The sequence below is a fragment of the Thermobia domestica genome, chromosome 1 (assembly GCF_964235325.1).
Source record: "Thermobia domestica chromosome 1, izTheDome1.hap1.1, whole genome shotgun sequence".
Taxonomy (NCBI): Eukaryota; Metazoa; Arthropoda; class Insecta; order Zygentoma; family Lepismatidae; genus Thermobia; species Thermobia domestica.
In genome coordinates, this window is record NC_137454.1 from 5614500 (window position 1) to 5757246 (window position 142747).

At 35.2% G+C, this 142747-nt stretch overlaps 1 long non-coding RNA gene across 1 annotated transcript; it reads left to right on the forward strand.

Annotated features, from left to right (window-relative positions):
- The first annotated feature begins 50297 nt into the window (after window positions 1-50297).
- LOC145668435 (uncharacterized) lies at window positions 50298-121574 on the forward strand. The gene is made up of 3 exons (XR_014128027.1): window positions 50298-50485; window positions 81328-81433; window positions 121519-121574. It is a non-coding gene; the product is annotated as an uncharacterized LOC145668435 (long non-coding RNA).
- The last annotated feature ends 21173 nt before the right edge of the window (window positions 121575-142747 follow it).

Consider the following 142747-nt stretch of genomic DNA (forward strand, 5'->3'; position numbering starts at 1 on the left):
AAAGTAGTAATAAAAGAAACTAGCACTATAAAGTTCCGTTTCCAGAAATCCAATATTAATATAGAAATAACGTTTGTATTTACATATTTTTTTTTTCAGAACTATTCCAACATACAGAGTGGGCAATTTTAATCAATCTACGGAAATATCTGAAAAATGATAAAACAGAATAAATGTTTGAAGTACACTTTATATATTGCTAAGGGGGGAAACCAATTTCGCCAAAATACCCCTCTGCGCCCCCCGTAAATGGGGGTAACTTTGAAATGTCAAATGGGTCGAGTTATACCCCGTTCGAAAGGTCTTGGAAAACTAACCAACGCTGTACCAAAGATGTTCCATATGGAGCACCAGTTCAAAATGGCCGCCATGATATGGTTCTTAAACTCCAGTACCCGTAGTATGAAAATCGTGGAACTTAAATGAATGAAACAAAATTGAAATACGTAATTATCATAAGGAATAGCGAATGGTGTGATCCCTGTGATCCCAGTGGCCTCCCTCAAGAGGTCTTGGGGGTTAATTTCAAAATTTCAAATAGTAACATGAGTCGAGTGTACCTCGTTTGATAAATCTTGCAAAATCAAACATCTTGCAGGAGAAAACGATTGAGGTTTAACGGCAGTGTTCTCAAAAGACCGCCGAAACACAGTATCAGAAAATACCAGAATGAAGGGAGAAATACCAGACTGAAGTTTCGAATAGATTCTCGGCTTTAGAAGATTTGGAGTGCACTAGTTTTGAGGATTCTTGGATTGACGTTAGAAATAGCATAAAATTTCAGCAAAAGAATATTGAAGCACGCGGAAATACATAGGAACAGACCATGGTTTGACCAGGAAACTAGCAGAGAAGAGAAAACAGTCCAAATTACGCTCGCTACAAAATCCGAATGAAATAACTACACAAAATTTCGCAGATATCAGACGGGAAAGTTTTAGAACAAAGAAACGCAGTTTTATGAAACCAAAAAACTAAGGAACTTGAAGATAATAGTAAAAATAAAAACATCCGGACACGTATAAGGGAATCAACGAATTTAAGAAAGGCTTTCAACCTCGTGCTTATATATTAAAGAAATCTGACGGTACAGTTCTCACTGACACGGATAGCATCTTAAATAGATGGAAAGATTTCTTTGACGATTTGCTAAACACGCAACTGAAAACTAGTTTGCGTGGAGAAAAGGAGATACACACCGCAGAACCGTATATTCCAGAACCCAACCGAATTGAAGTAGAAACCGGTATAAAGTAATTAAAGAAACACAAATGTCCATGTGTGGATGGAATTCCGGCTGAGTTAATTTTAGCTGGAGGCGAAACATTGAGGAACATGATAAACAAACGCATTCCCTTATCTGGAACAAGGAAGAATTGCCACAAGAGTAGAAAGAATCAATCATTGTTCCAATTCACAAGAAAGGCGACAAGACTGACTGTAATAATTATTGAGGCATTTCTCTTCTGTCAACATCCTATCAAATATTCTATTAGAAAGACTGACCCCATACGCAGATGAAATTATTGGAGCTTATCAGTGCAGATTTAGACGAAATCGATCATCTATCGACCAAATATTTACCATTCTCCAAATACTCGAAAAAAGTGGCAATACGCTAGCCCGGTACATCAACTATTTATTTATTTTAGAAAGGCGCACGACTCGGTTAGAAGAGAAACATTATACAACGTTCTTACAGAACTTGGAATACCGAGAAAGCTAATTAGATTAAACAACATATGTTTAAATGAATCCTAAAGTAAAGTCCGGGTAGGAAAATGTTTGTCCGCGAGCTTTCACGTCGAAAATGGGCTGAAACAAGGAGATGCGTTTTCGCCATTATTATTTAACTTCGTTCTGGAATACGCTATAAGGAAAATCAAAGATAGCAACCAGGGCCAAGAGTTGAACGGTATTCACCAGGTTATGGCATATGCTGATGATGTAAATTTAATAGGTGATGATAGGAGAACAATAGAAAGAAATGCAGAGATCTTATTAAACGCTTGCAGGGACATGGTTTACAAGTAAATGCAGAGAAAACTAAATACATGAAGTGCGTCGGGACCGGAATAAAGCAAATCGTGCGTCGGGACCGGATGCGTTAAAATATTAAATAATAGTTTTGATAAAGTGGATACTTTCAAATATCTAGGATCAATATTAACAGACGAAAATAAAATTCACTGAGAAATTAAATGTTGACTAAAAGCAGGGAATTCTTGTTAGTATTCGGTTCAAAATCTCTTGTCGTCGCGAATTCTGTCGAGGAATTTCAAGCTTAAAATATACAAAACGATAATCATGCCTGTTGCGAAACATGGTCACTTACTCTGAGGGAAGAGCATAGACTTAAAGTATTTGAGAACAATATAGAGATCCTGAGACGAATATTCGGAGAAGTGGGAATGGGGAATGGCGGAAACTTCATAACGAGGAAGTACATAATGTATATGGTTTACGAAACATTGTTAAGGTCGTCAAGTCTAGGAGGCTTAGGTGGGCAGTCATGTAGCTAGAATGGAATAAAGTAGAGACGCTTGGAGGACATATAGGAGGACAATATTAAGGTAGATCTCGCAGAGATAGGAATACAGAGTAGAAACTGGATGCATTTAGCTAAGGATAGAAGTCAGTGGAGAGTTTTCATGAATGCGGCATTGAACCTCCGGGTTCCATCGGCCATAGAGTTTGTATATACCAACTAGTATGGATGCCCTAATATATCATTTGCTTATGGTACAAAACGTTTATACGTTCTGGTTATGGGTTCTGAAAAAAAGCGTCGTCTAGTACATCTTTGAATGTGTTCTACAATTAAGTTATACAATTAGTTGATTTTTAAAAAAAAATGCAAATCAGGTACACAAAAAAAGATTAGTAAAACGCTGGCAGAGGCTTAGATGATAACTATAGTTTCATTAATAAAAACAAGATGATTAGCGAACTGGCTTCTCTAAATATCAATCCTCAACATGGCCAACCTCTAATAGCTTTATTAATATCACGGCTTTGAGTGGTTCGAGAATTTGAACCAAGCAAGGATAACGTAAAACAATTTAAACTAGAATTTAAGCAATTACGTACAATATTAATTATCACTCTTGAAGGAGAATTAAAGGAAAATAAGAACATAAATAATGGCGTTGAAATAGTTCCGAGAGATCGCTTCGTGCTGAAGCGTAAGATACAGTAGTAGGGGATCATTTATTCGGATCAAATCAGCAAAACTTTGACGATTCTGATTGACTAATAGACCCATGTGATCTTTGGACCCGCCATGGCGGGAAATTCAAAATTAGCTCCTGCTCTTGAGTCACGTGTTATGACATCATGAGGCCATGTGGTCTTAATACTACAATGCCGGGTAAGACCTTACGATCTATAGAGACTAATATTTCTAAACTAGGGGATATGCAATGAGGCTTATCTCTTTCTCTTTAACAGCCATAAAATTTGGAGATGGTTATCATCTTTCTTGCCTAATATTGTTATATGATCGAGTAGAGAAATTACTCTGAATGACCAACCTCAAACAAAGGTTATGTGTGTATTCACCTTAAAATTTACACTTACTTTTTGAGGGTATAAATACTGATGTTTTTTATTTTCTTTTACGTGATCTTTTACGTGATTTGACATGGGTACCTAATTTTAGGGTCAATTATCAAGACTATATTTTTGGAAGACTCGCGGTTTTTTTACGACTAACTTCGTTCCACTAGATAGATATATAATTATGAATTTTTGGTGCATGCGCCTTGAAACATGGTACTTGTTTCTCAACCAGTATTTGCCTAAAAGGATACATTTATTATCTAAAATTTGTAAAGGGTAGCTTTTAGGACCCTCTTCAATAGAACAATGAACATAACATTGGACTAAAAAAGATTATGTCGCATTTACTCTTTACTCAAGTCTGATAGTTTCTTTGTAACAACTTTTCTAATGACACAACAATTAGTAGGAACAATTGTTATAACTTTCAGAATTTTAAACGGCTCAGAATCTTTCTGCTCAGTAACAGCATTGCTTTGTTCGTGGAAATAGTGTTTCTAAGTCTTTTTTTAACTAAACAGCTCCTACTCTTTACAGAACTATTCCGCTAAGTGCAAGAAACTTCAGATAAAAATCCAACTTGAAAGCTTGAAAACCAAATTTTTCGAAACTACAAATTTTCAAGTTAACAAATATTAAAATCAAAATTTTCGAACTAAAAAGTTAATAGCAAATTTGGGAAACCAAGATTCATAAACGAGCATTTCCGAACAAGTCTTGTTCAAATCAAAATTATCAAACGATATTTCGAAGTATAATTTTAAAACCAAAATTTATGAACTAAAAATTTAAAACAAAAATTTGGAAAACTAAAAGCTATTAAATCAAAATTTCAAACAAATTTCTTTGCACAAAAAATTAGAATAAAAAGATCAATACAAATTATTGAAACTACATTTTTAAACACAAATTAAAAAGTAACCTAAAATTTTCAAACCTACGTTTTAGAACTAGAAACTAAAAAGCAAATTTTGAGAAATTAAAATGTTTCAAATCAATTTTAGAAATATAAATTTTCACACTAAAGGTGTAAATGAAATTGTTCACATCCACATTTTTCTCAAACCAAACTATTCGAAATCGAAATCTTGGAACTAAATATTTTCGAGCTATCTTTTTCAACACAATTTAAACTGAAGATTTTGAAACACTAAAAACTATCAATTTTATTTCGAAATAAACATTAAAATCAAATATTGCAAACTAAAATTTCTTAAATCAGTACTTATAAATCAAATTTTTAAAACTAAATATTTTGGAACGAATAGTTTTCAAACTAAATAACAGTAAAACCAAATTTGGGAAACTACAATTTTTAAAAAAATAAAATATTTTTCTCGAAGTAAAATTTTCAAACAAACTAAACCTTAGCAAAACATTAAAACACTTTTCAAAAATTTTTAAAAAATCAGATCAAAATTTTGAATTCAAAATGGCAAATTTTTGGGACTAAAGCTTCAAACATAACATTTTAAAATATTAAATTTTGAAATCAACTTTATCATGCTTACATTATTTAACATGAGAGAAATGTAGTCAGTCTTCCTGAAGATGCGTTTGATGAAATCAAAGATGTAACTTTTTCAGCTAGTTGTATTTTAATTAAAGCAATTTGCTTATTCATAGAATATGTAGTTTTCCCGAGACGAATATTGAATAATGAAAATGTTGAAGAATTAGTAAGCTAAACGTGTCATCTTCGAATCGTGCAGTTGTACCCTGAAAAGAAAAAAAGAAGCAATATATTACTTTGCATACTGGTACAAATTTGTTTTTCTGAAAGAAGAGAAACAAAGAGTCGTTGATTTTACAACATGATTGCGAGAATAAAATTATGGAAAATTTACTCGTAAAGGCACATGTGTCGTAATCCTTGCCCTTGCTCTCTGCTCGCTATTTTTGGCATCCCTCGTCTGGGTTTTATTGTATGAAATGGATGTATTCAATTTCTATTTCGCTGTTGCTCCCTTACGACAATTTGAAAAGGAAAAGTAGGAAAAAACTGTTATACAAGGGAAAAAATATTTAATGAAGTATTTACGGTTTTCCATCTTCATTTTCGTGCTTGTGGTTTCGCTTTTCAACGCACTCATACAGAACTGTGTCATACGAGTCGATCACTATGATACGTTGCTTTTTTGTAGTTGATAAAGTAGATTTTTTTGCGGGTAACGATAATATAACCTTTGGTACGACTTATTTTATGGGGAATTGTGATGGTGATCGTCCACGGCATAGATTGGAAATCTTTTCATCTAATGTTTTGAAATTTAAGTGTTTTCAAGCTTCATAGTTTAGCGTAAATAATATGACCTTGCATATATTGCTCGTTGCTTTGATGTCTGGATTGTATATTGGTAAGCCGTAGTTCTCTTGGTCATTCACTAACATATGTCTTCATGTAGACTCCTTCTCCATACGGTTGCGTAATATCTGAGAAAAAAGTAAAAATAAATTGATGGTTCAATGGTTGCATCCTCGGTGTTTTGTGTGAAAATTACAGAAGACTTGTCAAAGTATACAACACGTTTGTAGAGAATTTCCCTTTATTTATACAGCTCCAGATGTGCATGAAATATTTGCACCATAAAACTTCTTTTCAGGAAGTGGTCCACTATATTTTTGATTTTCCTTGGTGTAAAGCAATGTAGGAATAGCATTTGCTTACAGGTAAATTAAACAATTCTAATTTACTTAACGCCAAATCTCAATCTCAATCTTTTATACTCTCACATGATAAGAAAAATAAACAAATATGACGACCCTGGTGTCTCTATTGTAAGTTTAATAATCAACCATAATACAATACATATGAATTTAATAGTAACCGTAAAAATTTGTATACATATATATATCAAAAGGCACACTAAAACCTTAATAATTTTAGGACATTTTGAAGACAAAGCATGAATAAAATATCGTTTAAATTATTCCTATATTCAAACATTATTCTACTTGTAAGTTACTTAAAGTTTCTGCTGTAAAAGATCATTTTTCATAGTTATTGAACTCATAGTTCTATGAAACATAGCGATTATTTATTAAGGTCTAGATATGAAATGTAATGTTATTCATATGAGTGATTTGTTTCTTTCTCATCTAATTTTGTATTACATGTGCATTGTAGAAAGTGTGACATCCTTTTGAATACAATTCTTGATTTTCGTTATAGAGTATAAACACACACACACACACACACACACACACATATATATATATATATATATATATATATATATATATATATATATATATATATATATATGTATGTGTGTGTGTGTGTGTGTGTGTGTGTATAGTATGGCACTAAATTCGGTGTAGAAAAGCTGAGGAATGATTCCTGAGAGTAAAACAAAAAAGTTCTAATAAACATTGGGCGAAAATCCGCATGGTTCACGCATTATAGGCTGAGAAAACAAATTTTAGAGTTAAATATTGGACAAACTACTGAGCTATGGAGATTTGAACTTGCTGATATGCTACTTTGGCTTGGACTGGGCACTTTATATCAGTTATCAATGTGGCGTCCCATTTTGTCCACATTTGGAAAATTATAATGTTTCCCACAATATTTACAATCAACAGACTAGTCAGCCCTTTGATTGAAAGATTTCCAGCCAAAACTTTTTGGAATTAGCCTTTTCTGTCTTCCCATGTTTCCCACTGTATTAAAACATCTACTTTTTCGTAAACTATAAATCGCTGCCTATAAACACCAGAAACTAAAGATCATTAGTGTTACCAGACCATATGATGCAATGTTACCAGACAATGTGATGCAGTGTTAACAGACAGATACATATAACGTTTCTGACTAGTTCACACATGCAGTTAAATTAAAAAAGAAATACTACAATTTAATGTTTACTAGATACTTGATTCAGTAACAATAAGCATATAGATATTAAACAACACAGTATATAGGGGTTTAAGTGCAACAAAAAAGTACAAAAGGAGTAAGCATAACAGGAAAAAATTGGTTAAGTTTTTTCAGTAAAAACCGAAATTTTGGGAAGAAAAAAAACGGTTTGGAAAAAAACGGGAAAAACTTAACAAAAGGGTATATTGGGTTTTACCCTTCTTCCCATCCCTAATTGCAATACATGCATTCCTAGTTTCATCCTGAATGCGGCAATACTTCAAATACCTAGGTATAACCTTTGTACTACTACATACACGATAATGTTAAATATCCAAACTATGTTCATGTAAATATATGAAGTTTTATACTCCGGCTATATCCGTCTTTCTGTCGTCAGATATCACAATAAAAACGGTACAAGATATCGACAAGCATTATCTTGAGATCGAGTCGGTACCTCAATTAAACAGGTCGCCTGCACAGCTGTACTAAACCAGAAGTAGAAGTGGTAGAGTTTTAAAATGTCCTTTCTAAATATTTCTGTGTGTATTACAACAATATTAAGGACTACCTACAAAAATCAAACTCAATTTAGTGTCGGTACAATAGGTCTCTGTCCCCTATTTGTTATACTTATAGACTGGAAGTAGTCGAAATTAGCCTTTCCTGTCTCACCCTTGGTCACCATAGAGCAAAACGATAGTAAATAGCGTTACGGTGTTATTTATGATCTATTCAGCGTCTCCATAATATGTTTCATCTTCACAGATATCTCAGTATTTGAATGGAAAGAGGTAGGAATTTGAGACTACTTCAAGTTCTAATGTAGAATCTACATAGTTTGGAAGTATATTGTAGTTTCATAATTTGAGATGAAACACACGTTTTAAGTTCTTGGAACATAGCCAACCCGTTAGAACTTATTACTTACTGTGAATAATTTAAACTCTGCTTCCAGGAATTGTTTCTACCGCTGATGGTGCTTGTGGTGATAAACGAAATCCAGAAATATACACGAAAGTCGAAAATTATATAGATTGAATATACGCAGATTTAGCAAGAGCTGGTGCTAAAATTTACATTATCTTTAGAAACTTCAGTATTTGAAATGGTCACATAGAATTTGAGATTTGTTAATTTTATTTTACCTTAGTTGGGTTTATGTTCTTTAAGTTGCAATTGTTCAAATAAATGTGATACCTAGCTTTGTAAATTTAAAGGATACACTCAGTAGGGAACGGTTTCTGGTGTCACACTAAATGAGGAACTAAAGTATAGTCGATCGATTTGAGTTAGTGAACACGAAAATCCATTGGCGGGAATAATCATCGATCGTAACCGTTCCGTACTTACGAGGGGAAGTGTAGGGGCACTACCAACATAAATCGTTGTTTATAATGAAAGAAAATATGGCACAAGTTCTGTTAAAATATGCTTTGAAGCGCAGTTAAACATATAGTACAATGTGACATTACATTCAGCAAAACTCTGACAAGTGAGGGCAGAGGCGCAGCATATAAGTAGAGAGGAGAAGGGGTTGCGTATTGGAGAATTTTCATAGAAGGTATGAGCAAATACAAGCCAGACTTGAATGAAATAAAATAGTAATAAATCATAAACAGGTCAAGTACATGGTTGGAGAGTAGAGAGGGAAGAGGGCAACGCTCCCCACTCTTCTGAACTTATCTTTCAATGTATAGTGGTGTATTGGACTTTGCAGTGTATTCACACAGGGATTATATTGTCTTACTTTGATGTCATCATCATAATCACAAATAGATGAAAATGAAGGCCTAATGAATACAAAAGTCTATACATATCGGACGTTACGAAGTGAGAAGATCCGGACCCTACGAACAATCACCTCCATAGTTGTCTTTCTTTAATCTCTGCTTCACGATGTCTTCTACAGATTGCATATAGTTTGTGGTTGATTACTTGACCATGTATTATTACTCTACCTTTATCCTGACATCTTGCTTCTCCGTTTTGCTCAATGATATGACAATTTTTACTTGTGCTTACCCGTCACCTTCTGTGTCATTATGTGTTACGCCTCTGATCTCACTTGTCAAATTATTGTCGATTATAATGTCTCATTGTAATATATATTGCGCTTCGACGAACATCTTCATCTAACTCGCTCCATATCTTTAGTCTAACTATCCACAACGTGTTATGTTGCCAGAGCCCTCCCATAGGTATGGAGCGGTTGCGATTGACGGTTTTGCCTGCCTATGGATTTTCGTGTTCACTAACACAAATCGATTGTCCATAGTCCCATTCCACATTTCGTGTGACAAGAAAAATTTCCCTTGCCAGTAACATATATATAACAATCAACATAAAATTTGTTAGCGGTAACTAAGTACTTATTAGTAGTATTCATTTATTAGTAATTACTTGTATTTATTATTAGAGTAATTTTAATTAGTGTAAACAAGTATTATTAAATATTATCTTAATTGTTAGAGAATTTTGCTGCTAAAACAATTATAAATATTTTGACAGTGAACTATGATTTTTTATTATTAAATAAATATTTATATACGTTGATGAACAGAATTAAATAAATAACAATTTTATCAATGTATAAACTATTATTTAGCCAGAAACTACATCAACATATCCACGTGAAGCAATAATTTGGTTCATGTCAGACACGACAGACAAGGAAATCCATTATTTCGAAACTATGTATATATGCATATTTACAGCCTACACCAAATTTTATATTGATGTTCTTCAATAGTCATTTAAATTAATTTCGCAGAAGCAAGCAGCTTCTACAATTGTTTAATATTTGATATTCTAAAAGTTAAATAGTTTCCTTTATCTAACATTATAAAGGTGTAATCTTCCAACTTTAATATACGAGACTGCCTCGATGATTCAGATAAAGAATAATTTCTTCTTTTTTCTAAACCTCAAACAGCATAGCATATATTGGTCAATATCTTGTAATAATCAGTGAAATCTTTAAGTGATGCAAAAGAGACATTTGAAGTAGAAACATCCAGTTCATAATTTTCTCTTTTATTTGTAAAATGCACAATGTCTTCTTATTTAGGATATCACAGTTACTTTATGAGCTGAACTTAGAAGCATTTTTGAATTACCACACGAGTACGAACGTCAATCTTTTTATTATTAAACATGATAGAAGCGTGAATTTCTTTATAATATATTACTTGCAACAAGTAAACTATATATGAAAGAAACAATGTCGTGGTGAAATGCGAATTGTTGAGCTTGAGTTGAATTATCATTCCTGTGATATATATTAATAACGAAAGCACGTCGTTTGCCTAACCCTTTCCGCATTCCGACTTAATGTTTTTGCATTATAATGCAATGTCAGTGGTCTAAGCTTCCCACATACACATTTGTACAATACCTAACTACAATTGCGCCAATTTAGAAATCTCGACTGAACAACTCCGGAAATTATAAATGGATATTTTGGAATCCTAATTGAGATCTTCTTTACAATTTTTTGTACGATATATATATATATTGCATATTGATAACAAATCTGAAGTAATTTTGCATGGATATGTTTAGTTAGTGGTGACATGGTGACTTAGTAGTAGATCCTCATCTCTGACGCTAGAAGTCCCTGGTTCAATCTCAGACCATATGAGTGTGCGGTGGACATCTGTTCGTGGGTTTTCTGGCGATCCTTCTGTTTCTTCCAATATCCTCGTTTCACCAATTCTTTCATAACCATCCATTTTCATGGATCGTCTGTCTTCCTTAGCCTATAGAGCGTAACGCTGGACGTAAAACTAAAATCATACTTTTGTACTCACTTTTAATTTATGATGTAGTTAAATGACACTTAAAATTTATTTTACAAAATCCATAAAATTTAGTAAATAATACGGTAATATTACATCTTATTTTAACATCTTACTAAACTTATACAGGTAGCAAATATTATCTAGAAATATGGTTAGAATTCCTTATGAGAACGAACTAAACGCAAGTATAATATAAGGCGTACATAAATGATTTTACTTCAACTGTACTAGTTCAGTTACCATACGGTACTGCTGCTGATTTTCAATACTAGCTACTATCACCTTCTTCTGAGCTAAGTACCTAGAAGTAGTGAAAGTTTTTTTTTCTTTAGATAGGTTAGAAATGTAAAGGATTTTCTATTAAAATGTGTATATATACTCCTACTTTTATTCAAGCTCTAAAACCTTGATGTCAGTTTATTGTGAATACGCGTCCATGTAGACAATGAAATTTAGAAATGTCGTGTATTTTTCTTTGCTCCTTCTGGTACCTAATAATCACTGATTAAGCGTAATACGGTGTGTGTAAAGACCATAACTATGTTTAATATGTGCATTACTGGCTTTGTAATTATGAAGAATTTAATTTCTTAGTTGAGATGATAAAAATAACGCTAATCACTTTTTACATAGCACATGAAACATTTTGTTTCAAAAACTGAAAAGGTGTTTATTTTTATATATTTATTTCCAGTGAATATATCATATACACTACAAGTGTGTTGCTAATTAACATTAAATAATTATTAGTGTAGGGCCTAGGCACTCACGTATAAATGTACAAATTTTGTTTTACGCATTTCTTGTTGATTATTTGTGTGTTTTTCTCAATTTGTTGTGGAATTGTAAGTAATATAGTACAATTTGAATGAATTTGAAGACGTATAGCATACTTTTACTACTTTCCTTTATTTGATTGGTAGCGTTCGAATTTGTGGTTGCAAACATTAGAGTAAATCAGTAGTATTCATTTATTAGTAATTACTTGTATTTATTATTAGAGTAATTTTAATTAGTGTAAACAAGTATTATTAAATATTATCTTAATTGTTAGAGAATTTTGCTGCTAAAACAATTATAAATATTTTGACAGTGAACTATGATTTTTTATTATTAAATAAATATTTATATACGTTGATGAACAGAATTAAATAAATAACAATTTTATCAATGTATAAACTATTATTTAGCCAGAAACTACATCAACATATCCACGTGAAGCAATAATTTGGTTCATGTCAGACACGACAGACAAAGAAATTCATTATTTCGAAATCTATGTATATATGCATATTTACAGCCTACACCAAATTTTATATTGATGTTCTTCTTATAGTCATTTAAATTAATTTCGCAGAAGCAAGCAGCTTCTACAATTGTTTAATATTTGATATTCTAAAAGTTAAATAGTTTCCTTTATCTAACATTATAAAGGTGTAATCTTCCAACTTTAATATACGAGACTGCCTCGATGATTCAGATAAAGAATAATTTCTTCTTTTTTCTAAACCTCAAACTGCATAGCATATATTGGTCAATATCTTGTAATAATCAGTGAAATCTTTAAGTGATGCAAAAGAGACATTTGAAGTAGAAACATCCAGTTCATAATTTTCTCTTTTATTTGTAAAATGCACAATATCTTCTTATTTAGGATATCACAGTTACTTTATGAGCTGAACTTAGAAGCATTTTTGAATTACCACACGAGTACGAACGTCAATCTTTTAACATGATAGAAACGTGAATTTCTTTGTAATATATTACTTGCAACAAGTAAACTATATATGAAAGAAACAATGTCCAGAAAGTAAATAATACTATTTTTGCTGCAACTTAATTATAAAAGGTAGACATGTAAATTTGGCATGTCAGGGCAATTTTTTAACAAAAGATAGGACCATAGTTCATATTGCTATCTGCGCTGTTTTCCTCTCTAAGGCCATTAGATTATATGAGCTTACTGGAAATTTGTGAATTCAAAGCTATTGTAACAGTAAAACTGAACTGGGTAGTTTTAATCTAATTATTTCAAAAATAAAAAAAAACATATAATGATATGTAGATTGGACTACTAATATTTGTGTATTTCTTCTTTCTATATGACAACGTTTTGGAATTATACTATATTGTCTCAATCAAATTGTATGAAAATCTAAAGTTTGATGCAGAAGGTAAACTTGTTATAGTGTTATTCTTAGAACAAAAGCCGTTTACATTGAATTATTATTATGTGTGCAATCCCTTAATATTTGATGGGCAAATACAAAGGCAAAAACTTTAAACGTAATTCAATATTGCCTCAAATTGAGTAAGATTACAACCTATACTATACACCGAGAGAAAAGGTTCTTTGTTAGGATAATATAATTGAAATTATTGTATTTTGCATGCTATAGCCAAATTAAATAATCTCAACATTTTATGTGTATAAACTTAAAAGTTGTATTAAATACTTTATAACCAACATTGTATTCATCAGAATGTTTTAGTTTTACTTATTTTCTATGCGCTTATTTTCTTATTATTACTTGGATGTATTGGATGTCGTATGTATTCCCATGAGAATAAAATAATAAATTTACTCTATGTTATTAAGTATATTTTGCAATTAAATTTTATAGCGAATAAAGTTGTTATTCGTATTGACATAAAAATGTGTTTAGTAAGAGAAATTTTGGAATATCAAAATATAAAAAAAGGCTGAAACGATAGAATTATTGAATCATAGAAGACAAAGTAATAACCCAAGATCGAAATAAAAACAAATACTGGAATATGACAAAAAATGTAAATACAACAAAACGAAATCACACATTAAAAAAGGTTCGGATATGTAGTGTAACTAATGAGACTGATTTATGCACAGTCGCTCCTTATGTATTTATAAATTCGACTAACAACAGTTTCAAAGTGGCGAGAAAATAACACAAAATTATATAGTTATAAAGTGAGAAAGAACTAGACAATAAAATGTGTATAAAATGGGAAAACATGTCAAATCGATGTTGTGACCTTTGGTGTTAACAACATTACTCTGAAAAGACATTCTTCAGTTTTTTCTTCTTCTTCTTCGTTTCCGAAAATGCTAAGGTGACTGAATTATTCTCTAAAACGTACATTTAACCTTTGAGCGCAATAACTCCAGCGGGAGTGTTGAGCAATTTGTGCGATATTCAATAAAACTAACAGTATCAATTCACTGTAATAGAAAAGGTCTTTCTCTGTTGGTTTCAATAATTTATGTTTTTTTCACAATATTAACACAATATTAATACATACGTAATTGAAAATTACAACAAAAAATATACTAAGTACTTGATAGACGGAAAATAGAATAAAACGAACGGGCGCGCTGAGCGTTTTGTGCTACACAATTCACTTCCCTCCCATAACACGTAATAAACTAAAATCTACGCATGGAATGACAACAATGACTATTAGAATACGTAACTGAAGGCACCCGTGAGGAACAAAAAGAAGCCATGTTTTGCTCAAACTGATGAAACAGTGGCAGTTTTAGAAAAATAACAATATTTTGCAATTTTTGCGCACACGCGGCCGATCGTTGGTTAGAGCTAAAATATACATTAGTTTGAAACTGAGAGGAAACAGAACAAATTTGATTACCGATTTAATACGTACACCTTGTCGCATAAAACTTGGCCCCCAATTTTATTTCTAGTTTGAGTCCAACTTCGGGTATCTTCGCAAAAAATAAACAAGGTTCAAACATCAAAGCCAACCTTTGCAATCGGTAAAAAAATTTGCAGATATGTTTTTCTTTTTTTAAATATAATAAGACTTGTTACCAAATGTAGAAAAATCAACATTGATTTAAATACTTAATGATAGAATATTTCCAAACATTGTATTAATGTCAGCACATGCTTGTTGGTCATTTAGATCTCGAATATTTAGATACGTAATGGAACATTTAGACACATAAAGGAGTGTTTTCGTATGTAAAAGAATGCTCCATGTTAAGATATAGAACATCAATCTCGCTTGAGTACTAAACTAAAAGTCAAAGTAGAACAGAAACACCGTTTGCAGTGGATATTAATGTCATTGCCTGAGTGCCTGTTATAGATCGCTAGAAGAATGATACGATGAGTACATGTGTTAGCTCAGTGGTAAGCCGCTGGATTTCGAGTTCGATTTCCAGTTGGGTATATGCTTTTTATGAAATTCTATTTTTCTGAATCCATGGAAAATTGTATAAAACAATTACATGAAATTCACCAGATATATATATATATATATATATAATTGGAGAACATAAGTAGATATTGTGTTTAAATATAACAACTGAGATACGTGTTCACAGTGTGTCGGTATTATATATTAGAATGTTGAATGCAAATGAAGAAAGTCGTTTAATAGCAATCAATAAACTAGGTAGTATATTTATTTGCAGCTACTTGTCATATAGAGGTTACTATTCAATATTGTTATTACAACGTGTCATTTATGTCCTTGAAAAAATATCCGATGCATAAAGAGAGGATATTAAAAGGGAATCGAAAGTCGGAATGGTCACAAGAAATTCGATTCGCAAAGGTCACGTGAGCAGACTTGAATTGTTCTTATGAACTATGGCACAGTGGAAAATTTATCTCTCTCTCTTTCTCTTTCTTGCTTCTTATATATATATATATATATATATATATATATATATATATATATATATATATATATATATATATATATATATAGAGAGAGAGAGAGAGAGAGAGAGAGAGAGAGAGGATGTACGTGTGTGTTTCAACACAATTCCGTTATGTCTAGCAATTTAAACAATATTTCTTACAGTCTGGAAAAAGATATTGTAGGGATACATATCAAAATGTGCTCGAAACTATCGAATCCATAATTTCATGGTCGCTTAGGTAAGTAGTTTACATCATTTTCAGTTAATACATGCACGTGTATCCCATCCCTACATTTTGTAGGAATGAGATTCAGTAATTACAAATGCTTCTTTCACTTGCGGCGGATATTTCAAAGTATGTAACACGACGAATTACAGAGCATTGCAGACTGTTCTGGTTGGCTTATCTCATTACAATAATGTTCTTAGGTATCCTGAAGTTTTTCCAATAGTGCGGACTCTATTTCTTTGATATCCGTTGTATGATCTGCAGGAACTAGATTGTCGTGGTGAAATGCGAATTGTTGAGCTTGAGTTGAATTATCATTCCTGTGATATATATTAATAACGAAAGCACGTCGTTTGCCTACCCCTTTCCGCATTCCGACTTAATGTTTTTGCATTATAATGCAATGTCAGTGGTCTAAGCTTCCCACATACACATTTGTACAATACCTAACTACAATTGCGCCAATTTAGAAATCTCGACTGAACAACTCCGGAAATTATAAATGGATATTTTGGAATCCTAATTGAGATCTTCTTTACAATTTTTTGTACGATATATATATATATATATTGCATATTGATAACAAATCTGAAGTAATTTTGCATGGATATGTTTAGTTAGTGGTGACATGGTGACTTAGTAGTAGATCCTCATCTCTGACGCTAGAAGTCCCTGGTTCAATCTCAGACCATATGAGTGTGCGGTGGACATCTGTTCGTGGGTTTTCTGGCGATCCTCCTGTTTCTTCCAATATCCTCGTTTCACCAATTCTTTCATAACCATCCATTTTCATGGATCGTCTGTCTTCCTTAGCCTATAGAGCGTAACGCTGGACGTAAAACTAAAATCATACTTTTGTACTCACTTTTAATTTATGATGTAGTTAAATGACACTTAAAATTTATTTTACAAAATCCATAAAATTTAGTAAATAATACGGTAATATTACATCTTATTTTAACATCTTACTAAACTTATACAGGTAGCAAATATTATCTAGAAATATGGTTAGAATTCCTTATGAGAACGAACTAAACGCAATTATAATATAAGGCGTACATAAATGATTTTACTTCAACTGTACTAGTTCAGTTACCATACGGTACTGCTGCTGATTTTCAATACTAGCTACTATCACCTTCTTCTGAGCTAAGTACCTAGAAGTAGTAAAAGTTTTTTTTCTTTAGATAGGTTAGAAATGTAAAGGATTTTCTATTAAAATGTGTATATATACTCCTACTTTTATTCAAGCTCTAAAACCTTGATGTCAGTTTATTGTGAATACGCGTCCATGTTGACAATGAAATTTAGAAATGTCGTGTATTTTTCTTTGCTCCTTCTGGTACCTAATAATCACTGATTAAGCGTAATACGGTGTGTGTAAAGACCATAACTATGTTTAATATGTGCATTACTGGCTTTGTAATTATGAAGAATTTAATTTCTTAGTTGAGATGATAAAAATAACGCTAATCACTTTTTACATAGCACATGAAACATTTTGTTTCAAAAACTGAAAAGGTGTTTATTTTTATATATTTATTTCCAGTGAATATATCATATACGCTACAAGTGTGTTGCTAATTAACATTAAATAATTATTAGTGTAGGGCCTAGGCACTCACGTATAAATGTACAAATTTTGTTTTACGCATTTCTTGTTGATTATTTGTGTATTTTTCTCAATTTGTTGTGGAATTGTAAGTAATATAGTACAATTTGAATGAATTTGAAGACGTATAGCATACTTTTACTACTTTCCTTTATTTGATTGGTAGCGTTCGAATCTGTGGTTGCAAACATTAGAGTAAATCAGTAGTATTCATTTATTAGTAATTACTTGTATTTATTATTAGAGTAATTTTAATTAGTGTAAACAAGTATTATTAAATATTATCTTAATTGTTAGAGAATTTTGCTGCTAAAACAATTATAAATATTTTGACAGTGAACTATGATTTTTTATTATTAAATAAATATTTATATACGTTGATGAACAGAATTAAATAAATAACAATTTTATCAATGTATAAACTATTATTTAGCCAGAAACTACATCAACATATCCACGTGAAGCAATAATTTGGTTCATGTCAGACACGACAGACAAAGAAATTCATTATTTCGAAATCTATGTATATATGCATATTTACAGCCTACACCAAATTTTATATTGATGTTCTTCTTATAGTCATTTAAATTAATTTCGCAGAAGCAAGCAGCTTCTACAATTGTTTAATATTTGATATTCTAAAAGTTAAATAGTTTCCTTTATCTAACATTATAAAGGTGTAATCTTCCAACTTTAATATACGAGACTGCCTCGATGATTCAGATAAAGAATAATTTCTTCTTTTTTCTAAACCTCAAACTGCATAGCATATATTGGTCAATATCTTGTAATAATCAGTGAAATCTTTAAGTGATGCAAAAGAGACATTTGAAGTAGAAACATCCAGTTCATAATTTTCTCTTTTATTTGTAAAATGCACAATATCTTCTTATTTAGGATATCACAGTTACTTTATGAGCTGAACTTAGAAGCATTTTTGAATTACCACACGAGTACGAACGTCAATCTTTTAACATGATAGAAACGTGAATTTCTTTGTAATATATTACTTGCAACAAGTAAACTATATATGAAAGAAACAATGTCCAGAAAGTAAATAATACTATTTTTGCTGCAACTTAATTATAAAAGGTAGACATGTAAATTTGGCATGTCAGGGCAATTTTTTAACAAAAGATAGGACCATAGTTCATATTGCTATCTGCGCTGTTTTCCTCTCTAAGGCCATTAGATTATATGAGCTTACTGGAAATTTGTGAATTCAAAACTATTGTAACAGTAAAACTGAACTGGGTAGTTTTAATCTAATTATTTCAAAAACGAAAAAAAAACATATAATGATATGTAGATTGGATTACTAATATTTGTGTATTTCTTCTTTCTATATTACAACGTTTTGGAATTATACTATATTGTCTCAATCAAATTGTATGAAAATCTAAAGTTTGATGCAGAAGGTAAACTTGTTATAGTGTTATTCTTAGAACAAAAGCCGTTTACATTGAATTATTATTATGTGTGCAATCCCTTAATATTTGATGGGCAAATACAAAGGCAAAAACTTTAAACGTAATTCAATATTGCCTCAAATTGAGTAAGATTACAACCTATACTATACACCGAGAGAAAAGGTTCTTTGTTAGGATAATATAATTGAAATTATTGTATTTTGCATGCTATAGCCAAATTAAATAATCTCAACATTTTATGTGTATAAACTTAAAAGTTGTATTAAATACTTTATAACCAACATTGTATTCATCAGAATGTTTTAGTTTTACTTATTTTCTATGCGCTTATTTTCTTATTATTACTTGGATGTATTGGATGTTGTATGTATTCCCATGAGAATAAAATAATAAATTTACTCTATGTTATTAAGTATATTTTGCAATTAAATTTTATAGCGAATAAAGTTGTTATTCGTATTGACATAAAAATGTGTTTAGTAAGAGAAATTTTGGAATATCAAAATATAAAAAAGGCTGAAACGATAGAATTATTGAATCATAGAAGACAAAGTAATAACCCAAGATCGAAATAAAAACAAATACTGGAATATGACAAAAAATGTAAATACAACAAAACGAAATCACACATTAAAAAAGGTTCGGATATGTAGTGTAACTAATGAGACTGATTTATGCACAGTCGCTCCTTATGTATTTATAAATTCGACTAACAACAGTTTCAAAGTGGCGAGAAAATAACACAAAATTATATAGTTATAAAGTGAGAAAGAACTAGACAATAAAATGTGTATAAAATGGGAAAACATGTCAAATCGATGTTGTGACCTTTGGTGTTAACAACATTACTCTGAAAAGACATTCTTCAGTTTTTTCTTCTTCTTCTTCGTTTCCGAAAATGCTAAGGTGACTGAATTATTCTCTAAAACGTACATTTAACCTTTGAGCGCAATAACTCCAGCGGGAGTGTTGAGCAATTTGTGCGATATTCAATAAAACTAACAGTATCAATTCACTGTAATAGAAAAGGTCTTTCTCTGTTGGTTTCAATAATTTATGTTTTTTTCACAATATTAACACAATATTAATACATACGTAATTGAAAATTACAACAAAAAATATACTAAGTACTTGATAGACGGAAAATAGAATAAAACGAACGGGCGCGCTGAGCGTTTTGTGCTACACAATTCACTTCCCTCCCATAACACGTAATAAACTAAAATCTACGCATGGAATGACAACAATGACTATTAGAATACGTAACTGAAGGCACCCGTGAGGAACAAAAAGAAGCCATGTTTTGCTCAAACTGATGAAACAGTGGCAGTTTTAGAAAAATAACAATATTTTGCAATTTTTGCACACACGCGGCCGATCGTTGGTTAGAGCTAAAATATACATTAGTTTGAAACTGAGAGGAAACAGAACAAATTTGATTACCGATTTAATACGTACACCTTGTCGCATAAAACTTGGCCCCCAATTTTATTTCTAGTTTGAGTCCAACTTCGGGTATCTTCGCAAAAAATAAACAAGGTTCAAACATCAAAGCCAACCTTTGCAATCGGTAAAAAAATTTGCAGATGTGTTTTTCTTTTTTTAAATATAATAAGACTTGTTACCAAATGTAGAAAAATCAACATTGATTTAAATACTTAATGATAGAATATTTCCAAACATTGTATTAATGTCAGCACATGCTTGTTGGTCATTTAGATCTCGAATATTTAGATACGTAATGGAACATTTAGACACGTAAAGGAGTGTTTTCGTATGTAAAAGAATGCTCCATGTTAAGATATAGAACATCAATCTCGCTTGAGTACTAAACTAAAAGTCAAAGTAGAACAGAAACACCGTTTGCAGTGGATATTAATGTCATTGCCTGAGTGCCTGTTATAGATCGCTAGAAGAATGATACGATGAGTACATGTGTTAGCTCAGTGGTAAGCCGCTGGATTTCGAGTTCGATTTCCAGTTGGGTATATGCTTTTTATGAAATTCTATTTTTCTGAATCCATGGAAAATTGTATAAAACAATTACATGAAATTCACCAGATATATATATATATATATATATATATATATATATATATATATAATTGGAGAACATAGTAGATATTGTGTTTAAATATAACAACTGAGATACGTGTTCACAGTGTGTCGGTATTATATATTAGAATGTTGAATGCAAACGAAGAAAGTCGTTTAATAGCAATCAATAAACTAGGTAGTATATTTACTTGCAGCTACTTGTCATATAGAGGTTACTATTCAATATTGTTATTACAACGTGTCATTTATGTCCTTGAAAAAATATCCGATGCATAAAGAGAGGGTATTAAAAGGGAATTGAAAGTCGGAATGGTCACAAGAAATTCGATTCGCAAAGGTCACGTGAGCAGACTTGAATTGTTCTTATGAACTATGGCACAGTGGAAAATTTATCTCTCTCTCTTTCTCTTTCTTGCTTCTTATATATATATATATATATATATATATATATATACAGAGAGAGAGAGAGAGAGGATGTACGTGTGTGTTTCAACACAATTCCGTTATGTCTAGCAATTTAAACAATATTTCTTACAGTCTGGAAAAAGATATTGTAGGGATACATATCAAAATGTGCTCGAAACTATCGAATCCATAATTTCATGGTCGCTTAGGTAAGTAGTTTACATCATTTTCAGTTAATACATGCACGTGTATCCCATCCCTACATTTTGTAGGAATGAGATTCAGTAATTACAAATGCTTCTTTCACTTGCGGCGGATATTTCAAAGTATGTAACACGACGAATTACAGAGCATTGCAGACTGTTCTGGTTGGCTTATCTCATTACAATAATGTTCTTAGGTATCCTGAAGTTTTTCCAATAGTGCGGACTCTATTTCTTTGATATCCGTTGTATGATCTGCAGGAACTAGATTGTCGTGGTGAAATACGAATTGTTGAGCTTGAGTTGAATTATCATTCCTGTGATATATATTAATAACGAAAGCACGTCGTTTGCCTACCCCTTTCCGCATTCCGACTTAATGTTTTTGCATTATAATGCAATGTCAGTGGTCTAAGCTTCCCACATACACATTTGTACAATACCTAACTACAATTGCGCCAATTTAGAAATCTCGACTGAACAACTCCGGAAATTATAAATGGATATTTTGGAATCCTAATTGAGATCTTCTTTACAATTTTTTGTACGATATATATATATATATATTGCATATTGATAACAAATCTGAAGTAATTTTGCATGGATATGTTTAGTTAGTGGTGACATGGTGACTTAGTAGTAGATCCTCATCTCTGACGCTAGAAGTCCCTGGTTCAATCTCAGACCATATGAGTGTGCGGTGGACATCTGTTCGTGGGTTTTCTGGCGATCCTTCTGTTTCTTCCAATATCCTCGTTTCACCAATTCTTTCATAACCATCCATTTTCATGGATCGTCTGTCTTCCTTAGCCTATAGAGCGTAACGCTGGACGTAAAACTAAAATCATACTTTTGTACTCACTTTTAATTTATGATGTAGTTAAATGACACTTAAAATTTATTTTACAAAATCCATAAAATTTAGTAAATAATACGGTAATATTACATCTTATTTTAACATCTTACTAAACTTATACAGGTAGCAAATATTATCTAGAAATATGGTTAGAATTCCTTATGAGAACGAACTAAACGCAAGTATAATATAAGGTGTACATAAATGATTTTACTTCAACTGTACTAGTTCAGTTACCATACGGTACTGCTGCTGATTTTCAATACTAGCTACTATCACCTTCTTCTGAGCTAAGTACCTAGAAGTAGTGAAAGTTTTTTTTCTTTATATAGGTTAGAAATGTAAAGGATTTTCTATTAAAATGTGTATATATACTCCTACTTTTATTCAAGCTCTAAAACCTTGATGTCAGTTTATTGTGAATACGCGTCCATGTTGACAATGAAATTTAGAGATGTCGTGTATTTTTCTTTGCTCCTTCTGGTACCTAATAATCACTGATTAAGCGTAATACGGTGTGTGTAAAGACCATAACTATGTTTAATATGTGCATTACTGGCTTTGTAATTATGAAGAATTTAATTTCTTAGTTGAGATGATAAAAATAACGCTAATCACTTTTTACATAGCACATGAAACATTTTGTTTTAAAAACTGAAAAGGTGTTTATTTTTATATATTTGTTTCCAGTGAATATATCATATACACTACAAGTGTGTTGCTAATTAACATTAAATAATTATTAGTGTAGGGCCTAGGCACTCACGTATAAATGTACAAATTTTGTTTTACGCATTTCTTGTTGATTATTTGTGTATTTTTCTCAATTTGTTGTGGAATTGTAAGTAATATAGTACAATTTGAATGAATTTGAAGACGTATAGCATACTTTTACTACTTTCCTTTATTTGATTGGTAGCGTTCGAATTTGTGGTTGCAAACATTAGAGTAAATCAGTAAATAGCTTAACGCTCAACCAACTAATGCCTTAATGTGTAAATACTTAGAAGAACAGCAGTGATTTATGATAATTTCTTGATTTATACGGAGTGTATATGTAAGTCAAATCAACTCTTATGTCGAAGTGATGTAAATGTCAGTTGTGGTTTCACTGCTATTTCATAATGTATCAAGTATAAGTATACGGATTTCCTTTTAATTGTTATCATTTTTCATCATTTAATACAATACATTTCAGTAAATTATGTATTGTTGATAGAATGAATATTAACTATGAGTATTGTCAATTATGGATAGAATAATAGCGAACTCTGATATTAAAAGTTTGCTAGGTTTCTGAATTTGTACAGAAACTTCGCGTTAAAACAAAATTCCGAGATAGCTCCTAACTTAGATTTTTTCTATTCATTCAGTACAGTAGACTTCCGATAATCCGGCATGTTCGAGACCTGGTCAACATGCCGCGGTCACTACACACTAAATCCTAGACTGAAAAAAGCTAGCTATCACATGATATTTGGTACCAAATATTGTTACCAGGAACGATAGGATAATAATTTCAACTCAAATAACCAAAACCTAATTTTAATTCTACATTTTAAAAGACAGCGGACTGATACAGAATTATTGTAGGCCAATAGATTGTATACTAACAAGATTTTCATTTAAAAGATCCTCTAGTGCCCTTTTTTCTACAATTTATTTTTTTAGAAAACATTCCTTATAATATAAAATTAAATGAGCGGCATAATTATTGATTATTCTGCAAATTGATTAATGTACCGTACTGATTCACAATACATAACTAAGCATTCTAACGGCACGCGCCGAACATTTCTAATTAGTCTTAAATCACGTCGAACGCGAGAGTTTGAAGAAGTGGTCGTTTGATGTGACTCGTGTACATGCATTTACAGCTAAAGGTAAAAACGAAAATCTCAATCATGCCGGTGGCGGACTATTGGGCATTCCGGACTAACGAAAGTCTATTGTAGTTAGTATTTATAGTATAAGTTAAAACGGAGTCAGGATTGCAAGCGGAAAAAAAAACTTCATTTTGCAAGGCGAAACTACCAAGTTTGATTTTTCGTGTGTCTATGCAGTAGGGAATTATGGATAACGGGGATTGAGGCCAATCTTAGGTTTTCTTTTGTTCTTATTACTTCATTCTTATCATGCCAGAACAGCGATTCTCAATCTTTAAACTACAAGTGACCAGTGGATCAAAAGCTCTCGCATCAATATGTACTCTTAGCTTTAACTTTTTGGATGACACTAGCATGTGAACATGACATTTCAGATATAGCATTAGGTATTTAATGGTAATCTTTATATCCATGTTGCGTGTGAATATGCTTGGCATCAAACAAAAGCAATGTGCTTGTTCAATGTTAAAATCGATAGTGTTCTAGAGGTCAGTATGGAAAACCAAGATTCTGCTCCTAGGAGTACAAATTATTTTGACTTAATATATAAGCTATAGGTCCATGTCGTATGTTGCTATGTTGCCTTGCTTGTCAATTAACACTCAAATATTAGAAAGTGGATAATACTGATTTTGTTTCTGAAGTAGCATACGGCTTTGTTTATTTCTATTTCCTGAATCCGTGAAGTGTTAATATTACTCGGTACCTTCCAGATAATATTGAAAAGCATTGCACTATAATATTGGGTACATGCATTATTGTATTAAACTGTTGAGTAAAATGTTTAGAACTGTATTTTTTGTCAAGTAAAGCTGTAATAATTTGCTTTCTTTCTGTGGATTCTCTTTAATAAACTATTCTAACATTTTCTTTTTGTTATATGTCCCTCTTCTATCTTTTCGCATAAAACATAGTTTAAATATACCCTTAAATTGTTGACATTCTGAATAAACATACAAGGTGTCTCAAAAGTCCTCTAACATAGGGTAACTCTGTTATTATCAGAGTTAAAACAATATGCAAGAGAGGAAACAGTCTCCAAATATCATCTTTTTAATCTAAAGCCAGCTCCCGCCAAGTGAACTTTGTGGTGGACAAACAGCGTGTGCGTGGGTTTCCTCGGGGTTCTCCAGTTTCCTCCCTCTTTCTTTATTCCACTATTTCATTCATTTCTCATTATCACCGTCTCATTTAGCCTAGCCGGCTTAACCGTGGGAAGTAAAACTGATTTTTTTTTTCAATCTAAAGCCAAGGAAGTTTTTAAATCGGACGAGCCGCTTGTGCTGTACACTCTTTATGTGCCCAATGTTAAATGAAAATGCAATGTTGCAATTTACTTGGACTCACAACATATGTAAATGAAGTTACTGTTTGAAATGAGGACTGTCCATCGCCATGTTAACGTAAAAGACAGTAACTAAATTCACTTCTGTTGTGGGCCCAGGTAAATGGCGACGTTGCATTTTCATTTAACATTGAGCGCATAAAGAGTGTACAACCCGAACGGCTCGTCCGAATAAAAAAAAATCCTTTACTTTAGATTGAAAACGTCATATTTGGAGACGATTTTCCCTCTTACATTTTGTTGTACGAGTTACCCTACGTCAGGGGACTTTGGGAAAATATCACAGTTGTTTATTTCTTTGGAATGTTAATAATCTATGAGATTCAGCACTAGCAAATATCATTTTTCATTCTGTCTCTTTCAGCAACAAACTTCACACAGAACAGCACAAAATAATATCACATCATCCATGTTCACCGAAGAGTAAGTCAAAGCCCCAATTGTACATTAATATGATCTTTATTACAATTCCATTAATCACATGTGTTACTTATATAAAAAATGAAATGATAGCTAAATAATTGTACACATTAAATAAATGTAGTCTTGTTCAAAGTCCTGTGACTTACCGACTCTTCATTGGAAAGCGGGCCCGGGGAAAGCGGGGCCTTTGGAAAGTGGTAGAGCGTTCACCTCTGGCGCACGGGGTCACGGGTTCAAACCCTGCTCCCAAGTGAATTTTGTGGTGGACAAACATCGTGTGCGTGGGTTTTCTCGGGGTTCTCCCGTTTCCTCCCACTTTCTTTATTCCACCATTTCATTCATTTCTCATAATCACCGTCTCCTTTAGTCTAACCGTGGGATGTAAAACTCAAAGATTTCATTTCATTTTCTTCTTTGGAAAACCCTGTACTCTAATCCAGGTTAGGATTTAGATTTCTGGGCTTTCGGCATCTAAGACCATTTAGCCCTTCACGTTTTGAGGGATGACGTCCCTCGGCGAGCGCACAATTCGGGGAAAGGGAAGGAAGAAAATTACCTGGGACCTACCCATACAGCACACCGACGTCCGATGTACATCCATTTAACGTCCGGGCATGGATTTACGGGATGTCCAGTGGACGTGTGGTTTTGGTCCATACAACGTCTAGTGGATGTACACGGAAGAGTACAGGTGGCACAGTTGCCGTGCATCTACTGGACGTCCAGAACGTACATATTATATCCATTTCTGGTACCAAAACGAACTAATTATGGACGTACAGACGCCCAATGGACGTTCAGAGGACGTGTTCTTTTGGTCCATACGACGTCTACTCGATATACACAAGATGTTACTTTGGGACAGTTGCCATGCATCTCCTGGACGTCCATTGGGACCTAAAATGGATCTATTATGGACTTCAAACTGATGTAGAAGATGTCCATATGTGGATATCATGGGAACCTGAACGTACAAATTGTGACTATTTTTGGCTCCTACACGGACCAATTATGGCCTTTCACTGAATGTTCTAAAGGACTACCACAGAAGGATTATTCACTTAAAGCCCGATACAGAAGCCATACTATCTGGAATCAATCTATTTTTAACATAGGTTAAATTTTACCATATCAAAGTGATATTTAAATAAGCCATCTTCCATCAATTCTTACTATCAGTCAACAAATACACACGTCAACATTTATACTAGAGCAAACAAAAAAACAATGAGAAATATTTTTAATACGTTTAATATTTCGTACCTTTCCAGTCAAAATTCTTGTTCTGTGTTCCACGAAAATAATTTGTTTTCGATTTGTATCTACTGAAAGGTCAAACTATTTGAAGACTCGGTATCAATAGCAAATCTAGTTCCAATTTTACATGAATTAATCCTTCCTTACAATAATGCATCCTTATCTCCCGAAAATGAGAACTCAAAATATAATTAACAATGTAAAGTACTCTGCCCATACGCTTTAGTTAATACAATTTGTTGATTAATAAAGCTTCAAACCTGCATCCTCTTCCACTCTTTGTAGATGCATAGAAAGATATCACAAACCGAAATCTCCCTCGATTCACTCTAAAGTTTCAAATTCATTTGGAAATATCAGTTCTCCCTAATCCTTAGTATTGAGAACAGACAAGACAGCTACGCTTCACTTCTCATATTGAAACAAATGATGACCAAAACTTTTTAACACTATCCCCCCTTTTTTTTCATATTATCATACTCATAGGAGAAACATTAACTTCAATCAAAACATGCCATCCATTAATGGCCGAGAACGTTACAAATTATTGAACTTATATACATTAAAGAATAAGAAAGGCGTAACATAGAAAGAAACGAATAACAAAACAATATACTTTATTGGATTACCTCTAATTACATATACTGCTCTACAATATTTGTCTTTTTAATATATTGAATAAGATTGTAATACGATTTTCTTTCGCATCTCAATGATATTAAAAGTTTCGTATACATGTTTTATTCTTGATTATGAAATGTATTATAAGCGCATAATATTGTTAAGCAAGGGAATTTTAACCTTCTCATTTATATATCATGAGATTCTTTCTTCGTGCGCTCCATTTTTCTATTTTCTGAAATTAAGAAAATGGAAAAATTAATTCTAGGTATAATCAACATCACAACGATCAAAATTAAAATCAGATTATGAGGTTGATGTTAAGTAAGGTTCTTTATGTTTAACTTTAAAGAGTAAAAATTACATGACGGATTCAACTTGGGACCTTTTGGCTTTAAACTATACAAACGGGACTCAAAGGTATACAAAGTTACAATTACAAATTCCAAATTGAACTACAAATTACAAAAATGAGCTCCTCCGTGGCTAAGCGGTTAGCATACGCGCCTTTGGCGTGGGAAACCCGGGTTCGATTCCCGGCGGGAGCCCACGTGGTTCGGATTCCACGTTAATCAGTAGGTCCACGTCTCATATAGCCTCGCTGCTGAAACGGACGTTAAACTAATAAATAAGGTAATCAATACAAATTACAAAACGGCAGTTTTAAGTTTCTGAAAATCTACTTTTTTTCTTGCAGCCTTGGGCCACAAAATGTATTTCCTTTTCATACTTTATTCTGTTCAAGCACAATACAATGAATCTCAAATTTCAAGTTTAACTCCCAAAAGTCGTTCCATCTAAGAAACAGGCTTTCTTATTCCATTGTAAGATCGAAGAATGTTAAAGGTTTTCCGATTTTCTAAAATATCGGAAAATAATATATGCTGTAAGTACGAATATATCCCCACCTTTCCGAAATAATATATATACAGGTGGCGGCAGTGCGAAGCTCAACAGTGGCGTTCTGTTTCCAAAGCTTAACCCTTTTAGGCTTTATAGTAACTTATGTTACCACGGCGTAGTATCGTATTTGATCGCTTATTTAGGTTCTATAACAAATATTTAAGCCGGTTTTTTTTATTGGTCAAGTCTAGGATGGACCAAAGAACACTCCAGATGCGTTTTGAAACCGGATGGTGAACTTGGCGACGCCAAGTGGGGGCGGAGGGGCGTGAAATTTTTCATAAAACAAATTTCAGAAATTTTTCACGCCTTTAACTTTCAAGATATCAGATTGAAACTTTGCATACTGATTGCGTGCACCATTAGGTACCGGTATTTCTCATTCTTTTTGAGATCCCTATGTGAAACCAGGGTTGGATACGAGGAGTTCAAGTGTTTTTCGGAGGGGTCCGAAGCGGTGAGTTTTTTCTGAAAAATTTGCGATTGTCTCGATTGTTCCGGTTGATGTGTACGATACGGACATGTAGTGGTACTGTTAGAAAGAGCTCGTTATACTGAAGAAAATGACGTTTGAACCATGACTGTACCCAGGCCCGGGCCAGAAGGGCGCAAAAATTTCGATTTCTTTTTTCCAAAAATACTCCCAGTTTTTCTTTTTCGTTTCTAGTGTATAATACGGACAAGCGAATGATTTCTCTGTAAATGTCCCGCAAGCTTTTCTACGGATTCTGTGGAAAGAAGAATGTGTTATACTTGAGTCTGTGTGTATTATTTTGACATTCTAACATCTGCTAATCTATGAGATCTAAACTAGTTATAACCAGAAAATGTAAAAACAGCAACTAAAGAATTGTTTAGCAATTAACGTAATCATGCCTGTTTGCCTCTAACCAGGGAGGTAACTTGTGGGGGCAGGGAGGGCAACTGCCCCTCCAGGGAAGCTTCCCGCCGTTCGAGGGGGCCTACTTTAAGACATTTTTTTATTCCATATACTGTAATACATGTAATTATAAATGAAGCATCAAACAGGTTCACTACATTACATACACAAAACAGCACACAACAGGTAGATAAAACAAAAATGTGTCATGGACCCACTTCAGTAAAAAATGTCTATATTATTAAGTGCCCCAGAAATCTTTATTCTTATGGCTTTGACATTTGTAAATATTGTCCCTTTAGTTAATTTGTCATGTACGGAATGGGCCCTGCAGAGAGCTGGAGGGTTCACAAAGAGTAAGAGAAAGATGGAAAGACGAGATCTATTTTCGAATTTTGTGGGGAATCCAAAACAATCTTTTGGAAGGGGCTCAAATATTAATACTGCGCTGCCTCTAACTTTAATTTAGAGCAAGACATGATATATTATGTGTAATTGAAAGGAAAAATGTTACAAGGTAGATATTTGTAATCGACTTCAAAAATGTTATCTATCTAACATTGAGCATATTTACTACGAAAATATATTTATCGCAAATTAAATGTGCAACATAAAAATTGTACTATTTTTTTTTTAAAGGAGATAAACATATTTGAGTCAACCCGACCCTTTTCTTTCAAGTAAATTTTATTTCCGTGTTATCCTGGATAAAAAATTCATTAACTGTCTTAGAAGAAACGATGAAATCAATTACAATTTTATCTACGTCCATTATAGCCTACAATTTAGCCTTTATATATTAAGACTAAAACCAAATCTTTAAATATTAAGACTAAAACCAAATTGATTATGCAATATTTTTGACATTTTTTTATATTTCAGACTCGTGTCTCTGGAAACATGCTACACGTATTAACCTAACACTGCATTTCTACTAGGACAGTGCTGTAAATGCCATTTAATTCTGGAGATGGGTGCTATGGACTTACAAAACTTACAACCATTTGTTGACTTAAACCGAAACAATTAGCCATAGACCCCAAAAACGTATGGTCCTCTCAATACAGATCGATTATACTATCCTCAAACCAGCTATAAGTCTGTGACCAAGCAGAGATACGAAGGAGGACCACCGTTAAATTCTATATAACAAACAAACTTCGTTACCACCAAAAGTTGGTTAAAAAGCAAAGATAATAAAAAGGAAAATTTAAAAAAATCCAGTTTAAGAAAATTTAAATAATAGAAATTACTCTAATCAGAAGGTGAACTAAGTAAATAGGAATACATTACATGTCCGGAGGAAAGCTTAAAATTAAATCGGATAGTTATTAGTACAAGTCCATCGGTGATGGAAAATAACGTTAAACTTTCTTACTGTGAGCTCACATACATGTCCCTGCACATCACACCGCTCTGCCCCGAAGAAACCATGACAAACGCCATGAAGTATACAAGGAGATGAAAATTTCCTCTCACACGAAAACAAAGTAGGAAGAAAGTACTTAATTCAAATGAAAATAAAGTACAACAAAAAAACTGGAAAATACCGAAATAATGAAAAAAACCATAGGATGTGTTAACATGTATTCCTTTTTCCTTACTAAATCTTCCTCGTTATTGGAAATATTGTAAACATATAATATAATAACGTTACTAAATAATATATGGACGTATTTATGAAGTTTCGCAAGATATCAATACGCATAGATGTCATTACGCTATTCGTCTTCACTTACATGCCGAATTGCGACTAATTTCCACTCAGCCTCATCTGGTTGATATACTTTTTACGCCGAATCTTTAAAACTGAAAATCTATAGTTACATTGTACGTGTTAATCCAACCCCGATATTCGAAGAAAAGACGCTTCTACATCTCCTACTTCCAGCTTCTAGAAATCTGACAGCTAAAATCTTTAACCAATGACATTTCTTCTATCCATCTGTGGCAGATGTGACGAAGAAAAAAATATCACTGCTAGCATTTGCTAGTAATTATTTCAAATTAATAAATATAAATGATACTGTAAATAATAAACTATACTATTATGATCCCCCCCCCAAAAAAATTGATGCTATAGACCTTTTACGTTTATTTATTAACTGACATTTCTGTTTCTTGGCAAAGCGCTGATACTTAAATAGACGATAAAAAAATCTATACGGAAAAGGGAGAGGGTACGAAAAGAGTCTCTCTCTCTCTCTCTCTCTCTAATCATTGTAACGATAAGTTACACACTGAAGTATTGAAATGCGGGAGCGTTTCAGGCAGAACAGAGAATAAATAACTCCGGGGAAAAAATAAATAAATAAAAATAAAAAATTAAAATAAAATAAAAAACAAGTACATAGAAATACACAATTTGGCGACTACTTTCATCTGAGTGTCTATGATCCAGCATCTTCAGTTTTTATTGTGCAGTTTTTTTTAGTACTTATATTGCAATATCTGCAGATATGTTTAAGTAGATAAACACTGCATCTAAAAGTTTTTAGTATATCGTATTGTGAAAGCGTATCTTCACTATAAAATAATGCCTTCAGTTGACTTGAAGAATTCTCACTTTACGAAACGATGGCTCAGTGGTAGAACGTTCACCTCTGGTGCATATGGCCCCGGGTTCAAACACTGTTCCCGCCAAGTGAACTTTGTGGTAGACAAACACCATGTGCGTGGGTTTCCTCGGGGTTCTAACATTTCCTCCCACTTCCTTCATTCCACCATTTAATTCATTTCTCATCATCACCACCGTCTCATTTAGCGTAAAAGGTATAACCATGGGACGTAAAACTCAAAAATATTATTTTCATTCATTTACGAAACGACGGAGTATAAGTGATTAGAAGGGGGAAGGGGAAGCAGGTGAAGAGAAGAAAGGTAAAAGAAGGAAAAGAGGTGGACTCAAGGAACTTGTGCTATTGTCGATTGGGGCCAGAGGGAGGGTTCATCTTTAAATTATTTCTTTTTTACTTTTCTTCTCCTTATTTAAATCTAACGATACACATTACTGGCTTGTGCTGTATGCAACTTCGGTAGAGACTAAGCACCGCTCGGCGAATACATGTTCACCCCATTCCTCTGAGCAGACGAGAAATGATGCGAGAAGAGCTTTTAAGCGATAACTAGAAGTGTAAAATGTCCAAGAACTCTCATTATACTCTGAAACAAACTAGGCCTAACCTAGGGAATATAGCATTCGTGCTTTTTATTGGTCACCTAGCACAAGTTGGTACATCATCATGCATTGTAGGCTTTATGCCACACACACGTATTTTTTTTATTAGGCTCAGGCCAGTCTTTCAGAACCGGTATCCGCATGTCGTTGCTGTTGAGTTTAACGTCCCGTTCATCAGTAAGGCTATATAAGACGTAAACTTACTGATTAACGTGGAATCCGAACCACCTGAGCTCTCGCCGGTAATCGAACTCGGGTCTCGCACGCCAACTGCTTAGCCACGGAGGAGCTCACATCCGCAATGTATTTATACTTATGGTATTACTGCTGTATTGCAAGAATACGAAAATAAGAAAGGAATATTATTTAGTTTCTCACCCAAAATACTAGATATTGGCCCTGGCTCACTCGATAATGATTAATGTTCGAAATACGATGTGAACGTATGGCATAAAAGCTAGTCCATAAAACACTGACTAATTTGTGCTACGTGGCCAGTAAAAAGCACGAATGCCATCTAACCGAGTCAAAACAGGAGAGCAGTAACAGCGTCCGTAGGGAGAAGGCGCGTCAGCGGCGATGAATATACGCATAAACGAGGATGGTGGGAAAACAATTTCATCTAACAGTTCATTTCATAAAATGCACGCCTTATGTGTTGCACAGCTTTGAGGGAGGTACTACATGCAATCCAAAAAAGTACCAAAATGTACTAAATTAGATTATACTCGGTTAGGTTTGGTTAAATGTTCTTCTTCTTTTCTGTAGCTTCAATTTGTTTACACTAGTCACAATAAACTTTTTGCCTGTTTAGTAGACCATGCCTTTCACACAATTTCAACAACTGACACTCATTTTTGTATAACTTCATAAAACTCAATCACGATATGACACAACCTTGTCATTTACGCACTGCCTTTCCCAAAATTCATAACCAATATACCGCCAAATAGTCCCTTCCGCCCGGCAAGATTCTAGATTACTGGCCCCTCTTCCCATTGAGCAGTAATAAAGACAGAAAACAACGTGCCCTGCGGGGCTCTGACCCGCCTTCACTCGCTAACGTTTGCACGGCAATACTGTATAAGTTAAATGTATACTCTTTAGTACAGAAAGAAACATACCCAGCTACTAATCTGCATGGGGGACCAGTAATCTAGAACCTTCCCCTTCCGCCCCCCATATATATAGTGTAGCTTACAATATCAAAAATAACTAATGACAAGTATTTTAGTAACTATCACCCTCAACTTACTTTTACTCACGAACCAAAAGAAACCCTCCAATTTATCTGGTAAATTTTCTAAATTTGGTCCCGCGATACAGTAGTAACCCATACTGAGCTCTCCTGAAGTCAATCTGCAAGTAGTAATGGAGCTCCTCATTTTGTGCATGCTGGGCTAAAAGAAATAAAAAACTCTAATGTAACCTGGGAATGTAAGAAATATGTCAAAATTTGGTTGAACCGTCTTCTCGAGTAATGTCGAATTGAGTCCTGAGCTTTGGTACACAAGGAACGAACCTCACTAGTAATCTTATATGAGGGTGTTATTACACCCTTCACCATCCGAATTCACTGATATATATATATATATATACATTACCAATTCCCATGTGCCCATCTACGTTACCCCAGCCTATTATAATACACCCGAATATAAGATTTGAAATGGCATGTCAACGTAATAGCGAATTTATCCACGTCCTGAATTGTTCCTTCTTAATTAAAAATTGCTTTATAATTGATAATGACTTACTTTTGTACACATACACAAAACTTTCAGTTGTATAATAAATGGTGCACCGGAATAAATCTATATAAACAAATCACTCATCATATCTTACCTTTTTCGCAGTTCTTATTCTATCTTTCTGTTTCACTCCAACACAAAAAGGTCGTCGTAAATAATTTACTTAAATTCAACAACCTTAATCAACCATTTAATTCAAACCGGCTGAGAGTGCACTGTGCAAGGATCTGCGCATGCGCCGTCACTAACAATTGAATGTTGTTTTCCGTTCGTCCCTTTTTTATCCAAATAATGTAGGTCCGTGGACGTTTCATTTGTGGATTAGATATTGACATCCAATGGACCATCCACTGAAGTCCAGAAAATGGATATTCACTTCTGAACGTAATATGGACATCCAATGGACCGTCCACTCAAGTTCAGAATGTGGATATCCATTGCCGAACATAATATGGACAACCACTGGATGTTACGCATAAGTCAATGTACTAAAACTGGACGTTCTGGATTTAATATGTACGTCCACTGGCTGTGATGTGCTCTGTGGGTATAAGTTAGGTACCACCCCGGCATTTGCCTGGTGTGAATGAGGAAAACCTCATTTAGGGTGGCTGGCCTGAAAAAGCGTTTTACACTTTTTCGACCGAGTGCCCCCACCGGGAATAGAACCCGGGAATGTTCTAATCCAGTGATTTTCAAGCAGTAGGTTGCGCAGTCCCACAAAGTACGTCGCGAAGTTTTAAAATTGATCAAGAAAACACGAAAGTACCATTTTCTAAAATTGTAAAAAGATATGCTTTTCCATACTGGTCGAATCCGAGAGGGCTATTTTCTTTTAGGTGTCAATGACTAACATTTTAAATCCTATCTGATGGAGAAGCACTACATAGAAGTAATGATGTTCATATAAGATTCTCAACGACCTGAAAACCCGGAAAGTTGAATTAGTTTTCTCGTATAAAGTCCTGGAAAAGTCAAAGAATTTCATGACAAGCTTAAAAATCTAGAATTTTCAGGGAATTTTTCTTTCTCAGAACTCATTTCTCTTTTTGCCTTACCCGGCTATTTGGTATATTAGTATGGGATATTTTATACAACAAATTAGTTTGTTTTGAAAAACTTCTCTACCTACACACACAGTATAGCTCTGGAAAAGAGTAAATCGTGACCTTGAAAAGTCAGGAAATTAGTGCTCGCCAGCAAGTGGGAACTCTTTCATTAAGAACACAGGATGCAATAGAATTTATGTACGAGGTGTGGGAGAAGAGATTTCCTGCTGTTGGCCCTTCTTTGAAGAAACAATTGAATACTACAATGGAAGCAGTTTGTGGTTCCCGCAAGCGGAGTCTAATGGTGGGAAGTAAAGTGGTATTAGCCGCCCGTAACACAATTATTGAAAATGGTTTTAGCTTTTTAATCAACTTTGTTTTGCAATAGGCTAACACGCAAAAGATCAATGTTTCGTCGCAGTAAAAATGAGTTTTGTTCCACGTACTTTCCCATCCTTCATGTAATGTTTCAACAATTTTTTTTCGAGTCTTACTTGTTCATTGATTGATTAAGGATTAGTGGGGACGTAGCATCGTAGCAATTTGTTCCCGTTCCAATCAACTCGATTCCTCCAAACACGGACTGCCGCAAAATAGAAAATAGACAACAATAAATAGCAGAAAATAACAATAAAGAAGAAAATATAACAACAAATGGACAATGTGGAACAATAATAACAAACAGGGTACATGAGGAACAAAAAATAAATATTCAACAACAATAATAATAATAATAAAGAACAGTAAGAAGAAATACGATCAATATTGAGAATTAAGAATACATATAACATTGAAAAGCAAGAAGGCAGAATAAAATAAATTTACTTTTGTTGCACTTTTATTATGTTATATTGGGGGTGAGGGCATCGAGGCCACCGGTCCCCGTCACGACAAACACAGCTACACGAACACGAACGGCCAAAAACAAAACGTACCTAGAAAACAACACCCACAACCCATCTGATTATAACATGTTTATCCTGGTGTCACCAGTCGCCATAGCCTCGTTAGCCTGCATTACAATGAATCCAGTTTCCAGGGTGCACTACGAGGAAGTGAGGTTGGCATTTGGGCACCCACAATGGAGCACCCCTTACACCCCGAGTCTTACTCGTATTAATGTGTAGGTGAGGCAGTCACTTTTACACAAAGATTTTCATATTCATTTGGAAAAACAAACCACTTTTCTTAAAACATTATTGTTATTATCACTAATATTCTTTTATGTTTGGAATAATAGAAGCTATGCAAACACTGTTTTCACAACGTTTCACCTCTTACGCAGAATTCTACCGGCAGTAAAAGACAACCTTTACACGTCATGACAGAAAAATTTCAATTATACTCCAATGATTTGTTCCATGCAAAAATGGATAATGTTAAGACATTTTTAAAATACAGTATACATTGAAGTGATTCTTTTCTTCCCTTGTATCAGTTCTAATTTTATTGATGACTGTTACAGCATTATTTTAAATTAATATTATTATATCTTATATTACTTTGCTTCTCAATGTTAAATATTGAACAGTTATATAAACATTTACACCCACTAAAGGCAAAAACAAGTCGACATGTCCTTTGTCTTATTGCAATTTCTAAATTGTATACAGAAACAGCGGCGCCCATTTCTGGCACCTGAGGGCCTGGTTTCATCCCAGTTTCTGTCAAGTGAATTTTGTGGTGGACAAATATCATATGCGTGAGATTTCTCGAGGTTTTCCCATTTCTATTTACTACCACTCGTCATTTTTTCATTACCATCCATCTCATTATTATCATCATCTTAGTCTCGATGTTTAGTTGTGGATATTAAGCCAAAACAACCATGTGTATGAAGATGAATATCATTTTGAAAAGATGAAATAAAAGTTATATATTAAAAGAAATACCTTTTTGTTTTATATAAACAAGTATCCTGTAGGCTTAAAGTTTGCATGTGTCTTATCAAGAGTGCATATGCAAATATTATATGTGATGTATAGACGAAACACCCAACTTTAGATAACCGTCTTCTGTAGGTGAAAATGTAATTATATACAAGGAGCGAAAAAAGTGGACCGGGAAACTTTCCATGTGCTCTGATCTCAAGTGAAGGAATGTATAGGTATTCAGGTAGCATAGCGGTTAACTCAAGAGGATGGGAAGTCGGAGTCCGTGGGTCGATTCTGTTCAGTCGTTCAGTGCTTTACTTTCTACTTAATTTAATTTTCACCTATATGGGTAAGATATTATTGATTGTTTCGTCAATGTATCACACGTAATATGAACTCAATCGTCAGAGGTCTTCAAAATATGGTAACAGGGTTGTCAAAGAGCATCAATTGTACAATCCAGGCTGAGTACAAACTTCAAACATGACGGAATGTGTACTCGTTCAAGGAGCAAACTAGATAGCATAGTTGTTAAAGTACGGTAAAGCGGAGACCAGATTTAGCTCTCGGCTTAGTCATGTTATGTAGGCTTGTAATTATTTCGTAAGTCACAAGAAAAAACTACACCATTCCACACAGTAAGCTGTTTGTTGTTTTACATTTCCAGAGATTTAGGGTTCTCATTCTGAGACCCTTTCTTTCTCTTTAATGTGTGCAAACGCTCCAATTGCAAACGTAGGGTCTGCAAACGCTCCATTTTTACTCTCGTTTACATTTTTCTCGCTACACTGGACGAGTTTCTGAAAAAGGGAATAATCTCGTTAAAAATGGAGCGTTTCCACACCCTATTGCAAGTGCGCTTTTCTTTCAACCCTTAGTCTCACCCATGACACAAACCAAAGATATATTTAATATTGTGAATTATCAATTTTGAGTTTACGGATGAAAACTTAGATGTATGAGCAATTCTCCTTTCTATTTATGGGTCTTCCTACATTTCTTCAAGAATATTACCTAACTTTCAGATGAAGTGTCCCATCCATGGTACATTATGCTTGTCTACTCATTTCTGTTTGGCGCAGGAGACTATTACTTATTAGATTAGACGTTCCCCCTTCCCTATTCTTCACTTATTTCACTTTCTGGATGTTCGATAAGCAAGAAACAGAAAATAATAAAGCACAACTTATCACATATTCAGTACGCAAGTTAACTTTTTCAGTAACCTTGCACCAAGTAGTTCCCTCCGCTCGACAAATAAGTCTATGCTGATAAACGCTTAGACAAAATATAAGCACAACTTGAGCTCTTCTTATATATTATCAAGCACACAAACGAGCAAATTATCCATTTTTTCCCGGTAAATTTTCAAAATTTTGCTACAAACGAACGATTAACTTCGGAATGTAACCAACAACAATATTAATCTTCATCATAAATATTTGATATCGTTGTATAAAAGGCAAGATTCTGTACGAGACGAGAAAATTATAGTATCCTGCCCGGTATATTTACAAAGGTGGAGTGAGTATTTTAGAGTAATTCCGGGGCATTTCATTACCACGTATTTTACTACATGTTAAAGACTAAGCCCATAACTTACAAAAGGCATTTATTTCGCTAAGACCCGCCAGCTAATGAACATGATAATAATTACTGATGAATAGGGTAATTTAGGTTAGGCATCATTTGATTCCTTTCACTTACTTGTTTGGGCTAGCGGGCCTTATTGGAACTTAACCCTTATAAAAGATTGCATTTAAAATTATGAGCGTCTGAATATCATTTTTCAACTGAAACAAATGTCTGGTATTACTGTAATTAGTGGAAAACAATTAAGTTACATTATGAAAATAGAGGCAATTAACGGTGCTGGTGTAGTTTTAGTGCACCGCATTTTGGGAGATTTACACTTGAAATTAGATATTTTCCATGAAAAGACATGTTTAGAAGTAACATATTTCTGCGCGACAGAATTAAATACAGAATTAAATTAATAAATTTCCAAAGTTGGTCGTCAGTTTCTAGCAAAATTTTGAAAATTTATAGGGATGAAATGCATAATTTGCTTGTTCGTGTCCTTGTTAATATGCAAAGAGAGCGAAGGTTGTATTTATATATAAAAGTGGTTCTAAACATGGAACTATTTGGGAATCGAACGGAACTATTTGGCGCAAGGTTACCGCATGGTAGGATTGTGAGAAAGTAATAAGGATTTGTCTTATACACTTGGCTGCAGGTGTACAGACACGTTCCCCTAGATGTCAATTTAGAGTTTCTGAAGCAATGCAGTGATAATCAGAAAAATCTATTAACAGTATGCTGAAGTAATCGCTTAATATACCTAAGAATAAATCGCAGAAAATAAGATAATCAAATAACTGCAAAGAAACGAGAAGAAAGTTATACATTTCAATGTAACGGTAAGTAACATAGCCAACATGGCTACTAACCCGCCTTCACTCGCTCTCGCTCGCTCGGCATTATTATGTTAATTGGTAATTAAGCCTTGGTCAAGTAAATTAAACTAAAAACTGACGATTTTTAAATTTTCGTAACCTTTATTACCCTTTTGGCCAAAAACTAGAGAGACGAAAACCTTCGGAATAAATTCAATGCAAAGTAGATGTATTTAAGGTTTACAAGTATAGGATTATTAGTGTAAAAATCATTACATGTGCTTTACGACGAATAACGAAGTGCATAAGAAAGACGACTCCATTAGATTGTATCTTCAATCGGTGGTATATTTCTGTATATTATGTTTACAAGTGGAGCGTTACTAGACTGCGAAAAACGTCTTATTTTGACTACACTCGTTTATGCGCATACCCATCATCACTAACGTAAATGTTTTCTTCGGACGCACCTCTGCGCGGGTGCACAAGCTTCGCCCTGCTCTGCCTCGGTTAGGTAGCAATCATGCTTTTTACGGGAAACTTAGCACAAATTAGTTTGTCTTTCTTTGCACTGTAGTTCTTATGCTTCACATCCGGAAACCAATTCTTCCTACACAAATCTGAAAACAATTTTTCCTACTGGTGCGCCAGAAATAAACCAGTAAACAATTAATTCCTGTCTTTCTTTCATTCCTTCCACCTTATCTGGTAAATTAACTACGCCTATTAAACTTCAACTACTAAACCGACTCCTTTCCGATAGCAAACATTGTCGCTAACATTGACTTCTACATATTCCCCCCATAATTCTATCCATCTCACAAATATTTACAAACAATATCTCGGTTCGGAATTCGTGTGTCATATATTTTCATTTTTACAGGCCACTCATGCGCACGTCCAGTTTTACGTAGTTGCCACGTTTATTTTTCTCATCTGATGTATTCGGGTTATATTAGTTAATCATAGCCAAATCAACTCTTTAGCAGTACTCAAAGTAGACTCTGAATACCAAAAAGTTAACTTTTTTTAGTAGACAGCTAGTATGTTACTAATTAGTAGGTGACTAACAATCGATTAACGAATTGTGTCTGAATATCGCCCTATGTATTTATGAAGCTCAAGGGAGGGGAAATTACACCGTCCTGTCCTGCCCAAATGACCCTCTTGGAACATTTGCTTGCAATTACTGAAAAGAAATGAAATGAATCGTTGAATAACATTAATTTCTGTCAGTAGATATTCTTGAACTCTGTGCCTGCATTACAGAATTTAGGAAGCACAAAACTTACTGCCGTTATTGGCAATTTCCATAGATTCCTCACAGAGCATCTTACTAGGTTGCAGTCTTTAAAGAAGGGAAATAATGAAACTAAAGGCATTAATGAAGCTATGCAAACATTGTATGACTTTTTTATATAAAAAATAGGCTCTTTAAAGATATTTCAGAACAAACGAATGAAAAAGGCTATTTTAGAGCTATAACATTGTAAACTTGATTCATGTTTTTCTTTTGTCTGAATGGAAAGTGTGTACTACATCAGACACACTGCTTTAGACAATAGGAGGTGGAGAAAGGAGAGAGTTGGATTGAAGAAAAAATAAAAAAAGCCGCGGACTGTACAAATCGAATAATGTTGACGCGGTACCCCCAGAGCCACCTTTCGTGGCGGCCTGAGCGAACTTGTAACTTTTTAAACCTAAGTATTGGTCACGTGATACATTGCTCGATAGATCTTCATACACTAAAGAGCTTTGTGGCAAAAGATTGCTCATATGGGTCACCATTTTCAAAATGGCCGCCAATACATGTTGCCTGTATCAGATAAAACGTCCAGTACCACGACTTTTGAGAAAACCAACGTTTGTACACATTGTTCTAAAATTGCATTCTGCGACGAATTGGTTTCGTATTTCAGTTGATTCAGTTTTGCACAAATTATTGCCTGCAATCAAAAAGGAAGGTACCATTTAATAAGAATTTTACCTATTTTTTTCTATTAGAGAGATATATAAAACACATTAAGATAATTTTGTTGTGTAGATAAAATTTGCAAAAACTAAGTTTCTCGTTTGCAATTTCCCCGTTCCTTCCCGTCCCCCTTCACCCACTTATCGTTGGACCGATGATTTTCAAGGAATTAGTATCCACCTTTGCATTGTGGCAGTTTTATTCTAATAATTTTCTCCTCTGTTGCAACATTTGCGAGCCGCGGAATGATAAATGCCCTCTGTGATTTCCTATAGCAGTTTCATTCTGTTCATGCGTTATTATCTTCAACCGTTTTCATATCAGTGGTACTGGACGTTTTATCTGATATAGACAAGACGTCTTCACGGGCATTTTGAAAACGGTGACACATATGAAAAATCTTTTGCCACATCGCTTTTTAGTTTTTAAAGATCTATCTAATGAAGTGTCACTCGCCCCATGTTTCCATTTAAAATTTTAAAGTTGGCCCCGTGTCCCTTTGAAGAGCGGCCCAGGGTGCACCGCGACATAACCATTCAGTTTGCTCCATGCTATTTCCTATTCGAGTTTTCGAGATAATTCCGTGGAAAGATTACGAAGGGCCACGCAGTATATATATATGTTTGTGTATCTACCCCGATTTTACAGCACGCTTCGCCACTGGCTTAACGTCCCGTTCAGCAGCGACGCTATATGAAAAGACGTATGTGTGTCACGTAAATTGAAGCTAAAATCTTTCTACAAACTACATTCATCGGTCGTTTCAAAAGCATCGTAGTCTACATTATTTATTATTACCGTAATTTATCCGGGCGAAAATAAACCATTATCATAAAAACCACGACTTTTATCGGAGGTATTCGTAGCCAAAGGCTCAACTAAATAGAGGAAGTTAATACTAAGCAAACTACAAGAAGGATGTTGAAATAACAATACACACTTCCACTGGCTAATAGAAAAAGGGAAAACAAGATTAGCTACATATTTTTGCCTTTTGAGTACTCATATCTCTTTCGGTATATGTACTTGACACAGCATGTCATTTAAACCCACGCATTACGTGATCTGTACGCATGAAGGTGAACAACATTCGTGAAAATTTAACAGAAAGAACTAGTTGTATGCTGCTGTTGTATTCTAAAGTCAACTCCATGTTCAACTACCGGAACTGACCTTGATAAGTATACCTTTGACTGAACGCCTTGTAAGGAGAGGGCAACTATAATTACCCATGCGTCTCTTGCAGCTATACAGCGATATGTGTTCTTTCTGTGCCACTCCCTTTCTGCGCCAGCTGTGCTTGCGAAAATATTGTTTCTTTTTCTTGCTTTGGGGTAGAGAGTAAGACAGCCTTGCACACTTTGAGAGTGTGGGAGGGAGTAACTTAAAATGATCGAAAGACGACCGATGTTTTTAGTAGATTTGATTTCATTTATTGACATATAACACAACAGGCACAGTCCTAATTACAGTGTTACATAGTATATCTATTATACAGATTATATACGTTAATAAAACTATTGGTAATAATTACATTTGTCTTACACAATGAATAGACTTCATAAAACTATTTACATCCATTGCCAGTATATCCAGGTTGAAATTTTTTCACTAAACTGTTGTAGGTTGGACTAACTCTCCATATAGGATATCTGCTTAAGACGTTTCTTTTCGCTGTCATACAAAAAAAAATGTATCTATCGAAGCAGTGCGGAATTTAGTGGATGGTACTTGGATACATATTTGTTCGTTAAGATCAGGACAGTCTATTTTGCCATGAAAGTGTTTGTGTAAAAATATTAAATCAATATTTCTTCTCCTGAATTCTAATGTTTCAATTTTAAAATTTTCAACAAGGTTAACATAGCTTTCAAATTTTGGATAGAATCTTGTTTTCTCAAGTGTAAGAATCCTTAAAAGCTTATATTGAGCACGCTCAATCAAGAATGAGTTTTTTGTATATTAGGGTTCCATATATAAGTACAATATTCTAATTTCGACCTGACATATGCATATTACAGCACAATTAAAGTTTCGTCATTTTGGAAATCTTTATTGACTCGATAAATATATCCAAGATTTTTGTATGCTTCTTTGCTAATAGATTCAATATGTTGAGTAAAGAGTAACTTCGAATCACAAATGACTCCCAAATCCCTTATACAATCAGGTTTTTCAGTTTTCCCCCTAATATTGAATAATTATATTGAATACATTTCACTTTTCAAGTGAATGTTAAATAACTGCACTTACGAACATTTAACATCAATTTATTGTTTTTACACCAAATTTCAAGCTTTTGTAAGTCACTTTGAACTTGTAAGCAGTCCTGAATTGTTTTTATTCTGTTGAATATTTAAAGGTCATCAGGAAAGAGCACATTTCCAGAAAATTAAAAGTACTCTGGAAGATCATTTACCGCCAAAATGAAAAATAGAGGTCCAAGATTTATGCCTTGAGGAACTCTAGATGTTGCATGAAAGATTTGAGATTTATGATTGCGATATAGGACAGTTTGTTTACGATTTTGAAGGTAGCAAGCAAAGTATTGCAGAGTTTATTTCGTTAATGTAGAGTAAATAGTTTCGAGCAGTGGCATATACGGGTTTGAAAGCATGGGTTTCCACTGACTTTCTATATTAGTATTATTATTAATGATGATAATAATAATAATATTAATAATAATAGTAATAATAATAATAATAATAATAATAATAATAATAATAATAATAATAATAATAATAATAATAATAATAATAATAATAATAATAATAAAAATGTGCATAACAATGCGTAAAAATTGGTTGATGTTTTTTTGAACTAGTGTTTTGAGGCCATTAATGTTTTCCACCGTAAATGAAATTCCATCATATATTTGCGCAGTTCCCGTTAATTGCATTCGTAAAATGTTAAATTTTCCCAATGTAACTTCGCTCAAAAGTCGCCTCTCTTACTGACGTTGGCTGTCATTCCATACAAAATCTGAGTACAGTAACATAACGCAGAAAGGCAGACAATCATTATAATTGTTGTTTATTATTGTTACCTAAATCCCAAATTTTTGCGTTGTGTTAACAAACGATTCTCGGGACCTTTTGTTGCGGAGTCCTTTTGGCCCGGGTCCATTCGATCATTGCCGTTTTCATTAGGGACTCTTGACTCGGCCCTTTTGGAGGCAGGGCCGTTTGACTCGGGCCCATTTGAAACGGGGCGTTTTGACCCGGCCACGTTTGAAGCAGGGATTTTTGACTTGAGTTATTTAGTCGTGGGAACCTGTTCACCTGGGCTCTTTTTATTAGGGGCGTTTTGATTCGTCCCCTTTTGACGAAGGCTTTATTAACGCGGGCCCTTTTGACTCAGGGGCGTTTGACTCGGGTACTTTTGTAGCGTGGCTTCGTTTCGACAAGGGCCCGTTTGACGCAGAGCCTTTCCACTCAAGTCCTTTCCTCGTGGGAACTTTCTGACCCGGCCCCTTTTCATAAGGGGTGTTTTGATTCGGGCCCTATTGACCCGAGTCCTTTTGTCGAGAGGCCGTTTTTATGAGCAGCGTGTTGACTCCGCCCCTTGTGACTCAGGCGATTTTGTTGCGGAGAACTTTTGACTTGGGCCCTTTTGTAACGGGGTCCCATTCGGCCGTGGTCCGTTTGACGCACTGATTCGGCCCCTTTTGACGAAGGCTTTATTAACGCGGACCCTTTTGACCGGGTTCGTTTTGACTCTGGCCTTTCTGCCTTTGCCCTTTTGTTTGGCCCTTCTGAGAAGGAACCATATATATATATATATATAATGCAGCAGCTGAAATACCTGAGGCAGGGCCTTGGGGGAGTATGAGTAAATCTGTGACCCATCGATCCATGATGCAGTGAAACTAGTTCCACCATTGTTCAAATCTCTTTCTTTCTATTCTCTCGACATTATGTCTGGAGATGAATGTTCAGACTAATAGGCTAGAGAGGCGAAAGACGATGTACGCTATCAATGATAAATGTTATGACTTTTAACTTAATAATAAAGGGATTAAAACGAAAAACTCTATATCGGTCTTTGGTCGGCTACCCGTTGGAAAACATCCTGCGGGCGTTAGTGATTATCATGTTGGTTAGTTACTGTATTATATTGTTCTATACACGAAAAAATTTCTGTGTTTTATATAATAACAAGAACATTATTTACATTTATTATGGCCCATGCTTTGGGATAGCGAAACATATGCACGTTCAGCGTAATCAGTTTCCATTCTCAAATAATTACAGTAAGGCGAATGAAATAATTCATGCACAGGTTTAGGATTTGGGACTAGGGAAAAGTGTCATGTAAACACGTCGTGGTGAATTCCTGAAGAGTGAAAAGCGCTAGTAGCTGTAATTAGCTAAGTCGGTTCCTATAGTCCCTTAGTGAATTACATAAATCTTACCGATGTTGTATCTCTCTTTTTCTTCCTTCTACATCATGTTTGGAAATTAATGTTTGGACAAATGAGCTACGGAGGCAATTTTAAAAAGTAAAATGATCTACGCTATTATGGTGTTTATCTTAACATAAAAGGCGATAAATTGAAGAACAGAGATGCCAGTGCACTGATGCTTCAAATCCTTGCCTTTACTCCCTATACTTACGTTATTTCCCTAGTCAAAATAAAAGCTCTTCAAAATTAATCACAAATTCTTATGGAACCATCCATTCCTTAGAGTACTGCGCGGTCACATATCAGTCAACGCGATGTAAAGGTACTTTTGGCGACGAGGATACATTGGAACTATCAATATTACAAATGATAAAAGAATCCTTTAACTAATAAAACCCGAGATCAGTATAACGTAAAACCAAGGCTTATCCTACTTTTCTGAGATAACGCTGTTAATTAAGAAAGAAAAACATAGTTTGGAGTATGTTCTGTAAATTTCACATTTCTACCGTTCCAATATTGTAAACATCTTCTTTCGGTCACAATAAAAAGTATTATATAGAAACAATACTTACAAAATTAAATCTAACTTGTCAAAGTAATTTGTTGTAAATGGATGATAGAAGTAGTATTAATGGGTGTTACTGCAGCATTCGGATATAGGAAGTTTAACGGCCTACTTGAGCATCGAGACTAAACGTTATGGGAAACTACAGTTTAATTATATTTCTTCGGATATTTCTTTTACAATTATGATCTTTCCGAGCCATTAATATCCATTGAATATTTTCGAGATCAACATTGTTTCCAGTTCATCGATATTGCGGTAATCAAAATTTTCCGTTTCCAGCGAAGACATTATGTGTGGCCCGCGCACTTTAATGTACTTTTCCTACATATTTTCTGTTTATGAAGTTAATTTGTATGGACGTTTTGTGTTTGTGAAGTGTAAAAAAAACTAATAACGAGAACAATAGCCGAAAGCGTCAATGGACCACGCTTGAGGAACTAGCGATATCTATGCAAAAAGTGGAGGTCTCGCAGCTACGATCAGCGGTGTCTCCACTTCTATTTAGAAAATTATAGTACCATTAGCAGAGGTGCGACGGAACTCCAGTGAACCAAAAAATGACTCCCCCAGAATATGTTAAGACGCATATATGTGTAATTTCCTTACAAAATGTGAGACAAAAAAAATCCCTAGGATAGGCGCGAACCACTAACATTATGATGACTAGCAGCGTGTATTTTCGACTTCACCGCGGATTCAATATAGAAAACTTTGCATATAAAGGGATAAACCGTTGCGTCTGATTAATGTGGGTAACCAGAGGTCAAGTCTAACCGTGTGCAATTAACAATAATCCTTTGGGATCAGATAAAATGCGTTCGCAATGAAATTAAATAATAAAATTATGCCCACCTATTTACTTCATTTCATACATCTCCAATATTCATTTTCTAATGAACGTCGACAGTCACCTTGCAAATTCATAAAATTCAGGTGTATAGAAGCAAAGCATTCTAAATCAATTTTTCAATTCTGTCAGGAGACGAAGCTAAACTGACTCCCTTATGTTTCATAATTGTTAACTTTTTATTTTGTTTATGCCACTATCTAATGAATATGAGTGAAATCTACCACTAAAGAAAAACAGTTGTTCAACAATTCTGAAACAAAAGGCAGTCCCTTAGTTTCGTTTCCTGACAAAATTCATAAATGGATTTAGCAGGTTTGGCTTCTGTAGTCATGGATTATCACAATATTGGCCACTTCATGAATTCTAGGTAATGGTTACTCTTGAACCCAAGATCACACTTTAGAAATAATACGTCTGGAAAAAATAATATATAATCGCACATGACTGGCAAAATTTCGTGCTGGTTCTTCGTGATTTTTTTTACGATGAATCAAAGGAGTGGGGACAAAATTATATTTTAGCTGCCAGGATGGGAATGACAGGGGCGGGAAGCCGTGGATACCCCCCTGGGCCCTTTGAGCCAATGATAATAATAATAGTAATAATGATAATTTTCACATATTACTACTGAAGTAGAACTAATTGTATCCCAACAGATATATGTGGCCCTTCTAATTTGTTTTACCCAATGCCTGACTTTTCTCTTCTAAAAACAGGACTTCATTTTTGCTGGCAAAGTTTAATGGTCTATTTACAAAATAGAATCCCAAAGGGCACTACAGCCATAACGTTATATTTACTAGGTAGATTGTATTCAGCTGTACGAAGTTACTCAACACCTGATTACTAGGCCCTGAAGAGTAGCCCGGACCCTTTTCATATTTCCTAAGGTAGAAACTCTTGAGATAATAATCAATTAATGGAATTATTTGCCTTAATTATCAGGTGCCGCTGATCAGATTTGTTCTCCCCTTGAAAAGAGTTCTCCCTTGACCGTTGGGAATATAATCTCCAGAAATTGTCGGATTTACTAGAGTATCGTACATATGACAAGAAGATCCTGTAATCCTCGTTCTGCATACTAGGGACGAATGCGAAGGAATTCTAAGGTAGGGCCCTTCAATCCTTACTATGTAAGGTTTGTACTTGGAGCTCTATAATTTTGTACTTGAATTATACTTCTCATTTCTCATGTATATAATTTTTGAAAGAAGGCCAAAATAATTAAAACTGAACTGTTCTCTGAGCTTTCGTCCATTATTTGAATATTAATCAAACTATTTGAATACTAAAGCAGTCATAAAACGATGTTGTAAATTAGTTGATTGTTTTAATTTTTTCTCTGTCGTTATTCATACCAACCCCGATACGATCAACCGAACATTAAACATACAAGTCAAAAGAAGTCAAACAATTTATATTTACAGCAGTGGGTACAAGCAACGAAGTTATGTGAGTTAACTAATTCTTCTTCACTTTATGTAGTTACAATATTTACTGCAATTGCAAATTATTGGGAAATAGCGTAGGTAGTGTAGTGTATACTATATTTATGGTATTAACAATATATAGGGTTTATGTGATATATAGTGTGTACTATATTTTATTCCCATATATTGCTATATATATATATCTATATCTATCTATCTATCTATATATATGACTCCAAGTAATGGAATTTAAGCTCTTAGGTGGTAGATAATTTTGCTAGTGGCTGTATCAGAATTTTCAATTGCGTGTGTTTTGAAATGAAACTCTTTCGTTTTTATTACCTTGTATCTAAAAAGTTATTTTCAATACACATTTATAATTCATTTGATCGTGTAGAAATGACTACAAGGACACAAAGTCCACTAACAACCATACATGCATATGAAAAACAGAAAATAAATTATGAGTTGCAAATTTAATTTTTTGGAAAAGAATGCAATCCAAATTAATGTGTTCAGGCTCCATTAAAATTCACATCGAGAAAATAAAATCGATTACAGAAAAAGATTCAGATACGCTTTTAGTCGTATAATATTTGCTAATTCTATTGAATGAATTGACGAGAACAATATGAAGCACGATAACAGCTCTTAATAAGCATTCTTTGTCTCATCCAAAGAATAAGACTTCAATTATCACTAAACAATGACAATATAAATTAGTAATGCTTGGACTTATTTCTATAGTTAAATAATATTAAGTAATAAACGTGTTTCATATTCCGGTGTTCCTATTGTAAATTTAATAATCAAGCATAATGCAAAACAAACCATTCTTTGCTAACCGTGAAAATTGTTAGACTTATAAATGTAACAGTAAATTCACCGTATATATGTAAATCCAAAGACACATCAGAACATTATTGATTTCGGAGGAAAATTACCCAGATAAATGATGGGTAAACCAATGTTTCTTTCATTACGATATCTACTAATTATACTGGCAATGATTTCTCAGGTAGGTTATTCAAAGTTTCTATTTCTTGGCATTTCTATTCTTCTAATTTTAAGGTAACCTGAATATCACAGTTTGCATTCTTTGAGAAGAAATGAATATACACTAAACTCGAAATATGAAAGGTCTGTAAGGTTTGTCAAATTTTGTATATCCTACGAACTGAATGATGTAAGAACTGTATGCTTCAGAATTATATTACCGATTTGAATGAAACATGAAAGTTATATATATTGCATTCTCTCGTCAGTAGTTGAAACATAGAGTCACTGTGGTCAAACGATTGGACAAAAATGTATATTAGCATGTTTCAAAAGCTGTTTACTCTACAAAGATTGCTCTTGTTGCTGTTTGAATGGCATTGAGTGCTTTAAATTGTGCGAAATACATCTTAGTTTAACCTTTAACTAGTCAAACTCGAGAAAAATTGAATATACGCATGTTTTACTATATTTTACCAAATCTGTCATTGAAGTGATTGATTTTCTAAAAATATAGATTCAATTATATAATACCGTCAAATAACATGTCATATCCTCTAGCGACCCCGTGTAGCATATACTTTACATCAGTTAGTTCTCCCTCCGGTTGCTGCCGTCATTCGAATTTTACTCAACCTCCTGTAGCATCAAGTATACACATGTCAGAAAGCGATTGTTGTGTGTTTCTGTTTCTGTGCTTACACTGTAGGTGTATGTCGTTTTTATTATATGTGTGCACGACGCATTTGTGCTATCTTGAGAAACATAGATAAGTTTCTTTCCAGTTTCAATAGGTATAATTGATTATTCGTGTTTCTTGTACGTAAGAAACACAAACGTAATGATGTAATATTTGACGTGTTGAATCTCTATAAAAACACGCATGTATTACTGTGATATTTTGATTGTAGCTTATGTGCTACAAAGGGATTTTGCCTGTAATTTAACCACGTGACTTGTCAAGCGTATGTTTTGTTTTCCTTACGAATTCCGGCAATGGCGTATGAGCGGAAGCCTCCGTGGAGTGCATATCCTCCCTGAAGTTTTTGACGTTTATAAAATTTAGTATACTTTTAGGAATAAAAGATGATCCTTTAAAATTCTTTTCCCACTCTATGCTGTTTTTGAGCCCTCAGGTTAGCTCCGACCTCCCTATTCATTCTTGAAACGTATGACTGCCTGCAAGCTTCGTTCTGTAATGTGATTCTACCAAATGAAAAATCGTATTCATATAAATACGTGTAACTGTATTTAGAATGATAAATCAAAGTACACGTTCGCCATGGTATCTAGATAATACATTTTACATCACTTGGGACCTTGTAACCATTTTAATATTATTTCTAGGATTATTAAATAAAGAAATAAGAGACTTCATTGAGTCTCTTGATTCAAATAGTTCAGATATTTAAGAGTCACCGTCGGATGACGATTTAGCTTACGAACCTTCAGATATGAGCTCTGAAACATCTTGTGAAGATGAATAAGTACAAAGACATGTAATCCAGAGCTGCAGGGATGCACCGAAACGCCCAATAAAATGGCGCCATCGTGAGAAGTAAGATGAATATAATGAATGGTAGTACCAAAATCTCACGTAACACAGCATATTATTTAATACTTAAAGAATGAAAATTCTAGTTTCAAGGATCGACAAGGCATTGGAAATAATACACCTAGGATTTCAGGCTCTGCTTTTGTTGATGCAATGTTAACTTCAGATTCTTGTAGCGTAAATACTACGATTGAATACTATAGATAATAGAGTTTTGAAACCATGCTTGAATACTCTAATGTAAGATCAGTGACAGTTTCTGGAAAAAGTATAAACACAACACCAGAAAAAAATTAAAAATTCTTGGGCCATGGTGAGTCACTGGTAGAGGTTCATCTCTAGTGTATGGGGTCCTTGATTTGATCCCAGCTCGCGCCAAGTGAACTTTGTGCTGAACAAGCACGGTGTTTTCCTCATGGAGCCTCCGTTTTCTCCTACTTTCCTCATTCCACTATTTCATTCGTTTTTCATCATCGCCGTCTCCTTTAGCCTAGGCTGCACAATCGTGAGACGTAAAACTAAAAGATTACATTTCATTCCATTTTTTAAAAAATCTTAGGTGTTAGCAAAATTGATTTATTAATTGGATTCCCTAGACTTCGGATGTGCTGGAAAAGTAAAACAGAAGAAGAAAACGGAGACCCATTGTGGAAAGTAAGGCCGCAATTTCAGAAAATAAAATATGTTTGTATTCAAAATCCCAGAAAACGAAATCCCAGCTTTAAGGAACAAATGACATTTCACGGAATCTGAAAATTTGGCAATACGTTAAAGTAAAATCCAATCCAACAAAAATGAAAAAAAACTTCATAGTATGCTTACCGAATGGCATTACTCTCGATTTTCTTTTGTGTAAAGGTCTTGTTGGATTGTGTGAAAAAATTAACCATAATGAATTTACTTATACATGCAAGAATAGCCACAATTAAATTTCATTAAGGATTGTTAAAATTTTAGTATTAACAAGGAATCTATATTTTATTTTTATTTTGTTAAAGGTAACAAAATTTATTTTTCTACTAATAGCCATGTTTCATTTATATATAGCGCTGACAAGCCTCAATCCGCAGTTGGCTAAATTTCTAATTTAGTTAGAAAGTCGTGCATCAATATCTACTACACTACTTACTTACTATGTAGCATCTTATTGTCAGATAAACCCATTGTAGCATATATGCTACACCCCTCCTCCATCTCATAAAACGGAATAACGTAAAAAATCCACAAAAATGTTATTTTTTGAGGTCTCCTAAATAGAGGAACTGATTTGACATGTTTCACAAAACGTCCACTATTTGATGGGTCGCTAGAGGATATGCGAATAAGAATGAGAGTACTTAGTTAGAAGAGTTGTTTAATTCTACACTGGTTCCGGAGTATTTTGGTACTTGTTTTGAATTTGGGACTTCATGATATCGGTTTGTTTTGTCCCCACAATATACTAAAAAAGTAAAATAGTATGTTTGATGTTTTTAAAAATATTCTTCATGACAAAACTTTTTAAGGTGGAAATTCTCAACGTTCCTAGCTCTTAGTTTTGGTCTATAATTTAGGTAAAATGATATTTACTTATCAGGGTAAATGATAATCTCAACACTGAAGCTAATAGTTCCATTCGTGTTAGTGTACACGTCTGGCAAATTTTGATTCTGAAAAATAGCATTTTTTCAAGCAAAGTAGAATTAAATTCTTACTATATATATAAATGATAATATAATACCGAAGGAATAAAGAACAATAAAATGTAGAACTACGGAAAGAATTTAAAATTATAATAATAGTTTACCATGCAGGAAAATTTAAAAAGGAATATATCAGAGCATTTTAGCTACCTGAGTCTCACAAATAAATGTGGGAATACAACTACAACTATATCAATCCTCTCAGAAGATCTGAATATTTAATTAGTCCAAATATTTCAAATGGAATCATTATATTCTCCTTTGAAAGTTAGAACTCATGACCCTTTGATCACATTGTTTGCTATCGAATTTTTAACAGTGACATTATTAACGTAGAATAAAATTTAAATATCATTATGTTAAACAAAAAAGGGAATACATGAAATAAATAACTTTCTGTATAAAAGTGCTTTTGAACCAACCACATAAACGTATTGTTATATAATCTTGTTGATATATATATATATATATATATATATATATATATATATATATATATATGTATTTTTATATATATATATATTTATATATATATATATATATATATATATATATATATATATATATATATATATTTGCAACATACGACCTCTGATAGTACACTGGTGCTGATAAAATACTTTCCTTAAAATCAATATTAGTTATTTCGCAGTTAATTGATTAAGTTGGTAAACAATAAGGGTATATTTTTTTTATTTGTGACAGTTGTGAGTATTATGTTGAAATTATCTTGTTTTTTTATGCGCACTGGTACTGTAAGGAAAATAATAAAGGGAGAAACAATTTATATATTAAAATGTTAGGTTTAAATGTTCGTAGTCTAGAGAAGTTTATGTCTTTCTCTCCAGTATTTTTGATAAGGAGATCTCGAAGAATGCTTGTAACGTGTCGTTTTCGCAGGTTGATTTGAAATTTTCAGTACATCGGCCTGTTCTAATTCAATATTCTAAGAACGTGACCCTTATTTGTTTATTACATTTTTAGGAGTACACAGGAAGTGTTGAAATAAATAAAAGTACCAATTACTACGATTTATGCAGTCCAAAACCACATATTTGTGTCTAAGGATTCTATATGTGACAAGCGTTTCTTTCATGGCCAAATGATACTGAAAACAAAGGATCGTATTTGAAGTAGAAACTCCACCTGGAATTAGGCTGAAATCTTGATAACGGTGCAAGATATTGAAAACAATAATCGATAATATCTCCCTTTCAAGGTATTGTTTGCATGTTTATACCAAGAGCTCCTTCGTGGCTAAGCGGTTAGCATTAAATCGTTTTGGCGTGGGAGGTTCGGATTCGATTCCCTAATGTGATTCCGAATCCACGTTAATCAGTAGGTCCACTCTCGTTGGTGAAGGGGACCTTAAACTCAAAATCAACCGAATTCAATGGTTTTTACCAAGACTTCTTTCACTTGTGCCTGTAAAGGAACATATACAAATGATGTATGCAATGAGGAGATTCATGTTAATATGTGAATCATACAACGTGTATAGCGCGTATTGTCAGATAGTCACAATTAAATTATTGGTGACAATTACCACAATAAAATTTACTGCCACATTTAATATGACCTTGGCCTCCATCAGGTTGAGAAATTACAGAAAGAATAAGCATGCCACTGATTTTTGATTGCTTTGACACATATTAAAGGGATGTCTGATTTTCGGTTCTTCAAATGTTTTCAACTTTCACAATATAAATTATTTCAACTCTTCTCACAAACATAAATTACACAGTATGGAGTTGATTAAGATTATATATATTTCTACCGGTTTCATACAGCAAATATTTTACTCTTCTGTTTTGATTACTGTTTTGATTTTTTACTATGAAATATATTTTGAAATATGAAAGTGTAATACGCTACATGATGATAGAGTGATATTCACTAAATCTAATTACAATATTGCTGATTTGTATAAATGAGCTGAATCTTGAGTAGACGCTACTGCATGTCATAGTAGGTAAACAAAACAGTAAGCATACAGAAATAAGTTTTTTAATAATTTCCGTTTGCTTACCGTTTGTGTGTGTTTATGTGTGTATGTGTGTGTGTGTGTGCTTAGGAAATGACTATAACTTGCGATTCCCTAAATTAACCCTTTCCAGCCCGAATTTTTGTGTGATGGATAGACATATGTTTACAGTATTTCATGTTGCAATGATGCCAGGTCCTTGATTCTCTGTTTTGCTTCACTGCGAGTAATTAGAGGCACCAACTTATGAGATTGACCCGAAAGAAGAGTGTAAAGATTACATGGGAAACTGCATGAATTAACATTAGATTTATGATTAAAAAACGTTAGTGATTTCAAATGTTACTACCGGGCTGGAAAGGGTTAATAATCATCCATTTTAACAATCATTCCATCAGCCCAGTACAGTAAACAACATTAAAGTAAACATCGATTGTGCCGAGAGAGTAAATCCTTGGCAATGTGTCTCCAATATATAATTTTGTTTGTTCCAATTTTTTGTGATAAAGTACATTTTTTATATTTCTATTCTGTAATCCAAACGATCTTCTGGTGCTGATGAACTTAGAGATAGTGATTTTAAATATCAGTTTTGATCTTCTATATATTATAGCCTTTGTTGAACAACAATTTCTATATTGTCATATTTTTACCGATTTATTTCTTATTGTAATGCTTTTGGTTGAGTAGGTACAAACCTACACCAAATTTATGTTGGATTTATTTTACAATTGTCGAAGTTACCAGTGAATTTGAAAAACTTACTCATAAATTGGTATATACCAAATTAATATGTCCGATTCACCTAAAGCCATTCTAATCGAGGAAGTAATAAAATAACACAGGATCATATTCCAAAATTACAATACAATTTAATTAAACAAAAAATCTGAATTTCTTATATATTTTTATTATACAGTATTCATTTTATGAATATTATTATCTACAGAACGTTTTTATTAATATATTCAGTCCTTTCGTTGTTTAGTCAATTACAAACAAAACGTTTAACAACAGAAGCTGCAGCAAAACTGGTTAATCATGTAAATGCAATATAGGAATCATAATGTGAATATGAATTTTTAAATTGTTTGACCTTTTAAATGATAATACGGTATATGAAAATATTAATGAGTGTTAAAACATACTCATACTCATACATTAATGATAAACATACTGAAAAAAGCGAACACTGAAAACACTTTCTCTATTATAAGCAAGTAAATTTAAAACAAGTAGGTATTTTGTTGTGGAGAGGATCCTTAAACAGATAAAAATTATTTATGAGAATTATAAAACTATTGCTTGATAATATAGAATGTCTTATCATAATCCTATCTGGTTATTCAGAAACATTTCACTTATTCACTTTCTGGCATAGAAAAGCTGGTTAAAGCAGTAGTATTTTATATATGTAATACAAATATATGAATCTAACTGAATAACAGAAACTGGTAAAAATATACAAAGAAGCAAAGTTAAAATATAAAACGCAAGTAGAAATAGTTCATCCAGAAATGATTGATTGAAATGTATTTATTGCTCAACATTAAAATGGCCCAAGTACTGCGTTTGATAGTTACATTTTTTTAACGGAAAACAATAATAGGTGTTACTTTAAAAGAGAAAACGTACATATATAGAGTGTTTTATTGCCAACGAATATATTAAAAATTGCCAAAACAATTATTAAAGCGTTAATTTCTTACATATATTTAATCAAAATTTACAAACTATAAAAATGTTTATAGCACAATTACTTGGGAGATAAATCGTATGAAAAATTTATAAAAAATGAATACATTCTCTACTTACACGAGATATGATTGACATATTTAGCAATTGTTATAGGTAATATAATAAATGGTGAAGACAAACAACACTCTATAATTAGTATCCAAATCGTATAGGTGTTCTTTTATACACATTTTGCAAAATGTATTCCTTCTTATGGTGTTGTTTGCTCCTCGACAGGTAAATTGTGACTGAAAACACCAAATATTTGGAAATTCGTCTTTAAGTGTTAAGCAGATGGCATTACACTTTACATGTTATCGTTTTCATAACTTTAGAGTATTAGCTGCACGTATAAAGCTCTTCGCATTTCCATAATGGTGTCTTGTAATTAATAAAAAGAACACCAACATCATCATTAGACCAATATATTTTTTCCTTAAGTAATGAGTAACATCCAGTTTATATTCGAATTCGTATAAATCCCTTAAAACTATCTTCAGTAGCTCTGAAATTATGTCTATTCTTTATCGAGCTTATCATATACTTAGTTCAACCAATATGTTGTAGGTCTTACTATCAAAAATAACTAAATAACTCTATGGTTGTTTTATTACTTAAATAATCTTTCATTTGTAACAACACTTGTTGTTCCTTATATATGGTGACCAGTGCCGGATTTACGTATGAGTTAACCAAAGTATATCGCAGGGTCTCAATCTCTTGTTGGTCCCAAAAAAATTAAAGACAAAAACTTTCTGTAATATGATGTCCAAGCAATAACGGAAAGCAAATAAGGTAAAACGCAAATTTAGCAACAGTATGTGGTACTGCTATGTATTAGGCTCTTATGAAGTAAGTAATGAGGGTCTCGATTATAATGGGCCACGTTTCCCAGCCCTGCATGTAATTTGGCACATGTTTCCCTGCCCTTCATGTAATGAGGTACTTGTTTCCCACGCCCCTTTTATGGGTCCCTGTTTTAGAGTCCTGATTGTAATGGGGACATTGTTTCCCAGCTATTAGATTTTTCTACTTTAATAATACTTCTGAGTATGATATGGTAATTTGTACTTGCATGCAGATACAACCCTGGTGCTGCCCTTTCTATGGGATACAAAAAACTGGGCTGTAACAGGAGATTCATTAAGAAGAAAACGTGAAATGCAAAGGTGGCGAAATAATACTAAAATGTCAACAAATTATATCCCTAACCGGCGATCCTTTAAGTCGCAAAATTATACATATTTCTGAATATGTATTAGAAGTTGTGTCGATAAATATTCAAAATTCAGAGTTACTATCCTTGCCACTCATTTTCATAGTGGTCTATAGAGTGTCAATATAGGTTCACTGAAGGAAAGAAGAGGAGCATGGATATAATTTTAGACATCATCATTCGTTTTGGAGACCTGAGTGTTTCGCTTTTATAATTTATATTAGCAGTGCGTTTTATTTTGTTAAGTACATTGTGTTCAGGACTACACAAGTGAATTAATCTTGCGTAAGTTAATATGCAACAATCTGATTGTATTAGGCCTATCGGTATAGCATGATAAAGTACCTAAATCTTTTCACGTATAATATTTATGGTTTTATAATCATTTCAGTCTAACAGTGACGTTTATCATCGATATTTTGATGATTTTCAGAGAATTTCCGTCGTACTACACCTCGTGTAATCTCCCGGCATTGCATTCCACTTTGGCCTGAGCTACTCTTGTAACTTCACCTGAAAAAGCTCACACGATTGGTTGAAATTTGAGCTGAGCTTCAGGCAATATTTACTGACAGTGGGCGATATACAAACAGTATTTATTTACATTATATATCTGGAAAGTTTGAAACTTTACCCAAAAAACTGAATAGAGACAACTTGAAGTCAGAAATGCACATAGAAAGATCTACGCCTTCTATTCAACGTAATTTTCCTTAACTGCTTGCTTGTGGCTCCTATCAGTACAAAGTGGAATATTTCGAGGAAACTACAGTTTGCGTGCTAGACGTTCGAAGTGCATGGTTCACAAGAACATACGTTTATTAGATTTTGACTTGCTTTGTTCATCATCGGGTCTATCATTTTTACTTGCCCTGTACAATTAGTAGCAGATTCCATAATATATTGACACCACTTATAATTTCATGTTATACCAAGGTACGACAGACGAGGTTATAACTTTGTATTTTCCAAAATTAAGTCCTTAGAATAAAGCCCTGCTATGAATTGCATCCCACACAATGCTAAATTTGCTACATTCAAGCAAGGTAAATTGAGTATTTTGTTTCTAAAGAATTTTGCAATATGCTGTAAATTTTGTAAGTTGGTCAGTACGTAAATTAATAAAATACATATTTGATTTCTAAATATTATATATATATATATATATATATATATATATATATATATATATATATATATATATATATATATATATATATATATATATTGTCCATAAATTACCATTGATCATGTATTCAAACCCCAACAATGACGACATTTTGTCGCTGAAAATGAAAGCTAAATATAGAAGAACCCTATTAATATCAATAGTTTAGAGCCAAATTAAACTAAAATCCGCCACTGACGGTAACAGGAGAAAAACTTACGTATTCTATTATTTTCAAATATGCATTGGTTTATTCCACCAACATGTTTGAGGTTGAAACATTTTTCTCATTTCAAACGTACCAAATATTAGTAGTAAATTGTTTGTGTGAGTTGCTATTGTAAAAGGTCTGTCTGTAGGGACCTTATGAATGAAAGTCATTTCATGAATATCATCTTACTTATCTGTAAATTCATCTGCATGTGGACGAATAACAACTATGTCCGCGTCTTTCTCCCATAACTCAAGTATGTGTAAAACTTGCTTAACCGTGACGAAATTTTTCACGAACATAATTCATGTATAAACTTTACTACAATAGGATACATACAATTCACACTACTATAAAAAAAATTGAAGTAAGCTAAACTAATACAAGTTAAAATGAATCTCATATACCATATTTCTATCACGTTGCACATCACATCATGGGTATGATATCAGCAGGGTAAAAATAAAATGAAGATATCTCCTTGCTGCGAATAGAACAAGAACTAAAGAATTGAGTAACACATGGCACTTCCTTTCGAACGCAGAAAATGTTGCCAGGTACGAAATAATAATTATTGAGCTCTGACCTGAAAATTATTAATTTAAAGGAAAAAGATACTATTTCAAACACAGTGTCACATATTGAAAATTGTTTACTGAAAGAACCTAAAATTCGAAAACTACTTGAATAAACAATACAACATTTTAAAAAATATATTAAAGTGGACTGAAAAAACGACAATCCATAGCAAGATTTGCATATATGCAGTCATCGAAAAATGGGTTCTAAAATTTTAAGTATGCATTTGATTTGTATGAAGTCTACCAGCTAAACCTTTAGTAAAATGTCACTAAACAAGACATTTTTTCTAAATATAATTATCGCATACAAACATTAATTAAGTCATATGTGTTAATTTGTTTGTTAAGGTTATAAAAATGTTGGAAGAATGCTTTTTCTTTATAATCTGATGAGTTATTTAAACAAAATCAAACAAATTGGCCTCAATAGCTTTTAGTTTAATTATTCATAAAACCTTTACCGATCGAATATTTATACATAATTAGATTTTAAAGTATCCTAAATAAGGTATTTGATTCAAATTAAAGTGATGTGTTGATGTCAGCCGAATACATACAAAAGATAAAAGTAATGTAAATTAATTGATTTATGAGCTGAAGATATTTGTTAGTTTGCATATACGGATGAGTACCATCTTTTAAAAAAAACATTAAAGATAATATTGCATAATAAAATACATCAAAATGTAATATCAAAATATTTTATTTTTAAAGTTCAAGGATATCATGAAGAACATTGGACTATAGGTATCTACAAGGTCATTAAAATTAAAGTGCTCGTAGGATATTACTATAAAATGGTTTAGTATAAAAATGGCATTATTATAAACATGATTTAAGGTAAAAAGTTTTTCTCATATAAACCGTACAACACAAGGTTCTTCCAAAACAGATTTAAAAGAAGTTTGATAAAGCTCTTCAATACAAATCGACTAACAATTAACAAGATAAAACGTAATGAACATTTTACAATGATATAAATATTCAAATGATTGGACGTTTTTTGTTTATTAATTGAATAAAATTCCAGATACAGCATAACTTTCCAATTTTAAAATGGGAAATGTTAACGAAGGAAAGAAAAAAGTAATAAGACAACGACAACGAAAAGAAACAATGCCAGCAAATGGTATGAACGTAATATTATGTCGTCAAAACTCGTTCACTTGTTTTTCCAAAACACCGGGCAGCACCAATGAATTCCAACATAAGTTGTGACAGTAATTACAGACCTAGGGCGGACAAAATGGAATATGTGGGTTTTCCGCTTCATGAATGAAGGGACGCGTAATGTTAGTTCTTGAAGTAACGTTTCCAATTTTAAGTATCCATTAACAATTTTATGAAAAGAAATCAGGTCAGAGATATTTCTGCGTACTCCCGGCATTGGGATATTAACATTTCGCAAGAGTTCCTCCTTAGATTCATTAATGTTCGATGTCCGGGAACACGAGAATGGATTATAGCAATAAAGAAATTGAGTACAGAATCAAGTCTCGAGAGATGTGTAGGTGCTGTCGTTTCCAACATGGGAGAGCCATATTCGATTTTGGGCGCTAGGAAAGTTTTATGGAAAGTTGCTAATAGTGCCTCAGTGCGTAGTTCAGTAAATCGATAAGAAGCACCAACATGCGCATTGGATTCTTAAGAATTGAGGAGATGTAGTTAGAGAATATGAGTTTCGAGTCAAAGATGATTGTGTGATACAACAAAAGTTATATTAAAAATATAAATCTACGTACAAATGGAAATTACACTTAGAGATGAGTTCCAAGAGTTGCTTGTAACCTTTTGTGGACATTGTAAAGCAGAGATAAATTTATTATTATGAAACTTTTATGAAACAAAGAAGTATAACATATCGTAACAGTATTACACGAGATGGAAAAGCGGCAATTATGATTTATTATATAAAGAATATGATCAGATTTGGTAATGTTAAACATAAAGAAGACAATGATCAAAATATTAACAATGAATAATTACCAATTGAAAGTACTAAATAATTTACCTGTAGATGTTTTGAGAGGAAAGTTAGAAAAACACAAGAAGAAAACAAACATTTTACACTTTAATAACTAATCAACCCTGTTAATCTGAAATAAAGGAAGCTTTTAAAACAGCATATTAAGGATCACTTTTATTCCTAAATTATATTTGAAGTCAGAACACGCTTAATTTAGCTAACAAAATTGATAAATTACATATTGAACAATGACTCCATCCACAAACTGCAGTAGTATTTTTCTTTTAGGTGAGTAGGTGCTAGTAATACTTTATTTCTTTATTCAGAAATTGAGGGACATCAATTAGTGGAAAGGCATTCTTCATAATATACCAATCTAGTATCAAGGAGGTTGTTACAATCTGCCACTAGAGGTTTCGCCCTCTATCTTGGCCTGGGGTTTGTGATCATCATTCTTTCTTTCTTTAATTTATTGTTGCCCAATGATCTGTGAAAGAAATATACATATACAATAATAATGATAATAACTACATATAAAACAAATGTTACAATAATAATATTAAACTAGTGAACAAAGGTGCACATACAAAACAATAACCTGTGTGCAAAAACAGGGATAATAAATAGTGCAGAAGCAAAAAATGAGGAATATACGGAGTATTGTTGAACTATATTAAATTAGAAATTGACAACTAATGTAAGGTGATGAATGAGGGGCTCTTGACGCCACAACACATTATAGTGATGTTACAATAGACAAATGCATGTATATCTTTTGTCCTGGGGCGGCTCGGGGCTGATGAGAGACATATGGAGAGCCCTTATTAGTGGTGTAGAGAGACAGTGCTATAATGGAAAAAGATCAGGAATATGCTGGTGAATGAGGTGATGTTGGAAGAATTCGGTATGATGATGATCTACTGGAATACTGCGAAGGTATGTTAAAAGCAAGATGCGGAGTGGTGTATAATAATATTTTCATGGAGATTCTTGCTGTAAGTCTGTAAATATAGTATCTAGAAAGATATCCTTCCGATCCTGGAGATTCTTGGCTATAATCTCTTGACGCAAGTGGGCGATGTGGTGAACGAGCGGAGAAAAGTCAATTTTGTTATATACATCAGTATTATGGTATGGGAGTTTGATCCGATATGCTAAGCTAATGGCGTGTCTCTCTAGAATCTCGAGTCTATTATAAAATTTCTGTGGGGCTGAACATCATGCTAGGTGACCAAAAGTGAGTACACTTCTCATGAAGGCTTTGTAGGTGTTAAGCAGTAACTTAGAGTTTAAACCCCAGTTCTGAACAACAAGACGTCGCAGAAGTTGTAGTCTATTTTTAGCCTTCGTAGCAAGTTTCTAAAGCTGGGGTGTCCATCATAGTTTCTCGTCAGAGACGATACCTAAATACGTGACTTTTTTTTTGGAAGGACGAAGAAAGTGTTCGCCTACCCGTATCTGCAATAAATTTGGGTTATTTCGAACTTTACTACGACACTTAGATGGGAGAACAACTGAGTTTTGTCTTCGTTAACTGACAATCGCCACTTGCCACACCAGTCGAGAAAAGCTGTAATCGTAGCCTGCAAATCTATGTTAATTTGTTGCATTGTTTTTCCTAATGTTAGGAAGGCTCTATCGTCAGGATATTGGCATAGGTAACTGTTCGGCGCTGGAGATGGTAAATCTGAAGCATATAAGATGTATAAAAGAGGCGATAAACTAGATCCTTGCGGCACCCCTGTGTGTGGGAAGACTGGAAGAGATAAGGACTTGTTTACGATGACATAGGCAATACGGTTAAGTATGAATGAATATATGACTCGCATATATGAAAGAGGGAGACCCAACTTAATCAGTTTATAAAGTATTTCGTAGTGCCAAATCCGGTCGAATGCCTTTTCGAGATCCATCAGTATAAGACAAGATGGAAGAGATTTATTATATTGATTAGTAAGAATCGTGACTAAGCCTAATAATTAGTCATTTATACTGTAATGAGGTCTAAATCCAGTCTGATGAAGTGGTAAAAGTCGACGTTCAGAGATATAGGGGTGTAAACGTAGTACTAGTATTTTTTCAAAGACTTTGCCCAGGGTGGAAGTAAGCGGGATGGGGCGATATGATTGTACAGAATCTGGCGGTTTGTTCTTTTTAAGAAACATACAAACTTTTGAAACCTTCCAATCGGAAGGATAGTATCCAGTACGGAGTATAAAGGTATATACTGTGGCCAGAAAAATGAAGACGTTTGCCGAACATTCTTTAAGAAATCTGTACGATATTTGATCGAAACCAGGAGCAGTGCTACGTTTGCGCTTAATAACGGAATGAATATCTCCAGAAGTGATTTCCCTAGTCAAAGGATAATTGAAGTCTATAGTGTGTAGGACGGAAGGTTGTAGTAATTTGTTAATTGCTTCTTCTGAAACTTGGGAACTGCGGCGCTGAATGCTTGGAAGAGGTGTAAAGACTGTCTGTAGATGAGTGGTGAAAACGTCTGCTTTCTTTTTGTCTGTATGTAAAGGCTGGTCGTTATGTAGAAGAGGATAAATGGAACTTACTTTCTGACCAGTTAAAAGATGAAACTTCGTCGGGTGTAATTCTGTATTCAGCTGATTGCAGGTTTTGCTCCAGTTAAGCCGTTTATGAGCAATAATATAATTATGCACCGTCCGCTGCCATCTAAGGGGTTGTGTCAAATTGTCTGGGTTTCGTGTTCTTTCGTATTCCCGAAAGTAATGTCGAGATTTACGAACGAGAGCCAAGTATTAAGGAGGTAACATTTTCTGATATGTCTTGCCGTGTATTGAGGTATGTGTTTGTTTGCATTACTTGTTATAGCCTCTACGATGCTCTGGACGGCGTTTTCAAGATCTAATTCAGTTGTAGGTGGTGCTAAATTAGCAAGAGTGACATCTATATCAAAGCGATACTGATCCCAGGTAGCCTTGTCGTATATCTTGATGGTTCTTAAACTTGGATCAGCCCGTTGTCTTTTATTGTTGACAAGCACTTTTATCGGAAGATGGTCGTTACCTATACAATCAAGAATTTGTATGGTGCATTTATCAACAATTGAATCCGTACTAATAACAACGTCAGGTGTCTTCTTGCTGCTTGGACGTGTATGTTTTGGTAAATGATGAACATCGCCATGTAAATTAAGTGTTATGTGGTTGAGAAAAATTTCTTTATCTCGGACAAAACGACTATGGATATTAATGTCAGCCAATATTAATAGGTGTCGAAATTGCTGAAACAAATATGTGAAAACTGAAGAGGAATGACATGACCGGGACGGACGTACATTGTAGCCACAGTTAGTGCAAGATTTGGTAGGTAAACTGTTGTTACTAAATGCTCTAGAAACTGGTAATGGAGTGCAATGGAATGATCTCTATGAATGATTTTATGGCGTATTCCGATTGCAGCAACACCTTGGGCTCGTGCATTATTGTCTGCATAGTCACAGCGAAGAAAGTTGTAGCGACTAAAGCGGATATATCTGACTGGTTTGAGCGCAATCTCATTTAGTAGAAATATATCGATATTCTCCTCTAGAAGTAACTGTTCAAATAGTATACGGTGTGACGCTAAGGAGCGAATGTTCATAAAAAGAATTGCAAGAGAAATATTTACGTACAACGTTATGGAGTTAGACTCCTGAGTCTTTGGGTACGATGTGAAAATGAACATAGGGTCCGGAGTAAGTAGCATACAGATTAACTTGAAAGATAGCTGATGCTGCTGCAATAACATGATCGAGAATAAGTTGGCGTTGAAAAGGAAAGATATTTTGAAGTATAACGGTATCGAAGAAAGTTTTCAACAATTAATGGAAACGTAATAGATTGCGATACAGGCACGGTTGAATCTGTGGTACGGAGCGGGACGGTTGTCTCAGGATGATCCGGATTGGCTGGCGGTTTACCTTTACATTTATAGCTATATGTCGGATGTTTGTCACTTGAACAAGTAGAACATTGAGGAGGTTTTAATGTATTCGGACAGTCTTTGGTCTTATGATTGCCAGTACATAATTCACATTTTGCAACATTTGGACATTTAGCAGTCACATGTTGATTATGTACTTGACATCGCTCGCACCGGACTGAAAGAGGTAGGTTAGTACGAGATGGTTCTACCCGGTGACGCTTTTTAAAGATAAACGCGCGCTCTTGTAACAGGGTATCAATGGTAGATTGGGAAGTGGTCAGAACTCGTTTCATGTATGTTGCTCCGTTATTTTTTATACGAATACACTTTCACACCTCAATTCCCTCAGCCTTTAATTCCTCAAGCACTTCGTCATCAGTTATTTCCAGTCACATTCCTCTAATAACAACCGACATCATGGGTGTTCTGGGAGGTGGAGGATTTTGCTTGATTTTACCTGGAAGCTTCGACAATTGTGCAGCTTTTCCGAAAATTTCGTAACTCCCCTTATTACGAAGTGTTGTGCCAAAATTTTCATCTTCGGTCTTGATAATAACACCATCTCTGGTGAAGACAATCTAGTGAATACTGGCTCGTGGTAGATATTTGATGATTTGGTTAAAGATATGGCGAGTGTTACTATATTTGGGATCAAAAGTGGTCAGAAGGAATGAATAAAGCTTTGGTCGAGCAAGAGTGGCTGCATATGACTGTTGCATAGCAACAGTGGACGTGGTAGGATTTGATGCGGTGGTCTGCATCTGTTCTGGATCGTCTGGACCATTGAGAAAGGTAGGAGAACGAGAGCGGGATCTCTTCTCAACAGACTCCAGACTGCCCTCCGATAACTGACGGCTACGCCGATTACTTCGGGATCTCGTTTGGCATCCGCCACGGGTTTAGCTGTAGGACCTTGAACTAATACTGGTAGCTTATGCAAGGTGCAAAAAAGAGTGTGCACCGCATAAGGTATATTTATACGGATGAAGAATAAGTGGTACAGTCCAAGCAAAGCAACGAAACAGTTGGTCAGATGTGGAAACAACAGTGACCTTCGAAAATTTAGGTAAAACCCTCCAGAAGATGAGGATCTTCTGTCAGACTTCTAAGTAGCGTATCTGTATTGATCTCACAGGTACGTTTACAATACTTGATCACAGCTTAGTACAGTAACTAACTACAAGAGAAGGTAGGTTCGAAGATTTTTTTAGTGCTAGCCAAAGGCTAGCTTCGTTTTAGAGGGCTACACCCTCTCTTAGGTGACAGAAGTAAAGGAATCGTTATTTATGTAGGAGTAAGGCATAGGTGGGCTAAGGTTTTTTTTTATTAATTCATTTATTTCATTATTATTTCAGAACAAGGACATTATGATCTTTTCGATCATAATCATATGTGAATGGTAGGGATATTTGAAAACATAAGAACATAACAGTAACATCATATAAATATAATTGTACACAAAATAAAATAAGGATATGATAAAGCAAAATATAAGCACAAGATTTACAAGGAGACAACACAGGGTACATTAGTAAAACAAATGCGTGTTATCTTCTGCCTAGGGGCTGCTCTAGGCTGACGAAGACATGGGGAGCTCTGTTAGAAACAAAAGGTGTTATTGTGCAGTGAAGGATGGAAAGATGTGAGGTAGATGAGGATGAAATTGGTAGTTTTCGAGCAGAAACAAATCCGGATGGTCAGGTGGCAGAGTAGAGCAGTATAAGGTGAAAGGCAGACATAGTGGGGAATAAGCGTAGCGTGGACGAACTGGATGGAGTTCATGATAGCGCATAGTATCCAGGAGTAAAGGATGTTGAGTACTATATCGCGCTGTGATGAATTTCTGCCTAAGAGATACGATATGGTGGGTAATGCTTGAAAAGGTGATAAGGTCATAGATTGCTCGGATCGGACTGGGGAGTTGTATGCGGTGAGCGATTCGGAGTGTATGTCGTTCTAGTATGCGAAGTTTTTCATAAAATGTGGGCGGAGCGTAAAGCCAGGCAGGGAAACCGTACGTAAGGACGGGGCGCATAATTGCCTTGTACGTATTGACAACTGTAGCTGGTTTGAGGCCCCACGTAGTGCCAGTAAGACGCTTGAGAAGGTTTAAGCGTTGGTAGGCTTTGGCAGCGACTTTCTGGAGATATAGTTTCCATGTGAGATGCTTGTTAGAGATGATACCAAGATAGGTAACGGTGCGAGTAGGAACTATGGGAGTATCTTGGATGTGGAGGGAGAGCAACGATGGGTTTCGGTGGACTTTGCGTGGCGGAATGAAAGTGATGGCTTGTATTTTGTTTGGATTTATAGAGAGACTAAACTTAGTGCACCGGCGAGTAAAACGATTAATAGCTTATTGCAGGTCCTGATTAATCTGGCGAATAGTCTTTCCTAAGGCCAGCAAAGCAGTATCATCAGCGTATTGAAAAAGATATATGTCAGGAGGAAGCGGAGGAAAATCTGCTACAAAAAGGATGTAAAAAGCGGTGAGAGAGCTGAACCCTGAGGTACTCTCGACAAAAGAAAAATGGGATGAGACAACTGACCGTTAATGTAGACGTAAGAGAGGCGACCAACCAGAAAGTGATAGATGAAACGGATATAGGCAACGGGAAATTTGAGCTCAATGAGATTGTGAAGAAGTGCCAGGTGCCAAACTTTGTCAAAAGCTTTTTCGAGATCAAATAAAAGAAGGCATGAGGGTTTGACGGAACTATAATGTGAGGTGATGAGACTGGTCAGGTGAAGGAGCTGAGCTTAATTGAATATGAAGGGCGGAATCCTGCTTGGTGAATGGGAAGAAGATGTTTAGTATCGAGATATGGATTTCATATTTTAACGAGGATGCGCTCCAGGATTTGACTAAAAGTGGATGCAACTGAATAGGGCGGTAAGATGAGGTAGCAGTAGGAGGCTTGTTAGGCTTCAGAAACATGAGTGTTTTGGAAATTTTCCAATCTGTCGAAAAAAAGCCGGTTCGAAGGATGAATATGTAGATGAGTGCAAACAGATTGAGAAACAATAATGGACCTTCTTTAATGTGGCGATATGTAATATTATCAAAGCCTGGGGCGGAATTTTGTTTGCGATTTACAACAGTCATGATTTCATCGGTAGTAACAGATATGGTAAGAGGATAATGTGGAAGTGAATGAGTGACGTCGGGCTGCGAGTGAGGAGATGCGAGATTCAGGCGATCTGTTGGATGTGGAGTGGAGGGTGCTGCAGGTGTAAAGATATCTTGCAAGTAGTCTGCAAAGGCGTTAGCTTTCTCCAGATCGGTTTGGAGTGGGACATTATTATGAAGAAGAGGGTAAGAAGGCTTAGAGTATTTGCCACAGAGAGCATGGAATCGTTTCCAGTATTTGGTTGGGTGGCTGGTTTCGTTGAGGTAATTGCAGGTCTTAACCCAATTCCGCAGTTTGTACCCTTTGATATAATTGCGAACAGTGCGTTGTAGTTGAGTGTGATGATGCAGGGTTTCATCGTTCCTAGTACGGAGGTAATCATGGTATAGCTGACGGGAGCGACGGATCATGGATAAATATTGAAGTGGAAGATATGGGTTATAGGGAGTAGTTTAGGTAGTTGGAATATACAGTTCGGAGGCATGGCTAAGAGTCGATTTTATGGTAGAGAGGCTGTCTTATAGTGTTCTTCGGTAGCAGGTGGTGTGTGATGATGTAAAGACTGAGAAATGTAGTCACGGTATTTTTGGCAATTAGCTTTATCGTATCGAAGTGTTGGCCGTGGAGGTGGTATATTAGAAGATTTAGTGGCCTGGGTATGACGATACGTCAGCTTAATAAGTGCGTGACCGTTGGCAAGTAGTGCTAGAACGTCAACAGTGCAATGGGAAGCAAGAGAATTGAAAGTGATGACTATATCGGGAGTTGTCTGAGAAATAGGGCGAGATGGGGATTGTAAAGCCTGGATGATGCCTGTTGAATTTGAAGCAACAAATTGCGTGAACATGGTACGTTCGTTGTCTGTACGACTATGAAGATTGATATGTGCCATGATGATGTAATGCTTGTATGTATTGGATATATCTTGTAGAAAATGAAGTGGAATCGGATGACCTGGTCTGACGTAAATGGTAATGAGTGTGATGGCTATATTCGGGAAATATAATGTAATTATTACATACTCAGGGAATTTGAGAATGGCACTAGAATGACGTCTATATGGAAGGTTGTGGTAAATGCCAATTGCTGCCCCACCGTTTGCTCGCTGAGCTGGAAGAGTGTTGTCACAACGGAGGATGTTATAGTGTGCTATATGGCAACTATCCGATCGTTTGAAAAAAGTCTCATTAAGTAGAAATGCATTTACTTTTTTCACGAGTAGAAGCGCTTCGAAAAGAAGTTTGTTTTTGAAAAAGGATCGGATATTAAGAAATAGAAACACTAAAGCCATGATGATATGCTGTAAGAGTTGGCTGTTAAAAATAAGACGGAAGGTGTGACGTATGAAAATGAGCATCTGTAATAGAGTATGTTGCGTTGAAAGAGACGTGGAAAATGATACGGGCTGCGTGAATGATTTGTTGAAGGATGTGAGGACGGATAAAGGAGTGGATGTTTTGCATGGCAAGTGTAGTAAAAGCGAGAAGTTTATCTATAGTAACAGGAGTGGAGTCGATGGGGAATTCCGTGTTGGTAGAAGAATCATGAGTGCGAAGTGGGGCAACTAATTCAGGTCGAGTACTTTCAGGTTGAGATTTTCCTTTGCACTTGTAACTGTATGTGGGATGTTGTTTGTTACAGGTAGCGCAATGGGGTGGAAGTTCAAAATTCGGACAAGTACGGGTAGGGTGGGTGCCTGTGTAGTAGCCACAGATGGCAGTGTTGCGACAGTTGGCAGTGGTGTGCTGATTGTATGCTTGGCACCTTTCGCAAGGAATTGGAAGTGGTGGGGATGATCGGGAGGGTTCTACACGATGACGTTTTTTTTATAGATCAAGGCGCCATGTGCGAGCATGGTGTCAATTGTTTCTTGCGATGTTGTTAAGATTCGCATCATGTAAGTGGGTCCCTGATCGTTCCGGATGCGGAGTACTTTGTTGATGGTGAAGCCTTCTAGTTTCAGCTCTTCAGAAACTTCCTCATCCGTGTATGTGGTATCAACGCCCCTGATAACAACGGAGAGAAGGGGATGGTTTTTCGGAGGCGGTGGTTGTTTTCGGCAAGAGGAACTGAGGGTGTCAATTTTGGCTTTTTTCCCAAAGATTTCGAAAGAAGCCTTGTTTCGTACACAAGTAGCGAAATGTGGGTCCGTAGATTTCAAGGTTATCCCATTGCAGGATTTGACAACTTGAGTGAGATTGATACTTGGGAGATATTTACGTACTTGAAGAACTACGTATTTGACGATATCGAATTTTGGATCAAAATTTTGAAGGAGAAAGCAATGATGTTCTTGTTTTGATACTGATGGAATGACTTGGTTTTGACGTTGATATGAAGATGAAGAGTGAGCGATTTCGGTGTCCGTGTCTACCGAAGTTATTGCTCGACTTAAATGTTGTTTCTTTGCTGGCGGTGACTTGACTAAACGCTCAGAATAGCTCTCTGAAGGAAATGGCGATCGCGATCGACTGGAGGCATTCGAGACGGTGGAGGCAGTGGATAGTTCAGAAGCTCTGCGATGTCGGGTGCCATCCTTTCGCTTTTCCACCTTTGTGGCATGAGCCGGTGGGGCGAGGAATACTGGAGGTAGTCCGCCATGCCGACCATCCATCGAAGCCCCAGTGATCTGATGTGGATACGCCATGGAGAGCAGGAATCGGGCCGAAGCCCCTAGAGTAAAGAACGAACGAGATGCAGTGTGTGATGAATATAAAGTAAATGTAGGTAAGGTGACCCGTTTGGATAGTTACCAGGGTTGGAACAGTTCTCTGGACAAACCCGTAACTCTACACACCCTTGGCTTGATTAGTCTGGACAGTAGCGTTCAAAGGAATGACACAGAAAAAATCCCGGGTTGAGGAACAGGAAGGATCTCTCAAAAATTGATATAGCCAAGCTATTGCGGTTATTGCTAACAAAATCGCTAGCGAACAAAAGTATGCGAAGAATGTGTGCAGTAGTATTTTTTTGCCTGCTAGCAAGTACTAGGAACTACCCGAAGAGGATTATGCCCTCTGTAGGGGAAGAGAGGTAGATGTACTATTGCAATATATTGGTAACAATAGAGGGGCTATGGATGGTTAAAGAAGCATTTTTATTAACAAGCAATTCAGGTCATTATGGTTTTAATAACCATAATCATTAGGTTGGTTTAAGGTTTAGATGTGAAAGATCATGAAAGCAGATGGATGAGAGCAGATGAGAATGAAGTGCAGTTCACATCACAACACATAGGTTTTGTTAGTATAACAAATGCGTGTTATCTTCTCGCCTAGGGGCGACGCTAGGCATTAATGAAGACAAGGGTGCCCTGTTAGAACGGTAGGTGATACGGTGCATATGATGGCCAGATATGAGGGAGATGAGCATCTGAAGAATATGGTTCGTAGTAACGACTGTCTGGATAGTCAGTGGGAATTGTGTAGTGGTAGAGAGTAAGCAGTAATGAAAGCGGAAGAATGAAAGCAGCAGAGGGAGAGAGATTACGGGCGTGTTCTTCAAATGTTTGCTGTAAAAGTGAATGGTTGGACTGCAGACGGCGGGTAATATATTTTGTTCGAAGTGTTTCCAGATGATAGAGGATATGTGGAAATGTAAGGCGAGCATAGATGTCCCGAGTTTGACTGGGCAACTTAATTCGAAAAGCAATGCGCAAGGCATGTGGTTCAAGAATTCGTAGTTTCTCATAGTATGATGGTGGTGGAGATAACCAGGCGGTGAAACCATAAACAAGTTTAAGTCGCAGAAAAACTTTATAGGTGTTCAGGATAGTAGTCGCAGAGAGTCCCCAGGTTGTTCCAGCAAGACTTTTCAGCAAATTGAGACGACCATATGCCTTTTTTGCGATAGCTAGTAAATGGGCCGACCACGTAAGGCGGTGATCGAAAGTAAGGCCAAGATATTTGACAGTATGAGAAGGTTTAAGAGGTACATCTTGAACAGTAAGATTCAAGAGACGAGAATTACGGTGTATACGAGAACGGTATTTCGGTGATAGGAAAACAATTGCTTGCGATTTCGTCGGATTTATTTTCAAGCGCCAGTGAGAGCACCAATCGACAAAGGTATTGATAGCATCTTGTAAGGCCAAATTAAGTTGGTGGATAGTTTTACCAATGGCGAGCAGTGCAGTGTCGTCTGCATACTGAAAGAATTGTACTGTAGCTGGAACAGCAGGAAAGTCGGCAACATATAGAATGTACAGTAAGGGTGAAAAAGCCGATCCTTGTGGAACCCCAGAATGAAGAAAAATTGGAAAGGAGTAAATGAAATTAATATAGACGTAGGCCAGGCGACAAGCGAGAAAATTAAAAATGAAGCGGAGATAGGCAATAGACAATCTATGCTGCTTCAGTTTATAAATAAGAGCTGGATGCAAGACCTTATCGAATGCCTTTTCCAAGTCAAACAGGACCAAGCAAGATAAATGTCCTGTGTTAAAATGGTTGTAGATGGAATTAGTAAGGCGAAGTAGTTGGTCGTTGATGCTGAAAGAGGGTCTAAAACCAGCTTGTTCAAGAGGAAGGCGGTTGTGTAGTGCCAGATAGCAGTGAAGCCGTTTGACAATGATACGCTCCAGAATTTTGCAAAACGTTGATGTTAATTGAATGGGACGATAAGAGCTCACAGTGTGACTAGGTTTGGCTGGTTTGAGAAACATGACAGTTTTGGATGTTTTCCAGTCGACAGGGACATAGCCAATACGAAGAATAAATGTATATATAAGAGAAAGCAAATATAAAACAGTATAGGGGCTTTCTCGAACGTGCCTGTATGTAATAGTCTATACCAGGAACTTTGTTTCCGCCTATGAGCAACTGCAGCTGTATTTTTTTGCTAGCCGCGGCTAGCCACCCGTGCGAGGGTTACGCCTTCTATGGGAAGGTAGATGCATGGTAACTGATAGGAAGAACAGTGGGAGTTGGTCTATGTGATATTTGTATAGTGATATGTGGATGGTGAAGGATAAAGAGAAAGGAAATGGTGAAACAATGAAGGAAGATTGCGGATTGCCTTTATTATTTATTTATTTATTTATTATCTCACTTTTCGGAGGGACATTGTGATCTTTGGATCACAATCATGAAGTGATGATGGAGGTGATGAGCATGATGTGATGAAGTGCGATACACAGCATACACAATACAGGGTTATGTTAGTGGACAGATGCATGTTATTCTTCTCGCTTGGGGGCTACTCCAAGCATTGATGAAAAGACAGCGGGAGCACAGATTATTTACAAAGGAGTTACTGTGCGAATGATGGACATATGAAGGGTGGGATGACGTCGGCCTTCAATTCTGCGGCTAAGAGGAGATGATGGTGATTCGGAGGAAGAGTGTAGTGATAGAGGGTAAAAAGCAGCGCCAATGGTGTATGGAGAAGATGGGCACGAAGTGGAAAGTCGATGTGTGCTGTCATTGTATCGATGAGGAGTGGGTGGCGATCCTCAAGACGAGTGGTAATGTACTTAAGACGGAGAGACTCAAGATGGAAAAGAATATGTGGAAAGGTCATGCGTTGATAGAGTTCGTATGTCGGACTGGGTAGTTTGATTCTGTAAGCAATGCGCAGTGCATGTCGTTCCAATATCTTCAATTTATTTTAGAATGAGAGTGGTGCGGCAATCCAGGCTAGATGAGCATATGTGATAACCGGACGTAGAAATACTTTATAGGTATTGAGTACAGTTTTTGGACTGAGACCCCAAGTAGTGCCTGTAAGACGTTTGAGTAAATTAAGACGATTATAAGCTTTGGTGGTGATGTGCTGCAAATGGGCCTTCCAGGTGAGATGTGTGTCTAAGACAAGCCCTAAATATGTTACTGTTTTGCTGAGTGGAAGACGTGTATCGCTGACTGTGAGATGAAGGAGCTTGGGATTTCTCTGTACTTTTGTGCGGTTTTTAGGGTGTAGGAAAACTATAGTTTGTGTCTTGAGAGCGTTGATCTTTAAGCGCCACACTTTACACTATTGGACAAATGAATCTATGGCGGATTGCATAGAAGTATTTAGTTGATGGATGGTTTTGCCCAGCGCTAAGAAGGCGGTGTCATCTTCGTATTGAAAAACGTGTATATTATCGGGCAGAGTTGGAAAGTCGGCTACGTAGAGAAGATACAATAATGGAGAAAGAGACGATCCTTGCGGTACACCAGAATGAAGAAATATTGGATGAGAGAAGGTATGATTAATGGTAACATATGCTAGGCGACAGAACAGGAAATTATATATGAACCTGATGTAAGTAAGAGGAAGACGAAAGTTGAGAAGTTTATAAACAAGGCCATGGTGCCAAACCTTGTCAAAAGCTTTTTCAAGATCAAAGAGAGTTGAACAAGATGGCCAGGAAGTAGTATAATGATTTGTGATGTAATTAAGAAGGCGGAATAACTGATCATTAATACTGAAATTTGGACGAAAACCTGCTTAATGTGATGGTAATAAATTCTATCTGGAAAGATGTGTATGTAGATTGTATACTAGAATCTTTTCTAAGATTTTGCTGAAGACTGGAGTCAATTGGATAGGTCGATATGAGGAGACACAGTCGGCGGGTTTGTTGGGTTTGAGAAACATCAGTACCTTTGAAGTTTTCCACTGTAATGGTATATAGCCAGTGCGGAGGATGGGTGTAAAGTGAGAGAAAGAATATATAATACTGCGTATGGACTTTCCTTGATATGTCGATATGATGCGGTGCGGTGTTGTGCGGTGCGGTGTTTCGTTTTCGTGCAATAGCTGTGCTAATATCTTCTGGAGTGATGGGCTTTGTAAGAGGACGTGATGTATTAAGCGGGTGAGTACTGTTTGGCTGAAGATGAATTGAAGAAAAGTCGAAGTGATCCACTGGGTGATTGCGAACTGGATGTTCGGGAGTGAGCGGTGTAAAGATATCTTGGAAATAAATGGCGAAGGCGTTTGCTTTGTCCAGATCAGAGTCTAAAGGCGAGTCATTGATGATGATCGGGTATGAAGTTTTGGTATATTTGCCAGAGAGAGCGTTTAGCCGTTTCCAATATAGAGTAGGATAAGAGGTTTCGGAGAGAGAATTGCAAGCTTTGATGCATTGTCTTAATTTAAAGGCTTTAACATAATTGTGAACAGTGCGCTGGAGTGCTCTGTGATGTCTAAGTGCCTCTCGATTTCCTGTGCGAGTATATTCACGGAAGAACTGACGTGATCGTTTTACCATGGCAAGATATTGTGGTGGAAGTTTAGGTTTGTGTGGTGCATATTGAGATTGTGGTATATATTGTGGAGATGCTTCATTGATATGATTGGTGATAGTCTCTAATGATTGATATAACTCTGACTCTGTTGTAAGAGGATTTAGGCCTTCGAGATGTTCAGTGAGGTATGTTCGATATTTCTCCCAGTCCGCTTTGTCATATCGAGGAATCATGCGAGGTGGGGGTGCGTCGAGAGGTCGGGGGGTACGGCATTTGATACTGAGTTTTATGGGCACATGGTCACTCCCGAAAGGATCAAGGACATCTATAGTGGAGCGTGGCGTTACAGAGGCAGACGTGATAGCGATATCGGGTGTGGTATTTGATTCAGGTCTGGTTGGTTTAGGTAGGTGATGAAAAGTGTCCGTCGTATTGGTGAGAATGAAATTCAAAAAATGAGTTTGGTCCCTATTGGAACGACTCTGGAAATTGATATCGGCCAGAATGATGTAACGCTGAAAAGTGTTCGATATGTATTGAAAAAATGACAGAGGAATTGGATGCCCTGGGCGGACGTAGATAGTGGCCACTGTAATATAATCGGATTTGTAGTAAAGAATGATTACTAGATTTTCTGGAAGGTTCTGAATTGCTGGAGTGTGGATACGATATGGGATGTGAGGTGAAAACCCAACAGCTACCCCGCCATTTGCCCCACGTGCTGGTAAAGTATTGTCCTTGCGAATGATCGTAAATCCTGGTAATTTGCATTTCATTTTGGGAGTTAGATGTGTTTCGTTAAGGAGAAAAGCATCGACTTTCTCTTCGAGTAACAGTTGTTCAAATAGTATTTTGTGGGTGCAGAGAGAGCGTATGTTAGCAAACAGAAAAATAATACCCATAATATCCATACTGAGATGATATTTAGAAGGTTTGTGAAGATGGGAAAGTATGAAAGTAGGCAGTTGGACCATTGTAAGTCGCTTGGAACTGAAGATGGAAGACTGATTGAGCAGCATACTGGACGTGTTGTAGAACTAAGGGACGTGCGAACGGATGGATGTTTTGTAGAGTAAGAGTAATGAAGGCAAGAAGCTGTTTAATAGTAATTGGTTGATCAGATGTGCTGGGTTCGGAAGTTTGATTCTGTGCGTCATGTATTCTAAGAGGAACTACTAGTTCAGGTTTGGCTTCTTCTGGAGTAGGTTTGGCTTTGCATTTATAGCTATAGGCTGGATGACGTTCATGACAGGTTGAACACTCAGGCGGCCGTTGCATATTTGGACAAGAGCGGGTAGGATGAGGGCCACCGCAGTAGCCACATTTAAACGGATTTACGTATTTAGGCGTAGGATGAGTGTATTCCTGGCATCGATCGCAGCGTATGGGAAGAGGAGGCGATGTTTTGGATGGTTCCACTCTATGTCTTTGCTTTTATATGAATGCTCCGTGTTCAAGCAGGTCGTCAATAGTTTCCTGCGACTCTGTCAGTACCCTGACCATATAACTAGCTCCTTGATTATTTCTAATACGAATGCATTTTTTGAAGGTGTATCCCTTGTGGTGTAGTTCCTCTTCGATTTCTTCGTCACTGTAAGACGGATCAACACCGCAGATGACTACAGATAGAACAGGAGTTCGTCTGGGTGGTGGCATTTGTTTCTTACGGTTGTCGTTCAGTTTTGTGAGTTTTGCTGTTTTTCCAAATATCTCAAAACTATGTTTGTCTCTGACAGTTGTTGCGAAGTTAGGTAATGGCGATTTAATAATGTATCCGTTTTGAGAATGAATGATCTGTGTAATTTCTGAACGAGGTCGATATTTGAGAAGTTACTGGAGTAGAAGTTTGGTGTTCTGGAATTTCGGATCACCTGAAGCAGAAAGTTATGAATTTCTGTCCGTGGTTTCTGAGGAAATTGTTCAATGCCATCAACAATCATTAGGCGAGAGCTGTCGTCTGAACTGGCGATGCTGATATTGTCAGCATGATGCTTTTTGTGAGGAGGAGATTTTGGATTAGTTGCTGGGTCGCCGTCAATAGGATTACCCACTAATCCGCGATCGTGATCTGAAGTGATAAAAGCGTCCTTGTAACTTTTGCGCTTCTCTACCTTCGTAGAGACAGTAGAAGCTGTAGGAACTGCAGGCGGAAGACCAGGATGTTGTCCACTGGCCATAGTAGCCGGACAAGATGATTTCCAGAACGCTGTATATGTAAGTGTAGCAGATGTCTATTGCAGTATAGATGATGTGATGAGTGATGAAGCAAAAGCTTCCAAAAATTAGTACACTAATGTGTACGGTAGTGCAGCCTCCACTCGGGTGAAACCCTTGATCTCTCTCACTCTCTCGCCCAAAAACTGAGAACTGCCACGCTTGCGTCCACAAACGCGTAATATTCTCAGCCTAGACTTGACACTACAGGAGTGCCTCTAGTGAGAAAGCTGGAAACCAGCTAAGTATGTGCAGCTGTCACGGTCACGGTCACGGTCACGGTAATGTTGAATTTTTGTGTAGAGTATCGGGCCGAAGCCCCTGACTCCATGAGTAAGATGGCAGAAAGAATATATACAGATGTGCAGGTGGCTTGTTTGGTAATACTATTGTTTTGTTATGTCTGTGAGACTACATCTGCAACTGTCGCAGAGTAGCTGATGTTGAAGTCATTACGATCTAAGGAAAGATATTAAAGGCGTGGCGTGCGATGAACGTTCCGTAGGGCGCATTTGGTTCCTATGGTAGCTATAGCTGGATTTATGTGCCTTGGCAAAGTATGCCAGAACTTATAGTGGAGATGCCATAGAACTTCCTTAACAGGAGGCAGCTCTAAATCTTCCAGAACTTGGCAGTTGCGTGTATATCTATCGTGACCAGTGATGATTCGACAGGCTCTTGTTTGCACACTTTCAAGTGTTTGAAGATGACTGTTAGCAGCATGTTGCCAGGCAGGGCATGCATAAGAAAGAGTTGATAGAACTATCATCTTCAATATGTGCACGCGGACCTCATGAGAAATTGAACTGCAACGAAAGATGGGGTACAATGCTGATATTTTGCGTAATGCTCGTTGCTTTATGTCTTTGATGTGTAAGGCGAACGTTAACCCATGATCTAATGTCACACCCAGATATTTAGCGTGTGTGGCGTGAGGAATGTGTGCGTTCTCATACGATAAATTTCGAGGGACGCGGATGCGTCGTCGACTGTGGATGACAGCACAGCTTTTGTCTGCATTGATTATAATTCTCCAACGCCTTGCCCATTCCTGAAAGCCGTTGAGTTGACGTTGCATGTAGATGAAAGAAGTTGGTTTGGCCTACCAGACTGTTTCGGAGTGGTTAAACCCGGAGTCAGACTAATGATCAGCCGTGCGAACATGTACAGTTTCCTTTATCTGGCAGCATCTCCAGAACCTCGCGGGCTCTCCCACAACGAAATCAGCTGGTTTTCTCTTTAGAGGAGAAGGGCCATCCTCAACTTCAGGCTTCCAAGAAAGCTGGATTACTAGAGTACGCCACTACTCCCACACCTGTAAGATGATATATCAAATTTAGACCGCTTTTCCATTCGAGTGTCTGCAAGTTTGTTAGAACGCACAGTAAAAGTTATGCCACAACCCAGAAATTTTATGCAAATTACCAGTTTTATTTGCTAACAAATTAACAGAGAAATCTGAGAATTATTTAGGTGTGTATATAAATTATATTCTATTGTCCAAAATCACATAGGACAAACAGAACGTGGTGTCATCTAGCGGAGACATTTGAATTATCAGCATATTGAGAAAAACATAATATACCATGAGGGGTCCTCGTAGGACCCCAGATCAGTTATTCATATTTTTAAAATCTAACTGCTTAACGATGTTGTTTCTTTTTACGTATATATGTCTTACTCTGAAAAATGAACAAATAGAAAAATCCCGTGGGATGTGTGTGCCGTACTTTTCATTTGCCACTTACAAAACCTAGTCTGGGGTCCCTCAGGGACCCCGCCTTGGTATGATAAGGGTTAATACTATTTAAAAAAATACACATCCACATAGAAGAGTGATAATATCATCTTGTTACATAATAAAATTTCTTAATGATGAAGAAAATACTTTAAAGCTAATTATGCAATACGAAACTAAGGAACTGTTGTCATGATTGAGAAACGAAAGCTTTACATATCCATTCAAAACAAAAACTTTCAATAACATTTGCTCTTAATTTTTTATCTACTCAATGGTTATATGTTTTTCTCTAATAGAAAAATAAAATGTGTGTTGCTTTGGATATTCTAACAATATTTTGACATTGAAAAATAGCATATAAAACGTTTCGAACATATAATAGTTTTGTTTTAGGAGAAGATTATTCTTGTTTGTTACTACAATTAGAGTAAATAATACCGTATATAAAGAGTGAGGTAAAAGCAAAATGAACTTTCATATTATTTATATTTGTAAATAATATTTATATTCCTTAATACATTAAGCTATCACACTTATTAATCATAGGTGTTAATTCCATTGCAGGGCTTAGCCACACCTTATTATCCACATGATATGGTGCATTTTCCAAATTACTTTCTTCCAGGGCCTTTTGTTCCATCATATTTCAATTATATGGCTGATTCGGATGGTAAGTGGTATGCATTTTGTGTACTAGAATTGCATGTTCAGAATATTTTTATAGACATTACTGAAGATATTAAACATTGTTTCTAATTAAGCTTGAATCACTGATGTGCCAGTGAATATGCATAGGTATCATTAATTTCTATGATATTGTTTTATGTAATATACTTGTCTTATATTTCTCTTCTGTCTTGTAGTCTATGTTGCTTACAAGTTATGTGATTAATGTGAAGGTCAATAATCAGTTTTAAGTATAGCCATGCTGAAAATAGTTAGGAATGTGAAAGAGAAGTAGTAAGATTTGAAATAATAATTTTAATTAGTTACATTGATTATATTGAAATACATTGAAACGAATTGAAATAAATCATATTGATTGCATTGACTACAAACTAAAGTTATAATGATAACTGTGAAATAGCTAAATAGTTTTTTCGTGTTTGCAGTTTAGCACCTACTGTCTCTGCCTAGTATTTGAAAATATACATTTTACTAAAACTAAATTACATTCAATAATACTAACTTTGTTGAAGGACCAGTTGAAAATAATATATTGTTCATAACAGGCGCTTGTAATTTCCGAAAGAAACTCACTAGCTTATCAATCTAATGTACAGGAAAAAACACTGAGGAATTGTGATTGAGGTGTAATCCTAACATTACTAAAGAGAGCTTTAAAACGTCCAAAACTTTGAAACTGAGACTTTTCATCTGGAACTTTTGTGATAATTTCTTGACGTTTTTATTTTGTGAAAATATGTCTCTAAAATATTATTTTAACGGTTGAAATCTTTTATGTACCTTTTCTAAATAATGAGCAAACTTCTCGTCTTTGGTCAATTTACTACCTTCAATTTCAAGATATTGTTACTTAGTCACAGCCTTTAGCCCGCAATTAATGTGATATATAGTTGTGAAATGACTGTGTATATCTTAACTATTAGTTTCACTATATACATTTTGAAAAAGCTCTGTAGTTCTGAATCAGTTTCCGAGGGAATTTCTTCTGTTAAGAATATATATATATATATATATATATATATATATATATATATATATATATATATATATATATATTCATCCTCACGGCATTGTCAAGGCTCTATATTTGTATTTTACATTTATTATTGCAACCGGGTGTTACTGACTTCCGTATACGGTAGCCCGATCATCACCCTTGTTCTTCGCGCGCACAGTCATTCGAAGAACTGAAAACGTACTCTGTACACAAACAGTTTATGGTTGTGAACTCGGAAAGCCTGGTACTTCTGCTTGTCAAGGTCAAAAAGTGGGAGAAAAAATTATGTGTAGAATGTAAAGAGGGTGCAACAGTGACTGTTGCTTGTAAGGGAACATATTCATTTGTAGTTCGTGCAAATTCCGCCTGTAGCGCTACTGTGGCACGACGTATATTGTAACTGTATAACTCTTGTACACCGCTAGTAGGTCTATTCGCGTTAGTGACGACCGAAACTATGTTGTCAGCTCTGACTGCGATAAGGCACTGCCGTGCTGCTTTTCCTTCTCTTTTTTTCCCCTTTTCCATTTGTGAGACGCCAAACATGTTGTTTTTGCTTGTTGCACGCGCTGAACGTGTTTCGGCGAGCGAAGTATTTAAGAGGTTGAATACATATTTTTGTTTGCGATAGTTTTAAATTGGTTAACTGTTGAAAAATATACGAAAATAAAGCTGTACTTGTTAAGGTATATTAGTCGAGGACGTAGCTACTGACAGTGTTGATTACAGATTTTCTCGAGGAAGAATTTAATTACAGTAGAGGTGAAAAGGAGACGTCCATTTAGACAGCCCCCCCCCTTATCAGACTCAATCGGAAATGGTCTCAATCGTTTGTACACAAATGTGCAGGCGAAATTTTCGTTTGTACACAATTAGGGGCGCCGTCAGAACGAAAACAAAGTGGGGGCTGTCTAAATGGTAGCCCCCCAACAACATGTCCTATTCAAGCACAAATTGTCGCAATCATTTGTACATCGTTTCTACAGAAATGTGAAGGCGAAATTTTCGTTTGTACACAATTAGGGGCGCCGTCAGAACGAAAACAAAGTGGGGGCTGTCTAAATGGTAGCCCCCCACCAACAAGTCCTATTCAAGCACAAATTGTCGCAATCATTTGTACATCGTTTCTACAGAAATGTGCAGGCGAAATTTTCGTTTGTACACAATTAGGGGCGCCGTCAGAACGAAACCAAAGTGGGGGCTGTCCAAATGGTAGCCCCCCCACCAACATGTTCTATTCAATCACAAATTGTCGCAATCGTTTTGTACATCGTTTGTACAGAAATGTGCAGGCGAAATTTTTGTTTTACACAATTAGGGGTGCAACCAGAACAGAAAAAAATGGGGGCTGTCTAAGTGGTAGCCCCCCACCATGTCCAATTGAATCAAATTGTCGCAATTGTTTGTACTTCGTTTGTGCAGAAATGTGCAGGCGAAATGTATGTTCGCACGCAATTAGGGGCGCCGCCAGAACGAAAAAAATGGGGGCTGTCTAAGTGGTAGCCCCCGACCATGTCCTATTCAATCACAAATTGTCGCAATCGTTTGTACTTCGTTTGTACAGAAATGTGCACGCGAAATTTTCGTTTGTACATAATTAAGGGCGCCGCCAGAACAGAAAAAAATGGGAGCTCTCTAAGTTGTAGCCCCCCCCCCCACCATGTCCAATTCAATCACAAGTTGTCGCATTCGTTTGTGCATCGTTTGTACAGAAATGTGCAGGCGAAATGTTTGTTTGAACAAACTTAAGGGCGCCGCCAGAACGAAAACAAAGTGGGGAGCTGTCTGAGTGGTAGCTCAACCCACGATGTCCAATTGAATCACAAAGTATCGCAATCGTTTGTACATTGTTTGTACAGAAATGTGCAGGCCAAATTTTCCTTTGTACACTATTAGGGGCGCCGCCAGAACGAAAAAATGTGAGGGCTGTCTCAATGGTAGCCCCTCCCCACCATGTCCAATTCAATCACAAATTGTCACAATCGTTTCTATATCGTTTGTACAGAAATGTGCAGGCTAAATTATTGTTTGTACATAATTAAGGGCGCCGCCAGAACGAAAACAAAGTGGGGGGCTGTTTAAAGTGATAGCCCCCCACCATGTCCAATTCAATCACAAATTGTCGCAATCGTTTGTACATCGTTTGTACAGAAATATGCATGCAAGATTTTTGTTTGTACATAATTAGGGGCGCCGCCAGGGCGAAAACAAAGTGGGGGGCTTTCTAAGTGATAGCCCAATCACCATGTTCAATTCAATCACAAATTGTCGCAATCGTTTGTACATCGTTTGTACAGAAATATGCAGGCAAAATTTTCGTTTGTACACAATTAGGGGCGACCTCAGAACGAAAACAAAGGGGGGGCTGTCTAAATGGTAGCCCTCCCACCATGTGCAATTGAACCACAAATTGTCGCAATCGTTTGAATATAGTTATAAAGAAATGTGCAGGAGAGATTTTCGTTTGTACACAATTAGGGGCGCCGCCAGAACGAAAACAAAGTGGGGGTTGTCTAAATGTTAGCCCTCCCACCATGTTCAATTCAACCACAAACTGTCGCACTTGTTTGTTACGGTTTTGTACAGAAATTTGCAGGCGAAATTTTCGTTTGTACACAATTGCGGGCGTGCCAAAACGATAACAAAGTATAGGCTACCTAATTGGTAGCACCCCCTACGTCCGATTCAAAAGAAAATCATCTCAATTGTTTGCACATCGTTTGAGCAGTAATGCGCAGGCGAAATTTTTTTTCTAAGCTATCAGATGCGTGGACAGAACGAAAAAAAAGGGGAGTTGTCTAAGTGCTAGCCCCACCATGTTCGATTGAACCACAAATTGTCGCGATCGTTTATACATCGTTTGTGCAGAAATGTGCAGGTAAAATTTTCGTTTGTATTAAATAATATACGGATGTGAGTATTTTTAATATCTGCGATCAACATTAACCGGTTTGAATAACGGTTGATGAGTTTGAAAATGGTTCCTATTGCACTAGTTGAAAAAAATTATTTTTCTCTGACACAGGGAAGAAAATGCCTGATTCTAATAGAACTTTTCACGTAGAATTCGAATCTGCAATCAGTTTTTCTCCATCACCCTCAGTTTTCCCGTGACAGAGGTGTTTTCGGAAAATTTCCCCTCAAATTTCTGTTCTTTTTCTTTTTTTCTTTTTTTAAACCATTTTCATACTTGTAGCTTGGGTACCTTAGGTATATAAACGCACAAATTATATTGTATATTAGCCTGATTTATACTTAGTAAGCCCTCTAAGTTTCATAACAATAGCATTATTCTATCTAGAGAAATAAACATATTTATATAAAAAATATGCTATGTGTACTGTTCATTTTACAATATTCATTAGTGCAGATAAAATCACATATAACTTCCACGAAAATTACAATATAAGCACGGTTTATATCTTATTGGATTTGAAATAAAACATATTTTCAATGATGTATACACCGTGTCACCATTTTATATCTACTTAATAAATAATACAAAAGAAGTGAGTGGTATCTTCTTAATAAATGTGCACTTACTTACCTCAACTAATATGTTTTAGTTGTCGACTTTCTTCTGTGTTTGGTTTCTGGAACATCTCTTTTAAGTGTCCAACAGTAATCAGCTAGCACTTTTGAACTACACTGTCACTGGTACCTCTTCTCCATGGAGGAAATGTCCTGATGAAAATGTTCCCCATACTCATCACTAACAGCACCAAGCTTTTCAGGAAAGAAATGCAGGTGGGAGTCTAGAAAGTGAACTTTAAGGGACATGTTGCAACCCATTTCATTGAATGATTGCCGGAAATCACTCACAATTTCACGGTAATTTGGGGCTTTCTTGTTTCCTAAAAATTTCTCTGTTAAACATTTAAATGGACACCAAGCTGCTTTCTCAACCAGAGTTAAGAGATCCTCAAATTTTTGGTCACGAATCAAACATCTTATTTGGGGGTTTACAAAAATCCCTAGCGTCACTAACGCGAGGAATTTTTTCCTTGAGGTAACAAGATCCTGCATTACTTTTGTCCATTGTCCTAACAAAGTTTTTGAAGAGCCCCAACTTTATGTGAAGAGGAGGTAGAATTATCTAATCAGGGCTCACCAGTGAGGAATAAACAGCATTCTTCTGTCCAGGAGTTAATACATGCGTTGGCCATTCCTTCTTGATGTAATGTTCCGCTTTGTTCCTGCTGTCCCATTCGCAGAGGAAACAACAATATTTCGTATAACCAAGCTGCAAACCCATTAACAAAGAAATGACTTGTAAATCACAGCAAACGGTCCACTTGTATTTCTCATACTGAATTTTTTCTAACACTATTTCGATGTTTTCATAGGTTTCTTTCATATTAGTTGCATAAGCCAAAGGCACTGAAGGAAATTTGTTGCTATTGTGCAAAAGGACAGCCTTAAAACTAGTTTTCAAAAAGTCAATAAGCAATCTCCACTCTGTACTTATATGTGCATGTCCAAGTCTATCCATCACAGCACAGACATTATTACAATACACTAAATCATTTTCTTGAGAATAGTAGTTCTGAAACTCTGTATGAAGGTTTCGAAAAATACACACTTTAGTGTCACGATGGAGCAGATTCCAGCCTTAAGTTTAAAATCAAGAAGTTCTGTCTGTGTATTGGAGAGTTTTAAATCCCGTATGAGGTCATTTAGTTCACCCGGAGTTATCAGATGGGAATCCAATGTAGATGTGCTTCCTACATAAGTAGGATCATCATTTTCATTTGGAACTTCAATAGTTGCCTTAAGTACGTAATCCTCATTTACCGTAAGATGAGAAGGAGGTACCGGTACAGGTAATTCTGCACTGTGTGGAACTGGCCTAATTGCTGATGCAAATTAGGGTACTGTACTGTGTGGTTAGATTTACTGCTTATTTCTTTTATCTGTGTCATACAAAAGTAGCAGTCTGAAGAATGATCTTTTGGTTCCCTCCAGATCATCGGTACTGCGAAGTTCATGTTTCGTCCACCATTTGCCCACCTAGTCAGACGTTTCACGCAAGTACAACAAATGTAGTGAGGAACCCAGTTCTTATCCTGGTCTCCTACACAGCAACCAAAATATAACTGATAACACTTCCTCACAAGTGGAGTAAAACATCGACGTTGTGATTTAAATATCAGCTCCCCACATACATAACAGAAATTGTCCGGTTTATTTACACACTTCCTCGATATCTTGTATCCTGTAAGGTATCACACACATACATACATACACACACACACACACACACACACACACACACACACACACACACACACAGGAATCTACACTCCATCAAATTCCCACAAAATCCCTCTAGACATTCCCTCATACAAAAATGGTGACATGGTGTACACATCATTGAAAACGTTTTATTGGAAGTCCAATGAGGTATAAACCGTGGTATATTGTAATTTTCGTGGAAATTATATGTGTTGAAGACCGACCCGACCCCACCCGTGACCCAAATTGACTGACCCGACCCGACAACCCGACCCGAGCTGACCCGATTGGCCCGACCCAAAGTGACCCGAGTGAACCAACCCGAGGTGATTTAACCCGACAACCGATCCGAGTGACTTGACCTTACAATCTAACCAGTTTGAGAGAGATAGAACTTTACAAAACTGCCACCAGAAAAAAAATGCTGACCAATTCTTATGCATAAACCATTGTTTCGGCTTTTTTTACTTGTAGTATAATTATCCTCCTCCTCCTCCTCAGTGTTCTCCCATTAATAAACAGGCCAGTTTCCGTGAACTAGGTAAGAAGCTTCCATTTTTGCGATTTCCCGCTAATATCTGCCTCGCAACCCAACATAAAGTACCACCCTCCTTATTACAATCTATCAATTCCAACCTTCTTACACACTCTCGCTCTCCTGATATCACCCCCTTTACTACATCCCTCAGAATGCAATCCCTTAACAAGATCAAAACTTGTGATCCGTCCATTTTTCGCTTCCTTATATCGTCTAATATTACTCTCGTCTCTTGCATTTTTTCAGCATTTCCTAATTCGTTTTCCTCTCTACCCTGCTAACCTTCTTTATTTTACTCCACATCCAAATTTCCAAGGTTAAAATTTAGGCAATCAAGTTCGAAAGTCAAAATAAAATTTGACTGAGTTCTGAAGACAAGTTCTGAAGGCTAAAATAATAAAAGTTCTGAAGACAACATTATTTTCTAGTAAGGAATGTATATAGAACTTCTTTTAATATTTTTTGCTGTGTAACAAACAACAATTTCATCACGTTAATATTCCGATTTTTCTATTTAAAAACAGCGTTCCTGTCTGATAGAATCATAAGGAACTAATTGCACTGAAATATCATTCTGTAGGGAATTACCTTTTATTTTTTCTTGATTAAATTATCTAGAAGATATTTGCAACGTTATATAAAATTAGCAAGTATTTTATTGCGGAGAAAGTCAAATCACTACCCCAGCAATAATAATAATAATAATAATAATAATAATAATAATAATAATAATAATAATAATAATAATAATAATAATAATAATAATAATAATAATAATCTGAAGGTGACCAAGAAAGTTCTGTCTCTTTGTGGAGGTCTGTGTTCAATTGGCCCTCACACCGTGAGTTGAATGCGAATGGATATAAGGTGAAGGTCAGTTGTTGGACGAGACGAGACGAGACAGAATTTTCATGAAAGGGTACGAGATGAGACAGAGCTCTTTCAATAGAAACATATGCACTTTTCCAGACGAGACTACCTTCACGACACATTTTCGAAACGAGAATGCCCCAAACCAGGTCTCGTGAGCAACACTAGTAAGTATATCCAACATACTACTTGGTTGTGGCTGTTCAGATACACCGTGAACGTGCGTAAGGACTGAGTGAACATGGGGCCTTCACAGAGCGTCATAAGGGCTTGTTTGCTGTACGAGTTCAAATTGCTGCACCGCGGGGCGGAAGATATGACAGGCCTTTGGTGAGGGTGTCGTGACTACGCGGAGAGTGCAGTGGTATGACGGTTTAAGGACGGTGACGAAACACTCGAAGACGCACCACGTGCCGAAAGACAAACAGATGTTCAAAATAAAGATCTTCAGGCAGCAATTGAGGCGAAGACAGACGTGTGAGGAACTGGTACTACCTTTCAGTGTAAGTGGAGAAACCATTCGGCACCACCACCATCAACTTGGGAAGCACTGCAAGTTGGGTTGATAGGTCCTACATGATTTGACTTGGAGCCAGAAAGCAACGCGAGCAGACACCTGTGTTTCTTTGGTGTCTCGTCTGAGGAAGGAGCAATTTCTGGACAGGGTGTTGACATGTGATGGGAAGTGGGTCCTGTACGAAGCTCCACGGCGCCGTCATTGTTGGTTAGCATCCCATGAACCGGTTCAAAAACAGCCCAAGCCAGCACTACGCCAGAATAAGGTTCTCCTGTGCATTTTGTGGACTGCTCGAGGCATCGTCCATCGGGAACTGCTACCAGCTGGTCAGATCATCAATGCAACTGTGTACTGTCACTGTGTACTGTCTGGATCCAGCAGTTCTGAATCGCAAAGGGGTCCTCTTGTTACAAGGCAACGCTAAGCCCCACGTGGCTAAAATGACCCAGTACATCATTCTACGCCTTGGATGGAAAACACTATTGGATCCGCCATACTCCACGGACATTGTACCGTCCGATTATCACCTGTTCCATTCCTTGGACAATCACCTTAGAGAACGCCAATTCAAACAGCTAGAAGAGGTTCAATATGCACTTGATACCTTCTTCACTTCACGTCCCACCAAGTTCGACTGCGATGGAATCCATGGCCTTCCAGAACGTTTTCAGAAGGTCGTCGAGGCTGATGGAGACGATTTTTGATATTCCAGGTACGTCTTAGGTTACATACCAATGTTCGAAGGTGTTGGTGAAAAGGCGGCGGAACTTTCTTGGGCACTCTTAAAGTTATAATAATAATAATAATAATAATAATAATATTAATAATAATAATAATAATAATAATAATAATAATAATGTGTCCTGCCCAAAGGCAGATGTTTGACCTGAAGGTCCATGGGTATTGATTCCAGCTCGTACCAAGTAAGTTTTCTGGTGGACAAACCCCATGTGCATGGGTTTTCTCGGTGTTCTCCCATTTCCTCCCACTTTCTTCATTCAACCACTTCAATTATTTCTCATCATCACTGTCTCTCTTAGCGTTGGTGCATAACGTGGGACGTTAACTAGATATTTCCTTTCAATTTCACTTAATGTGACATTTAACTTGACATAGAAACGCAGAAAGGAAAAAAGTCAGTAGTAATATTAATTACAATTACAATACCAATTAGTTAATATAGGGTAAAATTAAAATTTTATTACTATTTCACCTTCAATTAGTCACATTTATCATTCATTCACCAACTTCGAATTGAATTCCACAACAAAACTCTTTATAGTATTCCGTATAGAAAATAAGTGAAGAATGTGACGACCCGACCCGAGTGACCCGACACGAGCTAACCCGACTGACCCGACCCGACAACCCGACCCGTAACCCGACCCGTTTGAGAGCACTATCAGAGGGGTACTATTTACAGTACAATTTATTTTGTATGGTTTAGCATACTTTAAGGCTACCATACTTTTTGAAAACAGAAAAAACGGGACATCTTACAAATTAGTAGTAAATATTGCATTTTGTATTAATTTTATCTTTCGAATTTTACTACAGTATCGCACTAGTTATACAACTTAAAATAATGTATTAATATAGTCCATACTCAGTGGCGTATTTAGGGGGAGGGCTTCCGGGCTCAAGCCCCCCACCGAAATCTTACTTACTATAGTAAAGTATATGAAATATCTTGCAGAATTTTCATATTTTCAGGCAAAGCACCCCCGGAAGTTAGCAAAGTCCCTCCCGAAACAAAATCGTAAATACGCCACTGTCCATACTTAATCAACAGTGCTAAAAATTATTATAGAAGCTAGAAGCTGTTATACAATATAAACGCAATCAGTGAACATACAATATTTAGGCAAAAATTATATTTTCAATATTATTACCATACCACCTTTACATGCTCTACATGTCTATAAAGAAAAATATCCAGATTTATGAAGTTGTTTCAAAATTTCAATAGGCTGATTTATTTTTGTTAACCTAAAATGCGAACTAAAAGAAAGCAATTTGCATAATTGTTTTTCTGAAGCAGAAAAAAAATGTGTTTTCGGGGCTGGTCTGCAACGTCACAAGAATTTGTTGCCACCTCGGGGTATACATTCTTACTTTTAGTGATAAGAGTTATACTTAGGAGGATTTAAACATTGCATGTTATATCCGGGAAAGCAGCGATGGCAATAATACTAAAGATTAGAATGAAATTGTTCCTATAGTATTGTCGGAATTGAAAGCAAAAGGAATAAGTCGATTTTATTATCTTTTCAGAAATTTTGATATGTAATTAATAATAATAATAAAGAAAAAAAACAGGACAAGAAGGAAAATTTCTTCACACCGGGACAAATTTTAAGAAACCGGGGCGTATGGTAGCCTTACATACTTATTTGCATGCGGAGTGTCAGTACGGAGCCACTACGTAGCAGAGTTGAAACAAAACCTCGTAAATAGGTTGCCAACTCAGGAAAACAAAATTACCGGCACACCCTCAAAATTCTCTGTACAAATGAGAAACTGAAGACTGTATTGATCGTTATTGTATTTACCAGCAATTGTCACTTGTTTAAAATTATCGAAACAGATGAATAATACTGGATATTAATCTTTATGTAACAATAGTTGATTCATAAAATGAAATTTATTCCATAAACTTCACTTCAAACAAAGGAAATTGCTTTAAAAAGTCATTTTCTACTCTCAATAAATGAATAAAATTATTTTACAATAAAATATAAGTGTTATCAAATTTGTTATGTTAAATAAATAAAAAAAACTGCCATACGTTAAAAAAATATCGATAATGTATAATACAACGGAAATTTGTGTTTGTAAAGGCACTGTTGAAAAATTTCGATGTTCAATGTTATATTCTGGATTGCAGATTCCAAAATACCGGTCATAAGGGTTCTAATAAGAAGTTTGTACCGGTCACCGGCCTTAATCAAAATTACAGCAAATACCGGCCAGTTAGCAACTCTACTCGTAAATCAGAATGCTGAATGCACCAAAATACTTCACCATGCATTCTATAGTTTCTGCAAAATGAGTTTAATGAAGATGATCAAATAAAACAAAATACTGTGTTATAATTTTCCCTTTAACAGTCTACTTTGTGAATTTGTTATATCTTCCACTTATCAATTTCCTGTACGAGATGAGAATAACGGTTTCTGCGCAAGATAGAAAGAAAAAAATACATTTTTCTCATAAGGATTCAGTTCACGTAAGAAATAATGAATAAGTTTAATAATAAGAGCCGAGGAGTGAAAAACTAACTCAGCAATAATGATTGTAAGTATAAATATAAATATAAAAAAAACAAAAAAACAACATTTAATTCCATAATCGTTAGGATAAGATCAATATAGTGAATCACACGATAGTGTGAACAAACCAAACCACACAATAGTGTGAACAAAGTCCTGTTAGAAAAATACTCCATAAATGTGACACATTTTTTTAATGCTTCTACCATTTATACAATCCCTCACATTGTTTTCGTTCTGGCGGCGCCCCTAATAGAGTACAAACGAAAATTTCGCCTGCACATTTCTGTGCAAATGATGTACAAGCGATTGATATAATTTGTGATTGAATTGGATATGGTGGGGGCTACCATTTAGACAGCCCCACTTTGTTTTCGTTCTGGCGGCGCCATTAATTGTGTACAAACTAAAATTACGCATGCATATTTCTGTACAAACGATGTACAAACGATTACGAAAATGTGTGATTCAATTGGACATGTTGGTGGGAAGCTACCACTTAGAGAGCCCCCAGTTTGTTTTCGTTCTGACGGCGCCCCTAATTATGTACAAACGAAAATTTTGCCTGAACATTTCTGTAAAAACGACGTACAAACGATTGCGACAATTTGTGATTGAATTGGACATGGTCGGGGGCTACCACTTAGACAGCCCCACTATGTTTTCGTTCTGGCGGCGCCGCTAATTGTGTACAAACAAACATTTCGCCTGCTCGTTTCTGCACAAACGAAGTACAAACGATTCCGACAATTTGTGATTCAATTGGACATGGTGGGGAGGTATTACTTAGAAAGCACCCTACTTTGTTTTCGTTCTGGCGGCGTCCCTAATTGTGTACAAACAAACATTTCGCCTGCCCGTTTCTGTACAAACGATTGCGATAATTTGTGATTGAATTGGACATAGTGGGGGGGTACCACTTAGACAGCCCCCTTTTTTCTGTTCTGGCGGCGCCCCTAATTGTGTACAAACGAAACTTTTGCCTGCACATTTCTGTACACACGAAGTAGAAACGATTGCGATAATTTGTGATAGAATAGAACATGTTGGTGGGGGGCTATCAGTTAGACAGTCCCCCAATTTGTTTTCGTTCTAGCGGCGCCCCTAATTGTGTACGAACATACATTTTGCCGGCACATTTCTGTACAAACGAAGTACAAACGATTGTGACAATTTGTGATTCAATTCGACATGATGTGGGGGGGCTACCACTTAGACAGCCCCCCACTTTGTTTTCGTTCTGGCGGCGCCCCTAAGTTTGTTCAAACAAACATTTCGCCTGCACATTTCTGTACAAACGATGCACAAACGAATGCGACAACTTGTGATTGAATTGGACATGATGGGGGGCTACCACTTAGACAGCCCCCATTTTTTTCTGTTCTGGCGGCGCCCTTAATTATGTACAAACGAAAATTTCACGTGCATATTTCTGTACAAACGAAGTACAAACGATTGCGACAATTTGTGATTGAATAGGACATGGTCGGGGGCTACAACTTAGACAGCCCCCATTTTTTTTCGTTGTGGCGGCGCCCCTAATTGCGTGCGAACATACATTTCGCCTGCACATTTCTGTACAAATGAAGTACAAACAATTGCGACAATTTGTGATTCAATTGGACATGGTGGGGGGGGCTACCACTTAGACAGCCCCCATTTTTTTCTGTTCTGGCGGCGCCCCTAATTGTGTACAAACAAAAATTTCGCCTGCACGTTTCTGTACAAACGAAGTACAAACGATTGCTATAATTTGTGATTGAATAGGACATGTTGGTGGGGGGCTAACAGCTAGACAGCCCCCAATTTGTTTTCGTTCTGGCGTCGCCCTTAATAGTGTACAAACGAAAATTTGGCCTGCACATTTCTGTACAAACAATGTACAAACGATTGCGATACTTTGTGATTCAATTGGACATCGTGGGGGGAGCTACCACTCAGACAGCTCCCCACTTTGTTTTCGTTCTGGCGGCGCCCCTAAGTTTGTTCAAACGAAAATTTCGGGTGCACATTTCTGTACAAAAGAAGTACAAACGATTGCGACAATTTGTGATTGAATAGGACATGGTTGGCGGCTACCACTTAGACAGCCCCCAATTTTTTTCGTTCTGGCGGCGCCCCTAATTGCGTGCGAACATACAATTCGCCTGCACATTTCTGTACAAATGAAGTACAAACGAATGCGACAACTTGTGATTGAATTGGACATGGTGGGGGGGGGGCTACAACTTAGACAGCCCCCATTTTTTTCTGTTCTGGCGGCGCCCTTAATTATGTTCAAACGAAAATTTCGGGTGCACATTTCTGTACAAAAGAAGTACAAACGATTGCGACAATTTGTGATTGAATAGGACATGGTCGGGGGCTACCACTTAGACAGCCCCCAATTTTTTTCGTTCTGGCGGCGCCCCTAATTGCGTGCGAACATACATTTCGCCTACACATTTCTGTACAAACGAAGTACAAACAATTGCGGCAATTTGTGATTCAATTGGACATGGTGGGGGGCTACCACTTAGACAGCCCCCATTTTTTTCTGTTCTGGCGGCGCCCTTAATTATGTTCAAACGAAAATTTCGGGTGCACATTTCTGTACAAAAGAAGTACAAACGATTGCGACAATTTGTGATTGAATAGGACATGGTCGGCGGCTACCACTTAGACAGCCCCCAATTTTTTTCGTTCTGGCGGCGCCCCTAATTGCGTGCGAACATACATTTCGCCTACACATTTCTGTACAAACGAAGTACAAACAATTGCGGCAATTTGTGATTCAATTGGACATGGTGGGGGGCTACCACTTAGACAGCCCCCATTTTTTTTGTTCTGGCGGCGCCCCTAATTGTGTACAAACGAAAATTTCGCCTGCACATATCTGTACAAACGAAGTACAAACGATTGCGATAATTAGTGATTGAATAGAACATGTTGGTGGTGGGGGGGCTACCAGTTAAACAGCCCCAATTTGTTTTCGTTCTGGCGGCGCCCCTAATAGTGTACAAACGAAAATTTGGCCAGTACATTTCTGTACAAACAATGTACAAACGATTGCGGCAATTTGTGATTTAATTGGACATGGTAGGGGCTACCATTTAGGGGAACTCCCTCGAGAGGAATCACTCTACTTATTTATTGCAAAAAGCAGAATTTAAAAATTCGCATTCGTCCAAAGTTATCGTGTGAAGTAACAGCCGTTTGTATGTACGTACTAATATTGATAAGTTCCACTACGCGATCCCAATTAATAGTTCATATACCCGCGCCACACACACACACACACTAGCATTTGTACACACGAAAGTATACCTAGTTGTATCCACACGCTTACGCCGGAAACTAGAAACAAACAAACACACACACACACACACACACACAGGGAGAGAGAGAGAGAAAGAGAATATCTTGTTGTACCTTTATACTGAATGCACAATTACTCACAAAATCAGTTAAAAAAGAAAAAAGAAAAAAGTTGTAAATGAAACTTTCAAAGATTGGTAGCACTGCTGCGTGTCACACATGAGATTGTTCCATAATGATTGATTCGTAATATGATGTATATGGGTTTCTTAATGGTAGTATAACAAAATGCCTTCAAATTGACCACTAAATAAAAAGTGTAATTTATCTCTCAAATTTTGTAAAATCGAAGTCGGTGGGCATTATGGGAACAGTCTACAATAAGAATATATGCAAATAAATATTAATATACTTCACGTTTTCCAGTGGGTGCAAGAAAGCTTCGAATAGTATTTGTTGCCAGAAGCATTAGCTGATGTAAATATATATATATATATATATATATATATATATATATATATATATATATATATATATATATATTTCTTAATTAAACTAATTTTGAGACCAGTAACTCCTCCTTGTTCTACTCCTTGTCCTGATGCGCTGGATGCGCTGACAATTTGTCCTGTAAGGAATAAATATAATATTGAAACTATACTACAGCAAATAGCTGTAATAACCACAGCATTAATATATTTTGCATCAAGTCTATTTTTACTGTATAGAAAGAAATAATAATAGAAGAACATAGACTGAATGTATTTTAGAACAAGATCCTGAGACAAATATTCTGACCCAAGAGGAACGGGAATGGGGAATGGCGGAAACTTCATAACGAGGAACTACATGATTTATATGGTTTACCCAACATTGTTAGGGTAATCAAGTTTAGGACGCTTAAGTGGGCGAGTAATGTAGCTAGAATGGAAGAAAGCAGAAATGCTTTCAAAGTCTTGACTGGAAGACCAATCGGAAAACGACCATTAGGAAGACCTAGGCGCAGATGGGAGGACAATATTAAGATGGATCTCGCAGAGATTGGAATACAAAGTAGAAACTGGATGCAGTTAGCTAAGGATAGAAGTCAGTGGAGAGCTTTTTGTGAACGCGGCATTGAACCTCCGGGTTCCATAGGCCATAGAGGTAGTTAGTTAGTTATGATTTACTGACATCCATAAATTTTTGGTGTTTTCTGTAGACTCAATTTTCCCATGTATCGTTACCGGGATGATGAGGTACTCTAGACGAGTCTGTTAGTTATTAGAAATAATTTATTTTACAAGCACCCACACGTTAATCATCTGTGAAGGTTAAAATTATTTATGAAGATTGATTTGTACAATATACGAGGGCCAGTCCAAAAGTCATGGCAACTATTATTTTTCGCAAATGGTAAAGAATTAAAAAAATTGTGAAATGGACAAATGGAAGGTTAGTTCATATGTAATCATTACGTGTAGTGAAATACATGAACACAAACACCACCATAAAGATGCAATAAGCGAAAGAAAGACGAAACACTTGTCGTTCCAAAGGTGTTGCATTCCATGGCATTAAGCGTATCCCCAAGAATCCACAACATGGTAAGAAAGTTCCTGTACTATTGTGTATGTTGCAATTGACAGTAGGACAGGTTTAAAACGAGAAATTCTTTTCGTCTTTTTTTCTCGTAGTATATCGTTATGGTAGTGTGTATGTTCACCCAACTTCCCACATCTAATGTTGACATATGAACCAACCTTCCATTTGAATATTTCAGAATTGAATTACTGCTAATCATTTTCGAGAAATAAAATAGTTGCCATGACTTTTGCATTGGCATACATATATATATATATATATATATATATATATATATATATATATTTATCCTGATACCGATGGAACGACCATACATTGGCGATTTGCATTCCATCAGGCGACCTGGTCGATCAGGCGACACTATATGGTCGTCCAGTGGGAAACAGTGTTAGATGGTCTCCTCTCACCACCACTAGTGCGTAGAAATCAACTTTGAAAATTGACGTTGGTGGTCCCAACGGTGCTGAGATAACTTTTTTTTGTATAACTGCAGTTCAGGGTTTCATCGGCAGGTGCGCGACAGTCGCGAGCGTATAGCTTGTCGAGCGTATAGTTCTGTATACATAAAGGCGCGTTGGACCACCGGAAGTTCTCATTTCGCAGTTGGCAGCTGTGCTCACCATTGGCTCGTGCATGCACTTTGTTCTGTTTGCAGATAGGAAGATTTCTCACGTTTTCGGAAGCTCGAAGAAACAACATGAATGAAGGAATCAAACAATGATTAAAAAGTAACTGAAACAACTGACATAATATTTCATATAGTAATATACAAGACGATAAGAAAAAGTAGCAATGTTTTTTAGATTGTACAATACATGTGACTATCTACAAATAATTATTATAATACTTTGTTTCAACTATTATCATACATATTGATCGTGTGGGATGTGAAATACTTTTACAAGCAGTGTTGGGCGTCTTTGGGCCACCTTCACATAATGAAAGCCGAAAGTTACTGGCAGAAGTTTAAAAATGTTTTATATCCATTTATAAGAAAATTGTCAATAGTTTTATACTAGTTTCCTTAAATCTCGGATCCGTTTCCCGCAGAGCCGTAGCTAGAAGGGGACGCGCGGGGCGGTCGTCCCGGGCGCTAATGACTAGAAAGCGCCGAACGAGCAAAAAGAAAGAAAAAATGCTAGAAATGATTAAAAAAAATTATTGATGCCCGGTTAAATCAATGTTGTTGTCGGTTTTGATACAATTTGATACAACTGTAACACTCCGATTTTGATAAAGTTTTGCAGTTAGATACTACACATAAAATACAAGGATACGTGTTTTTTTTTAATTTTCTGCGGAGAAACAATTATTGGGGACCAAAGCCCCTACCCAATATTTCGAAAGTTGATGCCCGAACGCAGTATGAAGTGGACCAAAGTGAATTAAATTGTGCACAGATATTGTACCTAATAGATGTAAAATGAGGGGATACTTGTTTCGTATTTTCCTGAAACAAAGAAATAAATGGGTCGGGCAAAGACCCTTCCAAATATTTGATTACGAAATATGAAAAGTGCTAATGAGTATACTTTCGAAGTGCCTAAATTACATAGAGAATCACAACGAAAGTGTGTTAAGAAACAATACACAAAAATAAGCTAACCCGTGTTTTGTAGTTTGTGCGGAAAAACTGTGTGGATGCCAAGGTCCTCTCCTAAGAAAGGTATTATCTGTCAGGAAAGTAAATGTACACCTGTTTTTCGAGTCTGGCATTCCTGCTCTCCATCCGTGGAGAGTATGAGAATTAAATCAATCAAATGTTTACTGAGGGGCAAAAAGAAAAGTTTAATCTGAATAAGACATTGCAGAGGGACACAAGCTGTGAATACGAATAGTGCATAGTGTAAATAAAGGACGACACTGAAAGAGAAAGCCAGACACAGCTGTTGAACTTAGAAAAAAGAGTAAAAATTGTTGAAGTGGGAACATAAAACACAAACACAACAAATACGCCGAAAACTAAATATTCACCATGCCATGATCTTGGTTTAGTGGTTAAGGTGCTGGCTTACAAATACAAAGGTCGCCAGTTCGAATCTTCGGTGAGGACATTTTTAAAAATTTTTGTTTATGATACATGCAGCTCATAAGAGATGGTAAAAGAGATCGTATTTAGTCTTTCGTAGCAATTATTATTGGTAAGGTTTAGTACCGATAATACTTTTTGTTTTGTTTTTGTCTTTTTGTCTTGATAAAAGTAAAAAGAAAAACATGGAAATAGACCATACTCATGGTTATTAAAAATACAATTTCTACATGCCTTACACCTCCCGACCACGTTCCTACGTTAGCAAGTAAGAGGTTTGTGTTTAGGTCAGGCTGGTCAATACGTTTTGCAAAGGGGCCCGGTTTAGCTCCGACGCACCACAGGTGCGAGAAGGGAGCAAAACACTTTTTCTCTCTCCCTCTGTGTGTCTGTTTATCTATCTATCTGTATATATATAACGCTATTTGTGAATGCCGTAACCACCCTAATTTTCAGCGGATTGAGATGAAACTTGGCACAAACATTAATTGTTGAAATATCTTCAGTTCGTTAACCAGAATAATCAGACGAAAATGTTCAAAATGGCGGCCCTTTAAACTCTTAAAATCTTTCAAGGGAACCAAATTTCGCCCATAAATGGGTGTTCAGAAAGTTTGAATAACTTTTCGTCTTTTACTGAAATATTTGTGTGCAGAGATTTATTGAAATATTGGACCCGATTAATCGCATAAAGAATGTTCACGCCCTTTTCACTACGGTCAGGCTTTTTTTTTTTTTTTTTTGCAGGAGAGGGTTATTTTTGTAGTGATGATAAGATGATTGCTAGTGATGATATGAAATTACACATTGAAAGTGAAGTAACTTGTGAAACGTGTTATTTCAAAGAATAACATAATAAATGTGCTTTCCTCTAACACAGAGAGAGCGTAGTAACACATTGCATTGCAAATAAAGGTAGGCAACATTAGTGGTAAGTAAAATAATAATAATAATAATAATAATAATAATAATAATAATAATAATAATAATAATAATAATAATAATAATAATAATAATAATAATAGGTGTTGTTTGTGGCAAGGCAATATCTTCCTCAATTCTTCTTCAAACGTAATGATTGTAACGCCATATCTCCCTTACAAACAAAATATTAGCAATTTATATCGAAAGAACGGGAAACTGTTGAGTGATGGGAGCAACGTTGGACAGTATGCACTCATAGTACTCAGAAAAATAAGCGATTTCAATGAAAAATGAACGAAGAGTCATTGTCATGGGTGGTCATGGAGCCAAGCAGAGCCGTCTTTAGGCAAAATGTCGATAACTTATATCGAGAGAACAGGAGGTGATAGTGAGATGGGACCAACGTTGGACACCGTGGACCCATAAGGCGCATCGAAAAAATTAGGGGGGCGGGCGCCAGCCAGCCTTACTTATTTCCACATAAATATAAAATAAAATTATATTGTCGAAATACACACACGAGTTAGCTAGTAACATTTCATATTATTATTATTATTATTATTATTATTATTATTATTATTATTATTATTATTATTATTATTATTATTATTATTATTATTATTATTATTATCATCGACAGCGTCTTTTCATTATGTGTGCATGTTTGACATGAAGCCAAAGAGAAGATCCATCATTCGTAGAAAGAATAAGAATAGCCAGTTACTTTAATTGTGAACGACGGCCAAAAATACGAAATGAGTGACAACCTTAGCGAAAAGAAACAATACTTTATCTCAAATGGACAAAAAATCAAGCCGAGATAGATTCGAACTCACATGGACGGCGCGAAAAGCCAGTTCATTGTCCACGTTTTTTTTTTAACTGACTCACCGAACGTGTTTTAGTAACTTACTTATTGCTAATTTTACTTGCTTCACTCGTTTAACTTGCTTTTTCTAATAACTTATAACGACAGGGACACGAACACAGAAACATCGAGGACAGTTAAGAATCATAAATGCTCTCCCACCGGGAATCGAACCCGGGACACCATGCACCAAAGGCGCACGTGCTAGCCACTAGACCAGCCGGCGGGGCACTGCTCACTCTCTGTGTCGTTAGGGATTACGACCACTGTATTGCCAGCTATCACTTCTGAGGGTTGTATACTATGATCACATGTTTCTTCTTTGCTGGAAGAGTTAAACCTACATTCTATGTAATACATGAAATATTTAGACCTACATGCTCTTCATATAATGTAATAAAAGGTCATGCTGGGAATAAGAAAAAGAACATTCCTTGGACAAAACGGAAACTATTGGCATCAGAAATAATTATCTACGAGGCATGCGCAGTAGTATATTTCAGAATAGTTACTCTTTAGTTCAGTAAACGAAGAAAGGAGTATAAAAAAGCAAATATGTCGAGTCAACGAGATCGACCAGAGTTGACAGAGGCGGAGTAGTAATACAACAACTTGGTTAAATTGATAATTGGTTCTTTATTCTGTAGTAGATCGTATCACTCTTTACGGGAGAGTAGAGAAAGACTTAAACGCTGTTATATAGTAAGCATTAGTAACACGATCATACAGACACAAATGGATGTAACTGTGAGTACTACAACTTGGATTTAACGAGAGCCGTTTAGATATTCAGTGGTTTGCAGGGTTGTATAAGACACAATACAATTCTTCATACCTCAGCTACCAGTAACTAGATACATGCAATTTCAGGAAAGATACTGAAACTGCTGTCGGATTTTAATACATGACGTATTGCAGGATACAAAATGCTTTGCACTACTTGTTTGTTTGTAGACAGCTACTAGCTTAGTGTTCTGAAAGGTTGTGTATAAACTAGAGATAGCCAATTCCGGAATTATTACTTTCCGGACTCCCGAAAGTAAAACCGGACATATTCCGGAATTCGGAAAATTCCGATTTTGGAATAATTCCGGAATTCGGAAAATTCCGATCTTGGAGTAATTCCGGAATTCGGAAAAATCCGGAATTTAGAAATTCTGATTTCGTTTACATTCCGGAATTCGGAACAATCCGGATTTTTTTCGAAATCCGGAATTTTTCTCAATTCCGGAATTATCTGAATTCCGGATTCTTCGCGAGTTCCGGAATTCTTCTGAATTATGGAGTTTAACTGAATTCCGTACTTTTCCGAAATCCGGAAAGTGAAAGTTCCGCTTCCAAAAAATGAATTTATTTTGGTTAATATGAATCATGGTGGAAATAAGTCTTTGACCAGGTAATGGCGACTGCTTTGAAAGAAGTAGAGAGTATGAGAATTCAATCTGTCATATTTGTAGTTTCGTGTGGAGAAAATACAAACTTGTGAACCAACGGTTCAAGGAAAACACAAGTTATTAATGTAAACTTTTCGGACATCATAAAAGAAATACGAAAGACATTTTGAATCGAAGAAATATAACATACAAGTTTGCAAGCGGAGACAAAGAAACCTAACGTAACCAGACTAAAGACGAATCGTTTACCGCGTAGCGATCAAGGTCGAGCTGTTTTCCAAAGCGAGTTTCGAGTTGAGTCGAGTTTGATAATGGCTCGCTCGCTCGTTCAGCTCGTTTTAACTCTTTTTTTAAATAATGGCCTGATTAGACTGGAAAGCGAAAGCCATGAGAAATGTAAGCACTAATATGGAATACTTTTTAGTGCTGCTCACGACAGGGGTGCGTCTCTTCTCGTAATTTTAGTGCATCTCGTGGGGCAATTTTTGTGTATCTCGTCTCGTCTAGATAACGAGAAGACAAGTTTTTTTTTTATTATTACGAGACAGCCTCAAATGTCGTAATCACCAATATAAGTATATACTGTTGTTCTTAAAATCAAGGCTGAGACCTGCACTGTCGAATTTTGGAGCCCAAGCAGAAGACCAACTCGGGTAGCGATATCAACCGGCTCTGCTCGTATCAGCTGAGCGAACAGCTCGAGTCGGCTCGGTTGGGATTAGCCGATGACCCGAGCCGGCTCAGTTGGAACGAGCCATCGACTCAGCTCAATTCAGCCGATGGCTCGAGCTTTCTCGGTTGGGATGGGTCCCCTACTCGGCTCATGTGAACCGGTTCAAGCCAGCTAAGTTGAAATTAGTCCATCGGCACGTTTCGATTCAGCTCAACTAAGCCGATGGCTCAAATCGGCTCGGTTGGGTGAGCTGTTGGCTCGGCTCACTTCTTGGTTCGGTTCGATAGTGAATGAGCTGTAAGCCGAGCCGCTCGAGCCGTTGAGAACCCTAAACCCGGTCCCAGCTGTTTTGAACATGCTTGGCTGAAGCCTATAACTCTTAACAATTTTTGGCTCGAGCCCGAAAACTTGCCCTTTCGGAACTCAAACCCAGAACGTGACCGATGTCCTTCCCTCCTGAAGACTTCTCGACGACCGAGATCGACAGTCAATTAGCTTTTACTATTCAGATACAAACCGTATATCTTTTAAAGATTATATACGGTGTTGATATAATAATAATAATAATAATAATAATAATAATAATAATAATAATAATAATAATAATAATAATAAAAGTTTTAAACTTGCCGTTGAAATTTGGCAAAACTTACTTAAAAGTAGAGATTTCGGGGAAAGGGTTCCGTACCTTCAAGACAGTGGCGTAGGGAAGGGGGCCCGGAGGGGACGGCCCCCCAAAGAGGTCCGAAATTGTACTTTGGTACTTTGATGTTTGTAATTTTTTATATATTTTTATGTTTATATATTTTTTGTTTGTAATTTTTCTATATGTGCCTATAACAGCACTTGCCCCCCCAAACACACATCCTGGCTACGCTACTGCTTCAAGACACACCTGTTTTTTCTCCATACGAAACTACAAATATGACAGATTGAATCCTCATACACCCCATTTCTTTCAAAGAAGTCGCCATTACCTGGTCAAAGAATTATTTCAGCCACGATTCATATTAACCAAAATAAATTCATTTTTCGGAAGCGGAACTTTCACTTTCCGGATTTCGGAAAATTATGAAATTCAGTTAAACTCCGGAATTCAGAATAATTTCGGAACTCGGAAACAATCCGGAATTTAGAAAATTCCAGAATTGAGAAAAATTCCGGATCTCGAAAAAAAATCCGGATTGTTCCGAATTCTGGAATGTAAACGAAATCAGAAATTTCTAAATTCCGGATTTTTCCGAATTCCGGAATTATTCCAAGATTGGAATTTTCCGAATTCCGGAATTATTCCAAAATCGGAATTTTCCGAATTCCGGAATTTGTCCGGTTTTACTTTCGGGAGTCCGGAAAGTAATAATTCCGGAATTGGCTATCTCTAGTTTATACACAACCTTTCAGAACACTAAGCTAGTAGCTGTCTACAAACAAACAAGTAATGCAAAGCGATTTGTATCCTGCAATACGTCATGTATTAAAATCTGACAGCAGTTTCAGTATCTTTCCTGAAATTGCATGTATCTAGTTACTGGAAGCTGAGGTATGAAGAATTTTATTGTGTCTTAACTTTTTGTGTCTTATACAACCCTGCAAACCACTGAATATCTAAACGGCTTTCGTTAAATCATAAATCGCTTAAGTTGTAGTTCTCACAGTTACATCCATTTGTGTCTGTATGGTCGTGTTACTAATGCTTACTATATAACAGCGTTTAAGTCTTTCTCTACTCTCCCGTAAAGAGTGATACGATCTACTACAGAATAAAGAACCAATTATCAATTTAACCAAGTTGTTGTATTACTACTCCGCCTCTGTCAACTCTGGTCGATCTCGTTGACTCGACATATTTGCTTTTTTATACCCCTTTCTTCGTTTACTGAACTAAAGAGTAACTATTCTGAAATATACTACTGCGCATGCCTCGTAGATAATTATTTCTGATGCCAATAGTTTTCGTTTAGTCCAAGGAATGTTCTTTTTCTTATTCCCAGCATGACACTTTTATTACATTATATGAAGAGCATGTAGGTCTAATTACCTCATGTATTACATAGAATGTAGGTTTAACTCTTCCAGCAAAGAAGAAACATGTGATCATAGTATACAACCCTCAGAAGTGATAGCTGGCAATACAGTGGTCGTAATCCCTAACGACACAGAGAGTGAGGAGTGCTCTGCCCGCTGGTCTAGTGGCTAGCACGTGCGCCTTTGGTGCATGGTGTCCCGGGTTCGATTCCCGGTAGGAAAGCATCTATGATTTTTAACTGTCCTCAATGTTTCTGTGTTCGTGTCCCTGTCGTTATAAGTTATTAGAAAAAGCAAGTTAAACGAGTGAAGCAAGTAAAATTAGCAATAAGTAAGTTACTAAAACACACTCGGTGAGTCAGTTAAAAAAAAAAAAACGTGGACAATGAACTGACTGTTCGCGCCGTCCATGCGAGTTCGAATCTATCTCGGCTTTATTTTTTTATCCATTTGAGATAAAGTATTGTTTCTTTTCGCTAAGGTTGTCTCTTTTCATATTTTTCGCCGTCGTTCGCAATTAAAGTAACTGGCTATTCTTATTCTTTCTATGAATGATGGATCTTCTCTTTGGCTTCACGTCAAACATGCACACGTAATGAAAAGACGCTGTCGATGATAATAATAATAATAATAATAATAATAATAATAATAATAATAATAATAATAATAATAATAATAATAATAATAATAATAATAATAATAATAATAATAATATGGAATATTACTAGCTAACTCGTGTGTGTATTTCGACAATATAATTTTATATTATTATGTGGAAATAAGTAAGGCTGGCTGGCGCCCGCCCCCCTAATTTTTTCGATGCGCCTTATGGGTCCACGGTGTCCAACGTTGGTCCCATCTCACTATCACCTCCTGTTCTCTCGATATAAGTTATCGACATTTTGCCTAAAGAGGGCTCTGCTTGGCTCCATGACTACCCATGACAATGACTCTTCGTTCATTTTTCATTGAAATCGCTTATTTTTGTGAGTACTATGAGTGCATACTGTCCAACGTTGCTCCCATCACTCAACAGTTGCCCCTCTTTCGATATAAATTGCTAATGTTTTGTTTGTAAGGGAGATATGGCGTTACAATCATTACGTTTGAAGAAGAATTGAGGAAGATATTGCCTTGCCACAAACAACACCTATTATTATTATTATTATTATTATTATTATTATTATTATTATTATTATTATTATTATTATTATTATTATTATTATTATTATTATTATTATTTTACTTACCACTAATGTTGCCTACCTTTATTTGCAATGCAATGTGTTACTAAAAAGCAAATCAAATAACACTCCTCGCCTTCCACGCTCTCTCTGTGTTAGAGGAAAGCACATTTATTATATGATTCTTTCAAATAACACGTTTCACAGGTTACTTCACTTTCAATGTGTAATTTTATATCATCACTAGCAATCATCTTATCATCACTACGAAAATAACCCCCTCCTGCAAAAAAAACAAAAAACAAAAAACAAAAACCTGACCGTAGCGAAAAGGGCGTGAACATTCTTTATGCGATTAATCGGGTCCAATATTTCAATAAGTCTCTGCACACAAATATTTCAGTAAAAGACGAAAAGTTATTCAAACTTTCTGAATACCCATTTATGGGCGAAATTTGGTTCCCTTGGAAGTTTTTAAGAGTTTAAAGGGCCGCCATTTTGAACATTTTCGTCTGATTATTCTGGTTAACGAACTGAAGATATTTCAACAATTAATGTTTGTGCCAAGTTTCATCTCAATCCGCTGAAAATTAGGGTGGTTACGGCATTCACAAATAGCGTTATATATATACAGATAGATAGATAAACAGACACACAGAGGGAGAGAGAAAAAGTGTTTTGCTCCCTTCTCGCACCTGTGGTGCGTCAGAGCTAAACCGGGCCCCTTTGCAAAAACACAAACCTCTTACTTGCTAACGTAGAAACGTGGTCGGGAGGCGTAAGGCATGTAGAAATTGTGTTTTTAATAACCATGAGTATGGTCTACTTCCATGTTTTTCTTTTTACTTTTTGCAGCTACATCGGAACGTTCAATTTTTATTCTTTACTAATTGCAAATGGCGTTTACATTCAAAATATGAGGAATTTTGGTGGCATTTGTTCGGATATTTTTCTCTTTTGAAATGAAGAAAAGAATAAAACGAATACGCAAAGACAAAACTATTATCAGTGCTAAACATTACCAATAATAATTGCTACGAAAGACTAAATACGACCTCTTTTACCATCTCTCATGAGCTGCATGTATCATAAACAAAAATTTTTAAAAATATCCTCACCGAAGATTCGAACTGGCGACCTTTGCATTTCTAAGCCAGCACCTTAACCACTACACCAAGATCATGGCATGGTGAATGTTTAGTTTTCGGCGTATTTGTTGTATTTGTGCTTTATGTTCCCACTTCAACAATTTTTACTCTTTTTTCTAAGTTCAACAGCTGTGTCTGGCTTCCTGTTTCGGTGTCGTCCTTTATTTACACTATGCACTATTCGTATTCACAGCTTGTGTCCCTCTGCAATAACTTATTCAGATTAAACTTTTCTTTTTGCCCCTCAGTAAACATTTGATTGATTTAATTCTCATACTCTCCACGGATGGAGAGCAGGAATGCCAGACTCGAAAAACAGGTGTACATTTACTTTCCTGACAGATAATACATAATAAAGCAGAAGCGCAGGAAGGAGTGGACCGAAGCGAATGAAATCATACATAGATCTTGTATATGTAAAATGAGGCAATGCGTGTTTCGCAAGTAGCTAGGGGGCGCTAACTTCAGTCTTTGAAATTGAACTTTTGAGGGCAGAAACACGAAACACTCGAAATTCATTGTATTGATTCCTACTTTTAGGTCATCTATCTATTGGTAAAATTTCACCATTTTCACACTAGTTTTTTTCTACCTATAGCGTATTTTATAGTATTTCGGGGTGCCCCTTTAACCCTTACAGTGTTTTTCCCATAAATAAAAACACGTGTCGATTTATTTTCTGTTTACTGTTGATGTCCAAATTTGAAGCAAATCAGTACGGGACACTTGGGAAACACGAATTGCTTTATTTTACATATACAATATCTACACATAATTTCATTCGCTTCGGTCCACTCCTTCTTGCGCTTCTGCTGTAATATTTACTTTCTTCAGAGGGGTCTTGGCCCCAACACTACATTTCCGCAGAAACTAAAAACACGTGTTTTTTTTTTTTTTTTTTTTTTTTGCCTATTGTCTCTACACAAAGCGTTGTAGTAATTCTCCTTATCCTTTAGGCACTTCTAATATATATTTATTCGCACTTTTGATATTTCGTAATCAAAGGTTTGGAATGGTCTGTGCCCCACCCACCTGTTTTATGTTTTTTGTTTTAAGAAAATACGAAATACGTATTCCTTCGATTTAATTCTACGGTATCTATGTATAATTTCATTTACTTCGGTCCACTTCTTCTTGCTTTCCGAGCGCCAACTTTCAAAATTTTTGGTTGGAGCTTCTGCACCCTAAAACTGTTTTTCCGTAAAAAGAAAATACGTATTAATTTATTTCATGTGTAATATCTACCTGCCAAATTTGATCAAAATCGGAGTGTTACACTTAGGAAGTGTTACATGTTAGTACTTAAAGAAAGTTATTGCTGTATATGATTTTTAATGACGATGTGGTATATATATATAAGGTGCTAAGTAATGATTTATAATGTACTCAAGAGCGTTTTCAAAATCAGAAACAGTCAAAGTCTGAGTCTGAAATACGTTGATGGTGATGAGTTTGCTTACTTAATCATGCTTTTCTACCCAATGGGATTAATATTTCTGTGAGAATGAAGATACAAAAATGAAAAGAGTGAAGAGACACGAGAGGACATGCAAGTTGCTGTTTGCGCGGGAATATTAAAAGTGTAGGAAAACAAGAGGAATAATAACACTTTCGAAACACAAGCAGTTGTAAAAAAGGAGTCAGCGAATTTCCTATTTCTCAAAGACTGATCACTACCAGTGGTTTTTTTTTTTTTTTTTTTTTTTTTTTTTTTTTTTATTCCTTTGATAGGCTATATGAAATGCTTCCAATTTGAAGGAATTTGTTGGAATCATTTCTTCATCAATCACTTGTATCGCGAGAATATTTTCTTTTGTGCATACGTATCTAGTTTTGTGGTTTTTCTATCAGCACACATACCAAACGTATACACATATATATGTGTGTATGTCTGTTAGTGTATTTTTAATATGCTAATTAATAATAAGCAACCTTACATTCAGAACTTCTATTCATTAAGAGATTTAGTAATTACTATTATTTCAAAATGTTGTAGCGAACTATATTTTGGATTTGAAATACAGCATTAAACATATTCTTTAGCTCCATAGATCAATATTGAGAAATTCGCAAAGAAGGCTCCTTCTAAATGTCCATTACATTTCACAAAATATTTTTTACCGTAAAAGAATTGAAATTAAAACCCAATTTACCTACAGAATAAAATTACAAAAGTTTACTATTATTACTAGAAATTAATGCTATAATTCAATTTGATCATTTTAAAAGAACATAGTTTCTACTGTATTGAAATTTCATTTCTTATCGATAGTATGAAATATTGCAAATAGTTGTACTGTAAGTTTCCATAACTGTTCTCCAAGTGGATTTGTATAGAACCAAAGGGTGTTTTGTCAAGTTTAACAAAAATTCCAAAATAAACCTCTTGAAAGCAGCTCTTATTTGTAAAAGAATACATAATGATTGCTTTTGGCTGTTGTAATGCTCTTTTAAGCAGCTTAATAAAAATTCAGTGTAGCATAATAACAAAAGCTGCTTTTCATACGTAAAAAACAGAAAGCTTGGTAAGGTGTCTGTACTGGGTGCCGAATTCTACTTCACCCCGGGCACACTAGTTACGGCTCTCTAGTTACGGCTCTGATTGACGGTATTAAAAAAAAAAAAAAACTCTGTTGACATGTAAAAAGTTCGAACGGAGTGCCTACAAAACGGAACACCGAGCTCATTCATGGTATATGGCATGCTTTAACAATGAGAAAGGCAAATAACTTTAAAACGTCGGCACAATCAAGCCCTTAAATGTAATTTGTAATCTCTAGGTTGAAATTGGTAAGGGTAATTTTAATTTTTCATTGTTGGGTAAAGACAGGAAGATTGTGCTGATATATTTACTGGTACAGCCAACTGCTTTCGAGTTTCTTTAAAAGTACGAGTAATTTCTTGTGTTTAGGTACAACTCTTCCTCGTTGTTCAATCACTCATTTTCCTCCTTAATTATTCTTTGTTTTTGGCTGGGGTTAAAATAATTGAAGTAAATGATGTAAGTTGGTTCTCAAAATAATTTAGTGCAAACATTACTACATAATTATTGGTCAAGTAGTTAAGTTCTATTACTGACGCTTTTATTCAAAGTAACTTATAATCTTTCATACTGTGTGTAAATTGAAGAAACTTTTTCCAATAAGAAAGTAATTGTATTTTGTGGAAGTTATAACCATTCCCACAAAACACTACAAATTCTGGTGTCGGCCATTTTGATGACGTCATATTTCCGAAACCCGACCCGATATTCTTTGGGATTTCCTGCGAAACATTTACGAGCGAATGTGCTAAGCGTTCCCGGTAAATTTTGTTTTTTTTATTCGGAATATTTAGGTTAACATGCAAATAAGCTGAATTTGATTGTAGTTTAAATTGCGTTTTGCTCCCCCACTTCCACCCCCCGAAAATAGGGGAAGCGTACATCAGAAAGTCGGGGACTTTTGATATGTCATTTAGAATGACCTAATGAACGGTTTTGTGAAGAAAAACCTTGGCTTCTAATTTTTCCGAAGAAAAATGCTAAAATTCCTGGACTAGGTTGAGTTTTGCCGGAGATAGCTAATGTCGTTAGTCATGATTCTGTGAAAAATTTATACTAGGAATACCCACATTTTCCGAAAATGGGAAGAAATTGTTTTATCCGGAAATTGGAAACTGAAAACGAAAGACGAAAAATTTTCCTTGTGTTTTCACATGTTTATTTATCTTTTTCATTCTTAAAAGTCAATGCCGAGTAGTTTTTTTTTTCTTCTCAGATTTGAGGGCGTTTTAGACTCGCGTAAATACGGTATCTAAAATGTCCTGCAACCCGCTTTAATTTAAACCTACGCTTGAAACTGCTAAACTTTTATTCTTATGAACTTTTAGTTGAGATGCATATTCAACAATTTTTCCTATGGCCACGGACTTTCACACCAACGAAACTACGTTGGGAACATCGGAAACACTTAATATATACAGAAGTGAACATAATGTTTAAAATTGTAGAAATTTTGTTCTCACACATTTTCACCGCAAATTCAGTTTTACCAATTTCTTGTATATTACAGCACTTTTGAAGTATTCTGTAGATATATAAACGAAAGTCAACGCTTTATTTTTACATAACAGAAAATTACATTTGAAGAAAAAAACGCCATACAGTTTACCTCAGTTGCATATTCACACATTTAAAGGAAAGTAAACGTTTTATTTTAAAAGAACTGAACACTGTTTGAAACTGAAAGGAATGTTTTCAAACCTCAGATGTTATTTCACTTAACCTATTTCAGGAATTTTGCCGAAATTTTAAAGTAACATGTATACAGGGTGTATCAGATCACCCGTCCCAGGCTTTTTTTTCCGGCTCGTAGTGCACGTATACACTTCAAGCAACAAATGGCGATGCTTTCATATTTGGTTCTTCAACTAAGTCAAACTAGCTTCAGGTATTCTTATTATGATAATGCCATTAAGCGATCAGCTAACTGCTTCATATGGCATTTGATACATAGATTTGGTGTCCCAAATACTTCTCTGCAACACAAACTGTCACAGCGAAAGCAAGGAATGAAATTACCTGTTGCGCGTAAGTTAGAAGTTGAAAAAATACTTTTCCCGATATGTATGGAAAAGAGCTGAAATGCCGTGCGAAACAGTTAGCTGATCGTTTAATGTCATTATCACGGTAAGAATACCTGAAGATAGTTTGACTTAGCTGAAGAACTAAATATCAATGACAGGTTCAACAAAGATAAACAGAGTGCTGTGAAAGGTTTTTATACGAGTTTAAGAAGTGACTTCCCAATTTATTTGTTAGAACACCTGTGTCTACAAGTATATTGAAATCTTTGAGTTTTATTTCCCACGCTTATGCCGGCTAGGCTAATAGATACGGCAATGATGAGAAATGAATGAAATGGTGGAATCAAGAAAGTGGGAGAAAACGGAAGAACCCGGAGAAAACCCACACACACGGTTTTTGTCCACCACAAAGGTCACTTGGCGGAGCTGTGATCGAACCAAGAACTATATGCAGCAGAGGTGAACGCGAAGGCGAAGTGTCTACCTGCACTACGAAGTACGAACTGAGAAAAATGCGTGGGACGGGTGGTCTGATAGCAATTCAACAACAAATAACACACAGATGCCAAACCGTAGAATTTAACGAAAAGTGTTTCCTGCAAAATTGTTTGTTTTTTAATAATACTTCCAAAGAAATCGAAACTGATACCACTTTCCACATAATTTTTTTGCAGTTGATCCCCCGTGGAAGTATTCCATTTAAAATGTTTGAAGTTGATCCCCCGTGGAAGTATTCCATTTAAAATTTTTGAAGTTGATCCCCCGTGGAAGTATTCCTGCTACGCCACTGGATACGGAAGCACCACTATTTGATTTTTCACATACGATTTGGTAGTTCATTTTTTGTTTGAAGTGTCAACGTGCACTACGAGGCGAAAAAAGTGCCTGGGACGGGTGGTCTGATACTCCTTGCATATAGTAAAAAGCTGAAGGAACAGAATAAAGAGCTCGTCGCTCCATCAGATAAATACATACATATTTGTTACCATAACTAGAGGTGCGTAAAACATCTATACTCAGCTTCGCCGGAAGTCCGCTTCATTGTAAGGCTAATTGGACGCCCAAGCAAACGTTGGTACTTCTGCTTGAATGGGCGCAGAAATTGCCTGAAACTGTACGCAAAAAAGCATCCATACTGGACTCCGAAGAGGTACTTGAGTGAATTGTCTCCAGAAGAACGCCAGTTTGGGAACAGGCAGAAATACATCAATTTTGAAGAAAAAAAGTTTACTACGGTGTCATCCTCAATGTCTAGAGACGATATATCCAAAAACAAATTTCTATACTCCAGCCGTTCTACCGGTTGCAAAAAGGATACGTTTTATGACGGTCTCCAAATTAGTAGTGGGATTTAAATATATATATATATATATATATATATATATATATATATATATATATATATATATATATATGGGTAGCCCTTAATTTTTGATTTCCTAATTTCTTTGGACGAACCCCATGAAATGCTTAAATTTGGGACTAAATTAAACCAGGAGAAAAATTAGATTCATTGAATAATTTGAAATGGTGCCGCAAGCGACCTAAATTCTGAATCCGATTTCAATACATAGTATATGAAGAAAGTAGGAGTTCAGAAAGTAGGTTCTAGTAGGAGTTAAGGAAGTTAGATGGGAAGGAAATGGATCTGTGAATTCCGGAAATTTTACGTTCTTTTACGGGGAAGGATATAAAAATCACCAGTTAGGAACAGGGTTTTTCGTTCACAAACGAATATTACCAGGAATTAAACAGGTTGAAATTGTTACTGACAGACTTTCTTTTATTACTTTTAAGGGACGTTGGTTTGATATTATTGTTTTAAATGTACATGTCCCAACTGAAGATAAAGATGATATGACAGACAGTTTTTACGAAGAAGTGGAACGGATATTTGACCAACTCCCGCGACACCATATGAAAATTCGGTTAGGGGATTTCAATGCGAAGGACGAGAGGATATTTTCAAACTGATTATAGGGAACAAAAGTCTGCATAAGGAAAGTGATGACAACGGTGTTAGACTCGTGAACTTTGCAACATCCAAAAACCTAACCGTAAAGATTACAAAATTCCCACATGGCGACGTTCATAAATACACTTGGACATAATCAGACGGAAAAACACATAATCAAATTGATCACGTTTTAGTACATAGATGAAGGCAATCCAGCATAATTGATGTCCAGTCCTCAGAGGGGCTGATTGTGACACTGATCACTACCTGGTAGCAGCGATAATACGAGAGAGATTATCGTTGAATAAGTGTAATATTCATTGTCCGAAAACGGAGAGATTTAATTTAAAGAAAATAGAAGACAGCCAGGTAAGAGAGGAATTCAAGATTTCGAATAGATTCTCGGCTTTTCAAGATTCGGAGTCGAATAGTGTGGAGGATACCTGGATTGAAATTAGAGATAGCATTAAAATTTCAGCAAAACAAAATTAAGGACACGGAGAAATACGTAGGAACAAACCATGGTTCGACCAGGAATGCACCAGACTAGCAGAGAAGAGAAAACAGACAAAATTAGGCTTGCTACAAAATTTGAATGAAATAACTACACAAAATTTCGCAGATATCAGGCGGGAAACTTCTAAGACTATTAGATCAAAGGAACTCGATTTTTTGAAAGCTAAAATTAAGGAACTTGAAGATAATAGTAAAAATAGAAACATCCGGGACATCTATACGGGGATCAGCGAATTTAAGAATGGCTATCAATCTCGTGCTTATATATTAAAGAAATCTAACGGTAATTTCGCACTGAAAGGGAAAAGCATCTTAAATAGATGGAAAGATTTCTTTGATCATTTGCTTAACACGCAACTGAAAACTAGTGTGCTTGGGATACGAAGATACACACCACAGAACCGTATATTGCACAACCCAACCGAATAGAAATAGAAACCGCTATAAAGAAATTAAAGAAACACAAATCTCCGGTTTAGGTGAAATTCCGGCTGAGTTAATTTTAGCTCGAGGCGACAAATTGTGGAACAAAATACTCAGTCTCCTTATCTAGTAAAAGGAAGAATTGCCACATTGCCACAAGAGTGGAAAGAATCAATCATTGTTCCAATTCACAAGAAAGGCGACAAAACTGACTCTAATAATTATCGAGGCATTTCTCTTTTGTCAACATCTTATAAAATCCTTTTAAATATTCTATTAGCAAGAGTGACCCCATACACAGATGAAATCGTTGGAGATTATCAATGCAGATTTAGACGAAATCGATCAACTATCAACCAAATATTTACCATTCGGCAAATACTCAAAAAAGTAGGAATACAAACAATAAAGAACGTTCTTACAGAACTTGGAGTACCGAGAACGTTAATTAGATTAATTAAGATATGTTTAAATGAATCCCAAGGTAATGTCCGGGTAGTAAAATTTCTGTCCACGAACTTTCACGTAGAAAACGTCCTGAAACAAGGAGATGCATTTTCAACATTATTATTTAACTTCGTTCTTGAATACGCTATAAGGAAAATCAAATAAAGCAACCAGGGCCTACAGTTTAACGGTATTCACCAGGTTATCGCATATGCTGATGACGTAAATTTATTAGGGGATGATAGAAGAACAATAAAAAGAAATGCACAGATCTTATTAAATGCTTGCAGGGACATGGGTTTAGAAGTAAATGCAGATAAAACTAAATACAGAGATGTGCGTCGGGACCGTAATACGGATATTATAGATGCGTTAAAATATTAAATAATAATTTTCATAAAGTGGATAGTTTCAAATATCTAGCATCAGTATTAACAGAGGAAAATCATATTCACGGAGAAGTTGAATGTCGACTAAACGCTGGGAATTCGCGTTACTATTCGGTTCAAAATATCTTGACGTCGCGAATTCTGTCGAGGAATTTGAAACGTAAAATATAAAAAACGATAATCATGACTGTTGTTCTGTATGGTAGCGAAAAATGGTCGCTTACTCTGAGGGAAGAACATAGACTGAAAGTATTTGAGAACATGATCCTGAGACGGATATTCGAACCCAAGAGGAACGGGAATGGGAAATGGCGGAAACTTCATAACGAGGAACTACATAATTTATTCGGTTTACCCAATATTGTTAGGGTCGTCAAGTCTAGAATGCTTAGGTGAGTTATTCTTGTAGCTAGAATGGAAGAAAATAGAATCCCTTTCAAAGTCTTGACTGGAAGACCAATCCGAAGACGACCATTAGGAAGACCTAGGCGCAGATTTGAGGACAATATTAAGATGGATCTCGCAGACATTGGAATACAAAGTAGAAACTGGATGCAGTTAGATAAGGATAGAAAAAACGTGGGGTGCTTTTGTGGACGTGGCATTAACCCTCGAGGTTCCGTAGGCTACGGACTTAGTTAGTATATGAAAAAATCTGGAATAAACCATTGTGATTGACAAACAGCTTAAGAGGATGTGAAAATTTTTGGAATAGTTGAACTAGGAGAAGAGACAAACATAATTTTATATAGCATTATCATAGCAGCCATCTTCAAGTCCGCCATCTTGAATTCGAGTCTAAATTTTCAAATAGTAAGAGTGTCATATGGCATATCGTTTTGAGGTAGCGTTTTAACAGAAGTACAAATCTGCCATTATTTACATGCTATCTATACTCATGTAAGAGTTATTGCGTGTTAAAGATTTGTCCGAGGGAAAGTGCATGATTAGCTGCTAAAGAAACTGAGGTCTTTTGGCAAAAGGCAAGGATACGCAAAAGGTAAAGGATAGCCACGCAGTAATGACAAGCTGATAGAATTGTATGAGAAATGCCGAGCATTTCAGAAGAACCTTTAAAAGGTCGAGTGAAGTGTAAATGAAAAAAGAATAAGCCTTCTTAAATATCTTGTCTGATTTATTTGATATAGCTCTCGCTAATGCTCCATGTATTATTACAATCAAGGAAGATTGTCTCTTTTGTCTCAAAGACAGAAGGGACGACTTAGTAACATGCTTGGTAAAGACATGAGTTTGTCGTGAAAAGAACAAAAGTGATATGCACGGCTTCAGAAGAAAGTGGAACTCAATAGAAAATGAAATTCTGAAAATGATTTGCTTGAACGTTATACACCAAAAGACATAAAGGCAAGAAATACAAGTAATGAAGAAGAAAATCGAATTGGGAATCTTAGGGAAAGTGTAAAAATAGGTGCATGTGTGTTCAGACCCTTCAAGAGATGTAACAGCGGAAAAACTAATTTTATTACTCCAATATAAATTGCTGTTCTTGATCGATATAAAGTGACTGATAGAGCAGCAATACATCTTCTGACAGCTACGGCAGACGTATTATGCCATAATGTACAGAAACTAGTAATAAATAGATCTTCCATTCGCCGATGTCGAGAGAAAATCCTTTCCAAAGTTCCACAGGGCCACAAAAAACAATTTCGGAGTGCATCAAGTGCGTTAGTTGTGTATTAGTACGGAACATTACTGCCGAATTTGGCAGACTGCCGAAAGGTTATCAATAATTATTACAGGAGATGGTCATGAGAGACTATCTGGTATTCCCATTTTGTCATTAACAAGAGAAGAACATTTTGCTTCTAGTACATTCGCTTGAAGAATGGAAATTGGTAAAGTTCATTCAGGCAGTCTGTTGTGGGTCATGTCATTGGTGTATTGTACTAAAGCTTGTATTCTACTAAAGCAGGAGCTCCAAACAATCTTCTATACCTTTCTTGTAGACACCACATTTATGAACTGGTTTTAAAATATGTATTTGATAAGTGTTGTGTTTCGTTTGTATCTGTGCCGAATGTTCTCTTTAGAACGAGTGGTCTAAAATAGATTGCACTAACTTTATTATAGGAATTGATGATGATGATGAAATAAGGAATAATATTTCCGATGTAAAAAATGAAGTGTTAAATTTCGTTATCAAATTTGTACAAGCAGAACACCACAGAGAAGACCACATTGAGCATTTAAAACTGATCATCATATTCTTGGATGGCATACCTCCTCCAGACTTTTTTCTTTCGTTTACCTCTTGTAATTCACCATGTAAGATGGATGGGAAAAGCAATCTACTGTTTAAAAATATTTCTCTTTCGCCAACAATTTTGTTTAACCGGTCTTCGGAGAGTACGCATTTTTCTGATTCGACAATATGTGCAAGCTTGGTTTAAATTTGATCAAGCATCCCATTCACCATTAGAATATCTGCAATTTTTGAAAGGTTCGTACAGTTATTGACAGATAGATGCTGAATTATTTGAAGTGGCTGTTTCTAAATTTTCTCGCCATCTCTGGTACTAGACGGAGAAACACGCAGCGTTGGAGTGTTTGATGATGAAGTTAGCATAATTGAAAAATAAACAAATTGTTGAAAGAATTAAAACTGTAAGGAGAAACCGTGAAACAGCTAAGAAGCTTGACGCAAGAGGTGATACGATAAAATTTCTTGCGAAAAGAGAATTAAATGATTTCGTTACAACAAACACCCAAATTTTCTTCGAGAGGTTTAAAATATCCATAGGAATTCTTGAGTATGATCCGATTTTATGGTCAAATAGGAGTGATTATATTCAATTCATTCACGTAACAAATGATGCAGCAGAAAGTTAAACTAATACTAGATTACAACAACCTTCATACGGAAAATGAGGAGCACCAACGGTTTTTTTTTTGCAGACAGTGATGGCCCACAGACAATCTTTTCCTAGATGCGACAAAAGTGAATTATGCAGCAAATAAGATTGGAAACTTATCATAAAGCTGGTACATAAATAAGGGGTATTTCAATTTCTTTCAAGTTGTTAATTCCTTTTTTCCACATAATGGTCTATGAATCATCTTAATAGAAACTTATTAGTAGTTCATAGCGATTCGAAGGTAAAGAGTAAAGTGTTTCTGTAACTTTGACCTGTGAGTATATTATGTTTCAAAATAGCAACTCGATATGCTTCCCCAACATGATGTGTCTCAACAACATCAAACTTTGACAACTAAAATGATACGCTTCACTATGATATTAGTGTCTTTGTATACTCATACATATAACTAGAACATTGTGAGTCAAATTTAAATATTCTAAAATAATTTCCTGTCATCTTAAAAGAGAACGCACACCCACTCCTCCACTGTAAAGTCCTGATGTTCTTGGCTCGAACGGAAATTGTTCCACCGAATTTTATGTATGAACAAAGCACAATCTAGGTTTCAATTTCCAGATAATTATTCCCTTCGGGAAATCGTTTCTCTAGCCATATTGTCATACGTAGTGCGAGAACAAAAGTCTCTGTGTTGTTCCTTTCGCTGATGTGGTTAGTTTTTAAGAGACAATTTTGCAGTCACAGTGAGGTCACATAACTAAATCTTTCGAAGCGTCTATGTGTATGCAAAGGCTCTAAGAGCTCATTTCCGTTCTTACATTCATTGGAGCAAATTTTCAATATATTATTTTAATTTATTTTTCTCGTTCTCGGATCTTCCAAGCGAGTAATTTATATCGAGATGTATCAAATGCTTGGCGTCTAGGCTCCCTTCCTCATGATTAAATAAAAAAAAATAAGAGGTACAATATTTAATCATGAAATTTATAAAAATTCAGAGAGAGAATACTTCCTATATTGTGTAATTTGACCTTTTTTGAATGAAAAATAGGTTGTCAGTTTAGTACCCTATTCCGATAAACAGAAACAATAGATCCTTCTTTCCTTCACAAAACAATGTTTTTTATTCCATGTGTATTTTTTTTTAAATTTCCTTTCTTGGGTGGAAACGTTGATTTGTACTTACTAAAGGGCCATTAGAATTGTGTAGTGCGAACATATAGTGATAGTAATACCAATTTTAATATTTCGGAGTGAAAGTAACTTCTTCGTCTATTTTTTATTTAACTTTACTGCTAAGGGAGTTCGTGATTGGTCCCGGATTTTCATACATGTGCTAATATATTTACTGATAAATCTTTGTAAATATTTGACAGAAAATGTCTCATTTATAAAGTTGTTAGTAAGAAGTAAAGTGGTCATTACTGAATACACAATACGTCACTTGAAGCAATTCGTTAGATACGACTCTATACCGAGTACTTATATTTATATATGTTTTTTCAATAATTATTAATTTTGTACTCTTATTTCAATTTCGTGTGTGCATAACAAATGTTTAATGTTACTTAGAAGTGTGATTGAAGCTCCGCATTCGAGGGAATTATCAAGGAGAATGAGGGTGCGTTATTCTCTTTATACAAGATATTGATCTACTTATGTGAATATGTCGTTTTATAATCGGAACATACTATATTAAAACCTTACAAGGATAACATGTGTATCTATCTTGATTAAAATGTACAAGAACGGAGACAATATCCGCTATAATTTTACTAAAAATTTGCTTTATTATATTAAAGTTTTGTGTATTTTTCTATTTTATAATAAAAATTTTAAATTACATTTACATGTATTTATTTATAATATATAATAATTGATTAATATATTTATTCAATTCAATTCAATTCTTTTTTAAAATTAAGATTTCCAAGTAGAATTTACATGTAATAGAAAGCAGAAAATATTCATGAGGTGCATATTCTATTTTCATTAATGATATCTCTCACTTTCAATGTTCCAAATTATTAAAAAACGACATAAAAGATTAGAAGTATGCACAAAAAATACCTTGTAAATTCTACCTTTGAATATTAAAAAATATTTACAATACAATTGCAACGAAATAATCTAATCTGAAGTTAATGTGTATTTTAATAGTTAATAATATCAAAAAGTTTCAAATACAATAAAAAATAAATTAACGGCTATGTAGAAATCAGACGTTTTCACTTAAACATAAGTATTTACATTTTTTATTTTATAATCCGAAAAGCACGAAATTATTGGGAATATAGAACTTATGTAAATTAATATAATATGGTATGAAATTTAAAATATTTGTGATCAGGGTGTTAAAACGCTATTCGTTATAGGTGCACATATGGATCAGAGAATAATTGACGGAACTCCTGCTGTGCGTGGTAAGTGAAACATGATTTCGATACATTCATTAGTACATTTCCACGATAGTAAACATTAATAATATTACTGGTAAACATTCTGAAGCAAATAGTAAATCAGGGCACCTAATAAGGCTTGTCCATGTTGTATGGTGAATAGATCCAACATTTCTTTTCTTAGTTCATAAACACAACTATTGAAACTGGTATACGCGATTCTTCAAATATATAGACATTAGTATTATACTTAATGAAAAAAATGTTTACAATGTTATCTACAGCAATAATAATAATTTAACGTTTCACCGTTCTAACAATACTAATGACTTATATACTGTAACCAGTACAGTATCAGGTAATCATAGAATAAGTATTGCTATTCAGAGAACTCTGGAGACAAAACCACTAGACAGAATGCAAGCAGATTTGATAGGAGGGTATTTGGGATCATGCAGAAGCGATTGCTCTGGAAAACATAATCAGTTCCAATTTTCGCCACCAGGGGTAATTGTGGCACTGTACAACACCATGTAAGTGCAGCGTGGAAGAAAATCTGTAGTAGTGATGCTAAATGATAAGAAAGACTATAATTAGCTCTCCAGCTATTATTGACGATTGTATGCGTTTGGTATTGCAGGTTTGAGTGCCACTATGTGCCAGAAGTGAATTGGTGGTGACCCGATATTTACTTGTTTTTCTTCCCGTACTTCATGTCTTGTATTCAAGGGGTCCCCGATTAGATTTCCGGTGAAAACACACGTGAGTCGGTTTCTATATTACCCTGTAGGTCCCATCCTAAGAACGCCATCATCATCTCATAGAGTACTAATCACCATGCAATCTCCTTGCTCAGGGACCTTCACGTCAAATATTTGCCTTAAGGCAGGACCCCACATCATCATCACTGTTAATAACACATCACTACACCAAGAGGTACGAATAAATGTCACGCTTCTCACGAGGCATAATTAAGCTCTTTCATTGAATATCAAAGTAATAAGTGTTCCATACCACACTCGCCGCACTTAACACTGAATACAACAACAATATACTCTGGAGGCAAGATTTGACACTAATCTTTTCCGGAATATTGGATGGAGTTTTAATTTTTGGGACCACATGAAATACTAACTTTTAACTTCGTGTTTGTAAGATATCGACTTTTGAGTTTAAAGAGACGTTTGAGTTCAAAAGACCACTTCCCGTATATAGGCCACTTACCACGGAGTATTAATAACATTAGTAATGAATTCAATGAGACCCACAAGAAAGGTAATTACAGCCTTTCTTATCTTTCAGCATCACTATTGTTTTTCTTCCACGCTGAACTTACGTGGTGTTGTAAACGCCGCAAATACCTCTGGCGAAAATTGGACCTAATTTTATTTTCTACACCAATTGCATATGCATTTCCCAAAATATGCTTCTACCAAGTTCGGTTGCATTCTGTTAAGTATTTACGTCTCCAGAGTTCTCTGACCAGCGATACTCATTTTTTGGTAACGTGATATAAGGTAAGGTGAATAACATTTTTCACCAACTTAGTCTTCGCGATAATGCTATTCTTTTAATTTACTGAACAAATTACCCAATTAAGATTGCATTGTTGATAAAACTTTAATGATTTGGTAATACATTAAACATTTCTAATTAGCATACATGATTTCTTTTTAAATTTAGACATTATTAATCAGGAAATGCTTCTTAATTTCTCTTATGTACTGTCATATCACTACTTAGCCAATCATTTTGTTAAATGCGTTTTGCCTCGTTCTCTCTATATCCTAATATAATGCATACATGTATTGGTATTTTTATATAATAGCAGAGGGTATTTGCTTCTGCTTAAGAGAAATGTGATTTGCCCTTCCCACTTTGATATGTTGGGTACATGTTCAATGGCGTCTAATGCAAATAAACTAGATTCTCAAGAGAGGGTAAACGAATTTTTCTCTCCAAATCCTGTAACTTTAGAACATACTTACCACTGTTAACATTCTTTTCTGACGCTAAGTGCTTCATATTAATCATTTCCTGTTCCAACTTTATTATCTTTTGGGAAGGAAAATAAAAATCGGAATTTTACCGTTTTTTCCCTGACATATAAATTCGAGGCAAGAAATTTATTCTCATTTCTTTACGTTGTCTCCCAAATTATAAAGAAACGTATGACTAATTACTTTATTTTCATTTACTATGATTTACTTGTAGGTTTTAAATAATTTTTAAAGTTAAAAATACATTTCGTTGACTATGCTTAACACAACTAATAATACGATTGTTTAACTTCTATTTTCATTTCCATTAAGCAGTAGGAAATTACTAATTTACAAATGAAAAGGTATCAGTTTGTAAAGTAATGTAAAAATGATGTAGTAATACAGATAAAGTACTATTAACACGTTCACAGAGTTACGAGCCACTGGTAGCTCATGCGATGTTTCATTTCATTACGGTGTCATTGTATGCATTGTATTACCTATGCGCGTTTTTGGTATTTTCGTTTGTACAGACTTTTAACATTTCTAGCATTTACGTGCTAACCTTTAACGAGACACACTGCTGCACTTTAACCTTTAACGTATAGCAATGAGATCCAAATTTACTTTTACACTGCCGCAAGGAACGTGTTAATACACCACGAACCACCGTTAGTAATAGACGTTGGTCTGTATTCTGTCTCTGACTAGAATTTCTGAAGAGGAATTCGGACTTCTCTTACACGTTAATTCATGCATGAAAATTTGAGAAATATGTAGGAAGAAAGCTCGAGTGGCATTGGTACGTGCTAAATTATCGATATAAGTCATTATCATTCAAATATTGTGAACGTAATAATATATGCAGCAATGTTGATAAAATGGTGAGAGATGTGTTTTCTGGCATTTACCCTACGTAATTTGTTTATAATATTTTAAAAAAATATTACGTTTACAATATCAGTAGTACGCAAAAATGATGATAAAATGATGAGACATGTGTCTTCTGGAATTTACTCAATGCAATTTTTTTATACTTTTTAAAAAATTATTATGTTTGCAATATCAGTAGTAGTGTCAAGTTTAGGCAATCCATTTACATATACATTTAAACTGCTTAGTGGTGTAAAGGTATGTGGACTTCTTATACAATCTTTTCCACATATTTACTTGCATAGAGCATATTGTAAGTAGTTATACATTTATGTGTACTCTCTAAATATAACAAAATATTAATAAAGTAACATAATGCACAGAATATACATTTTAAAAAATCCTCTGGAGACAATAGTAATAATATACTGTGATAAAAAGGAAACAAACTTGACTTTGAAACCATACTATAATAATAGAATGCATTTTCTTTGCGATTGTGCACAAATTCCCTGAAAATCCCATTTTTGGGGATCTTCCCGGGAATATTCCCGGATAATATTCCCGAAAATGTCTTACAGGGAGTTTACTCATCATTAACTGTGCCAACACCGAAGGTTAAAGATTCATTTACACACATACAACACTGTACTAAGTTTCTATTGATTCTTTCAATACAAAGAAGTAAACTAAAAACGTCATAATTCTTGACATTAATAAAAATGATAATTCAATTAGGGTCATATATTTGTCAAAACTGCACTTAGAAACTTAGTAAGATTAAAGAATAAAAATGCATGTCTTCAATATTCCAAGTTCATATCAGAGAAGATAAATTATTTTCCGTGAGAAATAAAAGTTTTAAGTCGCGTGCCTCTGAAGCTTTACAAACATGTTAAATTTCCAATTCAATCCTTCAAGTGAATTAACAAATTCCCTGAATATTTAACAACAAATTCATGGAACTCTCACCTTGTTAATCCTCATTTTAACTGTAAGAATACTCAGTCTGATAACTTGTAAATCTATTTAGAAAACAGTCTACTTACTAGCGTCCGAATACTCTGATACTTAAAGATCATGTCTTTTATTTGCTTCTCATATACCTTTTTAGTCACATAATATAACTCCAAAGGTTATTATTAATACTGAATTCCGAGTATGTTTCTCACACTTCGAACAATTGTTGATCAAATTCCATACTTTAAAATTTTGTTGCTGAAATTAAGTATAATATAGTGTCGAGAGTCTATAAGATACTTATTTATGACACTTGAGACCCATCTTTGTTTAGCGGATAACAATTTAGAAGATGACTAACATACCATTCCAATGTGGCCGTGTAACTTTCATTACTTTATTTTGTTACGCGGAAACGATGTTGTTAGAAATTATTCCAGAAAGAAAAAAAAAGTTTCAACACCCACGATTTAAATAGAAACATTTTATTTGACGAGTTTCTTAGAAAGTTACTCAAATGCATTTTGTGGTAATCGAACTCCTTGCTCTCAACTGTGTGAGTAATAAGTAGTTTCATATTATATTCTAAATAGAAAATATTTATTTCATTTAATGCAAATGTAGGGCCAACCTTGCAAGTTTTCATAAATCTTTAACAAAATTTATTTACTCTTAAGGTAATAACTGTAGTCCATGTAATATAATTTTGCAACAAAATATTAAGATTTAATTTGATATAAGAGTAGATTTATTGCTTTCAGATTCATACTATTATTACGTGAGAGTCATTTTACTCAACGCATGAAGTACTGCATAGGGATATGAATTCACTAATCAAAATCATTAATAACCTTGCTGACAAAGGAATCAATTAAAACTCAGGACAATATACAACAATTTTTATTTCGATACATTTCTTCCACATTTAGGAGATTTTCCATTCATTGTGGAGTTCCAGTATAACAACACACCTTGGCTTATTTGCGGAGGAACGTTAATAAAGACATATTGGGTATTAACAGCAGGACATTGTGTACATGAAAACATACCTCTTAAGGTCAGTCCGAAGTGTTTACTTCTGTTTTAATGACAAGTATATCTTTCATCCTAATATATTGAGAGTATCTTGAGAAACTTTGGTCTACGTCCGTTTTATGGCCTGCATGCCTGAACGTTTGTTACTATGGAGATAATCCTGAAAGTGAAATAAGTTTTTTCGGTTACGTAAGTTTTTGTTGCTTCAACAAATTGAAATCTGTGTAATATTTGTTTATGAATGCAATTGTTGTAGCACACTCGATACCTCCCGTTGCATTATATTTCGTTTCGTCTTCGATATTGAATGCACGCGAATACCCCAAATGTGTACGTTCATTATTCTGAGCTCAATAGTTAAGAATATATGTTGAACTCTTAACCACAACAGAATTTATTTGCAAATTTCGGTGTAATCTGAAGCTCACGATGCAATGAGAATTTACAAATTTGTTAGGTTCAGCTTTTACAAGAATACAAGCATGGTAAATACGGAAAATCTAAAGATGTCTGAATCCTTCCCCCTTCTTAGGAGTGGTATTTCTAAATAAAATATAGTATGTTCAGCTTATGGTGTAATAAGATTATATACGGAAAGTTGCTTGGTTCTGTGCTCAAAAATTTTGGGAATCAGAAAACAAGACACTATTTCAAAGGAAGGATCATATTTCTTAACTTGTCTTACCAACAAAATAGGGCCAAAAGGATAATATATAGGATAATTTAAGTTGCAATACCTAATACTTTGCGATACGTGTTCATTACTCAAATTTCTGGTAAAAAAATATATTGTTGCTTTGTTTTAATTCCAAGAAAACGACATACCTGAAATTCCTCTTCTTCCAATGAAGGAAATACTTTATAAAATGGAGTTAAACTCAGAGGATATGCATTAAAATTAAGATTGATAATAGAAAATAAGTAATATTACCCATTTCCTTTTCCAACTCGTCTGTTTCTTCAGCCCCACTCACCACTTTCATGCCAACGTAGGGGTGAATTTAGAATAAATAGCTTTGAGATGGGAACTATTGATCCCAGATATAACGATAACTATGGATTCTAAAATAATACTGTAACATTAGAAGTGTTTTCACACTATGCTCGATGTAACCATGTGTTACTAGTCTATATCCCTTAACGTAAACACTATTAAGACAACATCCACGAAGGTGATATCGCATCGTAACCAAGAGCGTAGCAGTCAGCACTATTTATGTATAGAAGGAAGATTAACATAATAGAGGGTACAAACCTCAGCCGGCTGATCAAGCTATCAACTCCCTAAGACACAGGGCGACTGAGAGCACCCTAACATTATCTAAGTCACCTGGTCATTAAGCGTTAAAATTCCTAAATGCTCTTAGACGCCTGATCATTTAGATTTCTTCCTTTTGTAAGACGCACGGTCATTGAGAGGCACTTATGATTTAAATTCTCTAAGACGATAGTTCATTGGGTATTCTAATTTCCCTCTCTAAAGCGAATGGTCATTCTGAGTGATCTACCCAATATGCTCTAACAAGATACATTCGCGAAGTGTCCACTCAGGACTCTTTTTTAAATTGAGGACAGAAAACAGTAAGTTATTACTTAATTTAAATGTGAATTCAAGCAGTCTAGCAGTAATTATCGATACTCGAACCCCTTGGACTGAGAAATATACATCTGCATCCTGCAAATTAATACCTTTTTAGACGCACATTAGGGGAATTGCTAAAATAGTCCTGTATTGATACACATAGCTAAGTTCAAGATTGCCAAGTTTTTTTACATTAGTTTTGCAGACTACTATCCCATTTTTCGAATTGACATTTTTCCTAGACTTTTCGTCAAGTCAGCGTATAGTGTAACTTCATAACATTGTTTAGAAGTCCTAGGAAACCCTATTTCCAAAGGAACATATGGAAACGGAAACTTTGTCCCAGGCAATTATTCGTTCTCTGCGTCTGCAAACGGGTTGAAATATTTATACGGAAAATAAAATTATAATCCCAGTCAAAGCTCAATTCTACTTCGTAATTTCAACTCAAAAGAAATATAATGATGCAACATTTTTCATTGTCACTTCCAATCATTCACTCTTTTATTTCCCTGTTTCATTAGCTTACAAAACACGAAATATTATCTTGTAAGCATTACAGTTATCAAAGTAAAAGAATACCTACAGTAGTGTCAAGTAACAGAGGTATACATCATATTGTACCTGCACATTTTTCTAAAACACTAAACCATAAAATAAGATATATATATATATATATATATATATATATATATATATATATATATATATATATATATATAAAATATATAATTATGAACATTTTATAGTAGTTAGGTACCTTTAGACCATGCCAAGAATGTACTCAGGATTATGTCTCACAAATTTTCATTTAGTGAAGCATTTAGATATTCATTAGTAGCACTTTACAGCAAGTAGCATTTTTATGTAAAATGTAATTATTAGACATATTCACCAAGTACATAGCATATTTTTATACAATCTGACACAATTCATATACTCGGTTTTATTTATATTAGCATACTTCTCATGCATCACAAATATTCACTACTAGGGATATTAACATTTTTGTTAAAGGTAAAGAGATGCCTATTTTTTTTTACAGTTAGGGGAATATATTTATAAATGTATAAGCTGGGAGTGTTACAATTTTTGATTCTACAAAACCTTTCTATACGTCGATTTAGTGAGTAATCCAAAATTACTCTATTCGGTTTCTTTTGCAATCGGGTAGTGCTTATTTTCAGCAGTTACACAGTGTATTATGCCGAAGCTAATTAATGAATTAAACTTGCTGTAGTAGTAGCTTCTCTCAACACAGTACGTTGAAGTTTGTATATGGCAAAACACTTGTTACTTAGCTTCTACTTAAAGCAGAGATATGAGCAGTCCAAAAGTCGTCACTTATGGTTACCCTAAAAGCTTTGTCGTAAGAAAATATTGGGGTAAGTGAGATCATAATTTTATTCTAAATGATATACGCGTTTCCTCGAAAACGAAAGTGTAAGAGAAGCAATTTATCATGATTTATAATTAATCTGTTCGCTGTAAACCACTTTACTAATTTGTTCATAAAACTGGCGATTTCTAGTCGACTTCTACTATTGAAGAATACATTTTGCAGCTTACACGTGTACTAGCATGTCATTTATATATATTGGAAAGAGAAAAAAACAAAATTGAACCTTCTGGAATACTTCCAATTACATTTGGCAAGGATGAACAAGAAGTTTTAACCGCAACTGCAGTTGATTTTGATAGTTATACTGCTTGTTGTCTACCGGATAATTAAGAGAGTAACTATTGTCAGCTACACCTCTAATACCATAAGTATTCATCGTACTTAAAAGAATATCATGATCAATTTTATCAAACGCTTTGTATAAGTCGATAAAAAGGCCAAAAACATACTTACTGCTTCTTTTTCTAATTTAAAAACCATGCAAAACATGTAGTGAAACAAGGCTATTTCAAGACTTTATTTCTAAATTTTGGAATCCATGTTGTGATATTGATGGTATGTTACATTACTTCAAAAACTAGTAGAGTCGTGACATCATCACATATTCGTTTAAAAAAAGTGATGCAATTGGAGACTGGGAGATAATTCCTAATATCAAGAATACTTCCCTTTTTAATGGAGAGGAAATACTTTTGCCACTTTTAGCATTGATGGAAATTATATTGTTTCAAGTGATAGGTTTACTAAATAAAGGACATGATCTAAAATAAAAAAAAACAAAGTTTAAAACAGTCACCAAAAATTCATCAAAACCTGAGATCCCGAATTATACTTCCTACTCAATATTTTCCATAGCTCTTCCACTGTTGCTGGAATTAAAAAGAAATATTCGTCGAATCATCATGACTCGCTTCCATGGCGTTAAATAATGGTACACTATCTACAAAATATTTCTTAAAGGCATATGCAATACATTTAGGGTTTAGTCAATTCGTCGCCAACTTAAACATACTCTTTTACTTGGTTTCAACACCATTTAAACTTTTCTACATAGTTTTAGATTTATTAGTAGATTTGACTACAGTGGAACTAATAGATAGTAATGTAGCTCTTTCATTTACTCTTCTGTATTTCTTCATGTAATATAATTGCGAACCCTGTTAGGAATCATGTATTTGTTTTGAATATTTAAACTTATATTCTTTTTTAGATGTGTTTTATATGCCGTCCCAAGACTCATCAGAAAGCAAGTAATTAAAATATCTCATATTATGACTCCAGAAAATTACCTTTGTAACTATATGCATTTTAGACGTAAAAACTGTGGTGTTGTTTAAATTGATTTTTAAAACAATCGCGTCGTGATCAGAGAACCACGGATCAAACACTTCGAGGTTATAGACAAGTTGGTTTCTATTAATGATGTACTCATCTATAGTGCGTTTATAATGATGCGTCGGTACATCTACTAGCGATTGGAGATTGCACACATTCAAAAATCGCGTAGGTCGTATTTCTTTGTTTTATCTACTAACCAATTTATATTAATAATACAACAAATGATAATTGTTCAATGTCTTTTTTTATGAAATCCAACAGACTTTCGACTTCCTTTAGGAAAACAGTAAATATGGCATATGGCAACCTATAAATACATATAATACAAAGGTTAACACGTGGCAAATTAATGTTTACAGCTTCAAACTCAAACTTACCTGTGAATTTCCTAATATCAATCTCAGAAGCTTTTAAACTGTGGTGAACAAAGATATATACTTCCCCAAGTTCGTGTCAGATACGAGAAAAGTTAGTGATAAGATTAATAAAGATTTGAAAATTGACCTCCTTCATAACTGTGCCATTTAGCCAATGTTCCCGAAGACAAATATTATTACAGTCTTTCAAATCATCAGCCAAAAGTACATGGAAATATCGCAATTTATTATGGATCCCTTGTGCATTATGATAAAAGACGTATTGCAGTAGCTATCTTATGTTGAAATTTTTCGTTTCCTGCGCTAAAGAATTGGTACCTTCTACTTCATTTTGTCCGGCTACCTGTGATGATGTAAGTTTGTGAGGACGTGCGACGGAGAAAATTAAAGGAATTGGATCCTCATTCCTGTTCTGCTTTTTAAACTTATTGCCTAAATTTGCACATATGTGACACTTCCGTCAGTTATTTAAATGCAAAAAGTATCGCGCGTAAATTCAAGCGGCAGACTTCTATATGTAATACCTGTACAATTCAAGAAACGAATACAAACTTTATCAATAGTACATTTCTTCTTTGTACTTCTGAATTAACACAAGAATTCTTCGATTGATCATGTCAGTATTGTAAATTAACTACAATTATATCTGTATGAGTGAGAGTGCTGAATGTTGTCTTCAGCACATGGTTAGCATCTTCGGACTAATTTTTTGAAACATCATTAATATCAAAAAGGAAGTTTAATGGTTTCTTATAACCCCAGATTACCTGAAAAAGTCGCTTCGTATTGTAGTCACTTTGAATTACCACAACCGAAACTAAAAGTTCAGTTTTGAAAAAAAATAATTACACGGTACTATTTATGTTTAACAAAAATTCTACCTTACAATCACCTTAATGATTACAATATCTTTTCTCATTCGGAAATATAAATTGTTTACTGACGCCAAATGACTTACATCAGTGAACACACACCCAGTATAAATAGGCAATATAAATTTATATTTTTTAGTGGACTGAAATTTCGACATTTGTCATATAGAAAGTAAAGAACGTCCAGCTGATCTTATTAGTCATTTAGAACAAAACAACAATAGAATAAGCGATCAGAAGGACCAAGAGGCATGGCTTACACCAAGTATCAAGTGCCCGCAATAAGCAACCAGACGATCTTATTAGTTATTTAGAACAAAACAACAATAGTATAACAGATAAGAATGACCAAGAGGCCACTAGTATATACCAAATACATTCTTCCTTTATTGCTGAAATCGTATTCTTTAAATATAACACGTAGAAGAATTAAATGAGTTGCGAGATGAACAACGCAAGGTAATTCATACGCTAATGTAAATGCAATGTTACAAAGAAAGGACTTATAAGAATTTCTTGTCAGATCAGTGCTTGGATTCAACCCAGAACAACAATCCATACTTCACTTAGATCGTAACAAAACATACAAACCGTTATGAACGAATATTCTATGCGAAATATGAAATCAAAGCTGGAATTTAGAATTACAAATTACCAAGATTGTAACCTCCTAAAATAACCCCGAAAAGTCACGAGGAGAATTTCTACATCATCAACCACACATAATACACAAACAAAGTTTCTTCAATGTTTTGAGGCTGTATCTGCATGCACAAAGTAAAATGAAATACGGTTTAGTACATATAGAAATAAAGACTCGTTACGTCGTGACGAGTCGCTTAATAGCATCACTGCAGGTAGCATCACTGAAGGTTGAAATAATATATTTTAAAATTGGTCGTCTTTTGTTTTCCCCAATTGAGCAAGTACCCTGGGCACACAGAAAAGAAACTTCATATTTATCAGAAACATACAACCTTCGTTTTAAATCATGCCCTGCTTTTAATCACCAATTCAATAGTTTAATAGAGATAACCAATAGAACTCGAGAATTTGTTAAAATTTTTCATCGAACAAAATCGTACAATTATCAAAATTACATACTTCCCGAGCTACAAATTGAAAGAGAGCACCTCGTAATATGTAAAGAGAAAGTATGAAAAAATATATTGAAAGCTAACGATCATCAGAAGTATTTTGCACAATGTTCTTCCTCCTTGGCCAAAAGAAGTATTATTCTATTACCCCTCTACATGTAGTGGGGATATTCACAAAACAACAACAAATTTTTCGACCCGACAATCATAATTTACAAATTAAATAACAATACATACAAAACCTGTAATTCCAACAAATTAAGAGAGAAAGTACACAGCATTTCCATTAACTGAATAAAGATTTATTATGATGGAGAAGGTCACAAATGACGAAGAGAGATAAAGAGCGTAGCAAAGGGAAGGAAGATGAAAAGAAGAGAAGAAGAAACAAACAAGATACCAATAGTGATAATTTAGTTACACGTACCACTTTCACTTCTTATGTGATATGGACAGAAAAAGTACAACATAAGAGAATACAAGATAACTCTACAATACTTACAGAATGCTATGGGAAAATCTTTAATCTATCAAATTTAGTTCTTTCCTAAGTACACACCACAACGAATAATTCTCCTTTCACTTCCCCTCTCCTCACCCTAGCCTAAAGGATCTGTTCTTCAGAATATTGGAGTAAGTACACTTTCCTTCTAAAAACAAAATGGCATTCTAATTTCGTGTGTCGAATTACTGATCTCCACAAACACATAAACATCATATTTTTTTTTCTTTGTTGCGACTCATGTGATTGACACCGAAATTCTGAACTTTTATTCACAAAGATTTTACAGAAAATCAATATTTTCCTTTTGAAAATTTTTCTTCCTGCTTAACTATGCTTAATACACCAGTTTCTTTAGCAATCATAATAATTGTGTTCTATCATTCATTCGCTACGGCTAGTAATAACTAGATCAACAGTAAAATCTTATCTTTTGGCATCTCCAGATGGAATGCAAACCTAGCCACAACTAATTACTGTCATTACTATCTGTGACCTATTGTACAAATATCAATTATGAATGTCAAAGTTTTGATAGTTTCTCCTCTGAGGGAGATGAAGTACCTTGGTTTATGGATCATGTTTAGGTTAGAGAACAAACTGTTTACTGCTTCAACTTTAACGATATTTATGTAACAGTGTTTTATCAAAGAACAGTATTTAATTTGTCGGAGTGCTATAATTCTTCTGTCCATGGTTTAGTGGGACGATTATGTAATTTCCAACAATGGAAAAGTTATCATGTGGCTTATTATTTATTTATGTCATTGGACTGTAAGAATCTATCTACGTGCGTGCATGCTACTGTGATTCTATTTTACGTGTCTGAATATAAGCATTATTGGGAGAACGTCCAGAAAGGAAACATCATTCACCGTCGCCGAGGATCGGAAAATTACGCAGAGGCTAGCAGTCAGCAGTATATAAGAAGGGGAATATAAGATATCAATCTCGCCCAGCTGGTCAAACTACCAACTCTCAAGACGCCTGGTCATTAAGAACACCCTATCCCTCTTTCAGATAAAGAGTCATCTTTCGTTAATCCCCTAAAATCTCTTGCTGTTGATCTCCATTTCTCTCTAAGACCCCCTGGTCATTGAGAATTCTCATTCTCCTCTCTAAGACGCTTGGACATTGACAGTCATCCAACCAACACACCGTAAGACGCACGGTCATTGGGCTTCTAGAACTTAACAAACAATCTTCAAAACAATTAGTGCGACGTCACTTAGTTGTAACCTATTGTACTCAAGATGAAACTTTTATAATAAAAAATGATGTTCAAACCCCCGTGTTCCATATCTTACTTATACACTAAAAGAGATCAAGTTTTAACACAGACAGTTGTCGGTTTTTACATAGCATCTACTCTAAGCGCTAATACCCTCAAGTCAGTTCTGGTGGATAATAGGTTTCAAGTAAACTGCATTGTGAGAGTCACTATTCTATTGAGAAATCCCGAAAGTATAACACTGACCGAATATTGTTATATTCCGAATATTGTTATATTACAAGCCTAGCTTGTCAGGCTCACTGTCATGCCAAAATGTGAGATGGATTGACTTTAGCTGTATACGAATTTTCACTGTTCATTACAGCTAAGGAAACTTCGGACTGGATGCTAATTTTCTAATATTTGTAGAGTTACGTGTGCAAGAGGCATCACTAAGTACGATAATGCTGAAATTCAGAACCTATCTATGTAATTGGAATCAACTAGGAACATTTAAGAAAAGTCAGTTGATTGCCCAAAGTAATCAGAAAAATATTTTGACATATAGGTCAGATTTGCCCCAAAACATAACTCACTTTTCTAAATCTAGTGCTAGCATTGCATTAAATTGAAATAACAAAATTCCTGCTGAATATTAGTATGAACAAGAGTGGTAAGATAGTTAAGCATTTCTTTCTATTTATTTTTTATATTAAATATTTATTTAAAAAATATCCAGAAGAGCGGCCTCAACTATAGGGGTTCAAGATTTGAAAAAAAAACCAGGACATATTTATACTTCTTTATACTATACAGCTTTAGTTTTAATTGAGTTTCATTTGCTTTAAGGACTTGTAAAATATTTCAAATTGTTATAAAGGCTGGGTTCTCATATATAATATAGTAAAAGTGGCGTGTTGAATCTAAATCCTACTTTAACTTCATTAGTTAGCTTAATTAAATATTTATTTCAATTATGGATCATGTATTTCTGCATTATATAACAACAATGTGCTACCTACCGTTTCCTTTGGGTGCTGGCTCCCGAAGAACTTCCTAAGAAAACAGCTGATAACAATTCTGGTCCAGGCTCATACTCTGTTTGGGCGCAGGTTAATAATATTGAAATATAACAAGTGATTTCATATGAGCAACGTTGGTGCTTTTGAGACTCAGGTTGTATTATACTTACCTTTGCGTATGCACACGCATACATGTACGTAACGGGCAAGCCGTCTGCTCGCGGGAATTCACACACACATAAATGAAGACGATAATATTTACTTAGATGAATGTTTATTTATTAAATACGCATATATGCAGAGTGGCATAAGAAATATATGTTAACACCACACAAAATTTCCACTTTACAGAGCTAGATGCTCAAACAGAAGAAATTGTACTGATGCAATCGAATAAACGAAATGAAAAATAAAACACTCAATACTGCATGATAAATGTAGATATGCGCACACTCTATACTAACATTAGAAACATAGCCCTTGTTTAAATATCACTTGCACTATAAATGCACTATTCGCACTGTAACGAGACTTTCACTGCGTAATAATGTCAAGGGGAATGGGAAAATACAATTGATGAAGTTTCTTGAATCCAAAAGGATGCTCCATGTCCATAAGGTATTCGTTCACTGTTTTAGCTTCACACCCTATATATTAATGTACCGACATAATGTTCTTCCTACTATGACATCCTACGATGACTTCTTGCGATGAATCCTTTTGCTAACTCCCGCTTCTACTGACGCTTGGGAACAACCCGTTATACACTTAGGGTTGGCAATGCAGTATATCAAATAATAAAGAAAATGTTAAAGTTTTTTGCAATCATTCACAATGCCAATAGGTCGATGTTATAATAGACAACACTGGCAACATTTGATTTGGTCCCGTGAGAATGAAGCCTGGAAATAATAGTTAAAAAGGTGTTGCTGTCTAAACTAATAGATTCTTTCCATGGTTATCGGATTTTTATACACTACTGTTATACGTAAATTAGAAAGGAGCGAACGATGGTAATTGTGTATGAGTATGTGCGTATGGTGTATGTGTGTATGAGTCATTTTACCTACGACTCTTGCAGGACATGAACAATGTTCTCACGGTAGGAAGGATGACGTAATATGAGTGCGTGAGAACACGACAAACACAATATCATTCACACACAATATCAACTTCGTGTCCAAAAAGATTCCCAATCTTAATAAATGTTATTATAAAAAAAAAACATATGCGGAACAGTCATGGTGACGAAGACTATAAGTTGAAAACTATTTTTAAGGAAAGATAAAATAAGTTTGCTGCTACGAAGCACTCTGTCCAGACGACAAGCGTTGCATTGAAAAGCAACAAGTCCTTTGTTCCACCGTGAGAAGCGATAAAAACGACTGCCTGCATACACAGAAAGAGTTAAAGTTCTCACCAAAAGAGAAATAGCTTTCCTTTCTGTGAGTAAAATAATAATTTCGTTGCATTAATAAAAGTTAAAAAGAAATACACTGTTCGTCCAAAACGCAGTTTTGTGGCCGGGCAGACGGTCACAAATGCTAAAAACGTATAGGAATGCAATGTTATATGTATTAAACTTGTCCATCAAATATTATAGTATCAGTATTTCTTTCCTTATAAATTTATTTTTTGATATCTTATGATATATTTAGAACCACCAGAATATCACACAAATTATTATAAAAACAAAAAAATTAATATAGTAATTAACACATGATTTCGACCATTCCTTTAATGCAATGTGATTCGTTTATCTTGAAAGAAGTTTACAAATGTAACTTCCCGACAGAAGTGTGCAGTCTTGTAACATTCTGCAATACCCTAATATTAATAATTTTGGCAATCAAATATATTTTTTCTATAGCACTAGGGCAAATATCCTGACGTGAGAGAAAATAATGCGCTTGAAGCTTATAATAGAAAAGCTGTTCAGATAGGTATTATATTCAATATTTTAGATTATTTTCAAGTGGCGTAGTGCTAAAGTTACAGTTATTTTAACATAAGCCCATTTTGAGCACATGATAATCAAACCAAATGATTGAGTTCATGCCCTGCTCAAAATTATCCAGTGCAACATTGTTATTGAAAATGTTGGCTTTATCGGCTGCTACAAATTTAGAATAATTGATTTTCTTAGTTTTATAACGTCCAAATACCTAGTTGCAGAGTACTGAGTATTTGGATCGGTTTGATTTTCTAGCGGGAGTCATATGACAATAGAATAAATGGTTAAATCGGATACCAGTCTCAGTTCTTTAATTCTGAGAAGCCAGATATTCCGTCTTCAACGGAACATATATTATAAAGCAAGTATTCAATAGAATCAATGCTCAAAATGAAGTTAAATACGTAATTTCAAATAATTTATAAGTACGAATCGCTTTTAAATTTGTGAGAAAGAAACCAATCTTTATATGTTGTCGAATATAACTGAATACAAAAGTCAAATAAATCAATTCTAAGTAGTAAAGAAGAGTAAATTAATATATTCCATATGAAAGCAACATTATAACTATATCGTGAGAATTAAAAAAACTCACATCAAGTAATTCGTGACATCTAGTAAAAAATTCGTAACATCTAGTACAAACAAATCAATTATACTTACTGAAATACAGTTGAATAGTAGATCCTTCATAAACGTATCTTTGTACTCTAAAAGTACCTTCTTAACATGCAGAGTACGTATCAACTGGACCTAATATATAGCATAATTTGAAAACTATCACACATTATGAACATGTTTAAATGTTCGCTTAATTTTGTTGCATTGAGATTGAAGAACAAGGAATTATTAGTAAAACTTCTTCCTAAGTACGTAAAAGTTTAAAATTCAAACTATCACCATGATATCGTATGTGATAGCACATTTTACCAGAGACATGATCACGACATGCATTCTCTTAATGCACTCGCTCACTTGAAAAGCAATAATGCCCCGTCTGTTATTATGCGTTCATATGTGCCGAGAGTAATACACATTAATGCCTTTGGTGCTGATGGGTACACCACTCAATATCCAGACACTCGGTAGCTTCCACCTCGTAGTTACTAGCCAACGTTTTAAGAAACATTTTATTTATTTCCATGAATCTCCAAACACGTAAAAATTACGAGAGGATGATCTAGTCAGCGACTCGTTACAAGTTCTAAATACAATTTTCCAGAATTGCATCATTTAAGCTTTGTTGCTAATTTCATCCAATTTTAAAATATGTACGGGACAGTTTAGTATACCAAATTGCTCCTAACGTGATAATCGTTACTCCTACTGTTGACAACTATGTGGGACTGTCTGGATATATATCGGTAAAGTTTTTATTAATGACATTTTTCAACAATGTTAAATTTTCTACATTTTGAAACTAGGTTCCTTACTGTTACATAAATAACCCATCATGATTATACTATTAAGAAGCAATGTATTTCTGATAGACATTTAGCGTCCGTATCATGTACTTTATAACTGTTGTATCGGAATGAAAATATGTTCATATTTGGATGTTTATGACGTTTTACTACGATTATGTTTAAACTCTGCTATTGTATAAGAAAAAGTGTTAAGGTACGACTTCATTTAGCTTATGAATTAGTATTTTCAATATGTAATAACTTACATTGTGTGATTTGAAAATATAATTTATTTGGTTGATAATTGTGCTAGTGAAATTATATCTTGGATTATGCCAAACCACGGCTCGAGTTGAAGTTGGCACTTACAAAATTTCTTTGAATATTATCCACTCCTTAAATAACATAAGGTCGTTTCAAGATAAACAGCCTTATATAAATAATGTTATTCTATTTGGTAATACACTAACCTATATATATATATTCATCTGAAACAGTTGTAATTGTCTTTCAGATTACTGCTGGAGAATACAACCTAAATATAACAGAAGGAACCGAACAAGTTTTATATGCATCAAGAATATTTTTTCAGCCACAGTATAATGGGTAAGTACACGAATGCCCACCCACATAAACACAAACACATAGAAATCATAACAATCAGATTCACGATATGTTTATATACGTTTTTTATATTATACTACTAGACATAGAATGGTGAAATGTCGTAAGCTCGAAGAATCGACAGGTAGATTTTCAAATGAACTACATCAGCTTGTAAAACTTTACCTTTAATTTAGCCTATCCAAATTTACAATACCTCCACTTTTTCATGCAGTATTGCAAACTAAGGAAGCTACAATGTCACACATATAGCATAACAACAACTTTCATCAACAGTAATGATGGAATTGAAACGAACATGGTAAGATATACAGACATTAAGTTTTTAACGCATAATATGGTCAGCATGAGCCCAATTTATAATAAGTAGAACAAAATCAAGTCTATTAAAGCACTGTCAATGGATGTGACCTCTAAATAGCTTCATTGTTTTCCATCTATAGTATATCAAGGAAGTAAATGTACTTATCTTTTTATCGATAAACATGTGTCAATGGGTGTGACATGAATACCTTTATTTTTTACATGTATAATATATCAGGGAAGTAGGTGAGCATCTCTTTTTTTAGTTTGGTACTTCTGCGCTTCAACCATGGAGAATATGAGAATTAAATCAAACAAATGTGTGCTGAAGATTCAAAAAGAAAACTCTAATCTGAAAAAGACCCTGAAGATAAGCACGGGCAGTGAATACAAATAATGCAACGTATAATAAAGGGCGACACGTAAAGAAAAAAACAGAAAAAGCTCATACACGAGGAAAAAAGGAGTAAAAATTGTCGAAATGGGTAGAACTAGTGCAATGTGAACAAATGTGCCAATAGCTAAACGCTTAAAAAGCAACAATCTTGATGTTGTTTTTAAGGCGCTAGAATCCAGAGGACATGAGTTTGAATCCACTCAATGTAGCACTTTGTTGTCAATAATACAAACAACACGAGAGAGGTGGTAAAATATATCGTATTACCAGTTTAATGCATTAAGTGAAAATGATGTAAAAATTCCAATGACATTTATTAGAGAAGTGAAGCAACTAAATCGATGAAGCAGATATATATAATCAGGGGTTTTATAACAGGGTAATGACCGGGACACCTGACAATTTTTCCTAATTTCGCTCATGTTAGACTTTACAATACCAATATTTCTTCCCAAATGTGCCTATTTGGGAGACTATCATGTCAGAAATCCCGCAAATTTTGTAAGCGCCTTTCGTTATAATAATCCTGACTAAAGAACACTCTGTGTTCGAAATTTTCTCTCTCCTCTTCTATCCACCTGTATATACATATATACATATATATATATATATATATATATATATATATATATATATATATATATATATATATATATATAACATTTTTTGTGAATATTGCAAAACATCCGTAACTTTCAGTGGTTTGAGATCGAAGTTCGCACAAACATTATTTATTGAAACCTCTCTTATGAGTTCGTTATCCAAATTAATGAGTTATAGGTAATCAAAATTGAAGCCGTTCAAACTTCAAAATTTCTAAAAAAAAAAAACAAATTTGATCCATAAATCGGTATTAACAATGTTTTTGCCACTTTTCTTTTTTACTAAAATATTTATGTGAAGGATCGTTTGCTACTTATTGTAATATATTAGCGGGTTACGTACCTCAAGAAGGTTCACATCCTATCGATTCGGCCAGGCTCTGATCTTGTCAGGGGCATAATTTGATTCCGAACGACATTATTGTTACTAATGTGAAGTGACACATTGAAAGTGAGGTAACTTTTGAAACATTTTATTTGAAAGAATTGTATAATAAACGTTGTTTCGCTTAACACAGACAACTATAAATGAAGTATTTTTAATTTGACAGCGTGAATGGCGGGAAGTGTTATTTGATATTTTAGTAACATGTTGCATTGGAAAAAACAATCGGCAACAATACTGATAAGTATATTAAGAATTATAATAGTAATCATATATATATATATATATATATATATATTATTACTAAATGGTGTTGTTTCTGGGAACGCCATTACTTCGTCAATTCTTCATCAAACGTAATGATTGCAACGACATATTTCCCTTACAAGAAAAATATTAATTTATATCTAGACGGGAGGTGGTACAGGAATGGGAGCAACGTTTAACACTATGTACCCACAAGAACCCATCGAAAAATAACATATTGAGAGCCATGCGCCAAAATTACTAAAAACTTAAAAACTGACAGTAAGCGGCTTGAATGCTAATCCTTGCAAACAACGTTTTCCGGAGGATTATCATTGTGAGTTATGGGGCCATGGCAGAGCCTTCTACAGGCATAAGGTCAATAACTGATATCGAGCAAAAAGGAGGTGGTAAAGGGATGGGACCAAGATTTGACACTGTGGACCTACAAAGCTTATCAAACTTATATTACCAGCTCCCCTTCGTTATTTCCAAACGATAATATAAAACTATATTGTGTAAAATATTATCACGGATAATCTACTGATATTAACTATTATTATTATTGATATTATTATTATTATAATATTGTTATTATTATTATATTACTATCAATAGTATTTGTTCACTGCCTGCGTAGGTTTGACATGGGACCAAAGAGAAGATATATTATTAATACCAATAATAAGAATAGATACCGGTATTTCTTTAACTGCAAATAAGGAGATCAAAATATGAATAGAGTATTACCTGTAGCAAAAAGAAACAATACTTTCTCTGAAATGGATAAAATATAAGCCCAGATAGATTCCAACTTGGATCGCAGGAGCAATAAACCAAAATATTGTCAACTCACCCACTATGTCGTTAGGAATTACCGAAAAAGAATTAACAGCTATTACTTCTGTGGATTATATATTATTGTGAAGATGTTATGATCTTATTATGATCACATGTACCTTCTTGTTAGAAGTCGATAATGGTCTTAGACGTTGTAATTAAGCCTAGAAAGTATGTAACATATAACGTATTT